This window comes from Dendrobates tinctorius, unplaced genomic scaffold (assembly GCF_039654945.1).
Source record: "Dendrobates tinctorius isolate UK_male_01 unplaced genomic scaffold, ASM3965494v1 ptg000158l, whole genome shotgun sequence".
In the NCBI taxonomy this organism is placed as follows: Eukaryota; Metazoa; Chordata; class Amphibia; order Anura; family Dendrobatidae; genus Dendrobates; species Dendrobates tinctorius.
In genome coordinates, this window is record NW_027361825.1 from 36,610,291 (window position 1) to 36,754,469 (window position 144,179).

General features: G+C 45.4%; 2 protein-coding genes across 2 annotated transcripts; one reads left to right on the forward strand and one right to left on the reverse strand.

Annotated features, from left to right (window-relative positions):
• The first annotated feature begins 20,943 nt into the window (after nucleotides 1-20,943).
• On the forward strand, nucleotides 20,944-41,885 carry LOC141052104 (HHIP-like protein 1). Its single transcript, XM_073549327.1, has 9 exons — nucleotides 20,944-21,662; nucleotides 28,758-29,404; nucleotides 31,238-31,381; nucleotides 31,636-31,964; nucleotides 33,273-33,399; nucleotides 34,998-35,143; nucleotides 36,820-36,901; nucleotides 37,551-37,633; nucleotides 37,769-41,885. Exons 1-9 carry the CDS (start codon nucleotides 21,399-21,401, stop codon nucleotides 38,674-38,676), a joined length of 2,730 nt encoding a protein of 909 aa, XP_073405428.1. The 5' UTR covers nucleotides 20,944-21,398; the 3' UTR covers nucleotides 38,677-41,885.
• Nucleotides 41,886-45,361: 3,476 nt separating this feature from the next.
• LOC141052105 (potassium channel subfamily K member 6-like) lies at nucleotides 45,362-86,073 on the reverse strand. Its single transcript, XM_073549328.1, has 4 exons — nucleotides 85,700-86,073; nucleotides 82,732-83,048; nucleotides 50,976-51,371; nucleotides 45,362-48,964 (listed from the first exon to the last, which is right to left on the reverse strand). Exons 2-4 carry the CDS (start codon nucleotides 83,036-83,038, stop codon nucleotides 48,741-48,743), a joined length of 927 nt encoding a protein of 308 aa, XP_073405429.1. The 5' UTR covers nucleotides 83,039-83,048; nucleotides 85,700-86,073; the 3' UTR covers nucleotides 45,362-48,740.
• Between the last annotated feature and the right edge of the window lie 58,106 nt (nucleotides 86,074-144,179).

A 144,179-nucleotide genomic window follows, 5' to 3' on the forward strand; every position in this document is an offset into this window, starting at 1 on the left:
AAGTGCTATCCGATCTCTGTAAGGAAGAATGAACAAGTACAGAGAAACAGACAAAAGGCTGAGGTGGTGAGATCACTCTAGGCTCCTTGGACTGCACTACAATTAGCCATGAGGATCATGGTAGAAGTAAGGATCTGTAACACGGGTTAGAGGACAGAGTACTAGAAATGACTGGATAGTGGGTAGTGAACCTGGACCGCACTGCAGAGAGTAAGGTGGTTCGCTGTATATGGAGGTCCTGACTTATTGGATAATTCTTGGTAAGTCTAATTCACCGGATGGAAGACAAGGCACCTGGGTCGTCACCGTAGTTGGGTTAAATGGTAGAAAGTGAGTTTGACACACTGGATAGCGGACAGAGCATTTGGATTGCTGGTGAAACAGGTCATAGATGGTTTGTCCGGATAGCAGACACAGCACATACATTTGCTGTTACGATCGGGGCAGGAAACGTGGACCACTGCTGCAATTGACCATGAGGCATGTGGAAGATGGTGCTTCTGACTCACTGGATAGTGGACAGAAAACATGGTGCTGCAATCAATCATGAGTTACGTGGTAGATGGTGCATCTTGCATCGGACTCACTGGATAGTGAACAGGAAACATAGACCCGCTACTGCAATCAACTATTAGGTATGTAGTAGGTGGTGCATCTGACTCACCAAATAGTGGACAGAACACTAGTAACTCTGCTGCAATCAACCATGAGCTACGTGGTAAATGATGCATTTGATTCACTAGATAGTAGTCAGAAAATGTAGAATGCAACTGCAATCGACCACAAGGTAAATTGGTGCATCTGACTCACAGGATAGTGGACAGAACACTAGTGCTGCTATCCTTATAGTACCTAACGTCTAAGGGTCCCGTTTCACATAGCGATGCACCAGCGATCCCGACAACGATGCGACCTGGTAAGGATCGCTGGTGCGTTGTCACACAGCCGCTATTCTGAACGATTCCAGCCTGAGTTCTGCGTCGCCAACGAGGTCGCTCGTCGGCGTCAAGCATAGCGATGCATGCTGGCCAGCAGGACGCCGACAATGAAAAAATAGCCCAGGACATTCAAGCACGATCAGCGATATCCAGCGGGGGGGCACTATGTGTCACATGTAGCGAAATCGCTGGCGAGATTGTTGTTGCGTCACAAAATCGGTGATGCATCAGCGATCTCGCTAGAGATCTCGCTATGTGAGACGGGGCCTTAACTCCCAGTGGATAAAAAACCCGGTGGGCGTAGGAAAAAAAAACTCCATTGCTGCAGTCAAGGTCGGGATACCTGACCGAAATAAAGAAAAAAACGACCCCTGTAGGACGGAACGTACACTTAGAGACAGATGCAGGAGCTCCATTGGAAAGGATCTTAAGATATCGTATGCATAGATTGAAGACTACAACCTCTGTCTAAGTTAAAGGTCTGTCCTGGATTCGTGCTATACTACTATTTTTTTGGGGGGGGGCATGAGGGGTCAAGCTTTATAGCTAGTCAGAGAAAACAGAGCATCTAGACAGTCAGCGACTGGCCCAAACATTGGTAGAGCAGCTGTACGTCTCCTCATGTTACATGTAAAGCTGGCATTAGGGGAAGTAAATGGCGCCGAGGAGGAGTCTATGTTAGAAAAGGTGTGCTAAGTTCCCGCACTTCTAAGGAGCAAGGTGCGTTGTGGGTGCTTGACTGGCTAATTGGCGAGGGTGAGCAGGCCCGAAACAAGGCGGGGATTATTAAATTTAGAAACATGGCCATCATGGAGACGCAGGGCAGTGTAGGGGACGCGGTTTGATTATAAGAACAAAACGACCCCAATGAGCTGCTCATGACCCTGGAAATCAAGCTCTGCTCCCGAGTAAGGAGTCAGGGGGTTGAATAAAAATACCACATCAATATGACCGTTAAAACAAAGATTATCAACAAAACTTGAGGTAGAGATGGGCTGGAGCAGCCCTGTGTCCTCCTTCTTCTGACCCTAAGCTAAAACTGATTAGCTTCTTTCCAGTTGGTGGGTCTAAACTGCTGAGGAGGAGATAACTTTTTTTTTTGCACAATGTCAGCCTCCTAGTGGATTGATCAGATCCTATACAGGTCCTATTTACGTGATTTCTTGATTATTGAGACCAGGTGTGTCAGTAATCGGGTCTGCATGTTGCTAGGGGTTTTGAACTCCGCTTCCCAACGATGTGATAAACCACAGCAGTGGCATAGCAACTGTTTGTGGCGCCCGGGGCAGTCGAAAAATTTGCCGCCCCTTTGGTCGTTGATAATCCGGAAGCATCCGAAGAGCCCACACTACACTCAAAGATCTAATTTTTAGTCTGCTACTAACTCTGCTGTTATTATTTCTAGACTTTTATCTTCTTGCAGTTCTCTCTCTCTATATATATATGTATGTATTAGCTTGATGATGCTGAATGAAGATCTAATGGCTTTTTTAATAATAATTTTTAATAATGTGACAGACCTTACATATTGGATTATATAGCCCTGTTTTTTATTACATACCGTCCTGTCTTGTTAGCTGTATAATGCAATGATGGCTGATGGAGCATGGGAAAGCTTCCTTTCTAATGGAGGAGCTGATGGACTGGTAGTTTGGTCACCGGCTCCTCGATCAGCAGTCATTTTATATCTAAAAAGAGAGGGGACTATGTAATAAAAGAGGGCACTGTAAATAACAAAATTAACAAGAATACACTATGTAAGAGACAGCACTATACATAACAGCAGAGGAAGCTATATAATAAGGGACGGCATCATATATAACTAGAGAGGATGGTACGTAATAAGGGATTACATTGTCCTCATTGTCCTCCTCCCCTCGCATCCCATTATTGTCCTCTCCCCCACCCCATCATTGCCCTCTTCACCACCTCCATCATTTTCTTCTCCCCCACCACTATCTTTGCTTTCTCCTCCTCCTCCACCACCCCCATCATTGTCTTCTCCCCATCACCCCCACCCCTGCCTTCTCCCCATCATTGCCTTCTCCTTCACCCTATCACTGCCTTCTCCCCATCACTCCCATCATTGCCTGCTCCATCACCCCATCATTGTCTTCTCCCCATCACTCCCATCATTGCCTGCTCCATCACCCCATCAATGTCTTCTCCCCATCACTCCCATCATTGCATTCTCCATCACCCCATCACTCCCATCATTGCCTGCTCCATCACCCCATCACTCCCATCATTGTCTGCTCCATCACCCCCATCATTGCCTGCTCCATCACTCCCATCATTGCCTTCTCCTTCACCCCATCACTGCCTTCTCCCCATCACTCCCATCATTGCCTGCTCCATCACCGCATCATTGTCTTCTCCCCATCACTCCTATCATTGCCTTCTCCATCACCCCATCACTGCCTTCTCCCCATGACTCCCATCATTGCCTGTTCCATCACCCCATCACAGCCTGCTCCATCACCCCATCACTGCCTTCTCCCCATGACTCCCATCATTGCCTGTTCCATCACCCCATCACTCCCATCATTGTCTGCTCCATCACCCCATCACAGCCTGCTCCATCACTCCCATCAATGCCTTCTCCTTCACCCCATCACTGCCTTCTCCCCATCACTCCCATCATTGCTTGCTCCATCACCCCATCATTGTCTTCTCCCCATCATTGCCTTCTCTGCATCACCCCAATCATGGCCTTCTCCCATCACCCCAGGCCCAGGCATTATGGCCTTCTCTCCCCATCACAGTCTTCTCATGTCCCCATCTCCTCCAGGGCCAGGCTAACCTACACACACAAAGACACACACACAGACATACACCCAGACAGACATACATACACACACACACACACACACACACAGACATACACCCAGACAGACACACACACACACACACACACACACACACAGACATACATACACACAGACACCACCTCTCTCCTCTCACCTGTCCGCAACATCGTCCGCGCTTCCTCGCTCACACAGCAGCGGCCGCCGAATGATGACGTCATTCAGCGGCGCTTCTCTGTGTCAAACAGGAAGCGCAGCGTCCGGGCAGGAAGCAGGACGGACCCTTGCAGCTCCGCTCCTGCTATTCCCTCTTGCAGGCAGCGGAGCTGCTGTGATTGCTCCCTGCCCGCCGCTGCACTCCACTGTGCCTCACTGCCTCTGCGCTTCTCCCATAGAGAGAAATTGCTTCTGCTGCTCCGCCGCCCCCACACATGTGCCGCCTGGGGCGGACCGCCCCCCCCACGCTACGCCATTGAACCACAGTTAATTTATGATTTAAGATGGTGGGGGCAATTACTTTTTCACACAGGGCCCTGTAGGTTTAGATTTCTTTTTCCTTTAATAATAAAGACCTTCATTTAAAAACTGCATTTTGGAATTACTTGTTATCTTTTTGCCTAAAATTTACATTTGTTTGGTGATCTGAAACGTTTAAGTGTGAAAAACATGCAAAAGAAAAGGAAATCAGGAAGGTGGGCAAATACTTTTTTATACAAATGTATGTTGCTACATGCTGATCATGGGAGTCTTATCAGACAGATCCCTCCTGATTAATAAAACCAAGATGGCGAAACCACTTGGCAAGGCACCGCTCTGTACAAGCTAAAAATGTCAAAATAGTGGCAGGATTATTGGTTTAGTCTATGAGCAGAAAAAAATAATTTAAAAAATGTCTGCAATCAGTGTGACCTCGGAGCATTGATACGAAACATGTAGAGGCAGACATTTTCTTACTTTTTTTTTTTAAACCCACCAGAACATTTTTCATGCATGAACAGTAGAAATACATAAGACATGATCTCCCCCCCCTCCCGGTCACTGACTCATCCTAGGAGCCGTCAATGTTCTCTGAACAGACAGTGGAGGGGGGAAGCTTGCCTCACAGACCATAAAATTAAGATTTTGGCACCTGGAAAGAGTCCAGGCCACATCATCAACCCATTCTTTCCCTGCACAATTGTTTCACATACATCCACATAGAAGGCAGCTTTGGAATATGTTAAATGACATTGATGGACCTATGTTCTAAATAGGGTCATTAAAATCAGATTTGTGGGGACTCCGCACCCCCCCAATGGATCAGCTATTATCAGCTCCGGAGGTGACTGGATGTAATCAGTGAATGGAGCCGGATCATCTCAGCTCCGCTCACTGTGTAGTGGTCGCTTCTGACAACCGCAGCTCAGCTTCTATCCTGAAAACAGCCAGCTTCTATCCTGATGATAACAGCTGATCAGTGGAGTGTAAGGTGTGGGACCACCAATGATATTGATCTGTCTCAAGGATAGGCCATCAATATGGTGAGGCCAGACAACTATACTACTAGATAACTAGGTAATGAGACTACACAAAGTGTTCATAGCCTGTAAGCCTGGAGATACCTAGATGTGCATAAGAGCTGCATACACATTTTCAAGACAATTTTAAAAGTTGTTTTTAGTTTAACAGCATTGGAATAATAATAAGAAGGCATTACCTCTTTAATGTTGCCTTTTGTGAATGGGATTTGCCCCTTTTTTGCGTTTGAAAGCTTTTTACTTTTTTTTCCTTTTACTTAACATTACGTAATTTGTAATGCTCTTCAACACTGGGTCAGTGGGGTAGAATTTGACAAAATATATATTTTCAGGGAATTTGTATCCCTCAGTTTCCCTCAGAAATTAATGGTGTTGTGTTATACTCAGGCTTATGGGCATTAATGTGAGGTGTTAGGGAGAGCTGCTGAAATAAATGACTTTTAATATGGCAGTGGCAACATCCTGTATTACATGGCACCCATCTAATTGAGTGGTAGCGGAGTAGATCTTTCCCTAGAAATAACAGCTGATTACTGGAGAATCCGAGAGATAGATTGACAACAATCAGCCAATCACCCAACTTCACATGAGCGATTTCTCCATATTTTAAAAACGGACTGATAATTCTGATCAGAGTGGGTTCAGATTTTCTTGTATGTGGAAAGAAAAAAAAGTTTTTCCACCCTGTCCTTTTCTGTCAGTCTATAAAAACCGGACTGCACTCAGCTGCATTGCCAGTTTTGATCAAACACCTCGGATCAAAATTGGACATGTCTTCGATTTTTTTTTCTGTGCTCCAATTGATCCAATTTAAAAATCGGACATATGCACAGCCCTATAGAATATCATAAGTACGAATGCTATCCATGAAAACAATATGTCATGGCCCCGCTCATTAGCACGTTCCCCCTGCTGTCAGCCTGGGCTCCTGGCGTGTCTCCGCTTCACACATGCGCAGTAGCATCTGTACCACCACAAGGGTTCCTGGGAGCTCTGACCCGGTGGCTCCGCCCCCAACATGGTGGTGCCCACCGGGTATTTCTGCTCGATGTCGGTGCAGGTAAGGCGCCTGATTATCTTATGTAGTTGCGCTAAGCGTGCTACCAGATCCTCAGGTCCCCTGTGTCTCCGCTTTGCCCATCCTCTCCGTGCCTCTGCCGTACCTACCAGTCTTGTGCCTCTGCCTTGCCTGCTAGTCCTGTGCCCCAGCCTTACCTGCTAGTCCTGTGCCCCTGCCTTACCTGCTACCCTGCGTCGCTGCCACTCCTGTCTGTGGTGGTTGCTGTAGTCCTTTCGTTTCAGTGTTCTCGTTGGTCTCTGTGTACTTCTCTCATTATTGTTACCTTCTCACTGGTAGCATCCAGCTGCCGCCTGCCCCAGGTCCCCTCGGTCCCGTTGTCTTCCATACCCCTATGTTCCCGGTACCTCCAAACCTTAACACCTGTACTTCTTCCTCACTCCGATCTTCCTTTTTGTCTTCTCTGTGGTGCCCTAAGTCGCCCCTTTGGCTCCGGCCGTTGTGGTTCCATCTCCCTTGGGCCTGCCCCTAACACTCCCTGTATAGGGGGTGGTCTTCACCTGGTCCGCTCGCCGTCGGGGGCTCTGGAGCCACGACCCAGAGGGTCCACTTCCGGGTTTCTCCCTAAGAATCCTAACTGTAACACAATATATAGCAATCATATGAGAGCACAATATGGACATTGGTTTGTATGCAATTTGTTCTTGAGTCTACATACAGTGGCTTGCCAAAGTATTCATCCATTTAGCCTTTTTCTTGTTTTGCTACATCACAACTTGGAATTTCATTTTTTCTAGGGTTTGCATCAGTTCATATAAAGAACACGCCTACAACTGTGAACATTTGGTTTTCTGTTTATTGTGAAGCAAACAACAAATAGGACAAAATAACTGAAAAGTTCAGTGTGCATATCTATTCACCTCCCTAATGTTAGTACGTTGTAGAGCCTCTTTTTGCAGCAATTACAGCTGCAAATCGCTTTGAGTCTCTATGAGTTTTCCACTTCGTCACTGGGATTTTTGCCCATTCCTCAAGGCAAAACTGCTCCAGCTACTTCAAGTTAGATGGTTACCTCTGGTGAACAGCAATCTTAAAGTCTGACCACAGATTCTCAATTGGATTAAGGTCTGGGCTGTGACTAGGCCACTCCAAAATATTTACATGTTTCCCCTTAAACCACTCGAGTGCTGCTTTAGCAGTAACTTTGGGTTGTCTTGTTGGAAGGTGAACCTCCATACCAGTCTCAAATCTGTTATGATTCGGTCACCAAGGAGGATTACGGGAAATTAGCTAATCAACAAGGAACCCAGAAAGGTTGGCAACTTAGCAGATTGCAGACCCCTAAACCTAACAACACAACTAGCATCAGCTGTGGGACGAGCCTACGATGCCCTAGACGCCTCGGCACAGCCAAAGAGTTAACTAAGCCTAAAGCAAGAAAGGGGAAAGCTAAACTGCCCCGGAGTAGAACCCCAAATAAATAAATAGCCCCAAAACATATATTGACGGTGAGACAAGATGAGGCACAAACGCAGCCAGAAAATAGAGTGAGCAAATGATGGGGCCCAAACTGTCTAGATAGGACAGGACAGAAAAGATACTGTCTGCAATCACGCAAAAACCTTAAAAAATACAAGACGTCTAATATACAAAAACACTAAGGCCACACGACCTCTCCCCCGCTAGATCAGCATTCTGGTGTGAACTGGAAGCAAAGCAAAATATACTAATATAATAGGGGATTAGCAATACGGAACAGAATGACATAAGCTGTGACATGTGAGCGGGGTCCAGCATAAATCCCAGCAGGGAATAATGCTGAACCCACACAGCATAGCAGAAAGCAGAGAAAGGCAAAAACTATATCAAATGCAAAGATTCCAGCAAACAAATAACTTATCTGAATGATGCAAGACCAAGGAGGGGAAAAGGCAGACTTCACAATGCACAGGAAAGCAAACAAATCACCAGCAGCAACTGAAGGAAGCTTACTCACTTAAATCCTCCCTGTTAGTAACCCCTGACTTCCAATCATCATCTTCAGATGATAGACTTCTTTCAATACAACCAGCTCCACTACCCGCCGCAACCACCAGAGGGAGCCCCGACTCCGAAGTCAGATCAAGAGAGTTCAAAACACAAATCACTGACAGACTAAACAGGTATTGCTCAAGAATATCCCTGTATTTCGCACCATCCATCTTTCCCTTGGATCTTACCATTTTCCCTGTTATTATTGCCAAAAAACATCCCCACAGCATGATGCTGTCACCACCATGTTTCACTGTGGGGGAGGTGTTTTTGGGGTGATGAACTGTGTTGGTTTAGCACTGGACATAGTGTTTACTTTGGTGGACAAAAAGTTCAATTTTGGTCTCATCTGACCACAGCACCTTCCACCATACATTTGAGGAGTCTCTCACATGTCTTTTGGCGAACTAAAGACAATCCTTACAATGTTTATGTGTTAGTAAATTTGTATTTGGTACAAACTCTTCCATAAAGACCACCTCTCCTCAGAGATTGAGATAATTTTATTATAACCCAATCCTGACTTGTACTTTTATGTTGAATCTATTTTATTGAAAAGAAAAACGATTAGACATATAACATACAAGACAACAAGAGTTATACACCATGCCGTACTAGAATACAGAATAATCGATCTCCTATAAAGACGAGATCTTTTCCGGCCCAAAGGCTCGTAATGTCCCAGTTGAACAAAAGTCGCTGCATATTCATCAGACCTACTTCGTACGAGAGAACAAACAGGAGTCCGCCACCACAGACCGACAAATTCAGCTGTATAAGCTTTTTTCATATGATATTTGCTCGCGTATAATGAAACAATCTGAAGAGACAGCACTCCCCCCAGCATGCCCTCCCGCACGTTAACATCATCAATGGTTAAATATTAAAAAATAATAATTATGAGTACATTCAACAACGTCTTTACACGTAACCTGTGGAGGTGTATTTCAAATTACAAAGAAAGAAAGAAATTAGAAAGAGTAAGGAGATTCACAAAGAGTAGAGAAGGAAAAGAGGAAAGGGAGGAGGGTGAGGGGAAGGGAGGAGGAGGAAAAAGGAAAACGGGCCTCAGATCTCTGAGCCGGCCCCTAAGGAGCGTCCTCGACCAATCGAAGTAGTTCAGGGGTTTCCTTGAATAAGATCCAAGGCTGCCATATTCGGACCAAACGGGAGTTATCTCCCTCCAATTCAGCCAATAACTCCTCCATACGGAAAATGTCTGCAAATTCTGATAACCATTCTGCCATAGTTGGTAATATCGTCGTACGCCAGTGGCGTGGGATCATCATACATGCCGCGGTAATACAAAACCGAAGAAGGCTCTTTTTTTGAGTGGATATGGAACCCAGGAGAATTGATAGGATGGCAATTTGTTCGGAGGGAGGAACGTATTTTACAGAAATCTTTTGGTAGGCCCGAAACACCTTTTCCCAGAAGGGTCGTATAGCAGAGCATTGCCACAATATGTGGAATAGCTTGCCTCTCTCAACTGCACATCGCCAACAGGTATCATCTACTGTCGGAAAAATGGACTTTAATCTGACGGGGGACAGATACCGCCTGGTCAGTATCTTAAAATTTTTCTCCTGTGCGCCCCCAGCCGGAGACATTTTGTGTGTAAAGAGAAATGCTTTGTCAAGGTCTTCAGCTGAAAATTTATATCCCATCTCATCCTCCCATGCACGGATGTAGCTCGGAACCGCGTCCGAGTCTCCTGAAAGAAATTCCTTATATAAAAGAGAAATCAGGTGAGAGGGAGGGTCCTGCAGTTGTAATAAAGTTTCAAACCGTGTCATGGAGGGGCGAGAAGTACGGTCACCCGGATAAATGATCTCAGCTGATTGTATTCCATCCAGGAGAGTGTTCTGTTGGGAAACTTTTCCCGTAAGGCATCCCATGTCGGAATATTCCCTTCCACCAGTACCTATCCCAGTCGTAAGTCAGAACTACTATGCCAACCCAAAAATTGGTCCCTATGACACCCTGGAGGAAAATCTGGGTTACCAAATATCGGTGTCAACTGATTCAGAGTGGTGATCAATTTCTTTTTATGTTTAAAACGATTCCAAATCTATAAAACTTCTCGAGTCAAGAAACCTGTGGGTCCCTTAAAGTCGTTTGCAACCGAATCGGAGCGTCGGATCCATGGAAGATGGCGCAGTGGAATACTAAAAGATGTCTGTTCCAGTTGAACCTATTGTTTAGAACGGTGGCCAAATTTCCAGTCAAACAATCGTGCAAGTATGGAAGCTCTATGATAGCGTTCCAGGTCGGGAAGACCCGCGCCACCTCTGGGCTTCGGGGCGGTTAGGATAGAGTATTTGAGACGAGGTTTAGATGACTGCCAGATAAATCGGATTAGCGCAGATCTAATGGTCTGGAAGAATGTCTTCGGCGGTACAATCGGAACCGCATGGAACAGGTTTAAGAACCTGGGAATAATATCCATTTTAAATGAATTCATCCTGCCAAACCACGAGATATTCTTCCGTCCATATTCCCTCAACCGTTTCAAAGTCGACTCTAACAGGGGTATATAATTTAGTTTATATAGGTCAGTCGTGTCAGTAGGAATTTGAACGCCCAACTATTGAATGGCCCCGGTTTTCCACCGAAAGGGGAAATTTCCCATAATTCTTGTGAGTTCTGTCTGTCCTAGGGATATGTTAAGGGCTTCAGTTTTCTGAAAATTAATTTTAAAATTGCTGACTGCTCCATATTTTTGAAACTCTTCCATCAATGATGAGAGGGTAATATGTGGCTGGGATATATACAATAGTAGATCATCCGCGTAAAGAGAGACCTTATAATGAACACTGTGTACCCATAGACCGTGCACACTGGGGTTCTTCCTAATCGCCACCGCCAAATATTCCATAACTATCACATATAAAAGGGGCGACAGAGGGCACCCCTGCCTGGTCCCGTTCCCAATGGCCATGGAGTCTGACATTGCTCCGTTAACGTTAACCTTTGCCGAAGGGCCAGAGTATAGGGCCGCAACCCTATGCAGGAAGCGATTTCCCAGGCCTATCTGTCGTAGGGCCGAGAACATGAAGCCCCAATGCACACGGTCAAAGGCCTTCTCCGCGTCTATTGACAGCAAAGCCAATGGCTTACATTTTGATTTAGCATATGCGGTCAAGATGAGAGTCTTACCTATGCCGTCTCTCGCTTCTCTTCCCCGCACGAACCCCACCTGATCCGAATGTATTACTAAAGGTAAAAGAGGAGCTAGTCGGTTCGCTAAGATTTACGTCCACATTAATGAGAGATATTGGGCGGTAATTTGTTACTATTTTAGGGTCCTTCCCTGGCTTCGGTATTACTGTAATAAAAGCCTCTAGAGATTGTGGAACAAACAGAGATTCAACTGCGATGGAGTTAAACACCAGTCTCATAATAGGGTTAAGTTGTTCTCGAAACATCTTATAAAAATGAGGGGAAAATCCATCCGGTCCCGGGCTTTTACCAGCCGGGGTATTTTGGATGACTTTGTCAATCTCTTCAGTCGTAAAGTCTGAGTCTAATGGAGTCGTCAAGTCCGTGGCCAATGTAGGAAGGGCAGTGTCTCGTATATAGGATTCTATGTGTGGTTGAGGATCCAGGGGTAATTGAGTGGGGCAATCTCCGTTGATGTTATATAATGTATGATAATAACGCCGCATTATGTCCAGGATTTCTGTCGGGTTTGATGTCGATTGGCCCCCGTTCCGTTGGAGAGATGAAATGTATGTGGTCTGATTACGTGGGTGTCAAAATCTAGCCAACAGACGTCCACATTTATTAGCTTGACCGTGTAATATACTTTTAAAGCGATTTCTGTGATGTCAGTACTTCTCATTTAGTAGGGACTTCAGATCGTCTCTCCATTTAATCAAGTCAGTCAACGTTTCCGTCTCCTTATTCGTCTTATGCTTCGTCTCCAACATTAATATTTTTTCCGTCAAGTCTATAATTTCTCTACTTTTCATTTGTTTCAAACGAGATCCATGCTTAATGAGTACCCCTCTAAGGATGCATTTAAGGGCTTCCCATTTAATAGGTATAGCAGTAGTGTCATGTGCATGATCTTGTAGGAATTCTGCTATAGTAGTCTTAAGGCCCTTTTACATTTAGCGATGCACCAGCGATCCGACCAGCGATCCGACCCGGTCAGGATCGCTGGTGCATCGCTAAATGATCGCTAGTGAGCTGTCACACAGGCAGACCTCACAGCGATGCAGCAGCGACGCAGCGCACGATACTCACCTTTCACACACAGCGATCCTGACGTCCTCCCGCCCGCCTCCACACGTCGCTCGTCGTCACAGCAGGAAGCTAATGACGAGAAATGGAGCCTGACATTCTCGCGCGATCAGCGATGAGCAGCGGGGGAGCCGGTCGGAGGTAAGTATCACACATAGCGATATCGCTATAACGTCACAAAATCGGTGACGTTATAGCGATATGGCTAGCGATATCGCTATGTGTAAAACCGCCTTTAATGTCGGCCACACAAGTATTATCTTTTAAAAGGTTATCGTTCAATCTCCATGTCCACTGTCGCGTCACTGAGTCAGGAGGACTAATGTCCAAAAAAACTGGAGCATGATCTGACCACAGAAAACTCCCAATGGAAGGTTTCGGGTCCCAGGCTAGTGCGCAATGACTAAGGAGAAAGAAATCTATCCTGCCATATGAGTTATGTGGTGTGGAAAAGAACGTATAATTTTTCTCATTGGGATTACAGAGTCTCCAGACATCAGTGAGCCGTAAATCTTGGAGGTCCCTTTTCAATGAGGACAGCTGACGAAGAGATAAGTAAGGGTACCGTTACACCTAGCGACTCACCAGCGATCCCGACCAGCGATATGACGCGGTCAGGATCGCTGGTGAATCGCTGGGTGGTCGCTAGTGAGCTGCCACTCAGGCAGATCTCACCAGCGACATTGCTGGGGACGGGGGTCGCTACTTACCTGTCAGACGCGGCGATCCTGCGTCCTCCCGCCCGGCTCCACGCGTCGCTCGTCGTCACAGCAGGAAGCGCCGCAGGAAGTGGACGACGAGGAATGGTCCAGCAGCTTCTCGCACGATCAGCGATAACCAGCGGGGGAGCCGGTCGGAGGTAAGTATCATATGCAGCGATATCGCTAGCAATATCGCTGTAACGTCACAAAATCAGTGACTTTACAGCGATATTGCTAGCGATATCGCAGTGTGTAACGGGGGCTTAAGACTTTGCTGCTGTGGAGTCCAATGTCGGGATAAGAGTCATATTAAAGTCACCCCCCAAAATAACCACCCCTTCAGCAAAATCAGCCACGGTCTTCAAGAAAGATCTAGTAGCTCGTATTTGGTCCTGGCTGGGGGCGTACCAACCCGCTATAGTATATGTGGTTGAAAAAAATCTGAATTTTCAAGATCACGTATCTGCCCTCCGTATCGACCAGTGTGTCCAATATGGTATGTTGGAGGGATTTATGGAGCGCTATAGACACCCCTCGGGATCGTGAATTCGGGTTGGCACTATGGAACCAGGTTGTGTAATAGCGATCATGAATATTAGGAACATGTCCAGTTTTAAAATGTGTCTCTTGTAAAATCATCACATTTACTCTTTTCTTATGCATGCCATACAAAATATGTGACCGCTTCTGCGGGGTGTTAAAACCTCTAGTGTTCAAGGAGCCCAGTATTATCTTTTGCGCAGTGGTCTTACTCAGCATTATGTTTGTAGTCCGGGGTCGAGGATGCAAATTTCGGCTACAGGAATGGATCAGCTTCGGAGTCCAACACCCGCTGTTGAAAGGGGAGGGAAAGCTAATGGGGGAGGTAGGTATAGACAAAGAAAGTAGATAAAAAGTTAAAAGAAGACAAAAGGCAAAAGAAATTTTATCAATACGAGTGTGGATAGACACACTCCAATAGACAATTTAACCTCAGCGGCAAAACAGCGCCTCCAGGGGTCAAGTGTACAGCAAAAAAGGAGTCGGAGACACCGTCTCCCCCGGTTCCCAACCCCGTAATGATCTATCAGTCTTATACCCTTTAAATCTAAAGCTTAACAGATAAAGACCATGTATGTCCTATCTTAACCATAAACGAATGAAACATATCCCATTTCGTAACTAGTTTCAGTATCATCAACACTGACAGTATTTATAGATACCCCAGTCTGTAGTTCTGAACCAGTATAAACTTTTAGACACCGAATTATCCTTCAAAACAGGACACCCCAGTACAATCTCCAATTCAGGACAAGACATGTTAATCAGTCAGCCTCTCCTTCTGCTAGATGTATGCGCCCCGGTCCGTTGGGCCATCTCCCGCGACGACGCTGTTGTTGAGGGTTCTGGCCTCTGCGGGGATCTTCCATTCTGTAAAATGATGGTAAGGATGGCCAATCAGGAATATCCACCTCAGGTATATCCAAGGCGGCCGAGAATGCCGGAACACCACTAGGGTGACTCAAACGATGCACTCTGCATCTCTTCTGAACTCGAAAGCAAAATGGAAATCCACAGGTGTAGGGATGGTCATGCTGCCGCAACTCGTCCAAGAGAGGGCGAAGAGCTCTGCGTCTCTGTAAGGTCCATCTGGACAAATCTGGAAAGAGCTGTATACGAGATCCCAGGTGGTTTATGGGCTTTACTCTCCTGGCTGCTCCCATGACCGCATCTTTAAGTTGGTACTTGTGTACCCGGCATATCACATCTCTTGGTGGGTCCTGCTCGCCGGGACGTGTGCCCAAGGACCTATGGGCGCGATACAGTTCCAATGGGGTATCCTGGGGCCTATCTAATACCGAGTGAAAAATGCCTCTCAGGGTGGTAGTCAACTCTTGGGGGGGTATAGATTCAGGCAATCCTCGTACTCTTATATTATTCCTGCGTCCCCTGTTCTCAGAATCATCCAGCATTTCTGCTAGGGTCTGTAACTGCCTAGCTTGAGCGGCTGTGACAGATTCCTGAGCCTCTATTCTTTCGTTCAAAGAGGCCAGAAGCTGGTCATGAGATTCCACTTTCTCACCACATTGTTGGATATCATCTTTTAGTATGGAAAGTTCAACCTTATAGGAAGATTCCAAACGGGCAATGTACTGCTCCATATCCTGCTTCGTCGGGATATCTTTTATTTTATTATATAGTAAATTGAAATCAGCTCCCAAGGGTGCCACGGAGTGTCCCGTCAAAAGAGAGGTCGACGTCCCGCACTGTGATGTTAGGGATGCATCCAGTTGGTGAACAGGTGGAGGAGCTGTGTTAGATGGCAGGCCAGCCTGAGGAGCAGGTGATACAGTGTAATCTGCCTGTCCTCTCATCATGGAGACTGCTCCCCCCATTGCTGTAGAATCACCTGCGGCTTCCATATCGGCACCCGGGGGGACACTGCCACCTCCCTGTGAGTGTGGTGTGGGGTGCTCCACATATATCTCCCCCGGGTCCCCACCCGGCCCATCGGCGTGTAGTTGTGCTGGCCCGTCTGCGGGGCTCCCCTGTGAGAGAGGGGTCTCCCGGGGCCCGGTGGTTTTATCCTGGGAAGAGCGCTTCATCACCTGCGAGGCTCCTGCGGTCGCACGCCAGTTTTCTGAGGGAGCCCCCCGCGGTCCTCTGTCTCCCCGGACCGTTCTCCCACCTCCTGCACCTTACTTCCCGTTAGCGGTGGGGCCTGCTGTGCTCTGCTCGCCGTGTCTGTCATGGCGCCCGTTGCCTTCCTTCTTCCCACTCCTGTAAAGTAGTGGGAGATGCCTTGAGGAGCGCTCTCGGGTGCTGAAGGACCTGCGGATGTGCTCCCCCTGTTCCTTCTGGTAGACATCGGGGTATAGGGTATGTATATCAGGCTCTGTTCGGGTCGGTCACCGGTGTGGGCGCGGGAGCTGTCCAAAGTGCGTCCTCACTCCTCGCCCGGCATGCCACGCCCCCCCCGACTTGTACTTTTCAACAACTTTGTCCCTGACTTGTTCGGAGATCTCCTTGGTCTTCATGGTGTTTGGTTAGTGGTGCCCTCTTGTTAATGATGTTACAGCCTCTGTGGTCTTTTAGACAAGGTAAAGTGCATATACTGACAGACATGGCACACTTAGATTACACATAAGGGGATGTCCTTTCACTAAGTATGATTTATAAAGGGAATTGCTTGCACCAGAAATTTTTAGAGGCTTCATAGCAAAAGGGGTGAATACATATGCACATGACAATTTTCATTTATTTGAGTCCATAAATGTAATTTATACCTACATTTTTCTCACTTCACCAACTCACCAACTTAGACTATTTAGTGCTGAAGCGTCACACACAAATCAGATTCGAAAAAAATACAGGTTGTAATGTAACAAAATAGGTAAAAAGTCAAGGGGGTGAATACTTTATGTTGCAAAATGTGTAATTATTCTGCAAGCTCCAATGGTTAATTAATAGCGGTAGATGTCACTTTGTGGCACAAGGGCTGTACACGATGTGCATATTTGAATACATTTTGCATATTTTACTCCAGCATTCTTTTTATTAACATCAGTGTATAAAAACGCCTATGTAAGTATCTGTCCTCCCTGACATCTGAAATTCTATGGACAATTGTTCAACTTCTAAACAAATTTAAAGTTTTATTGTTTTTTTTTTGAACATACAGAAAAAGAGAAATAGTAACAAGCAATAATCTGTGGAAACTCAAAAAAAGCAATATCCTCCAAGGCAATACTGTACAGAGAAAAATAACAATTAGCCTTGAGTGTAAGACAAAACTGATTAGGTTGAAAAAAGGATCAGAGTTGACCCAAGCGTCATCTAAAGAGTGAGAGAAAAAGACTGGAAAGGTTGAAACATAGGAAAGGTAATGAATATGGAGGGGATATGTGGATAGTAAAGGGAGACAAACAAGATAAAGAGGTAGAGAAGGAGATCAAGAGGTGGACTAAATTAATTAGGAAAGCAGTTCTAAATGGAGATGGGTCATCGTAAGATAGACTTAAGCCCCCGTCACACATATAGACAGCCCCAGCGATCAGGACCAGCGACGCTGGTTTCTAATGTAAACGTCGGGTATCCAAGAGCCGCGCGGCTCCTGGATACCCGCTGATTACCTTGGAAACTGGCGTACACGCTGGTTTCCAAGGTAAACATCGGGTATCTAGGAGCCGCGGCTCTTGGATACCCGACGTTTACATTAGAAACCAGCGTCCAGCGTCGCTGATTGCTGGTCTCTCGCTGCCACACACAGCGATGCGTGCTGGGCAGCGGGAGACCAGTGATCGAAAAACGGCCCAGGCCGCTCGAGCACGATCAGCGATAACCGGCAGGGTGGCCGGTCGCTGTTACCCGTCACACACAGCGATCTCACTGGCGAGATCGCTGATGTGTCACAAAATCAGCCATCTCGCTAGCTAGATTGCTGAGTGTGACGGGGCCCTAATTTAATGAGGAGGAGAAGAAGACATCCCAGAGAAACCATTTATTGCCATTTTTTATATTCTCCTCCTGTGTTTGCGCTAACATTTCCATACGCTGGACCATAACGATTCCTCCAGAGATGAAGAATCTGAAGATTTCCAATGACGAGAAATTATTCTTAAGTCAGCTTTAAGCAAATGTCTCAAGGTTTTTTTTTAAGGAAACATGAACAACAGGACCGCTTGCGGCATTTTAGGTTTTGCTACTTCCTTTACTTCCAAAATCACCGAATAACTCCCTCTCAGAAAGCCCCTAGGACCAGGTAAGACCACCAAATATGCGATTGAGTACCTTCAGATGCCCCCCAATGCCAACATAGGTTTGATATCTCTGAAAAACCACTTATGGAAACCGAGGGAACACGATACCATCTAGAAATGATTTTATCATTGTTTTTTTGCGCTTTAGTACTCAAAGTTTTTTGACTTAGGGTCCCCTTTCACTTAGCGACGCACCAGCGATCCCGACAACGATACGACCTGGTAAGGTGCGTCGCTAAATGGTCGCTAGTGAGCTGCCACACAGGCAGATCTCTTCAGTGACGCAGCAACGATCCGGTGATCCGTGTAACGACCTCGCCGGTCGTTGGTACTTTTGTCACACAGCAGTTTTTCAAACGATTCCCGCCTGTGTCCCTGAGTTCAGTGTCGCCTACAAGGTCGCTCGTCGGTGTCAAACACAGCGATGCACGCTGCCCAGCGGGACGCCGACGACGAAAAAATGGCCCAGGACATTAGAGCACAATCAGCGATATCCATCGGGCGGGGGGGGGGGGGGGTGGTCGCTGCTGCGTGTCACATGTAGCGAGATCGCTGTTGCGTCACAAAATTGGTGACGCTTCAGCGATCTCACTAGCGATCTCGCTATGTTAGAAGGGGGCTTTATGGTGGGAGTTTGTCCATGTAAGATGGACGAGGGAGGCAGGAGAGAACTCTGATGACTACGAAGAACCATTTTTTTGGAACCACCCATGAAGGAGTTGGCCTAGGCACTTCGGGGGACTTCAGGCTTGTTTGTTATAGTGACTTGCGACATATATAACATTTTTGGCGTATGGCTAACACTATACGACAGGGAAATATTCTTGTTTCGGGTCAGGAGAGGCCATGTCCAGGACAGAGAGGGGATGGATTGGGAACAAGTGTCATGAGCTATTTTGACCCAAAGCTTAGAGTAAAGGCAATGCATAAAGTCAATTGTTCAATTTCTTAAAGTTAACTTTTGAGGACATTTCTATATTCTGGAAGTAGCGATGTGGCTGTAAAAGTGTTGGTCCTCCTAAAAAAGTGATGCCTTCTTTGCAGAGATCAGATGTGCCAGTCATGCGAAATCTAGAAGAGAAGCCATATGTAACACACTGCGGGGCGTCAATGTACAAGTACACTGACACTCCCCCAGTGCACTCCAAGCCTTATTTGCATATGGCTTCTACATCAGATTTCTTATTTCCAGTTTGCAAATTGGATCTATAAAAAAAAGTATAATTTTCATTAAGGAAAAGAGGCATATTGAGCAACGCCGTTACGAAAAACATGCTCACAGTTTTCCATTAATATTTGCCAATCTTCTGCAAATTCAGGGCAGAATGCACTGATTTATTCCTTTAGGAGGTAAAGAAGGAAGTAAATAGTTCATCATCTGACTTGGGTTAAATAGAAATAAATATTGCTGTGAATTTGTTATAAACTACTTCAATAGAAAGGCCAAAAAAAAACAAAAAGATATTTTAATTTTAATGTGTGTGACCAAGTGACAGGCAAAGTGTCATGATCCAGGCCGGGTTTTGTACCCTATCTCTCTTTCCCGGTCTAATCATGTCAAGGCTTAACTTTTCTTTGCCTCGTTCTGATATCAGGTCGGCTATTTCTCTCCACTGCATCCTACAGGCGGTGTTGGTTATAGTTTCTGCCTACGGCGTGTGTTGCTGACTCTGCATACCCTGATTTGTCCTGCTACTTTTGCTGTCTGTTTATTCCCCTCTTTCCGTCCCGACTCTGTGTTTCCCTTTTGTGTTTGGAGTATCTGGTTCTTGGCTTGGACTCTGACCTGCTGTTTTGTCTCTTGTCTTTGGCATATCTGTTCCTGACTGGTTCTGACCCTTTTGGCTTGTTTCTGACTCTGTGTTTGCTTATTCCTTTGGTACTGCGCTACAGACTAATATCGACCCGGCTTGTTTTACTAATCTGCTGCCACCTGGTGGTGGCCTTGCTGCTGAACTGCAGGTCTGCTCCTGCTATGTGCAGTCCTCCCTCCACTCCATTGCCATCTAGTGGAGCTGGCTTCTACCTGCATTGCCGCAGCGTGCAACAATTCAGCCATATGTGTGCTAATATGGCTTACAATAGTGGTTTTCAGACAGCTAACTCCTGTCCTAAAAAAAACCTAATAATTAGGAGAAATCGCACAAAAAAATGAGCTAATAAGAAAAAGGTAAGTGCATTGTTAATTTTGGTTTAAAGCTCAATGATACCTAACTGAAGCACTGCATCTGTACATGGTGCTCTGCAGCTGCAGTATGATGGGTTGTATAAACTGCCTATTATAAAGCAACAATGCAGCGAACTGAGACACGAAGCTGCAATACTGTAGGCTGTGTTCACATTGACATCAGTTTTTAGGTTAGAGCTCTGGAGTCCCTATGAGTCTGTACTAAAGATCCATAGTCATCCTGTGTTTCGCCATGTGTTTCCCTTTTTCAGGTGGTATGTACTATAGAAGAAATGCAGAATTACCATTTAATGTATAGAAATATGATATAATTTTTTAGGGATTGTATATACAACTGAGAGCACTCAGGAACATAAATCACCAGCAAACTGTACATCCAACTCACAACACAGCTCTTTGCTCTGGGTGCAAATATTACACATGATTGAGAATTATCATCCCATATTAAAGTTATCGAGATTAAAATAAAAAAAACTTAATTTAATCAAGATTGAAAAAAAAGTTGCATGCAAAATGAGATTTCGGCAAAACATATATTGCTGAGCTATATAGACAAGGACAAAGAGCATTTCTTGTGAAACGTGCATAATTCATCCCATATCTTTTCCTTTTCCTTGTCATTTTGGTTAATGAGGTGACATGCTATGCAAGATACTATATTGTAGGGATTTCTAGGGCAGGGCTTTTCCCACAAGACCCCGGTCTGTGATGAGATGTAAGTTTGGAAGGTGATGAGAGACAATTGGGGCTGGATTAAAGAGGAGGAGAAGGAGGGGACTAGATCATATTCTGCAGCCCCATGTACAGATGAGGAGAACGAGAGAAGGAGCTTACAAAAAAGTCAGTGCAGGAGGGAAATAGGTGTGGTAGAGGCAGACAGGAATGAGAGAGACATATAGGAGACACATCCTTGCGTGGAAATAATGGGAGAATTCAGGAGAAATCTGCTCTGAGCGAGAAGACTAGTTTAAATGGGGGTGACAGATTTGTAGAGACAAAGTGGCATAGTCTCTCGTTTGGTTCTCTAACCACCAGAGTAGACAGGATGGAAGAAGCCATTCCCACCATTCTAGAAAAGTCAAAGGGAAGAGAATGAGTAATTTGAGGGAGGAACAAAGAAAAAGGCAACTGAGTTCAAGATAAGTCCAAGGAGACATATAGACATCTGGAGACAAAACCTGTGCTATTGCTAGATCCCTCAGCTGGCATCCATGACCATCCATCCTTCTCTTACCTTTTGGGTAGTGCTGGTCACCACCACTTGGGTGGTGAGAGGTCATCCGCAGTGCTTGGATTATAAACCCCCATTTCAGCCCTCAAAACCCCTGGCTTTTTGCACAGTCTATTCCTCCTTTGGATGTTGTGACGTTGACCAGGACAAAGCCATCGCTGACAGGTTCCGCTACATTACTGAATTCCTGGACCACAGCGGGATCAGCGTCTGCGGAGACTACATCCGGAATATCCTGTGCCAGGTACTGAACCCTTTAACCCTTGTGTCCGGCGGCAATGATCACTTTTGAAAATATCAATGCTGTCTTTTTCTTATTCCTCTTCTCACTCCAAATATACAGATGTCCCTATGTCTGCCTCAAACCTTTCTCCTGTCTAGCTATCCCTCTCTCACCCACCCACTTTTACCTACCTTCACTTTATCTAATTTTTACCCTCTCAAACCCAGATATTGATACCCCTCTCATGATTCCCTCCTTCCCACAAGGGTTACTTTTTAGCCCTTCTCCATGCCCAACTCTTTATTCTCAGGTATGTTTTTTGCCACTCATTTATGTTTTGAGCAAAGGCTTTCATGGTTAGTTTTATGTCCCATGCTTCTCTCTTTCAAGGTCATCTTATGTATCACCTTATGCTTTGGAACTCCTCAATCTTCCCTCTTGGACTCCACCTTTTTCTATGTTCCTCCTTCTTTCTTACTCACTCCTCTTTCCATTGTCTCTTTACTCCTCATCTTCTATTTTACCCCTTTAGATATTCTCTCTAGTCGAACTTCATATCCCTTGTGTGAGTCATGTACTGTCTGTTTCATGACTCTTGCCCCATGAATGTAATCTTCATTCATCTGAAGACCCCCTCCTTCTCCATTATCCTACTCACCGGTGTCTCTCGAATTCTCCAATACCATCTACTCTCGAAGCAACCCAAACCAATGGTTTTATTATAGACATAGATTTTAGTTACAACCCATACATGCCCTTGAGGACTCATAAACCTTCATTCTCCCTCGTCGCTTTTTCCTTAGACGTTCAATATCCTCCTCTTCCAGCTTCTTCACCCTTTCTCCCTCCTCCTCTGCTTCCTCGAGGAGTAACCCCTTTCCCACATCTGAGAGCAAGTGGCTCCTGCCACCCCTTGGTCCTGTCCCTTTTCCATCTCTACCAGTATATAATAATAATAATAATCTTTATTTTTATATAGCGCTAACATATTCCACAGCGCTTTACACACATTATCATCACTGTTCCCATTGGGGCTCACAATCTAAATTCTCTATCAGTATGTCTTTGGAATGTGGGAGGAAACCGGAGAACCCGGAGGAAACCCACGCAAACACGGGGAGAACACACAAACTCCTTGCAGATGTTGTCCTTGGTGGGATCTGAACCCAGGACCCCAGCGCTGCAAGGCTGCAGTGCTAACCACTGAGCCACTGTGCATCCCAGTCTTTACACTTTTCTACATGTCTCACAGTTGCTTTTTCACTCTTGACGTTGGTTTGGAGACTGTGGGACCTTTGTAAGACCATGCCCCGTGTCATGTGGTCATTTTTTGATGGTCTCATTCAAACACTGGGGATAATTAATGAGATTCCCCAAATTTCCACTCCGTTTTCCTGCAGCTCGCAGGCAGGCAGAGCAGATCGTAAGGTTAATATTACAGCTGGCGTCCGGACAGGGAATATTCTGCATGTATGAGAGGAAGCAGTACAAGGCTCCATTGTGGTCTTCACGGAAACCCCTTGTGAGAGGATGAGAGGAAAGCTATGTCTGGAGGCCAAATATACATACACGCAGGGGCCAAGGACTAGAGAAAGGGGCTGATGGCACAGAGAGGGGTCCCCTGCAGGCAATGTCACCAGTAACAAGTGTTTGTTTCCCTGTGTTTTCTTTTGAAGGCAGGTCCCAAATTCGCTTTCATCTGCTCCATGTTTGCCTGCACCTCCAGGAAACACTGGGACCGCTTAATCCCTGCACTTGCAGAAAAATAAATATAGGATTAACCTACACCTGTAATATTAAATATTCACATATGCAAATTACCTCTTCTCCAAGAGGAAGTACAACTGCTCTCTAGTGCCACCTATTGGATGTACTAACATAAGTCAATGTTTGACCTTTTAATGAGCCTTGCCACATGACTTGGGATATTTAGCCAAACTCTTCTCATCCACAATATCACCAATCGATGGTACTAAACAGCCCTCTTTTGTCCTCCTGGAGAACAGCTAATTTTCATGCGTTTTTCCATGCAATGACTGGTCTAAAAGCACCGTTACACCTAGCGATGCACCAGCGATCCCGACCAGCGATATGACGCAGTCAGGATCGCTGGTGCATCGCTAGGTGGTCGCTAGTGAGCTGCCACACAGGCAGATCTCACCAGCGACATCGCTGGGGTCGGGGGTCACTACTTACCTGTCAGACGCGGCGATCCTGACGTCCTCCCGCCCGGCTCCACGCGTCGCTCGTCGGCGCCACAGGAAGCGCCGCAGGAAGTGGCCGACGAGGAATGGTCCAGCAGCTTCTCGTGCGATCAGCGATAATCAGCGGGGGAGCGGGTTGTAGGTAAGTATCACATGCAGCAATATCGCTAGCAATATCGCTGTAACGTCACAAAATCGGTGACTTTACAGCGATATTGCTAGCGATATCGCAGTGTGTAACAGGGGCTTAAAAGTCTTCCTAAATCAGCTCCACAAGGAGTAAAAGTCCTTCACCTTCCCCACCACCATAGATTCACGCTTGGCACCAGTATTACATAGGCCCTTTGAGAGTCCTTCTTCACTTTTGATTTATTTTCTACTCCTCTTCCAAGGTTTTTTATTTTTTATTTGACACACTTGTAGCAGGGCATTTTTTTGTTGTTTCTGTATGTTGTTTTTATTATTACCATTTTGGGGTTTGTACGACTTTCTGATCTCATTTTATTCCATTTTCTTGGAAGGCAAAGTGACTATAAAACAGCAGTCTTGCAATTTTAATTTTAGCTTTTGCTTTGGGGTATACCTTTTGAGAGAAGTGTTATGACATTTTATCAATTTATACAGCTACTAGCTGAAGAGCACGGTGTTGCCTGGGCATAGTAACGAACTGTGGTTAGTTATAACAAATTATAATGATTATATTGCACATAAAAACCGTGCATCTAATCCTATCCTGTGTGATACTGTCTGCTGAGCTATGTATCTAATCCTATCCTGTGTGATACTGACTGCTGAGCTGTGTATCTAATCCTGTGTGATAATGTCTGCTGAGCTATGTATCTAATCCTATCCTGTGTGATACTGACTGCTGAGCTGTGTATCTAATCCTGTGTGATACTGACTGCTGAGCCATGTATCTAATCCTATCCTGTGTGATACTGACTGCAGAGCCGTATATCTAATCCTATTCTGTGTGATACTGTGTGCTGAGCTGTGTATATAATCCTATCCTGTGTGATACTGTCTGCTGAGCTGTGTATCTAAACCTAACCTTTGTGATACTGACTGCTGAGCCATGTATCTAATCCTATTCTGTGTGATACAGTCTGCTGAGCTGTGTATCTAATCCTATCCTGTGTGATACTGTGTGCTGAGCTGCGTATCTAATCCTATCCTGTGTGATACTGTCTGCTGAGCTGTGTATCTAATACTATTCTGATACTGTCTGCTGAGCCGTGTATCTAATCCTATCCTGTGTGATACTGTGTGCTGAGCTGCGTATCTAATCCTATCCTGTGTGATACTGTCTGCTGAGCCGTGTATCTAATCCTCTCCTGTGTGATACTGTGTGCTGAGCTGTGTATCTAATCCTATCCTGTGATACTGACTGCTGAGCCATGTATATATTCCTATCCTGTGTGATACTGTGTGCTGAGCTGTGTATCTAATCCTCTCCTATGTAATACTGACTGCTGAGCCATGTATCTCATCCTATCCTGTGTGATACTGACTGCTGAGCTGTGTATCTAATCCTATCCTGTGTGATACTGACTGCTGAGCTGTGTATCTAATCCTATCCTGTGTGATACTGACTGCTGAGCTGTGTATCTAATCCTCTCCTGTGTGATACTGACTGCTGAGCTGTGTATCTAATCCTATCCTGTGTGATACTGACTGCTGAGCCGTGTATCTAATCCTCTCCTGTGTGATACTGACTGCTGAGCTGTGTATCTAATCCTCTCCTGTGTGATACTGACTGCTGAGCCGTGTATCTAATCCTATCCTGTGTGATACTGACTGCTGAGCCGTGTATCTAATCCTCTCCTGTGTGATACTGTCTGCTGAGCTGTGTATCTAATCCAATCCTGTGTGATAATGACTGCTGAGCTGTGTATCTAATCCTATCCTGTGTGATACTGACTGCTGAGCTGTGTATCTAATCCTCTCCTGTGTGATACTGACTGCTGAGCTGTGTATCTAATCCTCTCCTGTGTGATACTGACTGCTGAGCCGTGTATCTAATCCTATCCTGTGTGATACTGACTGCTGAGCTGTGTATCTAATCCTCTCCTGTGTGATACTGACTGCTGAGCTGTGTATCTAATCCTCTCCTGTGTGATACTGACTGCTGAGCCGTGTATCTAATCCTATCCTGTGTGATACCGACTGCTGAGCTGTGTATCTAATTTTATCCTGTGTGATACAGTCTGCTCAGCTGTGTATCTAATCCTATCCTGAGTGATACTGACTGCTGAGCCGTGTGTCTTATCCTATCCTGTGTGATACTGACTGCTGAGCCGTGTATCTAATCCTCTCCTGTGTGATAATGACTGCTGAGCCGTGTATCTAATCCTATCCTGTGTGATACTGGGCTCCCCCTGCAGTCTGTGTCAGAGGGTGGTCTGTGTTGGCACGGTAATAAATTGTGTTATTTCCAGCTTTACAGAAGGACGATAACACCATATAAATGATAAGAATAATAGACCTCAGTTACCACAACTGTCTACAAAGAAAACTGTTGCTGATAGCAACCAATCACAGCTCATTTTTCATCTTTTAAACAGCTCTGGGACAGCGTGGCAAGTTTTGAGTGGCGACTTTTGTGTTTCGACTTTTATGTGTCGAGGTTGGTGTATGTGTGGTGAAATGTGTGCTGAGGGTGGTATATGTGTTGAAGCACGTGGTAGTGTGTGGCACATTTTGTGTGTGTGTTCATATCCCCGTGTGTGGCGAGTATCCCATGTCAGGGCCCCACCTTAGCAACTGTACGGTATATACTCTTTGGCGCCATCGCACTCATTCTTTAAGTCCCCCTTGTTCACATCAGGCAGCTGTCAATTTGCCTCCAACACTTTTCCTTTCACTTTTTCCCCATTATGTAGATAGGGGCAAAATTGTTTGGTGAATTGGAACGCGCGGGGTTAAAATTTCACCTTACAACATAGCCTATGATGCTCTTGGGGTCCAGACGTGTGACTGTGCAAAATTTTGTGGCTGTAGCTACGACGGTGCAGATGCCAATACATACATACACTTTTTCCCCATTATGTAGATAGGGGCAAAATTGTTTGGTGAATTGGAACGTGCGGGGTTAAAATTTCACCTCACAACATAGCCTATGTCGCTCTCAGGGTCCAGACTTGTGTGCCAAATTTTGTGGCTGTAGCTACGATGGTGCAGATGCAAATCCCGGACATACACACCCACATTGAGCTTTATATATTAGATGAATGGGAAAAGAGGGGTGATATCATAGAATCATAGAATGGTAGAGTTGGAAGGGACCTCCTGGGCCATCTGGTCCAACCCCCTGCTCCAAGCAGGATTCGCTAAATCATCCCAGTCAGATGTCTGTCCAGCCTCTGTATATATATATGTGTATATATATATATATATACACATATACAGTATATATTCCCATTTATATTTGTATAAATGAATAAAATATATATATAAATATAAATATATATATAATATAAATATATAACATAAATATAAATAAATATATATTACTTTTTTATTTTTTTTAAATATTTTTTCAGATTTTTTTTTATATTTATTTTTTTAGTCCCCAAAGGGGACTTGAACCTGTAATCAGTACTGCCATGCTGTAATATTGAAGTGTATTGTGAAATTACTACAAGCTTGGTTTTCATAAGTGTACAAACATGGTAGGCATGGGGGCTCTTCAGTAGACCCCCAACTGCCATGGTAATGCCATTGGCAACTCGCAATGGCATTCCCGGGATGTCGATGGAATCAAATGGTACACCCCTTATTTCCAACTTCTTAAATGCCACTAACGGGATTGGCAGCAGCATCTAAGAGGTTAGCCTGCTACAATTGGTGCTGGCGCCATTCACAGCATTTGGGTACTGCCTGTATAATACAAATGGCACCCGCATGATAGCCCGAGCTTGCTCCATACATGCGGTGAGCACATCCACCGTACAGGTATGGCAGATGTCACCAATAGAAATCTAGGCTCAGCTCATGTTGGTATCATGTTTCTCATGGTTTTAATGAGGCTTTGCTCTACAACCAGAGATAAAGGGAATAGGTCACCCCCAAACTGCAAATTCAGCTACTTAACGCCTATAAGGATCATACCAGCAACATACAAATTAGAGCTGTAGTTGAATAAAATTTTATAGGGTCTAAGTCACCTATATAAATGTTTAAGGAGAATTGAAATGTTTATAGGGAATCTGTCACTAGGTTTTTTTCACCTATTCTGAGAGCAGATACCCTGATTCCAGCAATGTGTCACTTACTGAGCTGTTTACTGTAGTTTTGCTAAAATCCTTATTCTATCAACAGGAGATGATCACTAGAGAACTAGTAAACCTGCTGCCAATAGTCCTCCATATTCACAACCACGCACCCACCATTGATTGACAGCTTTCTGTCTACACACAGTATACGTAGAAAGCTGGCAATCAGTGGTGGAGGCGGGGTTATACAGAGCTCAGCATTCAGAGAACTGCTAGATCCACAGCAGATAAAATTGTGATTTTATCAGAATTTCAGCAAGCAGCCCAGTAAGTAATACATTGCTGGAATCAGGGTCTTTGCATCTACAACATGCTGGGGCAGCAAAAACTTGGTGACAGATTCCCTGTAAGCAGCTGAATTTGCAGTTTTTGGGGGTAAAGTGACAGACTCCATTTAACGAGCAATGGAGATGGGAACTGTCCAAAAAGTCACTTGGTCCTTTCCTCCTGTATTGGGTAGGAATAGAAAACTGCAACCATCCGCCATGAGTTTTTTCCTATTGAGAAACAGATATTTACTAATGCCGGACCCATCACATCCCCTTTGTTACGTATTTTGTGGCTATAACTGTCGATTCTTAGACTTGGTACTTTGTATAAACTCCTTTATAAGATGTTTTCTCTTTGTGTTTTATTAGGAATGTTCACCCTATGCCGCCCACTTATATGATGCAGAAGATGCCAACACTCCTCTCCGCGACCTCCCCGGTCTCTGCGGTAACTACTGCACAGAGTTCTGGTACCGGTGCCGCTCTACACTGAGCCTCATTGTTGAGGGCCAGGACCTGTCAGATATAGAAAGCGATGTTGGTAAATTCTGTCGTCTTCTCACGATTGATGATGTCAATTACTGTTACCCAAATGTCTTGACCGATGCAGAACTAAATGCTGGGCTCGGCAACATGAAGGAGGATGAAGAGGGATGTCTCCAGCTGTGCTTACAGGAAATAGCCAACGGACTACGCAATCCGGTCGCCATGGTGCACGCCAATGATGGCACCCATCGCTTCTTCATAGCAGAGCAAATGGGCTATGTATGGGTCTATCTCCCAAATGGGTCAAGAGTGGACAAGCCTTTCCTTAATGTATCCAAAGCCGTACTCACCTCCCCCTGGGCAGGGGATGAAAGGGGTTTTTTGGGTATTGCCATGCATCCTAATTTTCGACATAATGGAAAATTTTATGTTTATTACTCCATTTATGCAAAGAAGGACGAGAAGATACGAATTTCTGAGTTCCACATATCTATTGAAGACGTGAACATGGCGGATCACAAATCTGAACGGTATCAGTGGCGGGAAAGGGTGGGAGAAGTTTGCGGGCATAGTGGTTCCTGTGAATGGTGGTAATTGGACACAATACATGAATATTAACTAGTAAAAATAGATGAGCAGAAAGATTGGCAGGACCCTGGTCCAGCGGCCAACCTCCTCCTATCTGCTGACATCTCTGATGACATCATTGCGGTGTAACACACAGATGACCTCACACCACACCTGCTATTCAGTCAGTAGAGGTGCTGGGGATGTTAGAAAATCTGAGATTTGCAAGCAGTGCTCTGGCAGCCATGGACTACCAGTGTGGCCGTTGCACCAGGGATCTGCAAATCTTTTTGCTCAACTCTGCTTATAGTCGGTGTGTGAAATGGGCTGTTGTGTTTTTTTTCCTTCCAGAAACAGCACCTCTCATGTTCACAGGCAGTGTCTGGTATTGCGGTTCATGTGAATGGGGCTGAATTGCAATACTAGGCACAGCCCATGGACAGTGGTGCTTTTCCTAACATTATGCAAACACTAACGGATGATTATCCATCAGCATAAGGCACCTAAATTTATGAATGGGGAGGTTGCATGGATTACTAGAGATTAGTGCTGTCCATTCTTGCTCCCTTGTCTTTTAGATATTACCATACACATAAGGAATTTGGCTTCATCATCAGGAATGAGAATGACCACGGCTGTGCGTTGTCACCAGCCCTTTAGCCACTGGATCAGCCATCATACCCCATGTTTATTTCATCTGGTATTTGAGAATTGCAGAGTATGGCCTGATTTATTTCTAAGGGTAATCCGAGAGGAGGGATGTGACGGAGCTGTTTCCATCTTAATTGTCTGGCTAGATGTAATATATACTTTGTGGTGAGGAGTCTGGATATACTGGGCAGGAAGGGAGGATGAGAGGACAGCTCAGTGAGCACGTACTCAGAATAGATCGCCGAAAAGAAAGCTCTGCGCATAGCGAGGGGCGCTGAGACATTGCAGATGGCTGTTTCTCACTCGTGCTGTCCCTTTATGAAAGATTGGCTGTTGCAATAATTTACCAGATTTTTAAAAATCTGTTAACATAAAACTACACAATTTCAAAAGTGTTTTTTTTCTAAGGGTGGCAGACCCCATTACAATTTTTTTTCTCCCAACTTTGTGTCTTTCATCAAAGCCATCATAAAAATTATCTGGGCCTCCAATGTCCAGCTAACTCCATCTTCTATCCATAAAAGCAAAATAATCTGATCATCAATCAGCTTTTCAAGCTGTTAACATATATCCAGGTGATAGGTTGGGAGTCACAGAATAGTAATTGGGGGCTACAATGTCTTTTATAATGTGAAGTGAAGGGTACCGTGGTGGGAACCATGAGTGCCCTACAAAGGGTGGCTTTTTAATTGTAGTTGTAGACTAGTGAGTAGCAGCAATAGGGTAAGCTTTCATTTCATAATTGCATAGTACCCTGATAACAGTACCATCTGTACTGTCTTCTATGTGAAAAAAACAGTGGCATAAAAACCTGAACACATTAAAGGGATTTGTTCACATTGGGCAAACCCTTTCCATTTCAATGGCTTCTATTAGAAGTGTCTTACTTCTATGACCCCCAGCAATCGACTCTAAATTGTAAGAGAACCCCTGTTTCAATAAGTAAAACAAGTTTTAAGCTGTAATCAACCAACATTCCATCAAGTTGGGAGATTGTGTGTATAGGGGGGCTCAAACCAACATTCAGCCAACAGTTATCTCATGTATATGACCAATTTTAGGCATAGACTGTGGCTCCTGAACTCAACACTATGAAAAGCAATTTTTTACATTGCCTTGGATAACCTAATATGTCTTCTCTAAAGAATTATCTTAGAGGTCACAGAGCCCGCATCCAACCACAATGGCGGACAGATCCTGTTTGGAGTTGATGGATATCTGTACATATTTACTGGGGATGGTGGACGAGCTGGAGACCCATTTGGAGAATTTGGGAATGCCCAAAATAAGTGAGCAAAATTCTGTGTTCTTCTTAATATTCAGTATGTAGATAAAATCTAAGAGGGCGACATACATAAACACAAGGGTGTTACTATTCACAACGGTAAGGCTTCATTCGCACATTAAGGCTATGATGTCTTGGGGGCTAAATGACTACAAAAAGGGATTTTGAATTAGGGCTCCTGTTTCAAGATGTTTTTGGCTATGAAGAGCTATCCACACATTGTAGATTGTCTGTTCATCTTTTTGTGTCTACAAATAGGTCCTCTCTATTGGGCAAAGTTCTGCGCATTAACGTAACAGGAAATGACAGGGGACCACCATATCGCATACCAGTTGACAATCCTTTTCTGCGAGACCGTACAGCAAGACCTGAGGTCTTTGCCTATGGTGCCAGGAACATGTGGAGATGTTCAGTGGACAGGGGAGATCCAATCACCAGGAAGGGTCATGGACGCATTATTTGTGGTGATGTGGGCCAGAATAAATTTGAAGAGGTGGATCTCATCCAGAAGGGAGGAAATTATGGCTGGAGGGCAAAGGAAGGGTTCTCTTGTTACGACAAGAAGTTATGTAACAATGCTTCACTAGGTAAGTAACTTTAAAATAGATGGTAACCTACCACAGATACAAGTCAAGCCTGGAGCGCTTAAGGTGCCCATTAAGGTACCTGAGGAAAGTTGGTCAAACTTGGACGAATATCTAATATTTATGGAGGTGTCCCGACTCTTTTATCAACAGATGTCATAGGAGAGACAAATTCTGATCTGTCTGATCTCACCATGTCCGGTACTTTGTTCCTTCTGTCTGGCTTTTGTGGCCCTGTTTTTGTACATTGGTGAGACAGTCCAAACCAGCATATAATTGAGCAGACAGAAATGCAACTATTTTTTTCCCCTCTATAATTATGCTTCTGGCCACTATAAGAGCCTTGTGTCCCCTTCAATCTTTGGAGACTGATCTATCAATTTTTATATATTTATGTAATTTTCCTCTTTACATATATAATAAACTATTCCTTACTCGCGCTCCCTGGGTCCATTGATGAGTCTCCGCTGCTGCTCCTCTTGTCTATTATAGTCTGCAGCACTAACGTCACATGGACAGCGCTGCTGCCAGTCAGTGAGCTTAGCGGTTCATGCTGTCAACTTGGGCTGAGCTCACTGATTGACTGCAGAGCTGTTGATGTGATGTCAGTAAACAATAGCAGACAACGGGAGCAATGTAGAAAACCCATTAGTGGACCTGGAGAGGGTGAGTAAAGCACTTTCTAATGTGGCAAGGGGGACTGTGGTTTTCCAAAAACTCCTTTAAGTCCTGTCTCTAGTTGGCCTCATTCACAATTGTTTCCTAATATATAGTCTTCAATGTTATAAAAAATGAGGCTCATATGCAAAGCATATGTAGATGAGTGGGCTATGAGTGGGTTCTCGTTCATGACTTCCTTTTTCGGATGGAGTTTTCCTTTATGTTGAGCACAAGAATTGAATATCAGGATATCACAATTGGTTCTGGCTTTGAAGTGTATTGAATGATTGAAGGTATGCCCAGTACAGTGAGCTGATATCTTCCAGACATGAACACGGTTCAGTGGCTAGAGTATCTCAATGGATCCAGCAAAAGTCAGCTGTCATACAAAGTCCTGAAAAATAACTTCCTAAATCTGGGGGAGATTACACAACCAATCCACCAGTATCGTATTGTACAGTACGTCCAGGAACAAGGAGCCGCATCACCGAGAGTCATCACATCTGCCTGACATATGAGAAATCCTGTCTTGCAATTCATCAACGAGAAAGCACGGAGTCCGATCGATCTGTCCTTATATATACATTAGCGGGGGGTTCTTTTTTTTATATTTTTAAATTTTTGTTATTCTTTCTCTTTTCCCTATTTCAGATGATATCCTACCAATATTCGCCTATCCCCACTCCCTTGGGAAGTCAGTTACTGGAGGCTATGTCTATGGCGGATGTCAGATGCCCAATCTTTTAGGACGTTATATTTTTGGAGATTTCATGAGTGGGTGAGTGTCGGACTGGGGTGCCAAGGGCCCACAGGTAACTAACTCCAGGACCCCACTTTTCAGCTACATGCAAATATGACATTATCTTCAATCATTTAACAATCTACCCCGTTCATTGTTGTATAAATTTATGATTAAGTTGCCGCCTCTGTCTGTATATAGTGATAGGCTCCTTTCACACATCATTTTTTTGCCATCAGTCACAATCCTTTGTTTTTTGGAAAAAACTGATCCAGCTACTGATGCCGCTGGATCCGTTTTTCTCTCATAGACTTGTATTAGCGATGGATGGCCACACGTTTCATCCGTCGTTCAATGAATCAGTTGGAAATTCTTTGTCCGTCGGCCGGAGACGACGGACAAAGTAACGTTTTTTGTGTACGTCGAAAAGTTAGACAGCGACGGATCCAGCGCCGTCCGTCGTTGGCTATAATGGAAGCCTATGGGTGCAGAATCTGTCGCTGTCCGTTTTTTAAGGGTATGCTGTGCACACGTTGTGGATTCTGGTCTCTCTCTCTCTCCAGAAACACAAGGGACAAAGTTTACCACAAGCTACAGCTGTTGCGAAGGATCAGTCAAAAAAGTGGATCCGTCGCATCAGTTTTTCACAATCTGCGCAGGATCCATTTTTTTCTAACTTTGACGGATTGCAACTGAATGTAAAAAACTGATATGTGAAAGAGGCCTAAGAGCTATGCTGAAAGGGCTGTTTTACCTGCCTTTTTCATGCACTTAAGAGTAGCTGATTTGAACTGCTAGCAAATATCCATAGCCCTATACAAGCTTCTCTGCTCCCCTCCCCCATGCACAGACACTGGTTACAAACACGCTTCCTGTCTGAGAATTGGGGATGGGAGCAGAGAAGGATATTTTCTAGAAGTACAGTCCAAAACAGCTACTCTAAGTGCACAAACAAGGCAGTTAAAACAAAAATCTCTTTCAGCACAGAGTTTGGAAGAAAAGGAAGCAATATAAGATAATGGAGTAAATTACAAAGGTTCATAACTTTGCAAAGACGGAATAATAATTACATTTAAAAAAAAAGTTACTCTTTAAATGCTATATCCACCATCATAATAATTTTTATTGCATTTAAATGAATCAGATTTGCGAACAGTCTCCTTTAGTTTTGGGTCTGCAGCTCCTATCCACTTTAACAGGTTTATAATAAACCCTGACCCCTCACCCTTTCATATGTCCCTGTATATTTTAGCAAACAATATTACACAAATTCATGGTAATATAACTGCAGAACCTGACTACATAAATTGTAGTCTGTTACCATGGATACACATAGCATAGTATACATATAGGAGATTATTAAATAAACCCATTTGGAAAATTTGATTTGTTTTCTACTATAGATGCATTGCAGCAAAAAGAAAAAAAAAAAATTGTTGTGGAGGTGGATAAATTCCAGCGAACTTTAACATTTACACCGTAAAATCTGCATCACAATTGCTGTCAAGATCTGCCACCCCGAGTGCCATATTGATGTGTGGATTCCCCAGTAATCCATATATCAGCATCATTATGGTGGAGTTGCCCTCGCCATATTTTCCATTATCAATACAATGTATTTTATTACTTTGTTCCAGACGTCTAATGTCTCTTAAAGAAGACAAGGATGGCAGACAGTGGCACTACACAGAAATCTGTATGGGAGCCGGACAGACCTGCAACTTCCCCAAACTCATTAATGCCTACTACCCTTATATTATATCATTCGGAGAGGACGAGGCAGGTAACACACTATATAGGTTCATACATATGGTATATAAGACGGCGTAGGGAATATAGGGAGTGGTATAAGAGATAAAAGCTGTGGGGTGGGTGCGGGCAGAGGTAGCTGTCGTACCCACGCCTTGATGTCTGACGGGTTCAGGGTTTTATATGTCACAAATTAAAACACAAATCACTTAAATGGCACACGGCAGCTATGTCACAGATTGTGTATGGACACGCAGGGGCTTTACATTATGTCACAAAAAAGTAGAAGATAATCTGTAGGGTTCAAAGGGAATATATCATCAAAAAATGTGCTGTGTTAGCTTCCATATCACTATTATTAAAAAGACAAAAACTGATACCTTGCAGTATTAAGACTGGCCACTGTACTGGAGTCTCATACTTCCTAATCTTTTCAGAAGACTTTTCAGCAGTCTCTTTATCATAACAGACAGCATTACAATGAAAGGTAATATCTTTATATACAGTAGGTAAAACAGGATCCACCATTCACAATAGGTGATGTTACAGCTCACCTCCTCCTGTACAATGACTGATCACACCTCTATATATGCAGTAGATAACACAGGATCCATCCGTCACATTATGTGATGTCACAACTCACCTCCTCCTGCATAATGAATGATAACACCTCTATATACAGTAGATAACACAGGATCCACCATTCCCAATAGGTGATATCACAGCTCACGTCCTCCTCCTCCTCCTGTACAGTGACACATAACACCTCTATTTACGATAGCTAACACAGGATCCACCATTCACAATTGGTGATGTCACAGCTCACCTCCTCCTCCTGTACAATGACAGATGACACCTCTATATGCAGTAGATAACACAGGATCTTCCATTCACAATAGGTGATGTCACAGCTCACCTCCTCCCCCTGTACAATGACAAATAACATCTCAATATACAGTAGATAACACAGGATCCACCATTCACAGTATGTGGTCACAATTCCCCTCCTCCTCCTCCTGTACAATGACAAACAGCATCTCTGTATACGGTAGATAACACAGGATCCACCATTCACAATAGGTGATATCGCAGCTCACCTCCTCCTCCTGTACAATGACTGATAAGACCTCCATATACAGTAGATAACACAGGATCCACCATTCACAACTCACCTCCTCCTCCTACACAATGACAAGTAACAATATATATTGGAAAGATGATAAATAATATACAGTATATATAGTTTTTTTTAATACATTTAATATAAAAACCTTTTTGAAACAATAAGTCATTTTCTGATGACATATTCCCTTGAAGCATAAAGACATATATAAAGAGTGGTATGAAGTAATAGACATTCTTTGGGTACTGGGGAGAGGTTATATTGAGGTGTTGCAGTGCACAAGAAGTACAGCATGAGTGGAAAATAAGGAGCAATACAGTAGGACATAAGAGGGATTAATATGTAGGAAAGGGTCCGTGATCAGCTCTCCTGCAGCACCCCTATAGGTGAAATGAAGTATTACATGGTAACCGCTGAAATCAATAGGCCAACAAATGCACTGAGGATAAGACGTGTCGACAAAAAAGGGGGACACTTTTTATAGCTGCTCTTTAGCTCATTTTTCCTTTTTATCTTATAGTCTGCGCAGATGACAACAAATGTTAGAACATGTCCAAATGTTCATTTTTTTTCTTTTCTCTTTGAAGGTGAATTGTACTTTTTATCTACGGGAACCCCCAGTGCATCGGTGGCAGCAGGAGTCATGTACAAAATATTGGACCCATCAAAGTAATATTCTACTTCTATCACTACTGTCTGATGGTGGACGGAGGGGTGGAGTAAAAGAGCAATGTTACCTATACTATGTCTTAATATAGTGTCTGTGTATTCAGTCCTGCTTTTAACCATTTATCTGCACACATATGGTGGTACATGGAGCCGGTAGACTAAGACCTCATGCACACTGCTGTTGCACGTGGAAGTAGACAACTAAGGTCCGACACTGTACCTTCATAGTTCTCCTAGTTCTCCAATTTTATATGAAGGCACACTTTTCTCCTCTAAGTGTCTGTTCCTAATAGTACAGATACCTCTAGTGGTGGCTTATTTAGATTGAAAACAAAAGGGTCCGGCATGTCGAAATTGAACATGCCCTACCAGATTTATACTCCAACATCTGCTATCGATGGTGGGTCAGGATGTCCATGTAGCAAGTACATCCAGTTTAAACCTCCGATGTTTGATCTTTCATCAACATTTTTAGGTTGGGCCGCCAGTCACTTAATATGTATGGCCATCAAATAGGAAAGATTACATAAAATGCTCAGTACATGGCTTAAGCTTGTCAGTTCTGAGAATTAGTTATTTGGTTTTCTCATCAGTAACTTGAATTTTGCAGATTTCTCCTTCTGAACAGTCTTCTCTCTTGTCTTCATAGACGAGCCCCTCCAGGCAAATGTGCAATTAGTCCTCGATCTGTTCCCATAAAGGGAAAACTGCTGGATTTCTATCCAAAGCAAAGTGAGTATCGGTGTGAAGTAGTATATTGATATTCAGTATCGGCCAAAAATATTCATAGAGTTATGAAAAATGTGTGATGGGACCTTAGGGTGGCATCTAATGTAACATCTTATGCCAACTCTTTGTTCTCCACAGAACTCATTCTGAAATCCAAAACGATGACAACTGAATCATCTCCAACCTCAATCTCAACCAGATTGCAAGACACAACCAGATTCAGCACAACACTGGAGCCTCACTTTACTGCCACATCTCCTGCCAGCACAACCTACAGAAAAATGACAACCCCGGCATATGTCACAGCTGCCCCTGTCCCAAGGCCAACAATGTCAAGAAAAGCAGTAACGTCAGTCTCAAAGATGGAGAAATGGGTTACTAAGGTTAAGAAAGGAGTGAAGGTTACTGTGACTTCTCGGCCTAGGAGTCAATGGATTCCCACCAAAGGTTGGCAAAGCGAATTAAAAGATGTTTTCTCCACGACCAAAGGGCGATCGCACTCAGCCTTCACGACCAACCGGGGAACGTCACACTCAAGATACACTTTCAACTCCAAGACCATGTCACCAACTCTTACAAGAAGGATCGAAGCGGAAAGTAAAACTGGAGGCAAGAAGAAATCAGGAGTAAAGCGAATGAAGAAGAAAGTCTTAAAGAAGCAAAAAGTAAAGATCATAAAGAAAATCAAACATGGGACAGTCCGCCTGGTCAATGACGATAGGCAACCTGATAGAGGAAGGGTGGAGATCCACATCAATGGAGAATGGGGGACAGTCTGCAACGACAGGTTCGATAGCAAAGCTGGCTCTGTCGTGTGCAGACAGTTGGGCTATCCCTATGTATTGAAGGTGGCCAGAAAAGCTGAATTCGGGGAGGGCAAGGGGCTGCGAATTCTACTCGATGAAGTAAAATGTCACGGGTGGGAAAAAACCCTTTTGGAGTGCCGAAGATCAAAAATTGGGGAACATGACTGTGCCCATGATGAGGATGTTGGGCTGGTGTGCGGCATGGAAGATAGACATTTCGATAAGGACCTACAATCATAGACAATATCTTTTTTTTGTGGGGGAAAAAAAGTAATAATTTATGGGATATTTTTTCCCAAAATTTAAGATTATCCAATCTATATGAAGAGTTTCTTCCATAGTAATCTTCTTCCCGACCACAATGGGGTAGGAGGTGAGCACCTTCATGAACCGGAGTAATGACCTTGGATACATCATTAAAGTGGAAGCTGTGCTCCACACAAGGGGGTATCGAAATGATGCCACCTCGAAAAGGTGGTAAATGTCCTCAGCTGGGCTCAGGACAACTCTATACCCAACACAACAATGGGGAGTATACAGTGTAACAGAATGTAATATATATACCCATTGGTAATGCAGCGGGGCTGCAGCTCTTTGTCTTTCTTGTGACATCTGCCAGACTGGTGTCTTTGTTGTTTTTTGGCCACTCATATGTCATACGGTGTACACTCAACCCAGATCTGTGTCACTAAAGAAAGGTGCAAATGACTCAGCTATTTCCACAGTCTGTGGCTGGAGCGGCCGTCACCTGTCTGATGTGTGGTCTCCGCATGTCCTGGATTATCCTCGGCACATGATTACATCACAAAGGGACAAAAGGAACAAATTATTCTCTTAGCGTAATAAAATCAATAGTTAGCCGAACTATCGGAGCAGTAATTCCTTTATTTTACCCCCTCTAGAGGTGATGTGCCCCTACATAATCATCTGTGATTAGAGAGCCTTTATGGGAATCTGTCATCTGATTCATGGTGCCCAAACTGTGGGCCGCATGAGTCAGAGCCTGGTTGGCTGCAAGTCATAATTTCCTCTGAAACCCTCTGGCATTTCAGAGAAAAAATAGTTAGTAGATCTTCTTAGCGCTGCGATAGGTACTTAGTTATACGAGAGACCTGTCAATCACCTGCAGCAGTGCTGGGAGTAGCCGGCCAAATCTCCCAACTATATTCGGCGGGCTATTCCCAGCTGCTGCAATCGTGCAGCCTGGCTCTGATTCATGCCGCTTGTGGTTGGAGTAGCATGAATCAGGTAAGAAAACCCCATGTACATGCCCTATTCTGGCATATGGATGCTACAGACCCCTCGAAGAGTATGAACAGCAAGCCATTTTGGCAGACACACGCCTTATTTTTATGCCGGCTTCCCTTAGCCAAATCATCTGTTTATCGGGGTGTCGGGAGCAGGTCCTAATATAGTTAGTTGCCCTTGTGTTAGCATTTCCGGTATATCTGCACATCATAATGGTGCTGATTTTCCTGTGGATTATGAAAATTTACATTGATTGATTTTACTTCCACATTGAAGTCAATGAGGAAAATACGCAATGTGCATTGAACGTGAAGTGAAAATCTCTGGTGTGTAGATGAGATTTGGCAAAATGGCCAAGTACTGCATTCTGCTGCACATTTTCCATGCATAAATCTGCTTGGTGCAGAAGAAGTGAGTATTGTGACATGTTTATTGTTAGAGAAAACCTCTCATTTTCCATATATATGTATGATTTTTTTTCACCTGGTGTAAATGCTGCTGTTCCCCTGAATCCTGCGTTGTTTTTCTTTCATTCCTGCTCCTCTCCGTTCTTGAGATATGGCCTCTTCTTCCCTATATATAAACCTAATATCTTTTTAGCCAAGTGGGCATGGTCTTCAACTCCTCATGGGCGTATTCTTGAAGATCACGCCCATTCAGCTGAAAAAGAGTAGAAGGGGCTTTATCTTAGGAACAGACGTAGGAACAAAAGAAAAATTTTGCTGGATTCAGGAGAGCAGTGGCATTAACACCAGATAAGAAAATTACATATTTATAGCAAGTGACACACCATGTATAAAGAGATTGTCCCATGATATCAAGCCCTTTTTAGCACCTTTTAAAACCCTTCCCTGATTCTTGTCAGTCTGGTATTAACAAAAGAATGGCCATGTAAAAATGTGTGTGGAATCTTAGCGCTACATTTGTAAAGTTTGTAGAGGTGTCTGCTGTAATTGAGATCCTATATCTACAGGTTCATATGGCAAATAGATACCCTTACAGTCGCCAAGTACATGTGACTTTGTAATAAGGTGATTCTGGTCCACAGGTATCAAATATCGTGCAAATTGCGTCAAATTTTTATAGTATCATTTTCACTTTTTTTATCAAATGTTACATCTAAATGATAATTTAGCCGCAATTTACTCTAACGACACTTTTTAAGCAGGGTAGTTCATATCCCGATGTTAGAGCCCAAGACCTATGTGTCAAATCTCACAAGTTAATGCTGAATTTTTCACCTATTGAAACTTTTTTTTAAATATGTTAATTGGTAGACATCCCAATGGTAAAAAAGAGTGAGAGACATATTACACTTTAATGTAGAATTTTTGTGCAAATTGTGACTCATGTTAAAAATTGATATTTTATGGTACATACATTTTTATTCTCCAAGATGGCTGTGACTTGTCTAGAATATCTGACGTATCTATAGAAATACTGAGTGTATTGGGGGACACTCACTTGGCTGCAGATAAACCAGGTCCGGCACAGGCTTCTCATAAAAACGTCCATACGGTTTATTGTACACAGCATAAACCATAGCAGCACCAGACCAAACGAATGTTCATAGTGGAGCTCCGCTCCCTTAGCCCTGTGTTCACACAGGCTGTGCTTTGTCCAGCAATCAGGCTCTACAGTCTCTCAGTTAATTCCCCCGTCAGGGTTACCTCTTAGCTGCTTCTCAATCCGGACGTCCTTTCCTCCTGGGGACTGTCCGATACACACAGGCCAATATACACAGGCCTCACCAGTCAGCGGCCTCCGCATATGCGCTTCAGGAAGGCAGCACACCTTCCAGCATGTCGGCCTTCCCGAGACCTTCCACACGGACCAATCAGATCCAGGCACTCTCTCCCATGTGACCTACCCTGGTCACCCTATATGGTCCGTAGACACTCCCACCTGTGAGATACGGGTCACATGGCTATGACCTCATTGCAGGTCCTATTTCAGACACCCAGCCATACACGCATATACAGGCTTACTATGGGGGTTTAGACACACGCCCCTGGGAGGGTTTGTAGGTGACTGGTCCCAGCCATCTCACCAAGTCACCTGGAAGCTTTCCCTGATACACTGCAGCAAACCCTCAGCAGTACCTCTACTGATCAACACATGTTCCAGCTTCCATCCCAGGGCCACCCACCCTGGGATACATAACAGTCATTTATCATCCTGCCGTTCATCCTATTTCCACTACCACAATAGATATGCCTGTGTGCATGACCCATACAGCGCCCCCTAGCTGTCACAACGATCACTGCACCACACTATATATATATATATATATATATATATATATATACCCCATATGTGTTAGATTAATCAGTGAAGGTATTAAAAAGGGTGACGCATCGATGACAAGGAAAATGCCACAAATTGCTCAACGTTTTGGGAACAAATACAAATATATCTTCCGGTGTTCCGAAACAGCGGCAAAATATTATCCACATGGCCAGAGGAATCGCAAGTCCGTCCTGAGTGTCTAGCACTAGAGCACAACCTAGTGGACAAATGTCCAAGTAGCAAAAAATAGGCAAAGATCAATGCTAAAAATGACATTTTCACAGTTGTAAAAACATTTTCTTTAGCCCCAATTCTTACTCCATTCACATATTAATTATTCCTTTCCAACATCCTGCACAAAAGAGAACGGGTGAAAACCTACTTATTACCGTATGGGAAATATTTGGTGCTTTCCAGAAACTTCTTGTGGTCATAGGAAGCTGCGGACGTGGTAAGCAGTTTTAACCATTTATTGCATTTCTTGCATTTTCATGGCTTTATGCAAAGTTCACTTGAACATTTGGCATTCTTGTGCAAGAATAATTAGATATTTGGACATTACAGCTGAACATTGGATCAGTAATTGTTTATCTCTTGTTCTAAGGGAGAAAACTAACAAACGCAATGCTATAATCATGCAGGCCTTGGTCACAGCACGGACTTGGCAGTGCCCACAACTGGTTATCCTATGGGGCCTGTGGAGGGAGGGAGTCTGGCAATGGATGCTCAGTCGGCTTGCCAAAACTAATTTTTATTGGGGGAGATCTGAAGCCAGCGTTTATGTGGGACAGTTTACTGGGGACAAGCTGGGTGCACTGCTTTCTATCTGTACTAATGCAGCACGGACAGGTAGCGCTGGTGCCAATGTAGAAGAGCTAACAAGGTGATGGGAGAGTTGAATCGGTGATGAGGAACCAGTGTAGCAAAGCTGAGATAGTGATGAAGCAGAGTTGACTCCGTTAACAGAAAACGAGTATAGTAGAGTTGAGTTTTCAATGATGGCTCAATGTAGCGAGATCTGCCACTGCAAAGTAGCAGAGTTCACAAAACGGAAACTGAAGTAGCAGTACTAGAACTATGGCAGCAGTGAAAAGGTTTCCAACACTGTATAGAGGTTGGATGTCAAGGACCTGAATACTCAGGTGATGGCCAGCTGCATGAGCTGGGCGACGTCTCAGCAGAAGCAGACAGAGAAAATAGTGATCGTTGCTGGTGCCAGGACATGTTGCACTTTCTTAAATTGAGTATGTATATATAACTACTAGCTGAAGAGCCCGGCGTTGCCTGGGCATAGTAACCAACTGTGGTTAGTTATAACAAATTAAAATGATTATATCGCACATAAAAACATTTCACATCATATATTCAACACTACAGATTTTCCACACAAATTAACTAAACGATTACCCAAGTATTGATAGTATTTTATTTTCAACTCATTCAAGATTTTTGGTATTTCCTTTCGGTGCAAAGATGAACAGATTTTTGGCAGTTCCAACTCTTGAACAGACCACGTAAAGTTGACCATGAGAAAAGCATGGAGATTGCAAATCGATCCCTACTACTTTCTGGGACTGTCCCTGAGCATTGTTAATGGACATTGCAAATAGAAGTTGAACTGAAAACTGGAGGCGTTTAAAATCAAAAAACAAATCAGATGGAATGAGTGGAATTCTTGGAATGAAAATGTCCTCTCCTTTGGCACATCCTGTTTCTGAGCTGTGTATCTAACCCTATCCTAAGTGATAATGTCTGCTGAGCTGTGTACCTAATCCTCTCCTGTGATACTTTCTGCTGAGCTGTGTATCTAATCTTATCGTGTGTTACTGACTGCTCAGCCGTGTATCTAATCCTATCCTGTATGATACTGACTGCTGAGCAGTGTATCTAATCCTATCCTGTGTGATACTGACTGCAGAGCCGTGTATCTAACCCTATCCTGTGTGATACTGACTGCAGAGCTGTGTATCTAACCCTATCCTGTGTGATACTGACTGCAGAGCTGTGTATCTAATCCTATTCTGTGTGATACTGACTGCAGAGCCGTGTATCTAATACTATTCTGTGTGATACTGTGTGCTGAGCTGTGTATCTAATCCTATCCTGTGTGATACTGTTTGCTGAGCCGTGTATGTATTCGTATCCTGTGTGATACTGACTCCTGAGCTGTGTATCTAATCCTATCCTGTGTGATACTGACTGCTGAGCTGTGTATCCAATCCTATCCTGTGTGATACTGACTGCTGAGCCATGTGTCTAATCCTCTCCTGTGTGATACGGACTGCTGAGCTGTTTATCTAATCCTATCCTGTGTGATACTGACTGCCAAGTCGTGTATCTAATCCTATCCTGTGTGATACTGGGCTCCCCCTGCAGTCTGTGTCAGAGGGTGGTCTGAGTTGGCACGGTAATAAATTGTGTTATTTCCAGCTTTACAGAAGGACGATAACACCATAGAAATGATAAGAATAATAGGCCAAATTGTTTGGTGATTTGGAACGCTCGGGGTTAAAATTTCGCCTCACAACATAGCCTATGACGCTCTCGGGTCCAGATGTGTGACTGAAAAATTTTGTGTCTATAGCTGCGACGTTGCAGATGCCAATCCCGGACATACACACATACATACCCACACACACATTCAGCTTTATATATTAGATTAGTGATGAGCGAATGTGCTGGGATCAGGTGTTATCTGAGCATGCTCGTGTGCTAACTGAGTGGTCTTTAGAGAGCTGGAATAATATGTTGGGAGTTCCTGCTGATGCGTGTCTCGTGTCTGTTGGACAGCTACAACACATAAAGGAATTGACAACAGCTGCGAGACGTGCAGCCGCGGGGACTAAAACATATTTTTCAAGCACGCTGAAGACATGCACTTAGCACCCAAGCATTCTTGGATAACACCTTATCTGAGCAGGTTCATTCATCACTAATAACTATTCAATACAATTCGGATCATGATGTGACCATTTATTTAATGACCAGCTTTTGTACACATAGGTGTATTATTTCTTTTCCTGATATGACAGGCTCCAGCCATGTACTTGTGAAGCGCTAGCCCGAAAACTGATATTGCTATTAAATACTTATAGCGCCTCTTGGTGCTCCTTCGATTCCCTTTCCAACCATCCTGAAGAGATGCCCAATACTGCATGACATAATTCTGCCGCCGGAGGATCTAGCTGATAGAACTGAGCTACTCAGCATGTTTGACCACCGGCGCTGGACACATTAGGTGGACGTCCTGAGAAGGAATCAAAAGTACAGCAGAGGACGCCATAACAAGAATGTAACTGCAAAATCCATGTGAGTGATATTTGCTTGGAACACATCCCCTTCATATATAAAGTGACACCGATCACTGAAAACAACAACTTAAAAAGTATTAAATGAACTAATATTTATTTGACAAACATACTGTATAGACATCAGGGAAGGGTAAATAAAGGGTTCAATACTCCTGGATATAAAGCATACAATAAATTAATGAACAGGTACAGATCATCTGATGAACAGCTTCAGTCCACAATTCATTACAACATACAAATTAAAAAACATACTAGTCTTACTGAGCAGCTCCAGTCCACACGACCACCCCTGTCCATGTACCCTTTTAGTGCATAGTTTGGACCCCCTTCATGAGCCAGAAAACAGAGACGCTCTTACTCTGTCCTCCTATTACATGGATGGTCAGTAACCTGAATGGTCACAGGTGACATTATACATCCATTGCAAAACGGGAAAACACTTGGCGGAAGTGGCAAAAATACAGAGGTCCTGTATTCCTCCTGGGTGTGGTAGCAGAAGAGGGGCTACTGACCACCCCCCAGATGAAGACTGATAGGATGGACAGGGCCATCTGTTTGGATGACAGTAAAGCCCAGAAGTGGAAAATGGCTACGGCTCATGGAGTCCATTTGGCTCAAGTTTCGATTAAGGCAAAAAAAAAAACGGAGAAAGAAAAACTGGCCTAATGCTACTACCACCTTACAGTCACACTAGAGGGTGAGTGCTGGTTATTCGGTATCCAGAGGGAGCAGAAATAAAATGGCCTGAATGGTTTGCCACCGGATGTGTCAGTCACCAGCCATCAGAGTTGAGCAAAAAGATGCCATGTTGGAAGTCTACGGTCACTCATCCAGCGCCCTGCTGATCTGCTCCTACCTGCCAGTATCCTTGGAGGTCTCTTCTCATTAGCGACCGTGACATATGGGGCTGCCGGATGGTAGGAGGAAATTCTTTGGCTCTTGACTGGAGGCCACGGGCTACTGGACCAGGGTCCTGAGAATCATTTCGACCAACTCTTACCAGCTATAGATTTATTTTCTATGCATCGGGAAATAAAACAGGCCTGCTCCCCACCCCCTCTGGATCTGACCACGTTGTCCGCAGACACCCAGCAGCCATGATGATATATATAGCGATGATGACCACGTAACCGAATGAGGTAACAAAGGCAAATAATTTCAAAGGAAAAAATTCCCATATTGTTTGCGATACTGCTTGTCATTTTAGGTCCATCGCACTCAAATCACTTCTGGCGTTATTTCTGAAGCTTCCAAAAAATATAAAAACTTACTGCTGTTTTAAATTAGTACTGAGGACGATAAGACTCAAGGGCTGTGTGTTTGGAGGCAGTCATGACCCGTCCCAAGAATGGGACCAAAAGAAGTTGCAGCTTACGAAGATTTCATTTTTTTTTGACATGCCGAAGTGTTAAATCACCAGATTTTTTTGGGGACTGAAGTATTGGGAGGCATGCTGTTGACCGTAGGAATTAATCAGCACTACATTTTCCACAGGCGGTCATACACATTAGATCAAAATTTGCCCAACCCGATGTTTTTCACGTGACCAACGGACCATGTTTATTACAAGGTGAGAGGACACTCAGTAGCAAAAAAAAAAAGGTTGGGCATATTGAATCAATATGCCCAAATCTTTTTGTCTTCAAAATAATTAGTGCAGAAAGGTTGAACTTGATGGACTTAGGTCTTTTTTCAACCTATGTAACTGTGTAAGAAGCCGTTCTAAGGGTCTGGCAGCAGCTTACTACCCGCTCCCTAGTGAGAATGCATGCATGCTCAGCCAAAAAGAGCGTGCATGTGTACGTGGGAGGAAGAGATAGCTGTTGCCAATTAAATATTTGACCGACATCTATTGACTACTTAAATCAGGCAAGAATACAAAAGCAGCAATGTGATTGGCTCTCTGGACTCATTTTTATAAAACTTCCTTCAAAGTAATTGCCCAGAAGAACCTATAAAACAACTATTACCCCCTACTAAATTTTACAAACCATCTCAGGATACAGACAACCTAAATTTATGGTACTTTTCTCGAAAATTGTGCAAAACACTGATATAGATCATTCTGGAATGTCACCACTTAGCGATAATTTACTGTCGACATTCTGACAGCAACACTCAGACAGGCTAAAAAGCAACTAAAAAGTATAAAATCTTCCCTTTTTATCACAAACTTAAAAAAGAAGGTGCTAGTTATTAATATTATTGACTAAACTTCTTCCAGTATAACTTGATGGAAGGATATACAGGGGGAAATGCAGCAGATATATCAGCGCTGACATTTTTTTCCAGCCGTTTAGACACTTTCTTTTGTATTCAATTTCCCTTCAGCGCCTCCGCAGGAGAAATAAGGTATTGCACAGTAATCACTACAATTAATGGTCAGGGTCTTCTGAAGCGAGAGATGCTCTATATATAGAGCCATTTTTCCCCTGCTTGCTAATAGATCAGGCTTCTGAAAAAAGAGTTGGATTAATGCCCATAATAAAGGAGCTGAACTAATTCTCTCATCTGCCCAGACCATAAACCAAGGAAAGTTGAGAATACCCAATTTTTGACAGGACAACCCATCCAATTTTGGATCTCGGTTACGGAGGTATTTTCTCCTTAATGGGAGATTTCTATGGATGAAATATTTTGGATTTATACAACTCAGAGCTTGTATAGAGCCATACTATGGCCGTGTGCGTCAGACCCCATTCAAATGAATGGTAGAAAAGGCCAGGGGTATAGATCTGTCTGCCCAATTACTTCCTAGCAGATTAACAAGAAAATAATATACATTTAGCTATCTAGTCTAGTTTTCAGTCATGGCACATATATATGTATGGTGGTGAGAAATGACCTGGTAAGATTATTGTGGTAGTGTAAAACATACTGTAAGTGGAACATATAAAAGCAAAAAAAATACACTAGGACATAATCCACACATAATAGGTCAAGTTCAGTCCAATAGGAGCTATAATCCAAATACTCTAGAAGGGATTTTATAACTATGCCCCATGTCAGGCAGTGTGAGGATGTAAGAAAATAACCCTTAGTCCTGCTTTGAATTCGGCGACACTTTGGTGGTCTCCTCCAGTGCATCATTGACGTGACCGCTGCAGGCAGTCAATGGTCTCAGCAGAAATGCTACCAAAAAACCAGCCAGTGATTAGCTGCAGTGGTCAAGTGAATGATGTAAAGAGACCCTCAAAGAGGAGGCGAATTAAATATGGTTTATGGCTATTTTTATTATACTACCACATTGTCCGCTATTAAGACATTTTCATAAAATCCTAGAAATCCCCTTCTAATGTAAACCTAATATAACATAATGACTTGTGGTCTCATAATCGCCTTGCATGGAAGAGTTCAGAAGGACGTTACGTGGGATATGAGACATTTTTACTGTGATTACCAGGGTTGTGTCCCTTTCATTCGCACCCTTGGTGCCGGGTAAAACACAGTTCTGGGTTACCGGTTGATGGAAGAATAGCTTGGTTGGGTCCCAGTTGCCAGTGGTCTTTTAGGCTCTTTGTTACTCAGACTGGAGTTTGAGGTCTCCAGAATGGGATCTTGGTCTTCTTGGTCATGGAGATGGGGGAGGTAGAAGAGATCAGTGAGTCCATGGAGGTCCGCGGCCTTGTGGAAAGTCTGGAGGACGAGGAGCATGGCCATAAGACCGAGTAAGAGATAGACTGTGGAGGAAAAGACAAGGTAAGGTAAGGTCTAATGGATAAACAGGGACAGAGGTTAAAGACTTGAGCAGATTATTACATCTTCTCGAATAATAAATGACTGGGGGTGAAGAAGCCAAGTAAGAAAGGGACAAGAGACCATGTTTATTTAAACAGAGATTGGAATAGTCTATGGCTAAATGAAGATGGTTGAAGGGGGTGTAATCGTGACAAGGCCCCAGAGGGGTCCTTACTGCCACATGTTTCCAGAGGGGTCCTTTCTGCTACATGTCCTCGGAGGGGTCCTTGCTGCGACATGTCCCCAGAAGGGTCCTTGCTGCCACATGGCCGTACAAAACCAGTAGCACTCCCCACATGTGCAGTCAAGAGCAGCAAATAAGTGAAGCGGCTGTTCACAGAGTTCATACGTCCGTCTCATGAGAAGCAGTGCAGCCTGTGCCAATAGCACTTTCCACCCTTACTTTGCTCCTTGCACGGCCCTGTGTCTGTGTAAATGGCGTAAGGCAAGGTTTCAGCAGTATCTACAGCTGGGGCCGGGGGTAATTACTTTGGGTTGGGCCTTCTGTATAGGTAAGTTGTCTGTCGCTGGATGATCTGAAAAACTTGGTCAAAGTTTGCATGGGGGCTCATAATAATCAAGTTATGTCACTGGGAGTAATCCACTACCAGACACTTCTAACAGAAGCGGGTAATCCATGGGAACAAAGAATCAGACATGTTGAAAAGGAAACCTAGCTTCTCCGTCCCATAAATGAACATTGATATACTCAGATGTTCTCCATGCACATAGCCATGCTGTAATAATCAGTGGTGCTTTGTCATTATACAAAAGTCACAAAGCCCCAAATAGTAAAAGTGAGGCTGACAGTGAAAAAAAATCTTCTTTATTATCTCATAGCAAGCAATAAAAATCAAATCAGTTGGGGTAGGACAGGCAAACACAGGCAGGCTATGGCTGTTTCGTGTCTACTGACACCTATACAGGCCGGTACTCTTCCCCACCTGATTTTTATTGATTGCTAGGAGATAATAAAGATTTTTTTCACCATCTTCTTCACTTACACTATTTGGGACTTGAAAACCAATATTCCCAATCCTTTCTTTCCCCAACATCTGCTGTTGAGAGAAACTCGAGGCACCTCCAAGTTGCTGGGTATAGCAAAGTTGGATTATTTTGGGCAATCTAATGGAGCTACCAAATTGCAGTTCCCCACCCCTTACCATCACACATGACGTACCTGTCCCATTTGCTTATAGAGTGGGCCATACAGAGGTAGCTGCCGCCCAAATGCTCATTCAGCAGACAGTTGTCTCTCCCGGCTCCCCCATACATATACGGCTGAGCAGAGGGTTCCTGTGTATGGAGGATGTGGGAGAGACGGTGGTCAGGACTTACCTCTCCTGATCCCTCCATACGCGTTTGTGCTTCCGTCCCCCAATATTATCTGTCGGGGGATAGTTGGGTGGGTTAGGCCTAGTTTTCTCCAATGTGTTTGGGGCCTTGAGGGTAAAGTGCCCGCAGGGTATTCCTTACATATGACCATACAGACTTCCGGTTAGTCCAGATGGGCTTTATACACCATATACTGTAACTACTGATAAACACTGGACACCGGAGTCACAGTTTACTTTGTCTCCCACCTGAATGACCCAAGTAAATCAGGTCAGGATAAACTGTAGGAACAAAGGAAAAGACTAATAAGAGGGCTGTATACACACAATAGATAGCTGTTGGCTGAGCCATTGTTTGCCGACTCTACACACAAAGGAGAACTCGCTCCACCACTCGCTATCGGACTTTGAAATCAGACACACTGGATCGATCTCTCCCCCAATGTCATCTGTCTGGGGAGAGTCATACACTTTAGACTAACACCAGTTTTGCATAGGCGCTGCGGACACAAAACGGTACAAGCTTTTTAGTGAAAGCCATTAGTAAAGTTGCTCCATGCTGATTTGGGGCAGCACATTTAAGTTGCCTAAAGGGTAACCTTTAACTACCAATACTTACAAGCTACAGACACTTTGTACAGCTGCCGGAGCCACTGGTTGTCCTGCTCCCCGGGGACGTAGTCTCCGAGCCCAATTGTGCAAAGTGAGATGAAACAAAAGTAAAAGGCGTCCAGGAAACTCCAGGTATTTTCTATGGAGCTAAATATGGCGGATGGCACCACCAGGAACAGAATCAGCACTGCCAAAGCCAAGATGACAAAATGAACCCTCATGACCGTCTTACGGTCGAAGCCTCTGTGAAGCTGGAAGTAGAGGATGGGCCGGTAGGTAAATGTGGACATGAGGCGCTGGACGGCCGCACTGAGCACCAGCATCGTGAAGGGGACGCCAATCAGAGCATAGAAGATGCAGAACGCCTTCCCGCCGTCTGTGAGTGGAGTGGTGTACCCATAACCTGGAAAGAAAGAGCAAGAAATGGATCAGTCATTAGGCTGCGTACACTCTACACCAGCATTAGCTGCAGATGAGGCCACGTACACCACCTCCTGTAATATACAGCCTGGGAAAGCATCCATTACATCAGGGGTCCCCAACCACCGGTCCGCGGCCCAGGACCGGGCCGTTGCAGTTCTGTTGTCGGTCCGCGGAGCCACGGCTCAGAATGCTGGACACAAGGAGAGCCGGCGGCTGTAGCACTGTAGTGACAGCTGCAACCGCTGGCTTCCAGAAGACATCGATATTCACCCTCAATTTCTGCATCCCTGTCGGGCGCGGAAGCTTCATCGAGTGCTGAGCGGTCACGTAGTACCGCTCATTAAGGTCATGAATATGGACGCGACTCCACTCCCATAGGCGAGGCATCCATATTCATGATCTTAATGAGCAGTACTACGTGACTGCTCCGCACAGGAAGAAGCTGACGCGCCAGGATAGAGATGCAGGGAAGTTCAGCAATGGTGTGAGGGCAAGTATGATGGGGGAGGACAGGGGAGCCAAGCCATGCATACAAGGGTGGGAGCAGAGCCATGCATACAAGGTTGGGTGCAGAGCCATGCATACAAGGGTGGGAGCGGAGCCATTTATACAAGGGTGGAAGCGGAGCCATGTATACAAGGGTGGAAGCGGAGCCATGTATACAAGGGTGGGAGCGGAGCCATGCATACAAGGGTGGGAGCGGAACCATGCATACAAGGGTGGGAGCGGAGCCATGTATACAAGGGAGGTAGTGGAGCCATGCATGCAAGGGTGGGAGCGGAGCCATGCATACAAGGGTGGGAGCAGAACCATGCATACAAGGGTGGGAGCGGAGCCATGCATATAAGGGTGGGAGCGGAGCCATGCATACAAGGGTGGGAGCGGAGCCATTCATACAATGGTGTCGCTGTCTCCCATCACCCCTAGATGGGACCGTCTTGTTGCAGGAAAACAAGCCCAGTGCTCCCACTAATACAGGGAAACAAGCCCGCTGCTCCCACTCATTCTAAACTTTTGGTGAGTTGAGTCACATTCACATTATAAATGTTATAATTAAATGATAAGTATGCACTACTAAACTACAACCCCGTCCATAGCCCCGCCCCCTTATGTCCAAAGCCCCTCTCCTGCCACACCTCCATCCCCGCCCTGCCGGGCCATGGAAGAATGGTCTTGCTTGAAGCCGGTCCCTGGTGCAAAAAAGGTTGGGGACCACTGCATTACATCAAGGTGGAAAATGTGAACAACTTCTGGTCTATAGGTGTCTTATATGTGAGGGCAAATTAAAGCCCAAGGTTGTTTGAGGGCATACACTAAGAATATAGAGATTGGTCACAGTGACTGACTTTGCACATAGTTTTTTCATCCTGTCAGCAGGTACTTGGCTCATCATATGATCCACTTCCTCATGGAAACGTTCAGCATTAAGCACTCTAAATTAGTTTTTGTCAAGAGTGGTTCTGCAGCTTACTATGTGCAGAAGTGACACGATACACAGATGGCTAGATAATGTGGAACCGGGGTCTGGGTGCGACGGTGGCACCGGAGGCGTCTGAGCTAGGGTGATATTGGGGGCGTCTGAGCTAGGGTGGCACCGGGGGAGTCTGAGCTAGGGTAGCACCGGGGGGGTCTGAGCTAGGGTAGCACTGGGGGTGTCTGTGCTAGGGTGGCACTGGGGGTGTCTGTGCTAGGGTGACACTGGGGGTGTCTGTGTTAGGGTGACACCGGGGGTGTCTGTGCTAGGGTGGCACCGGGGGCATCTGAGCTACGGTAGAACTGGGTCGCATCTGAGCTAGGGTGGCAATGGGGGCATCTGACCTAGGGTGGCACTGGGGGTGTCTGAGCTAGGGTGGCACTGTGGGCGGCTGGGCTAAGGTGGCATTGGAGTCTGGGGGCAACTAAATGAAGAGAACTGGCCTGGAGGGGCATTTTTAACATCCGGATAATCACAGACCGCCGTAGATAATCCTTCCTCATGCAGAGCTGATCTTGGTAGTTAGATCATGGCTAGATCTTTGAATCTATAGTCACCTTTACCATAGACACTTGAGGACAGATTGACTGTGGCATTGTACTTAGTCTAAATTTCGAATGAAGGGTCCATAGACCGCAATTGCCTCTACATTTGTATGTATTGCTCTAAGTTTTAGGGGTTTTGTTTGCACTTGTTATAGAATTCATAAGAATATATTGTTCCACCGTATGTCATATTGTGGAGGCAATGCCAATGGGTCTTCATGGTCATTGTACATGATAAATAAATGAAGCTTTGTCATGTACACGGACCCTTAGACCAGTTTTACATGAATGTATTACATCCGTATGTCACCTGGACGCCTGTGCTTCTACATAGGATTATAAGGTGACATAAGTTTGCTTTGGTAGGTCCGTGGGACATCTTGGCGTTAAGTCTGTATGCAATACAGCTAGACTTTACATATCCTATACATAAGAGGTTGTAGCTTTATCCAGAACCCCCCATGTCCTAGTGCGCATAACACACCTCTGTGACCAGTGTCCTAATCTCACAGCTCAGCACAAACAGCCAAATATCCAGTCCCTAAGAACGATTAGAAACGGGATTTACTCTGAACACAGAGCGAGGCTTGTTCTACCACATACCCTGTCCTCCAGACCAGTCGCACATGAAAGACCGAACCCGTCACTGCATTGAATCATACATTAATTCGATTATATCATTGGGTTTAATGAGCGCCTTGCCACTGTGCATTTATGTAATGGTGAAGATTAGTACTGAGGGATTAGTCATGTATATACAGACCTGGCAGCAAAAGCAAGAACTGGGAAATATACGACTCAATTTTTGTAGGTAATTACCTAAACATTTAGGAGTGTGAGATCATATGGACAGACATTGGCTGATCCACCTGGTGCCCATATACATTAGCCAATTTTGGTGTCCCATCTAATATGATCCCAGTTCTCTAGGAAACAAAGGTTGGAAAAAAAATGGAATAACACATGTTAGATACACCTGATCCTTCGCCCTCATGGTATATAAGGAGCGTCCAAAGCCTGACAGCAGAGGTGTTCCAGCAGTAGGATCTTGCCTTCTCCCCTTGAAAAACACATGTACGCTCAGCCATTCCAGGCATGCATGAGCATAGCGGAGTAGACACTATAGGAATGCCTTACCATGAGAAGAATCAATGGAAAGAACAATAAATTAATTAAAAAAAAAGGTTGGATATTTTAGGGCTGCGGATTTTCAGTCTAGAGTTTGCTGGTAGGAAATCCTCAATGTACCAGTACTGGTAAAGTGATATTCCCAAATCTTATTCACTCTGCTTAAAAAAGCATTAATTTTGACAACCAAATCTGCCATGGACTATTGCTGCTGAAACTTACGCAGTCACGGTGCTGTATTATAGTGCACGCAGTTTTTTGTGCGAAGCAAAATCGATTATAATGGCCCCCAGGGCGGAATATTTTTGTTATTTCCACGAAAGTACAGATTAAACTTAGTTGGAACAAAGTTGACCTTGACAGACCTGTTTTCTATGTAAACAGTGATGAACCTGAGTGACTAGGAATGAGGACTAGCCACCGGGGTGATGTGATAGACAAAGATCAGCATGTAAGTCATGTCTGCAATCTACCCACTATAACCTCTGTGCAGAAAAATCCACAACAGGTGGATGAAAAAACAGCAGGACGTCCTGTTATATCCTTATTATTATGTCCCCAGAGCAGGACAAGCCGGCAGCTGCGATTCAGCCCAACTCAAATATTAGTCCAGGGTGTGATCAAATAGTGGAGTCACAACTAGATAGATTACTCACAGGCCGGCCGCACTTCCATATGCAAAAAATTAGTTGGAATACTAATAGTATATGCAGCGATCAGTAAGAAAGAGTACACCCTAACAGATTTGGCAGAAAACCTTTTTTTCTTTTTCAAATGTGGGTCATTGATTGCAAATAAGATTTGTTATTTTGGACGTCAAGAAAAAGACATTTTCCCAACACATTCATTAAAAAAATGAATACACCCCAAAGAAAGTCTAAGCTTGGGCTACAAAATCCTAATTAACAAGAATTCAACAGGTAAATCTATTAATTACATAGGTATCCAGCAGACGTTTACTGAAGAAAACTCCTTCCCATTTCATGCTGTCAGCAGTGAAGAGCGAACATGCTCAAATAAGGTGTTATCTGAGCATGCTCGTGTGCTAAACGAGTGTTTTCAGCACGCTTGAAAAATATCTAAGAGTCCCCACAGCTGCATGTCTCACAGCTGATAGACAGTCACAACACATGCAGGGATTGCCTGTTTGTTAGCTTCATATAACCCCGCCCCCACCACTGATTGACAGATTTCTGTGTACACTATGCATAGGCATAAAGCTGTCAAGAAGTGGTGTGGACGGGGTTATGCAAAGCTAAGCATTCAGTGAAATGCTAGATCTGCAGCAGATAAAACTGATATTTGATCAAAACTGCAGCAAGCAGCCCAGTAAGTGACAAATCACTGGAATCAGGATCTCTGCCTCTACATCATGCTGCTCTCAGTTAGGGGAGCGAAAAACTGGTTAAAAATTCCCATTAAAATACTGGTGTCTTAGGTACAGAAGAGTCCTTTGCAACAGTGTCTAGGTGTTAACTTTACCCCTGCACCCACCCTATGCTACAGAAGTCAGACACTTTATGAGCAAGAGTAATACAATGAGCCCTTTGGGGTGATAAGAGGTAAGTGATTCATTGTTTATGGGTTTGTAATCGGTTGAATGGACAAACTAAAGTCGGTCAAAGACGGCGATATTGGTGGGATTGGACGACGGTCTTATACTTATAGGGGCCTCCACTGGCCGATACTTGTGTGCAGCAGGGGGGAATAAGTTGCTCCCAGAGGGGTCTGGCAGCGGCTCTCTCATAGAGAGCCAACCATCCCTGTGTATGGCGGAGTCCAACGAGATTGCTGTTGGCCAATTGATGGTTCAGTTGACATCTCTGCGTGGGTCTTAGGGACCGAAGGGGAACTTTCTGAAACCCTGCCTTGGACACCAAGACCTAGTGTCTGCTGAGTAGGTTTGAAAAGCCCAATATTAGGTTGGGTTTTCATGCTGCGGCTGCTGCATTTGGCCGAATCTTTGCCCCAAGGGGTTGGCCAGCAACCCTGATTTATCTGCAGAATCATGTTGCCAATGAACATGGATTTGGGCAGAATAATGTGCGAACCGAGCCTTAGGCTACGTGAGACGCTACTGGGTCTCTTTGGAGCACAGATGGATGCAGGGGCTATCGGACAAAAAAAAGCAGTGTCTTGGTAGCAAAATGGATGAGACTAGCGCATGCTGCAATTTTTTTGATCGTCTACATGCAGAAAGCACACTGACCAAAGATAAGTTCACACACAGGCCATCATCGAAAAAGTTGAGGCATGCACTCGTCAGAGTAGCAGATAGCTCTTATACCCGTTCGGATGAGCGCACAACGCTGCGTACGGCTCCAGTCACTTCCACAATTTGCAGATGTGCCTAGCCCGTGAAAACACATGATCATCTGAACGCAGCCTTAGAGATAATTGGTTTCATTCATCACATGCAGGTGTGTGCACTTTCACACTCGTGTCTCTTGGGTGGGTGCATTTTCCACTCTCATGTAGCATATGCTTTGCAGAGTTCATCGCTTCCATATCCTGTCTACATTGTCTGATGGTTTACAGTGGAAACCAGTAAATGCCACCACCAACTGGGATGAATAGTAAATGGCTGTTGTGCGGTGGAAGAGCTGGGAGAAATTGATAAACCACCTAATAAAGAGTTACTGAATGTGAGGGAGGTGGCACATATACTGGGGGAACTATCATAGATAAGACAGTGGGGCAATCTTCAGCTTCCTCATTGTACATGTATGGAGGCAGCAGAGCCTGGTTCCTAATATCACGACATCATCTGTTGTCTTTCTATTGTAATAATTTACTTGAAACCCAAGCTCTGCCCCATGTACACAAAGAGGCGGGCAGAGGCTGACATAACCGCGTAGTGATGGTATATACCGCAGGCTTACAACTGTTTAACAATTAAACTGTTGAACGTCTGCATAATGTAAAGCTGCATATACACTGAAAGATTATTGTGAAACAAGTGTTCCTAAACTTTACGATAATACGGCAGTGTAAAACAGGCTGGCGATCACCCGATGAATGATCAAAACGCACGTTCGTTGGGTGAAATGATTTTTAACCATGCTTAAAAATCATACTTGTTGGCAGCATATCGTCCTGTGTAAACAAGACTCGTGCTGCTGAGAACAATGGCTGCTTGTGTGCACTAAATAATGTATTACAGATCGTTCCTTACGCATTGTTTTGCTCAGTCTGCCTGTGTAAACAGGATTTTAAAGTTGCACGACCTTTCAGACTGAATCACAGTATGTGATAGAGAACTAATTTGGCCATGTTAGAACTTTTTATTCATTACATACGTTAAACAATCTTTCCTTGAAAGAAGATTCCTAAAATCATTGCATGATGTAATTGAATATACATGGTCAGGGTGGTTGACTGAATGGCCACTATGGCTATGGGTGCTTTGGCAAAACGATCACAGTCACACAATCATTCACTCAACCATAAACCTACTTATGGTCATCACTAAAGTCTATTGAGTTGGATCGACATCTTCAGGTATACTTGTATCCGTTTTGGTTGGCGTCGGCATCTGACCCTCAGATCTGCAATCAATTATACGCTCTATCACAAACAATAGTAAGCGAAGAATAAAAGCTCTAATCAGGGAAGAACTGGCCAAGTGTAGCGAGTCAAAGGTGGCCAAGTACCTTAAGGCCCACATATACCTTAGACCAAAGTTGGACCAAATGGAAGAGTTCATCCAAATCAATCATTCATTATTTTGGTCCTTCAGATGTCAAGCCATCGACTAACGTTCTTAGTCGTCCAAAGGAAGGATTAGGCTGGTCTGACATTTTCATACAACTATCATCAATGACAATTTGCATGTGTTGATATTTTGGAAAGCGAAAGATCTGTTATTCCACTTAATCCATCCCACCGATAATCGAACATTTTTGTTTGCTATACATAGAAAATATGTGGCTCATCTGAAAGATATTTGTACAATGTGTATGGTGCAGTCATGGAAACCAAGATGACAAATGTCATCTAACATATATGGGGGTGCTATATAGCTGTTCGCTAAATGCTCCTCCTCCTCCTCACCCCCCAGTCACATATACAATTGGCCAAGCATGCACGTGTTCACAATGTGAAAAGGAGAATAAGTCACTGCCAGAGTCTTATCTTCCATAAGAACAAAAATTTGAAAACGTTGAAATCTAATGATTTGTGGGTGAAGAGTAGAGATGAGCGATCATCGTCGGCTCCCTCCTTATTCAGCAAGCTATAGCGCTTACCGAAGAAGCTACATCGGGAACCCGCATACCTGGAGCGCGCCCGATGATCAGCTGTTCCGCTCCACAGCTGCATGTGTCGTGGCTGTCTGACAGTCACAACACACAGGCTCTTCATGCATATGTTGTGACTGTCACAAAGCCTTGACACATACAGCTACGGATCCGAACAGCTGATCATCGGAAGCACTCCAGATATCCGGGTTCCTGATGCAGCTTCTTAGGTAAGCGCTATAGCTTGACAAATAAGGAGGGAGCTGACGATGTTCGCTCATCTCTAGTGAACAGCTGGGACACCTCCATTCACATGGTCCTGACAAAATATGCATGTTTGGACAATGTTTAGGTTTAAACCCAACTTTTTCCAAAAATCCTTCCAGTCATCAGTTAACATATATACCAATTTGTGAACCTTGCATGGGCAATTGTTGCACTTATACCTTTGCCAAATCCCTCAATAAGGAGCAATCGACACGCCCATAGATATAGATGGCACAGCTCAATTTCCTACGCTCCTCGTTTCGACCATTCAGATTAGAGTAAAGTCAGCAAAAAGTGATGGGGAAATTATGAGGTTACACCTCTTTTAAGGATGACTTGGCAGCAAATTCATTTTTTTCCTGTTCTTACAATGGATTAGTCTCATTGTGATAGCCAGGAGAGGGGCATTTATTATTATTATGGGTCCTCTTTGCAGTATGTAGATCTGGAGATTGCAGATTCCATCATAATATATGTAAACAGCTTGTACATCACATGGATTTATAGCGAACTGCGCTGACCCTTATGTTCTCACCACTATGTAATATGTTTACAAGCCAAGCGAGCTGCTGACCCATGATCGGGCCGGAGCCAAGACACACAGATGTAGGGGGCCAACAATAATAGGCTTTCAGTACTCCCAGGGACCCAGAAATCGAAGAAAGCCAAGCTGATGGACATACTGTACACAAACTATTTGTGCCATTGACTAGTAAAAGGAATCTACTAAATACCAGCTCTCGAACACAAAAATACGATGTATTCCCTAGAAATCAAAGATTGTTTTCAGGCTCGTGATCTCAGTGCTAAGCCTGTAACCGGGCCCCTCTACCATTCAGAGCCATGTTTACAACTCAGACATGATAAAAGAACTATTAGGATTCTCGGTTCAAGTCTGAATGTAGCCTCAGTATCACGCATAATTACATATGAGTATAAAACCAAAGCAATATATACAGACAATGGTGTGGTGTAGAGGGACCCTCTGTTAGGTGACGGGTTCCTGCCTCTGCACAGGAGGAATCCCGAGCCTTGCCTTCTGCGGTCTCCCATTCAGTCCGGTCCGCAGAGGAGTCTGCTTCAGCAAAGACGTCGATCCCGTCGCCTTGCTCAAAGTAGTGCTGTCAGGTTGGTTGCTGCTGCCACCACTGGTTCAGCTTTAACAATTCGCACTAGTCAGCAGCAAGCAGCTCCAGAGGCTAAATCCTTTTTGCAGCCTACTGAGCATGCCTGTGGGACGACCTCTCATTGGAGGTCAGAAGTCACATGCTCAGGTCCTCAAGCAGCTCCGATTGGACCATCAGGAAGGTCCCGGAAGGACGCTGCTATAAAAGGCTTGCATGGCCGCTCGGTCATGAGTTAGTATAGACTCATATGGTCGGTGGAATGTTTGATGATGGATGCATGAGACTGGTGACTGACTCCTTATGACTCCCTCCCTCTGGTTGTGCTTGTTATAGCGTTTAGAGTTAGAATCAGCGCCAACTGGTGGCTATGCTCTCGCCACCGTGCTCCTACACACACTAGTGTCCCGTGGTGTCGTCCTGTACGTGGCACTACCGTACCGCGCCAAGTCACAGCACCCGCCAGTGCAGCGCCTTGTGCAAGTTGTGCGCTGGTTAGCCCAACCCTGGGTGATTGGTGGCGCATGCCACACTTGCTCGCTACCTGTTTACATATATTACCTTCTTGCTGGCACCGCAGCAATGGCGCCGAGCACTGATGGTCTAGAGGGAATCCATCCCTTGTTTCTGAGGCAGAGTCCTGTGACCGTTTAGCAGCACTCCCTCTGCCGGGTCCTGTGAAGTTAACAGGCTCCGGCATTTGTTTCTCGGCTCTGTGAGGTAACAGAGTTCGTCCCTGTACACATCGAGTCAGTGGTTAACCCGCCGGTGTTCATATAGTGCTCCGCCATTACTGAGCAGCAGTTTTCCATCTCTGCACGGTGGACCCCGTGTTGCGATCGCACTTTGTTATATTTTATATTTAGTTCGATCCGCAACCCTAACACCATCTAATGTAAAGATCCCCATTATAATAAAGTCAGCTGAAACTCCTGATATCAACGGGTTCAACCGATAACAGTCTAATGTGTATGTGGGACTCCAAAAGATGATGCCGGGGAAGATAAGGATCTGTCATGTCAGATTTCAGACTGACATTTATGTTTTCGGGAAGATAAGGCGCCACCAGACATGTCTGGCAGCAACTATCTCACAGAGAACACAGGAGCAATCAGCAGAATGAGCGTTCCTGTGTATAGGAGAGCTGACAGTCAAAACCTATCCAAAATGTTTTGGGCGCTTTAGGCTGGCTGTAGGCATTAGAGAGCAGTCAGGTATTCAATGATAGTGTCATGGTCACTGTGTGTCTGGGCGCAGGTGTTACCGCAAGGCGAACCCATAACACACGTGACCCTGGAAACAGCGCCTCCAGTGGGGCGAATTTAAATAATAATACGTGCAGATGGATACACCGCCTCCACCTGGCGAATTTAGGTATTACACGTTAATAAACATTCTGGAAACCCCGCCTCCAGTACGACGAATTTAAATAATAAGGGGGACCTGGGAAACATTAACAGTGGTGGGCCCTGCGATAGGGAAGAGGGAATTGGAGACCTCCTGAGCTCCCCTGAGCCAGTGTCCCTGCACTCCTAACGTTCCCTATGCCGGTTTCGCACCGGGCGCCGCACGCGTACCTCAACGCCCTAGCTCGCCCTGACCCTAAACCCTCACTAGGGAATAGGACGGTGCGGAAACTAATCCCACCACTGCACTAATAACACACATGAGGGAAAGAGACAATACAGGGGGACACCACTTAGCTTTATGCTCTGTGCTTATGCTCCTGCAACAGAGCCCTCCACCAGCAGCCAAGTCCCACATGGTGAGTGCCACTCTCCATAGTAGCCACTCCACCAGACCATGCAGACACTTCCCGCTGACACCTTCACTGCGACTCCACCACGCCATGCCAGCCCTTCGTCCAGACACCATCGCTGACACACGTCCCCCCTGGCTAAGCTGCGCAGGACTCCTCCTCAGCTCCATCCTTTCACCAGGCTCTCACAAACTCAGAATAAATGAATCAGTATCACCAGCAGTGATTGCACACCCTGAGACTCCTTTATAGAGCCCCACACCTGATTCCTAATTACGTGCACATTAACTGAAACCTAAGGTGTGATACCACTAACCACCACCGGGGACAGTCAAGTCACCTTGGCAACTTGCCAAAAGGAAAAAAAGTTCACACAGTGCATTTAAAACTGTCAGATCACTTCAGATCATGACAGATAGTTGTCTCTAGTGATCTCCTAATATGGAGTACCAAAATGAACACAGTGGCTTTCATTGTATAGTGCCTGTAATTGGCATCACACGTGGTCCCTCAATCACATGTATGGTAGAAGGCTTGTAGTACCGTTCATGGGCGCTGCAAACTCTAAATCGTTGTGCCAGTTTTGCTGCACAAAAAGCAGATTAGTATGAGTGACAGGTAGAGATGAATGAATCAAAGTGTAGGACCTGGACAATTGGACAGGTCGATATTCAGCAGTCCACCGGCCGGGTCAGTATTCAGTGGTCCATCGGCCAGTTCAATATTCAGTGTTCACCGGCCAGGTCAGTATTCAGCGGTCCATCGGCCAAGTCTACATTCAGGGATCCACCGGCCAGGTCAATATTCAGTGATCTGTCAGCCAGGTCAATATTCAGCGGTCCACCAGCCAGGTCAGTATTCAGCGGTCCATCGGCCAGGTCAATATCAGCGGTCCATTGGCCAGATCAATGTTCAGCAGCTGCTTGATGGAAGCCCAGCAAATCACCTTCTAACTGCAGGAATATTTGGCTCCATTTTTTTTTTTATAAATCCTTTTTATTGAGTTTTCAAAAACATACAAGTACAAAAGTCAAACATTAGTGGTGCATCTCAAAAGTGGCATTACAAATACCCGCTTAATATGCACATTACAGAATCGCTGATAGAAATTGCCAAATATCACAACAGTGTAACTCCCACCTCTTCCCCCCATCCCTCTAATTTATTCCTGTGATGCTTTCTGAATCATAAATTAACTTTACACATCGCGACAGGTTCTCCCTCTACTTTCCTGCCCCTTGGTTCAAGACCATGAATCTACCCCTAATCTCAAGCCTCCCAGCATGCACTGCAGATCCTCTAGGTTGTACCAGGATGTGTTCCGGAAGGGTGAAACCAGGACATGAATATCATCTCTGGAGAGTTGTAAAATAAAATCTTTCCATTTTGAGAAAAATTTTGTCATCTTAGTGTCTTTGTCGCTCTCTGCTTCTATTTTCTCTAGAGTCATTACCCTCTTTAGTTCCACCATCAGCTGACGGAGACCCGGTGCGCTTCCATCCAACCATTGCCTTAAAATAAGTCTTTTGTACAAGATTGCAACCGTATGCAATAGCTGAGTATTTGACTTGGTCAACCTTAAATCAGTGCTCTTATGGAAAATCCATAACATTTTGTCTAGTGGAAGGTGTATGTTCATCAAACCACCCGCCCAGTTCTTAACCTCCTCCCACTGAGTGTGTACGAGATCGCATTCCCATATACCGCGAAACATGTCTGTCCTGGAGGTATCACATTTTGGGCAAGCCTGTCGCCTTTCCTTGTGTGTTTGTGTAACCGGTAGATTGAAGCCCAATATGGCTCTGTGCATCATTCGGAAGTGAGTATCCCTCCATCTTTCATTACTTACAGTACATGTTTATGCATTTCATTCCACCCAGAAAAAATCAATTCCCCTACCCCTGTTTCCTGCAGTGTAGTCTCCCAGCTTTTAAACAACTCTTGTGGGCCCGATGGTAGTAAGGTCTGCCCCATGGTCCGATAGGTGGTTGAGATATTCATGTCAGATATGTGTCTTGAAAGAAGATTGTCGAGTTCGGAAGAATAACATTCTTTATGTATGTCTCGCAATTTGGAGAATGTTGCAGTGATGTTGCAACTGAGCATATTGCAAGATATGAGAAGGGTCAAGTCTCCACCCGGTAAAAATCTCGTCTTCCGTCATCCATCTATTTTCTTGAATCTGCATCAGGTCCCCCATAGTTCTGACTCCTTTTTCGCTCCAGATTTTAACCCCTTCACCCCCAAGGGTGGTTTGCACGTTCATGACCGGGCCAATTTTTACAATTCTGACCACTGTCCCTTTATGAGGTCATAACTCTGGAACGCTTCCATGGATCCCTGTGATTCTGACATTGTTTTCTCGTGACATATTGTACTTCATGTTAGTGGTAAAATTTCATTCAAATAACTTGCGTTTATTTGTGAAAAAAATGGAAATTTGGCAAAAATTTTGAAAATTTCGCAATTTTCCAACTTTGAATTTTTATGCCCTTAAATCACAGAGATACGGCACACAAAAAACTTGATAACTAACATTTCCCACATGTTTACTTTACATCAGCACAATTTTGGAACCAAAATTTTTTTTTGTTAGGAAGTTATAAGGGTTAAAAGTTGACCAGCGATTTCTCATTTTTACAACACCATTTTATTTTTAGGACCACATCACATTTGAAGCCACTTTGAAGGGTCTATATGATAGAAAATACCCAAAAGTGACACCATTCTAAAAATTGAACCCCTTAAGGTGCTCAAAACCACATTCAAGAAGTTTATTAACCCATTAGGTGCATCACAGGAATTTTTTTGAATATTTAAAAAGAAATGAACATCTAACTTTTTTTCACAAAAAAAATACTTCAGGTATTTTTTTTATTTTACCAAGGGTAACAGGAGAAATTGGACTGCAAAAGTTATTGTGCAATTTGTCCTGAGTACGCTGATACCTGATTTGTGGGGGGGAACGACTGTTTCGGCGCATGGCAGAGCTCAGAATGGAAGGAGCGCCGTTTGACTTTTTCAATGCAAAATTGGCTGGAATTCAGATCGGACGCCATGTCACGTTTGGAGAGTCCCTGATGTACCTAAACAGTGGAAACCCCCTACAAGTGACCCCATTTTGGAAACTAGACCCCCCAAGGAACTTATCTAGATATGTGGTGAGAACTTTGAACCCACAAGGGCTTTACAGAAGTTTATAACGTACAGCGGTACAATTAAAAAATCATATTTTTTCCACAAAAATGATCTTTTCACCCCAATTTTTATTTTCCCAAGGGTAACAGGACCCTAAAAGTTATTGTGCAATTTGTCCTGAGTATGCTGATACCCCACATGTGGGGGTAAACCACTATTTGGGCGCATGGCAGAGCTCGGAAGGGAAGCAGCGCCATTTGACGTTTTTGGCTGGAATTGAGATCGGACATCATGTCGCGATTGGAAAACCCCTGATGTACCAAAACAGTGGAAACCCCCCACAAATGACACCATTTTGGAAACTAGACCCCCTAAGGAACTTATCTAGATGTGTGGTGAGAACTTTGAACCCCCAAGGGCTTCACAGAAGTTTATAACATAAAGCCGTACAATTAAAAAATCATATTTTTTCCACAAAAATGATCTTTTCACCCTCAATTCTTATTTTTCCAAGGGTAACAGCACCCTAAAAGTTATTGTGCAATTTGTCCTGAGTACGCTGATACCCCACATGTGGGGGTAAACCACTATTTGGGCGCATGGCAGAGCTCGGAAGGGAAGCAGCGCCATTTGACGTTTTTGGCTGGAATTGAGATCGGACACCATGTCGCGATTGGAAAACCCCTGATGTACCTAAACAGTGGAAACCCCCCACAAATGACACCATTTTGTAAACTAGACCCCAAGGAACTTATCTAGATGTGTGGTGAGCACTTTGAACCCCCCAGTGCTTCACAGAAGTTTATAATGCCAGGGCATGAAAATAAAAAAATCGTATTTTTTCCACAAACATGATCAATTAGTCCCCAATTTTTTTATTTTCCCAAGGGTAACAGGAGAAATTGAACCCCAAAAGTTGTTGTCCAATTTGTCCTGAGTACGCTGACACCCCATATGTGGGAGAAAACTACTGTATGGACACACGTCAGGGCTCGGAAGGGAAGTAGTGACGTTTTGGAATGCAGACATTGATGGAATGGTCTGCGGGTGTCATGTTGCCTTTGGAGAGCCCCTAATGTACCTAAACAGTGGAAACCCCCCACAAATGACCCCATTTTGAAAACTAGACCCCCTAAGGAACTTATCTAGAGGTGAGGTGAGCACTTTGAACCCCCAAGGGCTTCACAGAAGTTTATAATGCCAGGGCATGAAAATAAAAAAATCGTATTTTTTCCACAAACATGATCAATTAGTCCCCAATTTTTTTATTTTCCCAAGGGTAACAGGAGAAATTGAACCCCAAAAGTTGTTGTCCAATTTGTCCTGAGTACGCTGACACCCCATATGTGGGAGAAAACTACTGTATGGACACACGTCAGGGCTCGGAAGGGAAGTAGTGACGTTTTGGAATGCAGACATTGATGGAATGGTCTGCGGGTGTCATGTTGCCTTTGGAGAGCCCCTAATGTACCTAAACAGTGGAAACCCCCCACAAATGACCCCATTTTGAAAACTAGACCCCCTAAGGAACTTATCTAGAGGTGAGGTGAGCACTTTGAACCCCCAAGGGCTTCACAGAAGTTTATAATGCCAGGGCATGAAAATAAAAAAATCGTATTTTTTCCACAAACATGATCAATTAGTCCCCAATTTTTTTATTTTCCCAAGGGTAACAGGAGAAATTGAACCCCAAAAGTTGTTGTCCAATTTGTCCTGAGTACGCTGACACCGCATATGTGGGAGAAAACTACTGTATGGACACACGTCAGGGCTCGGAAGGGAAGTAGTGACGTTTTGGAATGCAGACATTGATGGAATGGTCTGCGGGTGTCATGTTGCCTTTGGAGAGCCCCTAATGTACCTAAACAGTGGAAACCCCCCACAAATGACCCCATTTTGAAAACTAGACCCCCTAATGAACTTATCTAGATGTGAGGTGAGCACTTTGAACCCCCAAGGGCTTCACAGAAGTTTATAATGCCAGGGCATGAAAATAAAAAAATCGTATTTTTTCCACTAACATGATCAATTAGTCCCCAATTTTTTTATTTTCCCAAGGGTAACAGGAGAAATTGAACCCCAAAAGTTGTTGTCCAATTTGTCCTGAGTACGCTGACACCCCATATGTGGGAGAAAACTACTGTATGGACACACGTCAGGGCTCGGAAGGGAAGTAGTGACGTTTTGGAATGCAGACTTTGATGGAATGGTCTGCGGGTGTCATGTTGCCTTTGGAGAGCCCCTAATGTACCTAAACAGTGGAAACACCCACAAATGACCCCATTTTGGAAACGAGAACCCCTAAGGAACTTATCTAGATGTGTGGTGAGCACTTTGAACCCCCAAGGGCTTCACAGAAGTTTATAATGCCCGGGCATGAAAATAAAAAAATCGTATTTTTTCCACAAACATGATCAATTAGTCCCCAATTTTTTCATTTTCCCAAGGGTAACAGGAGAAATTGAACCCCAAAAGTTGTTGTCCAATTCGTCCTGAGTACGCTGACACCCCATATGTGGGAGAAAACTACTGTATGGACACACGTCGGGGCTCGGAAGGCAAGCAGTGACGGTTTGGAATGCAGACTTTGATGGAATGGTCTGCGGGTGTCATGTGCGTTTGGAGAGCCCCTGATGTACCTAAACTATTGAAACTCCCCACAAGTGACCCCATTTTGGACACTAGACCCCCCCACGGAACTTATCTAGATGTGTGGTGAGCACTTTGAACCCCCAAGTGCTTCACAGAAGTTTATAACGCTCGGACGTGAAAATAAAAAAATCATTTTTTTCCACAAAAATGATATTTTTGCCCCCAATTTTTTATTTTCCTAAGGGTAACAGGAAAAATTGGACCCCAAAAATTGTTTTGCAATTTGTCCTGAGTAGGCTGATACCCTACATGTGGGGGTAAAACACTGTTTGGGCGCATGGCAGAGCTTGGAAGGGAAGGAGCACCATATGACTTTTTCAACTCAGAATTGGCTGGAATTGAGATCAGACGCAATGTTGCATTTGGAGAGCCCCTGATGTGCCCAAACAGTGGAAACCCCCAATTCTAACTCCAACCCGAACCCCAACACACCCCTAACCCTAATCTCAGCCCTAACCCTAACCCTAGCCCTAACCCAAGCCCTAACCCTAGCCCTAGCCCTAACCCTAGCCCTAACCCTAGCCCTAACCCTAGCCCTAACCCTAGCCCTAACCCTAATGGAAAAATGGAAATAAATACATTTTTTTTAATTTTATTATTTTTCCCTAACTAAGGGGGTGATAACGGGGGGTTTGATTTACTATTTATGGCGGTTTTTATGTTTGGCAGCTGTCGCACGCTAAAAGACGCTTTTTATTGTAAAAATAGTTTTTGCATCACCACATATTGAGAGCTATAATTTTTCCGTATTTTGACCCACCGAGTCATGTGAGGTCTTATTTTTTGCGGGACAAGTTGACGTTTTTATCGGTACCATTTTCGGGCACGTGACATTTTTTGATCGCTTTTTATTCCGATTTTTGGGACGCAGAATGAACAAAAACCAGCGTTTCATGAATTTCTTTTGGGGGGGGTGCGTTTACACCGTTCCGCGTGCATTAAAATTGATAAAGCGGTTTTATTCTTCGGGTCAGTACGGTTACAGCGATGCCTCATTTAGGTGGGTTTTTTATGTTTTGTCGGTTTTATGCAATGAAAACTATTTTATATAAAAAATAATTATTTTTGCATCGCTTTATTCTGCGAGCTATAACTTTTTTATTTTTCGCTGATGATGCTGTGTGGCAGCTCGTTTTTTGCGGGACAAGATGACGTTTTCAGCGGTACCATGGATATTTATATGCGTCTTTTTGATCGCGCGTTATTACACTTTTTGTTTGGCGGTATGATAATAAATCATTATTTTTTGCTTCGTTTTTTATTTTTATTTTTTAAGGGGTTCACTAAAGGGGTTAACTAATGGGACAGTTTTATAGGGCAGGTCGTTACGGACGCGGCGATACCTAATATGTGTACTTTTATTGTTTTTTTTTTATTATTTTCAAAAAATGAATTTATTGGGGAATATTTTTTTTTTTTTTTACTAATTTATTTGGCGATTTTTTTAAATTTATTTTTACACTTTTTTTTATTTTTTTTTTTACTTTATTACATAGTCCCAGGTGGGACATCACTGTCCTGTGACAGATCGCTGATCTGTCACATCACAGATCACTGTGACAGATCAGCGATCTGTCACAGGCAGTGCCGAAGGCTTCCTCATGCCTGCGCTTTGCAGGCACTGAGGAAGCCAGCTTCCTGCAGGCCCCCGTCGCCATCTTGGATTCGGGGGGCCTGGAGGAAAGGAGCCCCCCGCAGCAGCGCTGCACATTGCGCTGCCGTGGGGGGCTCAGGGAAGCACGGAGGGAGCCCCCTCCCTGCCGATGCTTCCCTTTAACTCCCAGTACACCGCGATCATGTTTGATCGCGGTGTGCAAGGGGTTAACGTGTCGGGGGCGGTCCGTGACCGCCCCTGACACATTGTGCCGGGTGTCAGCTGTGATAATCAGCTGACACCCGGCCGCGATCAGCGGCGCTCACCACGTGGGCGCCGCTGATCGCGGTAGACGTACTATCCCGTCCACGGTCATACGGGCCCGGGTACCGTGGACGGGATAGTACGTCGGATGTCAGGAAGGGGTTAAACAGTGCGTTATCTTTTCCCTGACAAAAGTCAGGGTGTTCCCAGGGTGTCAAATATTTAGATATCCTCCATGACATGCCTAGTTTGCATCTTATGGCCTTCCAAGCCCCCCTAGTGTCCCGAAAGATCACTGAGTTTCTCACTTTCGGGTCTAATGTTGTGCTAGAGGAGTGCAAGATCTCTGTGAGGTCCCAAGGCTTACACCAATCGGCCTTCATTGTGTAATCCGAATGTTTACTAGTGTGTCTTAGCCAGTCAAGAATGTGTCTGGTTATGCAGGCTAAATAATACCCTCTGATGTTGGGCAGTGCTATCCCCCTTCATGCCTCGGTAACATCAATGTACATTTGCTGATTCTACTTTTTCTCCCTCTCCAAAGAAAGTCAGAAAAGGCCTTGTTGAGCTTGTTTATATCTACGTGTCTTAAAAGGAGGGGCAGTGTTTGCAGGGGATATAGCAAACGGGAAAAGCTGATCATCTTGATCAAATAGTTCCTTCCCAAAAGAGACAGTCAGTAGCGTAGCTACCGGGGGGGCAGTCGCCCCAGGCCCCGAGCTCTCAGGGGGCCCACCAGAGCTACGCTACTGTAACTGTATCGGCGTGCACAGCGCACAGTTACAGAATCGATCTCCCTACTCTGCCGCCCAGCCGCTATGGGCCCCTGAGAAGGCGGTGGGGGGCCCCGGTGCCAGCAGTGCTCCCCCCACCTCACAGCCAGCAATGTCGTCCTGGGCTATTTTGTGCGCACAAGACCTGTGATGAGGTCACGGGAGGGGTGGAGTCAGGGGGTCACATGATCAGGGGCTTCAGCTGCAGGGCTCTGCTGTGCTGGTTGTCATGGTGCCTGATGAGGTGAAGTAAGTTTCTGTGTGGGCTCAGGAGGGGTTTACAGGGTGGATGTAGCAGTGCTGTGTGTGTATGAGGTGTACAGAGCGGAGCCGTGTGTGTAGAAGGTGTACGGAGCAGAGCCGCATGTGTACGGCGTGTACGGAGCAGAGCCGCATGTGTACAGCGTGTACGGAGCAGAGCCGCGTGTGTAGGGAGCAGAGCTACGTGTGTACGGGGTGTAGGGAGCAGAGCTGCGTGTGTACAAGGTGTACGGAGCAGAGCCGCATGTGTACAAGTGCACGGAGCGGAACCAGGTGTGTACAAGGTGTACGGAGCGGAGCCGCGTTTGTACAGCGTGTACGTAGCAGAGCCACGTTTGTACAGCATGTACGTAGCAGAGGCGCGTGTGTTGTGAGTTCATTTTTCCCTTCACCATTGAGGTCTGATGAACTCCCTCCTCTAGTGAAGGAAGGTAGTGAGACTGATTACCAAACACATGGGCAGCTAGATGATGACTGGGTGGCTGGAATTGAGGACTGGATATAAGGCTGCCGACGCCCTTCTTCCTGGCTGGTGATTTTCCTGCTGGATGCTTGGAGACCAGTCTGATTCCTGCATCTCAAAGCTAAGTTTTTCTGCTCTGCTTTGTACTCTTCAGTTTTGTTTTTGTTTTGCCTTGTTTTTTGGGAGTTCTGCCATCCCCGGCGGGTGTGAGCTGAATTCCATTTTTGTCTCTGATCTGTTGATATTTTGATCTGTCTTCAGAATATACCTGAGTGCTGATATAGTCTTTTGAAGCCTAGCGACTTCAGGGCCTGTTTTTCCTATCAGTCGGTTGGCTCATTTTGATAGGGTTTTTGCGGATGGCAGACAGCAGCTTTCCTATCCTGTCCTATGTAGTTAGCTTGGGCCCCATCATTTGCTCAACCTATCTTTCTATCTGTGTTAGTGTTTTCATCTTGCTTCACCGTCATTATATGTTGGGGGGCTGCCTTTTGCTTTGGGGTCTGCTCTGGTGCAGTTTAGTTTTTCCCCTTTCTGTCTTTAGGCTATATAGTTCTCCGGCTGTGATCGAGGGGTCTAGGGCACCGTAGGAACCCCCCACGGCTACTGCTAGTTGTTGTGGATAGGTTCAGGGGTCTGCAATCCGATAGCTGCCAACGTCTCTGGTTTTTCTGGACTTAGCTGGTATTTTGTTTTTTCCTCCTTCGGTGACTCATCATAACACGCGTGTGTACAGCGTGTACGTAGCAGAGGCGAGTGTGTACAAGGTGTACAGAACAGAGCTGCATGTGTACAAGGTGTACGGAGCAGAGCCGTGTGTGTATAGGGGGTGTGGAGCAGAGCCGTGTGTGTATAGGGGGTATCAGGTGCAATAATAGGGACACATATGGCAGCAGCGGCTCAAGAAAGTATTGGGGTATCAAGTGCAGTAATAGGGACACATACGGCAGCAGCGGCTCAGTATTGGGGTATCAGGTGCAGTAATAGGGACACATACGGCAGCAGCGGTTCAGCATTGGGATATCAGGTGCAGTAATAGGGACACATACGGCAGCAGCGGCTCAGCATTGGTTTATCAGGTGCAGTAATAGGGACACATACAGCAGCAGTGGCTCAGCACTGGGGTATCAGCAGGATGAGTGGTTTGTGCAGGTTGGAGATAACTGGTGATGGGGCGGGAATATGAGAAGTGAAATGTGTCGTTGTTGTATTCTCTGTAGCAGAGTCGTGGCTGGAGGAGTTGTCATGTTGGTATGGGCCAGACGTGAAAAGTGACCGATTCCATCAGAAAGAACATCAGCGGTAAGACACCAACTATACCTGTGCAGTAATCACATATGTTTTGTAGGACTGGTATTTACCATTGATCATATTGCATATTCCATGTTGGTCTTTATATAGGGATTATTTTCAGTAACAGCGCAGTCATCTCCTACATCCACTATTAGGGTGCGTCACCGAGTTGTAATCACAGTTACCTAGTTAGGGGCCCACTCAGAAGTTTCGCCCCCCCTGAACCGAAACCCTAGCTACGCCTCTGGCAACAGTGGTAGGTCCTTCCATCTTTTTAGTTCTTGTATTATTTTATTTATAATGCGGGCATAATTAAGTCTATAGATATCTCTTGTGTCCTTTCCCAAAAAGATCCCCAAGTATTTTATCGCCTTGCTTGCTATTGGTATGCCATGTATGGAAGCATGTCCCCGTTCTAGCTGACCCATTCCTTGGGGCCTATGAGTAAGAAACAAAGCCTCGCATTTAGTTTTATTAAGCCTAAACCCCGATATCTCGCCGAAGGTATCAAGTTCCTTCATCAATCTAGGAAGGTCTCTGCTTGGGTCTGCCATATAAAGGACAATATCGTCCGCAAAGAAACTGGATTTTATCTCTCTTTCGCCCACTTTAATCCCCTGGAAGCTTGGACCCGCATTAATAAACCTGGCAAGTGGTTCAATGGCTAAATTAAACAGTAATGGTGAAAGGGGGCAGCCCTGTCTCGTGCCTCTCCCCAATGATATTATTTCTGATGAAAACCCTGGTGTGTAAACTCTGGCTTTGGGATTAGTGTAGACTGAGGACAAGAAGTTTCTGAATCCTCCCTGCACACCAAACTTGTCCAGCACCTGCTCCAACCCTAGCCACCCCACACTATCAAATGCTTTTTCTGCATCTAGCATGACCATGGCTGGAGCTCCTTCCTGATGGTTTCCCATCCTCACCGCCTCCAGCACCATCATTGAGTGTCTTATGTTCCCCACCGCCGATTTCCCTCTCACAAATCCCGCTTGTTCAGGTCCCAATAGTTTAGGAAGAATCCCTGCCAGTCTGTCTGCCATAATTTTTGCCACAATTTCTAGATCCTGGTTAATCAACGAGATAGGAAGAAAGTTGGCCGGGTTATCCGTGGGTTTATCGCCCTTTGGGATGAGTTTAATATATGCTGTGTTCATATGGTCAGAAATGGCTCGGCCTCTTAAGAAATCATTGTATAGATTTTTTAAGTGCGGGACAATCTGGTCCTTCAAAATTTTATAGAGGCTGGCGTCAAACCCATCTGGTCCAGGGGCCTTATGAATATTCAGATCCCCGATAACCCTAGAAATCTCTTCCTCCGTTATTTCCCTGTTTAGCTCTGATAGATCAGTTTCAGAAATCGACAGGAGTTCCATGTCCTCCAACCATCTCCATCCCTGCTCCCGATCAGACCTTCGAGGTTCGTACAGAGAAGCGTAAAACCTCCCCAAAATGCTGTTGATTTCTCGCTGGTTAGTCGTTATGGAGTCATCCTGTCGTTTAAGTGCTGCTATTTGAGTCCCTCGGTGTCTACCTTTGGCTACGTTGGCCATCATGCGTCCAGCTTTGTCTCCAAATCTATGGAACTCAGCATCCTTCAATGACTTCCCCAGCATCTCCTTCTTTCTAGCCCACGTGTCAACTTCTAACTTCGCTTCCAACCAAGCTCTTTTATTGACCTCAATAGGGTGCTCTTGGAACTTATTGTACGCTTGTCTGACAGAGTTACTTGTCTTTAAATATTGGTCGGTCACTCTCCTCTTTATCACTAAAGTATGTGCTATGATTTTACCTCTGAGAACGGCTTTAGCCGCCTCCCAGAGCAGTATGTGATCCGTACTCTGACCACCACTCTCCCAACAGTTTGGCGAAGTCTTTGTCTTTTTTTAAGAAATGAGGGAACCTCCATATTATGTCCGAGCCTTTTGGGTGCATATCAAATAGTGTCAGGATAACTGGGGCATGATCGGAAATTACTAGATCACCTATCTTGGCCTCTTTAACCTTTGCAGTTAGGCTCTCACTAACTAGGAACAGGTCAATACGGGACCATGAATGGTGCGGGTGTGAGTATTGGGTGTATTGCCTCTCAACCGGGTGTTGTATCCATATATCCCTGGTCATTAGGTCAGTTGCAAAATTGTACAGAGGAGAGTTCCCCCCCCCCCATGGTAGAGCTACTTCCTCCCCTCCCACATTTCGATCTGTCCTCCGAATCCAGCATGACCTCATTCATGTCTCCTCCAATTATCAAGTTTTGCGCGCCAGAAGTCATAATTGAGGTGCAAAGAGTTTGGAAAAACGAATCCCTAGCCGAGTTGGGGGCATAAACATTATGAATGTCCAATATTCCACTAGCAGTTTCTAGGACATGTCGTCCTTGATCATCATGCTATCATGCTGGTACGTTACCAGTTTGTGTGGAAGTGTTTTATTGACCAGAATGATCACCCCCGTGTTATGAATGAGTCACCGTAGGAGGCAAAAACAGAAATACTAGCTAAGTCCAGAAAACCAGAGAAGTTGGCAGCTATCGGATTGAAGACCCCTGAACCTAACAACAACAACTAGCCGTAGCCGTGGGGGGGTTCCTAAGGTGCCCTAGACCCCTCGATCACAGCCGGAGAACTACATAGCCTAAAGACAGGGAAATCTAAACTGCCCCAGAGCAGACCCCAAAGCAATAGGCAGCCCCCAACATATAATGACGGTGAAGCAAGATGAAAAAACACTCACACAGATAGAAAGATAGGCTGAGCAAATGATGGGGCCCAAACTAACTAAATAAGACAGACTAGAAAAGCTGCTGTCTGCAATCCACCAAAACCCTCTCAAAAACAAGAGCCAACAGACTGATAGGGAAAAAAGCCCTGAAGACGCTAGGCTTCAAAAAGACTATAACAGTACTCAGGTATTATCTGAAGACAGAGCAAAAAGGAATTCAGCTCACCCAGCAGGGAAAGGCAGAAATCCAGAAAAACAAGGCAAAACAAAACCAAAACACAAATGCAAAAAGTAGAACAGAAAACTTAGCTTTTGAGGAGCAGGAATCAGACTGGACTCCAAGAATCCCTCAGAGTAATCACCCGCAAGGCAGAAGGGCGTCGGCTGCCTTATATCCAGTCAGCAATCCCAGTCACCCAGTCATCATCATTCTACTCAGGTGCTTTGTAATCAGCCTCACTAACTTCCTTCACCAGAAGAGGGAGTTCATCAGACCTCAATGGTGAAGGGGAAAATGAACTCACAACACCCCCGCCTGTCTTCCCTTGGCTCCCGACCCATAAACCTCTCCCACCCAAAGTCTGTGCATGCGGAACATGCCATGTTTAGGCAAGTTTGTCTCCTGGAGCAGGATTATGTCACCACGTAATCTTTTTAAGTGCCTGAGTACCAAGGACCTTTTTTCTGGGGTCTTGAGACCCTCAACATTCCATGTTATGATCTTAACCATTTATGATAGCGATGTGTCTCAATAATAAGCGATCTGTCTGTGTAGAAAGTATTGGGCGGGATAGACTAAATTCGCCCTCAGATGTGCTGTGAGAAGTGAACCAAAACTTGACGAAAGCATCTAAGGTACTACAGCACAAATCAAGCCAAACCCAACTAGTCCCCAAACTGAATACCCCAACAAGAGAAACATTTTCAACACCTCCTTCCCCATCTGTCCCTCCCCCTCCCCACCTTGCCATGTGTATCACTAGTACTTCCATTTTTTCCATCATGGCATTCCACTACCTTCTCTCCAGCCCGACCAACTTGACAAAATTGCAGTACCGGCTATATATATAAAACCAGGGCTGTGGAGTCGGTAAGCCAAACCTCCGACTCCTCAATTTCCCTTACACCGACTCCATGACTCCGACTGCCACATATATTGCTTATATTTAAGTGAAAAATTTATTGTAGTACAATGTGAACATCAGACATTTAATCATTTTTATGATACAATAATCAAGATATTTAGATAGAACATAATAAATATTTATTGGAATACAATTTTAGAACACAAAAAACTGTAATAAATTGTAAATATGTAATACACTATGTAATATTGATTACATATATACAGTACAGACCAAAAGTTTGGACACACCTTCTCATTCAAAGCGTTTTCTTTATTTTCATGACTATGAAGGCATCAAAACAATGAATTAACACATGTGGAATTATATAATTAACAAAAAAGTGTGAAACAACTGAAAATATGTCTTATATTCTAGGTTCTTCAAAGTAGCCACCTTTTGCTTTGATTACTGCTTTGCACACTCTTGGCATTCTCTTGATGAGCTTCAAGAGGTAATCACCGGAAATGGTCTTCCAACAGTCTTGAAAGAGTTTCCAGAGATGCTTAGCACTTGTTGGCCCTTTTGCCTTCACTCTGCGGTCCAGCTCACCCCAAACCATCTTGATTAGGTTCAGGTCTGGTGACTGTGGAGGCCAGGTCATCTGGCGTAGCACCCCATCACTCTCCTTCTTGGTCAAATAGCCCTTACACAGCCTGGAGGTGTGTTTGGGGTCATTGTCCTGTTGAAAAATAAATGATGGCCCAACTAAACGCAAACCGGATGGCATAGCATGCCGCTGCAAGATGCTGTGGTAGCCATGCTGGTTCAGTATGCCTTCAATTTTGAATAAATCCCCAACAGTGTCACCAGCAAAGCACCCCCACACCATCACACCTCCTCCTCCTTGCTTCACAGTGGGAACCAGGCATGTAGAGTCCATCCGTTCACCTTTTCTGCGTCGCACATAGACACGGTGGTTGGAACCAAAGATCTCAAATTTGGACTCATCAGACCAAAGCACAGATTTCCACTGGTCTAATGTCAATTTCTTGTGTTCTTTAGCCCAAACAAGTCTCTTCTGCTTGTTGCCTGTCCTTAGCAGTGGTTTCCTAGCAGCTATTTTACCATGAAGGCCTGCTGCACAAAGTCTCCTCTTAACAGTTGTTGTAGAGATGTGTCTGCTGCTAGAACTCTGTGTGGCATTGACCTGGTCTTTAATCTGAGCTGCTGTTAACCTGCGATTTCTGAGGCTGGTGACTCGGATGAACTTATCCTCCGCAGCAGAGGTGACTCTTGGTCTTCCTTTCCTGGGGCGATCCTCATGTGAGCCAGTTTCTTTGTAGCGCTTGATGGTTTTTGCCGCTGCACTTGGGGACACTTTCAAAGTTTTCTCAATTTTTCGGACTGACTGACCTTCATTTCTTAAAGTAATGATGGCCACTCGTTTTTCTTTACTTAGCTGCTTTTTTCTTGCTATAATACAAATTCTAACAGTCTATTCAGTAGGACTATCATCTGTGTATCCATCAGACTTCTGCACAACACAACTGATGGTCCCAACCCCATTTATAAGGCAAGAAATCCCACTTATTAAACATGACAGGGCACACCTGTGAAGAGAAAACCATTTCCGGTGACTATCTCTTGAAGCTCATCAAGAGAATGCCAAGAGTGTGCAAAGCAGTAACCAAAGCAAAAGGTGGCTACTTTGAAGAACCTAGAATATAAGACATATTTTCAGTTGTTTCACACTTTTTTGTTAATTATATAATTCCGCATGTGTTAATTCATAGTTTTGATGCCTTCAGAGTGAATCTACAATTTTCATAGTCGTGAAAATAAAGAAAACTCTTTGAATGAGAAGGTGTGTCCAAACTTTTGGTCTGTACTGCATATACGTATATATATATATATATATATATATATATATATATATATATATATATATATATATATATAGGTGTAGCCAGGATCAAACCTAGGGAGGGGCAGAGCCTCATACTGTTCCGCAGAACCTCATACTGCACACCTCAGCTGCTGAAGAACCTCATACTGCACACCTCTACACTTGAAAATAAAGCCTTCACCTTAAGAAGATGTGGTGATGAATGCAGTCTATTTATTCCAACTATCAATTGATTTTGATGTGTTACTGGGCATCCTTTTGGGCAGCTATGAGGTGTACCTGACTGGTGCTAAAAAAAAAAGGAGTGTTAGGCTGTGTACTACCCGGCTTTCATTCTTTTTGGTACAGATAAGATATGATATGGATAGACAGATATGGATAAATGGATAGATAGAGCAGATTTCTAATCTGCTTTTGCTATTGAAAACATTATCTATGAGCTCAAAAACCTTTCAGATGATGCGGTTTTTCAAAAAGCTGATCTGCTTTTGCAGCTGAAAAACGTATCCTCAAAAAACGCAGGAAAAATGCTGTGTGTGAATGTAGCCTTAGATCAGGAATAGAACAGCCATTTATAGGACATTTCATAACTTTCCCAAATTCCTATGAAAAAATATTCAGCACATTCTGCATTGAACTACTGTACCCAATTTATTATATATTTTAGGAGTCGGAGTTGGTCCATTTTATACCGACTCTGACTCCACCAAAATGAGCACCAACTCCGACTCCACAGCCCTGTATAAAACATTAGAAACATAAAAGACATAACATTGGAAATGGATAGAATGCAATCAGCGTATATCTACGTGTCCGGATGAGCGTGCTGTGACAACTCTCAAAAGTTCGCAAAACCTCCTTCACATTCGAGCAATCACGTAGCAATTAAAGTATAGCATCAACAGACAACGTCAGTGAGACAATCCTGTCTGGAAATGTCCTTGTAGAAAAGCCTTCCCGGTGGAACTCTCAAGTCTTCAGGCGATCTGGGCGGTTGTCGCTGTCCTCACTTTCTCTCTCCTCGTCGTGGTGTCCATTGGGAGATCTCGTGGAAGATGGCATAAACTCCCTCATAGCTTCGCTGGAATCCCTCCAAATTTTAAAGGAGCCGCCTGTGTGTCTCGTTTTGAGGACAGCAGGGTACAGTAGCTGGAACTGAATGCCTTTCTTGTAGAGGAGGCTGCAGACCTCGCTGAAGGCCCTGCGTTTTTTAGTAACTTCTGGTGAAATGTCCTCAGAGATGACAACCTTATGCCCCTGAAGTATGAGTGGTTGTCGCCTGGCTCTAAAAAGGTGCAGAATTTTATCTTTATCCTTAAAGTCCAGATATTTCGCAATAGCCTGCCGAGGTTTCTGGGTACTTTGGTCGTCGTGTCCCGCTCCACTTAGGCGCGTGTCTCTCGCCGAGCTCCCTCCAGGCGGTCCCACCCTGTGTGCTCTTTCCACCCTGCACTTGTCATGTGCTCCTAGGGCTTTAGGTAGTTCTTGTTCAAAAATGTCATTAAGTTGCTGATATGTGACAGATTCAGACAGCCCTACTAATCGCAAGTTATTTCTTCGGGACCTATTTTCTAGGTCCTCAAGTTTGTCCCACAGCCAGATGCTCTGTTTTCGGGACGCCCCCAGCTCCTATCCAAGTTGGATTGTCCTGTCCTCCATATCCGACACCCTCTGCTCCAGATGCTCCAGCCTGCTGGCATGCTGCGCTGATATTTAGTGAATCTCTTCTAGGGCGTCTTTTACTGCCTCCATCACAGCGATTTTATATCCCCCGTGAGATACCCGGCCACCTCTCTTGCCAGCTCCCTGTGGTCTCCCTGTAGAAGCGTCCCTGTCACAGGGCCCCCCCCCGCCTGGTAATTCCGGCCGGCGGTCTCCATTGGAGCTCATGCGGGTTCCCCCTGCCTCTCCCCGCTCTGACCTGGTTGTTTTCAACTGCGCCTCCAGGTTTCCCTTGCTTTTGCGCTTCCCGCTTTGTGGCGCTGCTGCAGCCGCCGCCATCTTAGGGATCTCTCCTGTCTTCTCACGTGCTCCCGCGGCTCTGCTCCCGCCGCCCGTGCTTCGGAGCCAGCGGTCCACGGTGCCCCCGGTATGCGGTGATGTCAGCGGTCACCTCTCCTGTGAATAGCGCGTGCCGGTGGTCTATTTGAGTCGCTCGTTATTAGGCTGAAGCGCGGATCTCCCTCACCCCACTGCAGCCACGCTTGCGCTGGAACCGGAAGTTTGGCTCCATTTTTGATTAGCCAGCCTGCTGTGACGGACATCAATCAAATGAGGAGCCGAGGATACTAGCCAGCAGGAAGTTCACAGGACTCCAGTCTAATCTGGAGTCCTAAGACCTTTCCCAATAACAAGGGATAAAACTGGGCATACAACTTTAGTTAGCTGTGACGTCTTGTAACCTCAAGATAGATCTCGATTCCTCATTCCTTCCATGTCATTAGATTCATGTAGCCCAAGCCACAGACAAAATGAATCAGAATCTGGCTGTTTATTTTAGCCGCATATACATGTTACACTGAACCACTGAAGCAATTGAAAAAAACACTGGGGACCATGCGTCTTGGATGACTAGTCCACGAACGGTCCCTGACGGATCCTCCCCATCCTAGTCTTCTGGTGTTCATTGTACACATAGAGAGAGGACTGGGACGTGTAGAAGCCACCAAGGGCCAATCTTGGACTAGTGATCGAAGATGCATGGTCCCCGGGCCAGCTTTTCAGAGTATGGTATATTAACTCTGAAATACCGCAGCATTTCAGAGAACATAGACGGTTGCAATAACACATCCGGTGTCCAGTTCATCCTGCCCGTGATTCCAGCAGCGTGAATCTCATGACAAGTTCCCTTTACTGGCATTGTTCACCCTTAATTTTATTTTTTTTTACAAAAACAGCCAGCATCTTTTATATATAATAAACCACTCTGCGGTCACGGCACGCTCATGGGCGGGCGACCACTTTTTCCTATTGTGTTGTCACAGTCCTATTTGTGTTTCTGTTATCTTTTTGCTTTAATCCCATTGTTTGCATGCAAACACACAAATGGATCAGCCATTAGAAATCCAACCTTGCCCAATTCTTATCTTCCCCGATGTCATGTGTTGGGGAGAAAGTCAGGAGACCCTCATACATATCAGACTGTTGCCCAATCCTAGTGATATTGGTGGGTTCAGCTGCCGTCGGTCCATGCTATATGGCATTCTCCTCGTAATATTAGCTTGTTATCTGTCGCTGATATTACAAGATTATCAGGAGGCGGGTATTTCTGTTTAAACAAAGCCTTTTTCTAATACCCTGAAGGGAAATGCATAGGATTATGGAGTCTAATAGTTTTCTTGTTTACTTTTCTTCGCCAAGTGAAACCGGAGAGCTGGAGTTACCGCACGTCACTGGCAATGGCAATGATCGCTCATTGCCAGGAGAAAAAAGCAGAAATATTATCTACTAACTATGGACTTTCCAACATTTCCTTTTGCACTCAGATAATGAAGATTAGGGAGAACCTCCGGGATATTTGCATATGCAAGTTAACTCCCACAAATTCCTACAGTATCAGCAAAGCAAATAGACAATGTTTTTTTTTTTTTATTTGGTAGGTCACAACCCAAAAAGAAGCCCCTAACAATGAGCTCCATTCTGCAGACAAGGACGTCAAATCAATGTATCATAATGTATGGATTCTGCCCGCCAGAAAAAAAAAAAACATTCTTTACAGCCACTTTCCACTTTAGCTACTTGATGGCGGGTATGAATGAGGGAGCTAATCTTAAATACTTCAATAATAATGTTGAGCAAAAAGATTTGCAGAACCACACGCCAGTGGACCTCATTCTACCTGCCGGCATCTCCGCCTCCTCTTCTAACTACCTAGTAGACCTGGTGCCACGTCATCCTTGAGAGATAGTAGGAGGTCCTCAGGGCTCTGGTCTGGTACCCATGGACTACAGACGTGGTCGCTGGAGAAGGGTTCTGCAAATCTTATATATATATATATATATATATTTGTAATCGATATAACCCTTTTAAAAATGTTAATAAATTGGGTTACCTAGTTTTTTATAAGGTCTCTATTATATTTAAAGGTGCTTATTCACCATAGATGGTGCTCATGCAGCTGACCGCTATCTTTCCCATACATATGCACACTCAATTTGGCAGAGAGCGAATGTGGTTTCAAATAAGAGTTGTATAAGTCATATTTGATCATCTCCCAGGAAACAAAAGTATGGGACATTGTAATTGTACATGCTTGGTCCTACTGTCTTTCATCATCAGCCCACCCACACATTGCATGGTTGTACGGTTGTGCCAAAACCTTGCCATACACTTTAAATTATTTTTCGCCACCAGCTATTCCTTCTCCCCATACAAATACATGTTTTATTAATTAGAACAGGTGAATCAGGGGTCACTTGAAGAAAATAAAAAAAGAAAGAAGTTCCCCAACATCTTTGTTGGGAAAGAGTCGGGATCCCTGCATACACATTAATATGGTTGGCCAGTCCCACTCAAATTAAATGAATAAGTTAACCCTACTTCGAGATGTTCCACCATACAATTCTGGGTTTGTTGTCCACCTCCTTTTGGATATTATTTAATCACAAAAAAATGACCTTTCCTCTGTCAAACTGCATTTCCAATAAAATATTGGAAATTCTTGTACTCACCAACAGTGGTCACCAAAGTGCTGGAGAAGAAGAGGGACGACGCCAAGTCCCATTTGCTATCATTAGATGCATTATTTAACACTGAGACCCCATATTTATTGGCGCTGACCACTTTCTCCAGGAAGGCCTCCAAGCTACTCTCGTTCACACATGGACTGTTTTGAAGAAACATCTGCTTTAGGTCTTTCAGCTCCTTGCGCATATTTCCCTCATACGGAGATTCTATGGTGGAGACCACCAATGCTCCCAGGAAGAGATAGGCTACGTAGCCAATTAATAGCAGCGTAAGCACCAGCCAGGACTTCATGTCAGAAGAGCTGGAAAAAAAAAGAGAAAACAGTTTATGGTGGTTATTGCTTTTGGAAATTATGCCGAGTTTGTTAATGATTAAAATGCAAGGGTATATAGGATAAGTTTTATGCTACTCTAAACAAGTAGGACAAAACCAACCTCAAAAAATGAAAGTGTGGTATGATATTGTAACGGTGATCTAATAAATCTGTAAGATGTTCCTGGGTTGAGTCATCATCTTGGGTGATGGTTATATTTTTTATGCCTTAGGTAGCCGGTCAATACCAGCGATACATGTGGGGACCTTTGTTGGGGACATTTGTTTTCCCCCTTTTATATGATCTTTACCTGTACTCTACACTATCTATAGTTGTATCTTGCACATGTGGTTTGTCCTGATGAAGAAGTTGGATAACTTTGAAACGTGTTACGAATAAACCACATAGAAATATCTTTGGTCTCCTGATTTCATCCATTGGTTACCATTGGCAGCACAGTGAACCCCATTGCTCCATGGTTTTATCAATGACATTTCTTTTAAACATTGGATTTAGGACATGGTGTGCTGGGGGTATGTCTAGTGAAAACAAGTTTGTTGGATGTTAACTTATTAAGTGATAGGGTCCAGCTGCTGGTACCCGCACTGATGGGCAGAAAAGGGAACTTTTATCCCCATTACAAAACGTAAGCCGCAGGTTGGATGATACCTGACCACTGCTCCATTCATTATCTATGAAAAAAACAACAGTGAAGCGCTCCTCAGCAAACTCTCGTCTTAAGTGACGATTATGTAGCTGTTATTGTGATCTATTTTGTCAATCTATTAAATCACTCAGGTGGCGTGATCTGAAGAATGATTGTGTTATGCGCTTACAATGAAAGGCTTCAATTACTTCAGAATATCGCAGGAGATGGCCTTATAATCATTCTGCATCTAGGTGTGGTCCCTGTTATACCGGTTAGCACTCCCATGCAGACTTGCAAAATATACAATAACCCATTTAATACACAGCCTCCTATTATATAGAACGCCATAGTAAATCATGAGTGTTCTACACGAAAAACCTCCCATCCAATGTATTTCAGATAGAAGATCCCACAATGTAAGGACATCTGGTTCCACTACAGTTGAATGGGCCACGTATTACCTATACTAGACCCAGGCAAAGTGCTGTCCGCAGGCCACATCCAGCCCTATGGCTGTTCTAGTCCAGCCTGGGCCGAGACAGCCGAAGGGCTGAAAACACTGAAAACATTGGCCCACATGGCCGCCCCATGTGGCCACCCTCCCCTGTACGTATTTCAATTTTGCTGCTATCTACATCCTTATGATGCAAATAGCGGTAAATACAATTGTGGAGGAGGGTCCACCACCTTCTTCTTCCACGAATCAGCATGTGCAACTGTTGTAGCAGACGTAATGACGACGCTACATCCCATCTGATGTGTGGCGCATCAGTGCACCTGAGACTGGAGCAGAGCAGCGAGGGAACAGGAGCGAGGTGAGTATGTGTGGGCTCAAACTTAATATAGGGAGGCTATGTGAGGGCTGACTGTATATAGGGGCTACGTAAGGGCTCAGACTGCAAAAAGAAGGCTGTGTGGGCTCATGCTGTATGTAGGGGAGCTTTGTGTGGGCTTATACTGTATGTAGGGGCTGTGTGTGGACTCGTACTGTATATAGGGGGCTGTGTGTGGGTTCATACTGTATGTAGGGGACTGTTTGTGGGGTAATACTATATATAGGGGCTGTGTGTGTCAGGGTTACTACTCTATATATGGGGCCCACATACTGACTTACTTATAAGCACCCTGTCGATATTGGAGGCTGCGTCCAACATTAGTCTAATGTGTGTGGGTGCTTTAGTCATACATTTTTAACGAGATACAAGAATTTTCTGGAAACACTCAAGAAAAGATTGCTTTCAGAAGAGCAATTACCAACAGTGGCCTGATGTGTATGGGCAGCTTAAAGACCCCCGATGCAAGTTACAGTCATCTGAACCTACTGATTTTAGCGTCAATGGTTGACCATCTGATGCACATTGAGGCCAGGCTAATGATGTTGGGGTAGAGAAGGATCCCTGGAGATTAGCCACCACCATAGCCTTGGTTGTAATGCTGGACCACTCTGTGGTAGGACTGATAATTATACCAGTCTAACCACCACTTTACTGATTGTTATCTTACGGGAAACCCCTATAATTTGCCTATTATCAGGAACGTAAAATGACTTCTTAACCCTTTGAGGAGATATTAATCCCATAGGTTTTAACTGAAACCAATTAGATTGAATAAACTTACAGCCCGTGAAAAGTTAAAGTCACTCAAAATGTTCTAGTGTTCTGGCCCTGATTCTCTGCTGTAGTCACTTTTCCCATCAGGTGCAAAGTAGACACTTGATATAGACTTATATGTGTTCTCACACATTGGTATATATCTCCAACAGCACAAAGAGCAGTGACAGAAGAAAGTTTCTCAAGAATGCATCTTTTGAGGCGACATCTACTCTGCCGCTTCGGGGCCTCTACGGTCACTAGTCATCTTTACAGTAGACATGTAGGACATCCTTTAAAGGAGGTAAAATCTGCATTTCCTCTTAAAACATATAAAACAGGTACAATATAAACAGAAAGGACACGTAGTACAATAAAGGCTTGGTAACTCTGCCACTTACCTGCTCAGTCTCTGCCGCCTCTTCCAGGCTTCCTTCAGTTGGGCAGTCTAAATCCCTATCACTCCTAACCTAGCTGTCTCTTCTTCTGCATTCAGCTATGTATTCATGCTTATGTCTCAGTATTTCCAGCTTCTGCTTCACTCTGCTCTCCTCCACAGCAATCAGACCCCCTATGTGTGTGGCTCAGGCTACTGTGGCCACCACCTCTCTGCCTCCCTTCCCCCTGTCTCTCTCTTGGTCTCTTTATTGCCTTCTCCACCTCTCTGAGCAACAGAAAAACTTTTACATGAGAGGAAAAGTCAGAACTTCCTGAGAGTGCAGGGAGGGAGGAGAGACAGCCCCCACTAGGGGAGGGTGGAGAGAGAGAGCTGTGTGTGAGTGTCTAGAGGTGGAGAGACAATGAGGATTGGAGCTAAAGAGAGAGCTTTCTATGGAGAAGTCATAGGAATTTGGAAAGGAGGAGAGAAGCAGAATTAAAGAGTCACCTGAGTATGAAGTGTGCATAAAAGAGAGCAAAGTAGATATATGAAAGATATAAGACTATAGATAGCAGCAGTTTAACACCCAGCGATCTAGATCTCTAGAACCAGGCTCAACAGAGTCACTGTCTTAGCTGGCGGGCACTCTTGACCTCATCTCAGTTCATTGTCTATAGGACTGCTGGAAATAGAGTGCTGTACTCAGTTTTTTCCAGCAGTCCCATAGATAATGATTTGAGCAGAGGTCAAGCATGCGCATCTCCCGTTCCATTCAAGAAGGGGCTGCAATTGCGGATTCCCAGGATCCAGAGCCTGTTCTCAGGTTAAGTGGGGGTCCCAGCAACCAGACCCCCAGCAATCAGTGGGTTATCCTCTATTGTAAGGATTGAGCAGAACTTAAAGACGTTGTCCACTACTTTTTGACTGATGACCTATCCTGAGGAAATATCATCAATGTCTGATTGTCCGGGGTCCGACACCTGGCACCCCTGCTTATCAGCTGTTAACGGTGTCGGTGGCTGCAAGTACTGTCTTCTGATAGTGACTGAGGTTTGGTACCGCACAATCGCCTCCTGTTCAAAGCAAAAGGATAGGTCATCAAGAAAAAGTAGTGGACAACCTCTTTAATATCTTCGGGATAACTCTTCACCTGTCTTACATGGCCACAACACATTAGCATTGACGGGTCATGGCTTGCTATCTGCCCCTTATAACAATGTGTGGGTGTCCCAGCAGTCCTCCCTCCACCAGTCTAACACTGAATAGGAAGAACAACCTCTGCCAGGATTTTATTTTTCTTTGTGTTTCCACTTTTCCTCGTGGTTTTATATGTATCAAAACGTCATTGACACAAAAACAGGAAGCCAGCAGAATATTGCATGTAGCTTTAGAAGTGAATAGTAGAAAAAAAATTGCTCAAAATCAGCACACTGTAACGTTCTAATAATATCATAATCCATAGCCAGAATATCTACATCATCTACGCCGCCTCACCATCAATGCAGGGTCTTAATTTCAGTTTTCTCCCAGATTCTGAGCTTTGAAAAAAAGGAACACTAAGCTTTGATTCTTTGCTGCTCCTACAATGAGCTCATAATGGGGTGGGAGCATTATGATGAAGTACATGAACACCAGGTGTACTTACTACACTACACATTACTTACTACACATTAACCTAATCTATCCCTGTGTGGCACAGCCAAAAGTTTTACCATAACCAGGTTCCCCGCATCATGTTCCCACATGCTTTATGCATCCATTAGCCCTCTGTGTCTGTACTGTTACACACTTAACATTATGGCTGGTCCATACAATCAGGGCAACTGTTACCACCCACCTTTTGTGTCTACCTCTTTCCTCATAGACTGTAAGCTTGCGAGCAGGGCCCTCACTCCTCTTGGTATTTGTTATAATCTACTGTATGTGATTATTGTTATGCTGTAATGTCTATTGTCTGTACAAATCCCCTCTGAAATGTAAAGTGCTGCGGAATATGTCGGCACTATAAAAATAAAATGTATTATTATTACTAATTTCTCCACACCAAAGTGGTTTTATAGTAGTAGAGAAGGATGGTTGTTTTCTTCTACAAACAGCACCACGCTATAAGTGTGGCCTTAGGCTATGTGCCCACGTATGCAGAAAAAAAACGCACTTCTTCCCAGGAAAAACGTGCAGGTTTTTTTGCGTCTTTTTCCGCGTTTTTGCACGATTTTTGCACCTTTTTTTGCGTTTTTCCCGTGATTTTCGCGTGCAAAATTCAAGCACTTTCCAAGCGATTTGAAGCATTGCTTGGAATGTGATTGACAGGTTGGTCACACTCGTTAAACATAGTGTTTGACGAGTGTGACCAACTTTTTACTATTGAGGCCGCCTATGCGGCATCAGTAGTAAAAGATCTAATGTTTAAAAATAATAAAAAATAAAAAATCGGGTTATATTCACCTTCCGGCGTCCCGCGCAGCCTTCCCAGGCCTCAGCGATGCTCCCGTTCCCAGTAATGCTTTGCGAGACCTTTGATAGGGACCGCTACAGTAATCGCGAGACCGCAACATCATCAAAGGTCTCGCAAAGCATTACTGGGAATGAAAGCGTCACTGAGGCCCGGGAAGGCAGCGCGGGAAGCCGGAAGGTGAATATAACCTGATTTTTTTTTTTGAGTCTTTTTTTTACAGGGATATAGTACCCAGGGCCTGGAGGACAGTCTTCTCTCCTCCACACCATGGGTACCATCAGCACATGAGTCGCTCACTTTGTGCATGGTGGGCATAGCCACATGCGGGGAGTAAGCGGATCTCATGCATTCCTATGGGTGCGGAATCGCGGCAATTCTTTTCGGAATTGCAGCGATTCCGCAAAAAGAATGAGCATGCTGCGTTTTTTTCCGCAAAGCGATTCCGCTGCGGAAAAAAATCGCCGCATTAGCAGTGGCGGATTAAGTGGACTATGGGCCCGGGGCTGTTCATAAAACCTGGGCCCCTGTACCTCCCTTCCCACCTGAGCGCTGCGGTCCCCGTGCGGGAATTGACAGCCGTACGGACCGCAGCACTTGGTTTGCTGCGGGTCCATACGGAAAACCCGCCACCATTCCACCACGTGTGGACATGGCCTAAAAAGACGTTGCACATAAGCTGTAGGCCTACGGCCAATACGCACAAAATCACGCTCCATCACCCCATCATTGCCTGCTCCATCACCCCCATCACTGCCTGCTCCATCACCCCCATCATTGTCTGCTCCATCACCCCATAATTGCCTGCTCCATCACCCCCATCACTCCCATCATTGCTTGCTCCATCACCCCATCACTGCCTGCTCCATCACCCCCATCATTGCCTGCTCCATCACCCCATCATTGTCTGCTCCATCACCCCCATCATTGCCTGCTCCATCACCCCATCACTCCCATCATTGTCTGCTCCATCACTCCCATAATTGTCTGCTCCATCACCCCATAATTGCCTGCTCCATCACCCCCATCACTCCCATCATTGCCTGCTCCATCACCCCATCACTGCCTGCTCCATCACCCCCATCATTGCCTGCTCCATCACCCCATCATTGTCTGCTCCATCACCCCCATCATTGCCTGCTCCATCACCCCATCACTCCCATCATTGTCTGCTCCATCACTCCCATAATTGTCTGCTCCATCACCCCATAATTGCCTGCTCCATCACCCCCATCACTCCCATCATTGCCTGCTCCATCACTGCCTGCTCCATCACCCCCATCATTGCCTGCTCCATCACCCCATCATTGTCTGCTCCATCACCCCCATCATTGCCTGCTCCATCACCCCATCACTCCCATCATTGTCTGCTCCATCACTCCCATAATTGTCTGCTCCATCACCCCATAATTGCCTGCTCCATCACCCCATCACTCCCATCATTGCCTGCTCCATCACCCCATCACTGCCTGCTCCATCACCCCCATCATTGCCTGCTCCATCACCCCATCATTGTCTGCTCCATCACCCCCATCACTCCCCTCATTGCCTGCTCCATCACCGCCTGCTCCATCACCCCATCACTCCCATCATTGTCTGCTCCATCACCCCATCACTGCCTGCTCCATCACCCCCATCATTGCCTGCTCCATCACCCCATCATTATCTGCTCCATCACCCCCATCATTGCCTGCTCCATCACCCCATCATTGTCTGCTCCATCACCCCCATCATTGCCTGCTCCATCACCCCATCACTCCCATCATTGTCTGCTCCATCACTCCCATAATTGTCTGCTCCATCACCCCATCATTGCCTGCTCCATCACCCCATCACTCCCCTCATTGCCTGCTCCATCACCCCATCACTCCCATCATTGTCTGCTCCATCACTCCTATAATTGTCTGCTCCATCACCCCATAATTGCCTGCTCCATCACCCCCATCACTCCCATCATTGCCTGCTCCATCACCCCATCACTGCCTGCTCCATCACCCCCATCATTGCCTGCTCCATCACCCCATCATTGTCTGCTCCATCACCCCCATCATTGCCTGCTCCATCACCCCATCACTCCCATCATTGTCTGCTCCATCACTCCCATAATTGTCTGCTCCATCACCCCATAATTGCCTGCTCCATCACCCCCATCACTCCCATCATTGCCTGCTCCATCACCCCATCACTGCCTGCTCCATCACCCCCATCATTGCCTGCTCCATCACCCCATCATTGTCTGCTCCAGCACCCCCATCATTGCCTGCTCCATCACCCCATCACTCCCATCATTGTCTGCTCCATCACTCCCATAATTGTCTGCTCCATCACCCCATAATTGCCTGCTCCATCACCCCATCACTCCCATCATTGCCTGCTCCATCACCCCATCACTGCCTGCTCCATCACCCCCATCATTGCCTGCTCCATCACCCCATCATTGTCTGCTCCATCACCCCCATCACTCCCCTCATTGCCTGCTCCATTACCGCCTGCTCCATCACCCCATCACTCCCATCATTGTCTGCTCCATCACCCCATCACTGCCTGCTCCATCACCCCCATCATTGCCTGCTCCATCACCCCATCATTGTCTGCTCCATCACCCCCATCATTGCCTGCTCCATCACCCCATCATTGTCTGCTCCATCACCCCCATCATTGCCTGCTCCATCACCCCATCACTCCCATCATTGTCTGCTCCATCACTCCCATAATTGTCTGCTCCATCACCCCATCATTGCCTGCTCCATCACCCCATCACTCCCCTCATTGCCTGCTCCATCACCCCATCACTCCCATAATTGTCTGCTCCATCTCCCCATCACTGCCTGCTCCATCACCCCATCATTGCCTGCTCCATCACCCCATCACTGCCTGCTCCATCACCCCCATCATTGCCTGCTCCCTCACACAGCAGCGGCCGCTGAATGATGACGTCATTCAGCGGCGCTCCTCTGTGTGAAACAGGAAAAGCGCCGCCTCCGGGCAGGAAGCAGGGCGGACCCTTGCCGCTCCGTCATGCTATTCACTCTTGCAGGCAGCGGAGCTGCCGTGATCGCATCGCTCTCCGCCCGCCGCTGCACTGCACTGCAGGGTGGAATTGCTGCTGCCGCGCCGCCCCCACACACATGCCGCCTGGGGCGGACCGCCCCCCCCACCCCACCACGCTACGCCAGTGCCCTGGGCCCCCAAAAAACCTTGGGCCCAGGGCGACCGCCCCATCCGCCCCTATTAAGATCCGCCATTGCGCATTAGCACAGCATGTGCGGAATGCCATAGGAATGCATGGAGTGCGTTTTGTATGTGTTTTCGCGGCGAAAATCGAGGCACAAATGCTTAAAAATCGCAATGTGTGCACACAGCCTAAGGGTGGTTTTAATTAGTGCTGGATCCTACCTGCCCTTTAAATTTGTAGGCTTTTAACCCAGAAGACACATGATATTAAGTTAGGGTCCCATCAAAGAAAGGTACGCCTTGTCATGGCTGATGGGCTCCCATGAATTGGACAATTTCTGTCATGGGGTTACCACGACATTGTGGAGCCAGAAGACCACAGCGTCTGATTGCTCCTACTCTGGTGCTGAGAAGAAGCACTTCTTCTTTTAAATGTTTATTTCTTCTGGCAGAACAAGAGTTAATCGGCCATGTTTGGAAATCCCTGTGATCACAGCTGTGCTTGGTTAGCCACTCCCTTACCCTTTGTAATCTGGGCTCTATTACTAATCCTTGTCAGAGCATTTGCTGCATGGCTAATGGAGGGAGAGGAGTTCTTATGAGGAGAGTTGAAGGAGTTATTAGTGACTGTTGCTTGGTTTGCATGTGTGGTAATTCCCTAACCTTCTCTATTTTGGTTTATTTCCCAATTATATGTGAGTGAATATTTTGTATGCCTGGAGTTTTCTGTTAACTCTTATTTATGTTGTCTTGTTTGTCAGGTTGGTGTTCTACGGTGAACATTAGCGCCCCTCTTCCCTGAGTGGGGGAAGAGAACAGATGGAGGGCTAACTCAGGAGATAAGGCAAGAGTGGAGGCCCCTGCATCTTCACCTTCAGAAGTATCCTGTGGAGTAGGGCGAGCTAGGGCGCCCCCTAGTGTTAGGGACAGGGAAGGAGCCTTTGGTTCCGAGTCACCCAACAGCTGTGTCGTGACAATTTATGCCCAAATAATTCTATATAGAAGTAATGCAATTTATATTTCATATATTGACTGTTACACTACATTTATCGCTTATGGGGTGCTACTGTATGCTTTTGTGTGTAGAAATCTGGTCCTGTAGCTTAGACTGGGTTCCCACTGCGCTATGACAGTCCGTTTAACGGACTGCGTTATAACGCGGTGTAACGCAGTCCACTAACGCTGCCATAGCCTCCCATTAACTAGCGCATCGCGACGTATGCCGTAAAGCGGCACACATTCGCGATGTGCCGTTAAGCACTGACGGAGCCTCGGACGCGGCCTGCAGCGTCTGAGGCTCCGTCATAGCTAGCGCTGATGATTCCTCAGAGCTAGCGGTATAGCATAACGCATATCGCGTTATGCTATAGCATTAACGCAGCCCGTCAACGCTATGCGTTGATAGGGCTGGTTAACGCTATGTGAACCCGGCCTTAGATCCATTGTGGATGTGCACAGGTGTGTCAGCTTTATTTTTCTAATCCTAGACAACAGTTTTATAGAGAACCTGTCACTTAATCTATGCTGCCCAAACTGAGGGCAGCATGAATCAGATCCTAGTTGCAAAATTGCAGCCAGGTATGTTTTTCTCCAATATGCTGCAGGGTTTCAGAGAATATAAAGTTCTGGCTAGGAACCATAGCCAGAGATGAGTTGTGCAACGCCTCCAGCTGGCTCTTCCCAGCACCTCCTCAGTATGGGCTGAGAGAAGACGGATATATTTTCTCTGAAATGTTGGAGCATTTCACAGATGTACCTCTACAATCATGCAGCCAAGCATTGCCTTGTGCTGCCTCTGGTGTAGGCAGCACAAATTGACAGATTCCGTTTGAGGCTATGTGCACACGTTGAGGATTCATGTGCGGATCCACAGCGGATTTGCCTCTGCGGATCCACTGCAGATTCGCAAGTGATGTACAGTACCATGTTAGGCTATGGAAAATAAAAACCGCTGTGCACATGCTACGGAAAATTCCGTGCGGAAATGCAGCAGTTTATTTTCCGCAGCATGTCAATTCTTTGTGTGGATTCCGCAGCGTTTTTACACCTATTCCATTATAGGAATCCGCAGGTGTAAAAACGCAGGCAAAATCCACAGGAAATCCGCAGGTAAAACACGGGCATTTTGACCTGCAGATTCAGCGGATTCTGAGCAGAAGAATCCGCAACGTATGCACATACCTTAAGACTGTATTTCAGCTGACTATATTGGAACCTGTCACCCCCCCCGGGCGTTTTTAACTAAAAGGGCCACCTTCAGCAGCACTAAGGCTGCATTCTGTGAAGGTGGCTCTTCCGTTTCTGACCCCAGTAACGCCGAAATATTAACTTTTATAAATAGGTCCTCATACCTGTAATGGGACCCATAGGTATGGTGCGTCATCCCCCTGAAGCAGCCGCCTCCCCGCTGTCAATCATGTCTCTGTTTTGTCTGAGCCCCGCCTCCCATAGCCGTCCATCATGCCCCTGCTCTGCCGTCTGTGCCCCGCCTCCTTCTGTCTCCTATGCCGGCGCCTGCTCTGTGAAAACAGTTCTCGGGCATGCGCAGTGCGCGCTGCCCATGAACTGACATGTTCGTGTTGTTGAGGCCCCAGATCCTGCCCCACAGTGTGAATACATCATAACACACAAACTGCTGGGCCGGATCTGGGGCCTCCACAACAAGCAGGCGTGATCGCATGAAGTCAGTTCACGGGCAGCTCGCACTGCGCATGCCCGAGAACTTTTTTCACAGAGCAGGCGCTGGCATAGGAGACAGAAGGAGGCGTGGAACAGAAGCAGAGCAGGAGCATGAAGGACGGCTATGGGAGGCGGGGCACAGACGGCAGAGCAGGGGCATAATGGACGGCTATGGGAGGCGGGGCACAGATGGCAGCACAGGGGCATGATGGACGGCTATGGGAGGCGGGGCCCAGATGCTGCAGAGACATGATTGACGGTGGGGAGGTGGTTGCTTCAGGGGGACACACCCTACCTAAGGGACGCATTACAGGTATGAGGATCTGTTTATAAAAGTTAACATTTCGGCGTTACTGGGGTCAGAAACAGAAGAGCCACCTTCACAGAATGCAGCCTTAGTGCTGCTGAAGGTGGCTCCTTTAGTTAAAATCGCCCGGGGGGGGGGGGGTGACGGGCTCCCTTTAACGGCAGCTTTCTCAGTGGTCATACGTGAGATTCAAATCAGCAAATACATCAGTGTCTTCATATACTCAGGCAGAAAGAATTAATATTGGCTGTAATTGGAGAATTGGATACAGACAGGGGCTCCATGCCTGCACCTGTCATCAGAATCATTGAGTAGGGGTTGGACACAATGACCCTGGAAGTCCCTTCCAACTCAAACATTCTATGAGTGAAGAAACAGGCTATAAGATCTGCTTGCAGGCTGCCAGATGTAATCTTTACTGAGGCAGAGTAGTGAAGCGCCATACAACGTATAGTGGCTGTACTCAGGTACTACAGCTCAACTCATACACCACATTTGTAAACCACTGTAAGGCTGTGTACCCACGTAAGCGGGTTTTTTTGCGTTTTTTAAGCATTTTTACTGACAAAAGCGCTTAATAAATGCTTACAAGAAGCATCCCATTAATTTTAATGAATTCCGCACTTTTTGTGCATATTGATGCGTTTTTTTCAGCGAAAAATATACATCGCGGTAAAAAACGCAGCATGCTCATTAATTTCAAGGAAAAATCTGGATTTCTAACTATATTCTATGAGACTGTGGATGCTCCGGGAAAAAAACGCATAAAAAACTAGCAAAAATCGCGCAAAAAAAGCGCAAAAAACAAAGGATTCCTGTTTTTAGTCAGGAATTTTCTGCATACGTGGGTATGTGGCGCCCCCAGGAGTATGACCACCACAGTGGCTTTGCCTTCCTCCAGGGAGGGTAATGCCAGGCTTGGACGCAATAAAGGGTCTCTCTCGCAGTTAACCGATACATGCAACACAGTTCCACTCCAGGCCAGCAGGGGGACTCTGAACCGGAATTAAGGGGAGGAGTGCTCTCTGAGGGCCAAAAGGAAGGAGTGGTCAGTTAGTAGTGATGGGAAGTTCGTCTCTTTTTGGTGATTCGGCTCCGCTCACCATAAAGAGCCGGCTCTTTAAACGGCTCTTTTTTTAAATAGAAATCTGCTTTCCACAGTCATCGTTCTAGGTCTTTGCCTGTATAGTGAGGGCCTCATTCTCCACCTGTATAAGGATCTAGTGATGCAGTGTCGACTGTTATTCTGCATTGCTGTGTCCTCAGATTGTCAGCTCTTGTGGTCAGGCCCCTGCTCCTCGCTCCGGTCTCTCCTGTACAGTGAGGGCCTCATTATACCCCTGTATAAGGATCTAGTGACGCAGTGTAGACTGTTATTCAGCATTGCTGTTTCCTCAGATTGTCAGCTCCTGTGATCAGGCCCCGTCTCCTCGCTCCGGTCTCAACTGTACAGTGAGGCCTCATTCTCCACCTGTATAAGGATCTAGTGACGCAGTGTAGACTGTTATTCAGCATTGCTGTTTCCTCAGATTGTCAGCTCTTGTGATCAGGCCCCTGCTCCTCGCTCCGGTCTCTCCTGTACAGTGAGGCCTCATTATACTCCTGTATAAGGATCTAGTGACGCAGTGTAGACTGTTATTCAGCATTGCTGTCTCCTCAGATTGTCAGCTCCTGTGATCAGGCCCCGTCTCCTCGCTCCGGTCTCTCCTGTACAGTGAGGCCTCATTATACCCCTGTATAAGGATCTAGTGATGCAGTGTAGACTGTTATTCAGCATTGCTGTTTCCTCAGATTGTCAGCTCCTGTGATCAGGCCCCGTCTCCTCGCTCCGGTCTCTCCTGTACAGTGAGGCCTCATTATACCCCTGTATAAGGATCTAGTGATGCAGTGTAGACTGTTATTCAGCATTGCTGTTTCCTCAGATTGTCAGCTCTTGCTCCTCGCTCCGGTCTCTCCTGTACAGTGAGGCCTCATTCTCCACCTGTATAAGGATCTAGTGAGGCAGTGTAGACTGTTATTCAGCACTGCTGTTTCCTCAGATTGTCAGCTCTTGTGATCAGGCCCCTGCTCCTCACTCCGGTCTCTCCTGTACAGTGAGGCCTCATTATACCCCTGTATAAGGATCTAGTGATGCAGTGTAGACTGTTATTCAGCATTGCTGTTTCCTCAGATTGTCAGCTCTTGTGATCAGGCCCCCGCTCCTCGCTCCGGTCTCTCCTGTACAGTGAGGCCTCATTGTACCCCTGTATAAGGATCTAGTGATGCAGTGTAGACTGTTATTCAGCATTGCTGTTTCCTCAGATTGTCAGCTCTTGTGATCAGGCCCCTGCTCCTCGCTCCGTTCTCTCCTGTACAGTGAGGCCTCATTATACCCCTGTATAAGGATCTAGTGACGCAGTGTAGACTGTTATTCAGCTTTGCTGTTTCCTCAGATTGTCAGCTCTTGTGATCAGGCCCCTGCTCCTCGCTCCGGTCTCTCCTGTACAGTGAGGCCTCATTATACCCCTGTATAAGGATCTAGTGATGCAGTGTAGACTGTTATTCAGCATTGCTGTTTCCTCAGATTGTCAGCTCCTGTGATCAGGCCCTGTCTCCTCGCTCCGGTCTCTCCTGTACAGTGAGGCCTCATTATACACCTGTATAAGGATCTAGTGATGCAGTGTAGACTGTTATTCAGCATTGCTGTTTCCTCAGATTGTCAGCTCTTGCTCCTCGCTCCGGTCTCTCCTGTACAGTGAGGCCTCATTCTCCACCTGTATAAGGATCTAGTGAGGCAGTGTAGACTGTTATTCAGCATTGCTGTTTCCTCAGATTGTCAGCTCTTGTGATCAGGCCCCCGCTCCTCGCTCCGGTCTCTCCTGTACAGTGAGGCCTCATTATACCCCTGTATAAGGATCTAGTGACGCAGTGTAGACTGTTATTCAGCATTGCTGTGTCCTCAGATTGTCAGCTCTTGTGATCAGGCCCCTGCTCCTCGCTCCAGTCTCTCCTGTACAGTGAGGCCTCATTATACTCCTGTATAAGGATCTAGTGACGCAGTGTAGACTATTATTCAGCATTGCTGTTTCCTCAGATTGTCAGCTCTTGTGATCAGGCCCCTGCTCCTCGCTCCGGTCTCTCCTGTACAGTGAGGCCTCATTGTACCCCTGTATAAGGATCTAGTGAGGCAGTGTAGACTGTTATTCAGCATTGCTGTTTCCTCAGATTGTCAGCTCCTGTGATCAGGCCCCGTCTCCTCGCTCCGGTCTCAACTGTACAGTGAGGCCTCATTATACACCTGTATAAGGATCTAGTGATGCAGTGTAGACTGTTATTCAGCATTGCTGTTTCCTCAGATTGTCAGCTCTTGTGATCAGGCCCCTGCTCCTCGCTCCGGTCTCTCCTGTACAGTGAGGCCTCATTATACTCCTGTATAAGGATCTAGTGACGCAGTGTAGACTATTATTCAGCATTGCTGTTTCCCCAGATTGTCAGCTCTTGTGATCAGGCCCCTGCTCCTCACTCCGGTCTCTCCTGTACAGTGAGGCCTCATTATACCCCTGTATAAGGATCTAGTGATGCAGTGTAGACTGTTATTCAGCATTGCTGTTTCCTCAGATTGTCAGCTCTTGTGATCAGGCCCCCGCTCCTCGCTCCGGTCTCTCCTGTACAGTGAGGCCTCATTGTACCCCTGTATAAGGATCTAGTGATGCAGTGTAGACTGTTATTCAGCATTGCTGTTTCCTCAGATTGTCAGCTCTTGTGATCAGGCCCCTGCTCCTCGCTCCGGTCTCTCCTGTACAGTGAGGCCTCATTATACCCCTGTATAAGGATCTAGTGATGCAGTGTAGATTGTTATTCAGCATTGCTGTTTCCTCAGATTGTCAGCTCTTGTGATCAGACCCCTGCTCCTCGCTCCGGTCTCTCCTGTACAGTGAGGCCTCATTATACCCCTGTATAAGGATCTAGTGACACAGTGTAGACTGTTATTCAGCATTGCTGTTTCCTCAGATTGTCAGCTCTTGTGATCAGGCCCCCGCTCCTCGCTCCGGTCTCTCCTGTACAGTGAGGCCTCATTGTACCCCTGTATAAGGATCTAGTGATACAGTGTAGACTGTTATTCAGCATTGCTGTTTCCTCAGATTGTCAGGTCCTGTGATCAGGCCCCGTCTCCTCGCTCCGGTCTCTCCTGTACAGTGAGGCCTCATTATACACCTGTATAAGGATCTAGTGACGCAGTGTAGACTATTATTCAGCATTGCTGTTTCCTCAGATTGTCAGCTCTTGTGATCAGGCCCCTGCTCCTCGCTCCGGTCTCTCCTGTACAGTGAGGCCTCATTATACCCCTGTATAAGGATCTAGTGATGCAGTGTAGACTGTTATTCAGCATTGTTGTTTCCTCAGATTGTCAGCTCTTGTGATTAGGCCCCTGGCTCTTCGCTCCGTGCTCTCCTGTACAGTGAGGACTCATTATACACCTGTATAAGGATCTAGTGACGCAGTGTAGACTGTTATTCAGCATTGCTGTTTCCTCAGATTGTCAGCTCTTGTGATTAGGCCCCTGCTCCTCGCTCCGGTCTCTCCTGTACAGTGAGGCCTCATTATACACCTGTATAAGGATCTAGTGATGCAGTGTAGACTGTTACTCAGCATTGCTGTGTCCTCAGATTGTCAGCTCTTGTGATCAGGCCCCTGCTCTTCGCTCCGTGCTCTCCTGTACAGTGAGGACTCATTATACACCTGTATAAGGATCTAGTGATGCAGTGTAGACTGTTATTCAGCATTGCTGTTTCCTCAGATTGTCAGCTCTTGTGATCAGGCCCCCGCTCCTCGCTCCGGTCTCTCCTGTACAGTGAGGCCTCATTGTACCCCTGTATAAGGATCTAGTGATGCAGTGTAGACTGTTATTCAGCATTGCTGTTTCCTCAGATTGTCAGCTCTTGTGATCAGGCCCCTGCTCCTCACTCCGGTCTCTCCTGTACAGTGAGGCCTCATTATACCCCTGTATAAGGATCTAGTGATGCAGTGTAGACTGTTATTCAGCATTGCTGTTTCCTCAGATTGTCAGCTCTTGTGATCAGGCCCCCGCTCCTCGCTCCGGTCTCTCCTGTACAGTGAGGCCTCATTGTACCCCTGTATAAGGATCTAGTGATGCAGTGTAGACTGTTATTCAGCATTGCTGTTTCCTCAGATTGTCAGCTCTTGTGATCAGGCCCCTGCTCCTCGCTCCGGTCTCTCCTGTACAGTGAGGCCTCATTATACCCCTGTATAAGGATCTAGTGATGCAGTGTAGATTGTTATTCAGCATTGCTGTTTCCTCAGATTGTCAGCTCTTGTGATCAGACCCCTGCTCCTCGCTCCGGTCTCTCCTGTACAGTGAGGCCTCATTATACCCCTGTATAAGGATCTAGTGACACAGTGTAGACTGTTATTCAGCATTGCTGTTTCCTCAGATTGTCAGCTCTTGTGATCAGGCCCCCGCTCCTCGCTCCGGTCTCTCCTGTACAGTGAGGCCTCATTGTACCCCTGTATAAGGATCTAGTGATACAGTGTAGACTGTTATTCAGCATTGCTGTTTCCTCAGATTGTCAGCTCCTGTGATCAGGCCCCGTCTCCTCGCTCCGGTCTCTCCTGTACAGTGAGGCCTCATTATACACCTGTATAAGGATCTAGTGACGCAGTGTAGACTATTATTCAGCATTGCTGTTTCCTCAGATTGTCAGCTCTTGTGATCAGGCCCCTGCTCCTCGCTCCGGTCTCTCCTGTACAGTGAGGCCTCATTATACCCCTGTATAAGGATCTAGTGATGCAGTGTAGACTGTTATTCAGCATTGTTGTTTCCTCAGATTGTCAGCTCTTGTGATTAGGCCCCTGGCTCTTCGCTCCGTGCTCTCCTGTACAGTGAGGACTCATTATACACCTGTATAAGGATCTAGTGACGCAGTGTAGACTGTTATTCAGCATTGCTGTTTCCTCAGATTGTCAGCTCTTGTGATTAGGCCCCTGCTCCTCGCTCCGGTCTCTCCTGTACAGTGAGGCCTCATTATACACCTGTATAAGGATCTAGTGATGCAGTGTAGACTGTTACTCAGCATTGCTGTGTCCTCAGATTGTCAGCTCTTGTGATCAGGCCCCTGCTCTTCGCTCCGTGCTCTCCTGTACAGTGAGGACTCATTATACACCTGTATAAGGATCTAGTGATGCAGTGTAGACTGTTATTCAGCATTGCTGTTTCCTCAGATTGTCAGCTCTTGTGATCAGGCCCCCGCTCCTCGCTCCGGTCTCTCCTGTACAGTGAGGCCTCATTGTACCCCTGTATAAGGATCTAGTGATGCAGTGTAGACTGTTATTCAGCATTGCTGTTTCCTCAGATTGTCAGCTCTTGTGATCAGGCCCCTGCTCCTCGCTCCGGTCTCTCCTGTACAGTGAGGCCTCATTATACCCCTGTATAAGGATCTAGTGATGCAGTGTAGACTGTTATTCAGCATTGCTGTTTCCTCAGATTGTCAGCTCTTGTGATCAGGCCCCTGCTCCTCGCTCCGGTCTCTCCTGTACAGTGAGGCCTCATTATACCCCTGTATAAGGATCTAGTGATGCAGTGTAGACTGTTATTCAGCATTGCTGTTTCCTCAGATTGTCAGCTCTTGTGATCAGGCCCCTGCTCCTCGCTCCGGTCTCTCCTGTACAGTGAGGCCTCATTATACCCCTGTATAAGGATCTAGTGATGCAGTGTAGACTGTTATTCAGCATTGCTGTTTCCTCAGATTGTCAGCTCTTGTGATCAGGCCCCTGCTCCTCGCTCCGGTCTCTCCTGTACAGTGAGGTCTCATTATACCCCTGTATAAGGATCTAGTGACGCAGTGTAGACTGTTATTCAGCATTGCTGTTTCCTCAGATTGTCAGCTCTTGTGATCAGGCCCCCGCTCCTCGCTCCGGTCTCTCCTGTACAGTGAGGCCTCATTGTACCCCTGTATAAGGATCTAGTGATACAGTGTAGACTGTTATTCAGCATTGCTGTTTCCTCAGATTGTCAGGTCCTGTGATCAGGCCCCGTCTCCTCGCTCCGGTCTCAACTGTACAGTGAGGCCTCATTATACACCTGTATAAGGATCTAGTGACGCAGTGTAGACTATTATTCAGCATTGCTGTTTCCTCAGATTGTCAGCTCTTGTGATCAGGCCCCTGCTCCTCGCTCCGGTCTCTCCTGTACAGTGAGGCCTCATTATACCCCTGTATAAGGATCTAGTGATACAGTGTAGACTGTTATTCAGCATTGTTGTTTCCTCAGATTGTCAGCTCTTGTGATTAGGCCCCTGGCTCTTCGCTCCGTGCTCTCCTGTACAGTGAGGACTCATTATACAGCTGTATAAGGATCTAGTGACGCAGTGTAGACTGTTATTCAGCATTGCTGTCTCCTCAGGTTGTCAGCTCTTGTGATCAGGCCCCGGCTCCTCGCTCCGGTCTCTCCTGTACAGTGAGGCCTCATTATACCCCTGTATAAGGATCTAGTGAGGCAGTGTAGACTGTTATTCAGCATTGCTGTTTCCTCAGATTGTCAGCTCTTGTGATCAGGCCCCTGCTCCTCGCTCCGGTCTCTCCTGTACAGTGAGGCCTCATTATACACCTGTATAAGGATCTAGTGATGCAGTGTAGACTGTTATTCAGCATTGCTGTTTCCTCAGATTGTCAGCTCCTGTGATCAGGCCCCGTCTCCTCGCTCCGGTCTCTCCTGTACAGTGAGGCCTCAGTATACACCTGTATAAGGATCTAGTGACGCAGTGTAGACTGTTATTCAGCATTGCTGTTTCCTCAGATTGTCAGCTCTTGTGATCAGGCCCCTGCTCCTCGCTCCGGTCTCTCCTGTACAGTGAGGCCTCAGTATACAGCTGTATAAGGATCTAGTGGCGCAGTGTAGACTGTTATTCAGCATTGCTGTTTCCTCAGATTGTCAGCTCTTGTGATCAGGCCCCGTCTCCTCGCTCCGGTCTCTCCTGTACAGTGAGGCCTCATTGTACCCCTGTATAAAGATCTAGTGACGCAGTGTAGACTGTTATTCAGCATTGCTGTTTCCTCAGATTGTCAGCTCTTGTGATCAGGCCCCGGCTCCTTGGTTGTAGTCTTAACATGTATTGTGACATTTTTTGTTCATGTCCTTTGTGAATTAGCAAATGCTGTGATATGTGTTGGTGCACATGATGCATCCAGATCCTGATGCAAACGCAGGTCCGTGCGTCCCTATGTTAAGTATAGGGATGTAATCTGGATCAGGATGCATCAGGATTGCTACACATCACAATGCACCGTACCACAACGCTAGTGTGAACGCAGCCCTACTTGTGCAGCCCCTAACCAGGTGCCCCCATGTTATATACATGCTCCCAATACATTTTATTATCATTACCACAGCATAGCACAGGGCATAAGCCCTTCTAGTGAGGCAGGAAAGATCACTGTATGACAGAGCAGCATGCGGACATAGTCTATATAATATCTGCATACTGGTCCCATACAGCACATCCCTCGCTTCCGAGCATGCTCAGTGCTGCAAAACGGATTCCTGCACACGGAAGCACATGGATCCGTGTTGTCTTGGATCCGTGCTCCATAAAGCTCCATTTTAATTCCCGACGTGTAGCCGCGGATCCGTGCGTCTCCCTGTGCCTGTGTGTTTTTCAGATGACACAAAACTGCAACAAGTTGCGTTTTTGTGCATCTGATAAAATATGCAGACATGCGGATCTGTGGGAAAACGGTGACATCTGGATGCACAGTCCCATTCGTAACCACTGAAAGTCAATGGAGACGAAAACGGATCCGTGTGCATCCAAAATATGCAAGTGTGAAACCAGCTTAACCCTATTTAATGATTGAAGCTGGACCTAGATCTCTCCACAGGTTTTGCCTAAAATCACTTTATATTACTTACGCTACCCTTAGAGCTCATACTCACTTGCGAGAGACTCGCGTGATTCTCGTGTGAGTCTCTCGCATGGAAACCTAGCACTGCTGCCGGCACTCGGACCGGAGGGGGCAGCTGCATAGAAATACATGTAACCGCACGCTCCGGTCCGAGTGCTGGCGGCAGTGCCAGGTTTCCATGCGAGAGACTCACACGAGAATCACGCGACTCTCTCGCTAGTGAGTATGAGCCCTTAGCAGCAACAACTGATGTCGTCTATCCTCCTCCCTGTAGTGTTGTCCTGAATCCTCCTGGCCCTGCGTTCAACGGGATCCGTTACATAGCAGCACTAACGCTATGTAGCAGATGCGTTAATGCACCCTTTGGCCGCAAAGATACTAACACATCCAAAATCGGCATGATGCGTTACTTCATGACGTACCCTTGAACGCGGTCTGCAGCATTTGGGGGTGTGTCATGAAGTAACGCATCATGCCGATTTTGGCATCCGTTTGGATGCATTAGTAGCATTGCAGCCAATGGGTGCGTTAACATGTCCGTTACACAGCGTTATTGCCGCTTGCTATGTAACGGATCCCGTTGAACGCAGGGCCATTAACGCAATGTGAACCTGGCCTAACACTATCAGAAGATGATATACCAAACAATGTGCTGAGTCTCTCCTCCTACACATACCATATACTGTATGTATACGCCATGGATGAGGGGCCAGGAAAGTAGATCTTTATTCAGGACTAAAGGTAACGCACAGGTCATTACAGATGATGATGATGACAATGTGCTGAGTCCATCCATGCCATATATGCCATGGAGGAACTAGCAGTGTATATTTGGGACTGAAGGGTTAACTCCCCTGCATTTATTCACAGTCCTCTCCCCCAGATGAGTCACAGTCAGGCTTCAGTAAGCTGGGTCTGATAAGCTGCTGAGGCGCCAGGAAAAAAAAACAAAAACGGCTCGTTCACCCTGCAGAGCTGGCTCATTTCGTTCACAGCAGGGAGCTGGCTCTTTGAATCGGATCGTTCATGAAGGACACATCACTATCAGTCAGTCTAAAGACGGTGAAGTGTGCAGACGTGTGGGAGAAGTGCGGAGATCGAGCAGAGAGGAAAGGCACATCTCCAGGGAGAGCGCATAAACTGGGGCCTGGTCTCCATGGTTGTATGGATACTAAGGATCCTGCAACAGACACCAGAGGAGTAGGAGGCTGTAAATGCCCTACCCCCATCTAAGACTTGGAGGCACAACAGCACGGAGTGAGCTAAGAGAGGAATAGCGGCTACAGCTGTCTGCCATACGAGGAGTGAGAGTAGAAGAGAATTGAGAGGAACTTCAGTGTAACTCAGTACTAGGAGTACTTCACTCAAATAAGCGCTAGGAAGGAGACTGCACAGCCCATCTGCTGAGAGAGAATCCCTGAGTTGCTTCCAGGCTAGCCTGCTCCGGTACCATCTGTAATCAGGACCCTGGACTGCATTTGTCAAGTAAAGGTACAGAAACTGCACCCCGCTGTGTCTTGTCTGCTTTCTACCCTTCCGGCACCGCTACATCCCCATGCCAACCACATCTACACTGCCCTGGGACTACAGCTCCACCTGTGGGGAGCTTTTACATCTTTGCTGCACCATACCATCAGTCCCAGAGGATCTGCATGCAGTGTCGGCCTAACATCTCACTTGCCGAACACCACAGGTGGCATCCCGAACTATTCATTTACATTCCATCATTTCCAATCTCCCCTTTTTACATTAGGCGCCCAGGGTCACGGACCGGGTCACCGCTGCTGTGACACATCCCGCTGACACCGGCCCGGTACCGAGTACCCCACAGCCCTGGGAGGGCGACCCAATTTTGGCGTCACGAACAGGATGACGAGACCCGATGTCATCGGGTCCTGTGTGCCATAGATTGTGTTTGTGTAAAAGACTGTGTGAAATTGGCGACATTGCCACCATTGTCCCGCTGGTTGGCGCGCGTGGGAAGAAAGGAGGCAGGCCTTCATGGGAGGAGACTACCGGAGAGCGCGAAGCAGTGAAGTCCCGCGTGGGAAGAGATAAAAACGCACGAGAAGTGGGAGGAGCTGAGGCCTACAGCCCGGAGCATCGGGCCTGCGAAGCGGCCGCCGATAAGCTCACCCAACCCCTGGCCCTGGCTAACGTTAACTAAGGGGGGAAGAGAATGTCCGCGCCACACAGCAATGCAGTGGCGGACGCCACCGCCAACCCCTCCGCGCCGCAAGGAGTAGCGCCCACCGCAGCGGTCCCCGTAATGCCGCTGTCCATGCCCTACATACCGGGAGTGGCCTGGCTACCGCAGTACTCGGGTGAGTCCCATACCCTGAGTGAATTTAAAGAGAGACTGTGCAGTTTGTTTGAAGTATACCCCTGTCCGAGAGTCAGAAAGTGAACATCTTGATTGGGCAGCTAACAGGTGCAGCGCAGAGAGAAGTAAAAGCCTGGCAGGACACTGACAAAGAGACTGTTAAAAAGATTTTGGCCAAGCTAAAAAGCACCTTTGACACTCGCACCACAGCTGAGATCAAGATGAGGTTCTTTGGGTGTAAACAGAAAGTGCAGGACAGTATACGGGACTATGCTCTTAACCTGCAGGAGGCGCTGCGAACAGTAAAACAAATAGATCCTGACAGTGTGAAAGAGGTAGACAAGCTGTTAGGCTACTTTCACACATCCGGTGTGTGGGGTCCGGCGGCGTGCGGCGAAAAGCCGGGCCGCCGGATCCGGCCTGCAGCCGTGACACCGGATGTGTGTGCGGCGAGATGATACGGCTCGGACATTATTAAAGGAGCCGCAGGACAGAGGCAGCCAATGAGACAGCTGCTGAAAGGGAGGTGAGGGGAGGAGAGGATAGGAGAGGGGAGGGGAGGAGAGGGGAGGGGGGTGGAGAGAGAGAGACATGGGGGGTTAACATTAGTGTCCAGGCAAGAGAATCTCTCTCTCTTGCTGGGCACTTGTGGGGTTAACCCCACAGAGAGATCTCTCTCTCTCACCCAGACACTGTGAGTGTTAACCCCACAAGTGCCCGGCGAGAGAGATCTCTCACAAGTGTCCGGGTGACAGAGAGAGATCTCTCTCTCTCTCGCCGGGCACTTGTGGGGTTAACATTCACAGAGTCCGGGCATGCGCTGTGGCAAAAGCCGGTCCGGCGCTGCAAAAAAACGTTACATGGAACGTTTTTTCCAGACGCCGGACAGGCTGTTTTTGCCGGATCAGGCAAAAACCGGATACGCCGCATAGGTATCCGGCGCGATGCGGCAATAATGAAACTGAATGGGGGAAAAACCGGATCCGGTGGCAACCGGCGCCGGATCCGGTTTTTACACTTTTCGCCGCATCGCGCCTGATGCTGAAAACCGGATGTGTGAAAGAGGCCTTAAAGGAACAGTTCATTGAACGACTCCTATCCAGCACCCACAGAGCACAGCTGCGTATCATAACCCTACAAGACCCTGACATGGACTTTGCTGATTTTAAGGACAGGGTTATTCGAGTACTGCAGGAATCCACTGACAGCCGTCCAGCTCCCCCCTAGGCGCCCAGCGATCACCTACCACCAGGAAGCAACATCTTTCCCTTCCATCCCTGTGGAGGCTGATGCACAGACTCTGGATAAAGATCCAACTGAAGAGCTGCGTCTTCAGGTCCAGGAGCTGACCAAAGGTATGGCTGCACTTAATAAAACTGTGCAGTCCCTGCAGGTGTCCTCCAAAGAGAAGATCCAGCTTGCTTCTGCTACAAGGCAGGTCATCTTTCAAGATTCTGTCCTTTAAACGAGCAACCCCTGGGGCAGAGGGCCAACCCCCAGGAATAGGATCGCAAGGCCCAAGGAACTGGAGAGCCAAGTATGTTGGAGGGAGACCGATTCTCCCTGTGGTGATTGATGGCATCCCCATGAACGCTTTGCTGGACACTGGCTCCCAGGTGACCACTATGCCCTATATCCTTTACAAGCGGTATTGGGTTGATTCTGAACTTACCCGTGGTCCCACTGATGAACTGACAGTAGTTGCCAGTAATGGTCAGTCTTTGCCGCAGATTGGTTGTAAAGAGATTACTGTTAAAGTGGGTCGGGTAGAGCTAAAATCTCAAGGTCTGATAGTTGTAGATATTGATCGACGAGAATGTAATCCCATGATGACTCTTGGTACAAATGTAATTGAAAATTGTCTTTCCAAGGTTATTGTCTTGTTGCAACAGGTGGCTGAGACTGCTGGTTCCAGTGAACAATGAGTCCTGCAGAAGGAGATCAGAGCCCTGATGCAAAGACAACAGGTGGAACTCTCTGGCGGAGAAATTGGCAGTGTCAGAGTGAGTGATTCTTTCCCCAATGCAATACCCCCCAGAAGTGAAATGTTGATTTGGTGTCGGGCAGCTATAGGTCTCAGAGGGAAGTGGGTCGCCCTCACACCCAGGGCATCGGGGTACTCGGTACCGGGCCGGTGTCAGGGAGATGTGTCACAGCAGCAGTGACCCGGTCCGTGGCCCTGGGCGCCCAATATCAATGGCGGTGATGTTTGTAATATAGTTTATATGGATAGTTTGTGACGCCACCCATGGTGTTCGGCAAGTAAGATGTTGAGCCAACGCTGCATGCAGATCCACTAGGACTGATGGTGTGGTGCAGCAAAGATGGTGTAGCTCCCCCCAGGTGGAGCTGTAGTCCCAGGGCAGTGTAGGTGCAATGGATGAGGAGAGGCGCAGAATGGCATAGATGCTGGTACCCAGATGTAGCGGTGCTGAAGGTGTTGACGGCGAATGAATGGAGGACACCAGGGCTTGCAGTTTCAAAGCTTTACTCACAGTTCGTGGTACCCACTGGTGCATGCCTCCGTGCCGTGTCCTCCGGGGTAGAGACTCAATCAACCTCCCGGGCAAGTCAGAGTTCTCCTCTCCAACACTCCGCCAACATGTGCCTTTCCTGAACGACTCCTCTATTGCGCCTTTTAGTGTGAAGAACTCCAGTACCGTAGTTCTCTGGAATTCCTCCTGTCAGATGTTCCTAGAACCTTACTTGTATGACAGACAGCTGTAGCCTCTATCGGGGACTCCCTTCTCAGAAGTCCTGGCTCTCTATCCAGTTGCTGTTGTGTCCCAAGTCTTTGATGGGAGTAGTGCATTTACAGCCAACTACTCCACCGGTGTCTGCTGCAGAACCATAAGTGTCCATACAACCTCGGGGACCGGGCCCGGGCCTTGCGCTGAGAACCTATAGGCAGGGTTCCTCTTCCAACCCACAACTCCTCTCTGTTCTCTTACTCCTTCATTCTGCGCTGTTCCTTCTCTCTCTTATGAAAACTGAGGTTGCAGGTCTATGTCCTTCTCCTTCTCTTCTCTTTCCCGTGCCAGCTGGCTCAGATCACTGAGGCAGCTGCAGCACTCTTTCTAAACTGAACTCAAACTGAACTCAAAACTAACTTCAGAACTGAACTTCTCTGGGACTCACCCCAGACTGACCTTCTGTCAGACTGACCTACAATTCTCCACTTTCCCCCTCTTTTATACTGACTCCACCCACCTCCCAGCACATCTCGTGTTACGAAGCAGGGTTCCACGAAGGGTGCTCTGCTACCCCCAGCCTGAAGCTGCTAGGCGGACCTACTGAACTATCCTATGTGTGGGATGCAGGTGTTGGAGTGTGGAAAGGAGTTCCCAACTTACCTAGTTGGTGAAGGAGAAGGTGCAGTACCTCTGTGGCGACTGAGCCTCAGGGGCGCCACAGAAGGATTACTAGGCATTGGTAGAGCCAGTATACTCTGATAGCAGGCCCACTGTCCTGACAGTCAGAGGGGTAGTTGATGTACGTAAAGGGTGAGTACCTGTACGTCTCTTGAACTGTGGGGAGGAGGAGGCCAGAATACCTCGGTACGCCACAGTTGCTAAGCTGCTCACTGTCAGTAATAATGCAATGCAGGCAGCAGAGCCCTTGGTCTCATCTGACCAGGTGTAGGACAATGGCTCTGGAAAGCAGCTAGAGGAGTGGTGCCAGCAACTGCAGGTGGGGACTGACTCTGCACCTTCATACCAGAAAAATTGGGGTTTACAGAGTGACACAAGAATATGAGCGGGTATTCAGCAAACACCCACTAGATTTTGGGCAGGCAAAAGGGGTACAACATCATATCCCCAGTTGAGATCATCCACCCATAAAGGAAAGGTACCGGCCTATACCCCCAACACAATACCAATGTGTTAAAGGTATGTTGAGAGAGATGAAGGAAGCAGGGGTTATCAGAGACAGTTGTAGCCCCTGGGCAGCTCCAATAGTTTTTGTAAAGAAAAAGGATGGTACCATGAGAATGTGTGTTGATTACAGGAAAATTAACAGCATTACACATAAAGATGCCTACCCATTACCTAGAATTGAAGAGTCATTAGCTGCACTTAAAACTGCTAACTACTTTTCCACCTTAGATATCACTACTGGGTATTGGCAGGTTCCCGTGGCAGAGTCAGATAAGGAGAAAACAGCATTTACCACCCCAATGGGTCTCTGTGAGTTCAACTATATGCCATTCGGGCTCTGCACCGCCCCAGAAACATTTCAACGGCTGATGGAGTGCTGCCTGGGACACATGAACTTTGAGACAGTCCTATTGTACCGTGATGATGTCATTGTTTTCTCCAAGACTTATGAGGACCATCTGGAACACCTGGCTGAGGTGTTTGAAGCCTTGTCCAACTTTGGCCTGAAGGTGAAGCCCTCCAAATGCCACCTCCTGAAGCCCAAGGTACAGTACCTCGGACATGTGGTGAGTGCAGAAGGTGTGGCACCAGGTCCGGACAAAGTCACAGTCATCCGGGACTGGCCGAAGCCCAGTAACCTCCATGAAGTACGTCAATTTCTTGGACTGGTAGGTTACTACCGAAGATTCATCAAAGGCTTCACTGAAATAGCCACTCCTATGCAAAATCTTCTGGTGGGACAGTCTAAGAAAGCCAAACAAGAATGCCAATGCTGCTGCGCTGTCCAGAATGCCTAATCTGCCGGATGCAGGAGAAGACCCTGAGGCTCCTGAGGAAATAGAGTTGCCTCCCTTCCACCGGCCACTTGCGGCCCAACGTGCTCAAGGGGTGAGAAGCAGAAGGTCTGGCTTGAAAGAGGTCACCCTAAATCCATTGCCCCATCATGACTGGGCAGAAACTCAGGATGATGACCCCGCAGTCTGCCTGGTGAAGGAGCTACTGTCACAAGCTGACTCACGCCCAGAGTCGGATGCTCCGGAAGAAACCCAGCAGTTGTGGAAAGAAAGAGGTCGGCTGTTCATCTATGAAGGAAAGCTGTGTCGGAGGAGTGTCAATGCCCGCACTCATGAGCTGGTCTGGCAGGTAGTAGTCCCAAAGAGAGAGGCATGAATGGTCTTAGAAGCATACCACAATGGAGCTGGACACTTCGGATGGAAGATGTTGGAAGCATTGCTCCGGGAGAGATTCTACTGGGTTGGTATGAGGAAAGCCATTGAAAAGTGGTGCCGAGAGTGTGGACAATGTAACCTGCGCAGAAAGGACCGCAACAGCCAGAGAGCTCCTCTGCAGCCAATAGTAACCAAACAGCCACTCGAGTTGGTAGCCCTGGACCATGTGAAGCTGGTTCCAAGCCGGTCCGGCTACACCTATGCTCTTACCATCGGGACCACTACTCAAGATTACTGGTAGTTGTGCCTGTCAAAGATCAAACAGCCAGGACAGCAGCCAGAGCATTCCAACAGCACTTTTGTAGATCACATGGATATCCTGAGCAAGTGCTTACAGATCAAGGTCCCTCCTTTGAGGCAGAAGTGTTCCAGGAATTCTGTAACTTGTATTGTTGTAAGAAGATCCGGACAACCCCTTATCATCCACAGACCAATGGCATGTGTGAGAAGATGAACCAGGTAGTGATTGACCTACTGAAGACATTGCCTTTGGAGGAGAGAAATCTGTGGCCAGAAAAGTTGCCAGATCTGGTAGACCTCTACAACCATATTCCAGTGAACTCCACCAACTGTACCCCAGCCAACCTAATGAGAGCGAGGCCTGGTAAACTGCCTATTGATTTGGACATGGGAGTCCTGACACCTGAAGTAACGTCACCAGATGCTGACTGGGGCACAGAGAGGCAGCAACAGTACAGAAGAGTACAAGAGTGAGTGGAGAAGTGTCTAGCACAGGCAAGGCAAAAACAAGAAAGGCACTACAACCAACATGCACCTGCAGTTCCCTTTTCACCAGGAGAACAAGTCCTCAAGAGGAAGAGAAGACTGCATAAAGTGGATGACCAATGGGAAGCTGAACCCTACACCATTCTACCCACAAATTTTGATAATACCAAGGTGTGCCTCATTAGTAAAGAAGGAGGAGCAACCTCAGCAGCCGTATCAAGGGATCATTTGAAATTATGCCCTGACCAGTTAAGAGAAAGAATGGAAGAACAAGATAACATCCAACCCATAGAAGAAGAAAAGGTCAGCACCATACTTGGAGAATTTCCTGCCAATTGGACTAAAGTAAATGATGCAATAGTGGTGCCCATGTTGACATTTCCCCAACTGGTAGCACAGGAAGATGTGACTCAAGAAAATCCTGAAGATCTGGAAAATCAGGCAGCAGATGCCACACCAGCAGTGGAGCCAGAGAACCCTCGCCCTGCCAATGGTGAACCTGTTATGCCCATGGTGAGTCTAAGAGTTCATAGACAATCTAGTATCCCTGTGTTACATAGAACCACCAGTAGTGTATCCAGTACATTACCCACTACACCAGTAGGATCCCCAGTCACACCAGTGTTGCGCAGGTCTATCCGTGTTACACAAGGTATACCGCCCATCAGATATCGTATATAGATAAATAAATGTAAATGTTGAAATTGTATGTATATGTAACTGTTTTCAAGTTTTGTGCCTACAGGTAACCTGTAAGAGTTTCCTCTGAATTTTCCAGTTTTTACCTTGTTTCATGGACACTGAACCACAGGACTGTGTGTGGTCAAAAACTTTCTTTGTAATTAGTTCACCATTTGCCCAGGAATGGACCATGGACATTGATGCTGGACTTATCATCATAGGACTATTTTTGGAGCTCTTGGTTTTTGTAAATTTTTCCTTTTTTTTTTCAAATCTTGTACAATTATAATTGTTCACCTTGTTTAACTGTTTATATGTTTTTCATGTCTTGTCCAGCCCAGGAGTGCTGACTTGCACTAGGGGGGAATGTGGTGCCCCCAGGAGTATGGCCGCCACAGTGGCTTTGCCTTCCTCCAGGGAGGGTAATGCCAGGCTTGGAGGCAATGAAGGGTCTCTCTCGCAGTTAACCTATACATGCAACACAGTTCCAGGCCACCAGGGGGACTGTGAACCGGAATTAAGGGGAGAAGTGCTCTCTGAGGGCCAAGAGGAAGGAGTGGTCAGTTAGTCTGAGGAGGGTGAAGTGTGCAGGCGTGTGGGAGAAGCGCAGAGATCGAGCAGAGAGGAAAGGCTCATCTCCAGGGAGAGCGCATGAACTGGAGCCTGGTCTCCACGGTTGTATGGATACTAAGGATCCTGCAACAGACACCAGAGGAGTAGGAGGCTGTAAATGCCCTAACCCCATCTAAGACTCGGAGGCACAACAGCACGGAGTGAGCCAAGAGAGGAATAGCGGCTACAGCTGTCTGCCATACGAGGAGTGAGAGTAGAAGAGAATTGAGAGGAACTTCAGTGTAACTCAGTACTAGGAGTACTTCACTCAAATAAGCGCTAGGAAGGAGACTGCACAGCCCATCTGCTGAGAGAGAATCCCTGAGTTGCTTCCAGGCTACCCTGCTCCGATACCATCTGTAATAAGGACCCTGGACTGCATTTGTCAAGTAAAGGTACAGAAACTGCACCCCGCTGTGTCTTGTCTGTTTCCTACCCTTCCGGGACCGCTACATCCCCGTGCCAACCACATCTACACTGCCCTGGGACTACAGCTTCACCTGTGTGGAGCTTTTACATCTTTGCTGCACCATACCATCAGTCCCAGAGGATCTGCATGCAGCGTCGGCCTAACATCTCACTTGCCGAACACCACAGGTGGCGTCACGAACTATTCATTTACATTCCATCATTTCCAATCTCCCCTTTTTACATTGGGCCCCCAGGGTCATGGTCCGGGTCACCACTGCTGTGACACATCCCGCTGACACCGGCCCGGTACCGAGTACCCAACAGCCCTGGGAGGGCGACCCAGGTACATAGCCTAAGGCCGGGGTCAGACTTGCGAGTACAAAGCGAGAAACTTTCCCGGGTCTCTCGCATCAATACCCAACAATCATGCCGGCACTCGGGACCGGATTGTGTCGCTGCATAGAAATACATGCAGCCACACACTCCGATCCCGAGTGCCAGTGGCAATGTAGGGTATTGATGCGAGAGAGTCTTGCAATTTTCTTACATCACACTCGCAAGTGTGACCCTGGCCTAAGACTGCGTTCTGTGGAAATGCCCAGTGTTGCACCCCCACCAATGTGATATTGATTACCCATCTTTAGGGAAAGTTATATGGCCATGTAAATCAGAGCGAGATTGGAACAGTGCATGGACAATCTGGCTGATTTGTAAGCCAACACCAGGAGTGGGTGATAAATCCAGAAGTGGTGACGTGTTTCTATTATACTTTTCCTCTGATTGTTCCACTCCTGCTTTTGGCTTACATACAAATACTGATGCAAAATACTGACCTGATAGTGTGAACATGGCCTAATAAGTACAATACAGCTGACTCTCTGGTGCAATGGCTGCAGCATCAAGTTACCCTTTTGGCAACCCAAGTAGTACACACAAGATCACACGGTGGTCTCCTACTGGGACTAAAAAAATAAAACACTTGGAATATATACATGTATGTCAACCTTTTTTCCAATAAAATTAATAGCTGATGCCTAAAGTTGAGTAAAAAAACATTTGTGCTGCCTTAGTTCTGTCCTCTGTGGTCCCTTTTCCAAACAATTTTATTAACATTTTACAACAAAGCATACATAAATGCAATATCATGAGGCATTCATGAGAGGAAAAATAAAAAAAAAATCAGACTATAAATAATAATAATAAGAACTCATGGAAACATTTCCAGCCAGCGAGACCATTTTTTTTATAAAGGAAGGAAGACAGCCATTCAGCAACGCCAATTTTTGCTCATATGCCTTATGTAAAGTCAGCTTTGCAATGATATCGAGTGAAGAGAGCATTCGAGTGGATTTCCAATAAAACGCAATTGCATTTTTAGAAACCAAAAGTAAATGAATAACCAATATTCTAACAGAAGGATTAAAACGACTTGCATCCAACGAGAGCAGGGCGAACTGAGGAGTCAGTGAAAAATCTAATTGATTTAGAATATGAGAAATAAGAGAGGAGATGTCGTCCCAAAAATGCCGAAGATGTGGACAAAACCAAAATAAATGGGAAAGGCTGCCATGTTGCCCGCAGTCCCTCCAACAGAGAGGGGAGATGGAAGAATTGATAAAAACTATATGAGATGGCGAGTAATACCATCTCGATATGATTTTAAAGTAGGACTCATGGAGAGCCATAGACATGGTAGAAGAATAGGTTAGAGACATGGTCAGTTCCCAAACCTCTGGAGTAACAGAAAAATTCAAAACCGATTCCCATTTTTTCATATATGGGGATTTTATAAATGCAGAATCGTTGTTGAACCACTTGTAGATATAACGAGTGGACCAAAAAATATTATGGCCTGAGTTGCATAAAATATTGACCGCTGGCTCCGATAGCGGAGGGCAACGAGTCACCAGTGGAGACAAAAATTCTTTCAACATAATAAAGTGAAGAAAAGCAGAGGAGGGAACCCCAAACCTATTCTTAAGAAGAGAAAATGATATAGATTTATGACCATCAAAGATGTCATTTAATCTAGAAATACCCCAGTAAGCCCAAGAAGAATGCAAATCGAATGAATAAACAGAGGCCAGAAAAGAGAGAGGAAGCCTCAACAGGAGTTGAATCCTAGAAAAACCACTCTTAAATTTCAAAAAACTTCCTCCAAGCCACAATAGCAGCCATAAAAATTGGATGATTAGACTGAGACAAATGCTTAGATGTCAATAGATTCAAAATAAGAGAACAAGGAGGGGAGTTTTTATTAAAATAATATTCCAAGTTCGCCCATGAAGGTATATGGCCAGTTGACCACCATCATAGACTTTGCTTAATAACATTAGAGTAATAATAAGCTGAGATGTTAGGCAGTCCCATACCGCCACGTAACTTATGTTTATATAACTGATTTGAAGCAATACTTGCCTTTTTATTTCCCCAAATAAATAAATTAAGGTGTGTCTGCAGACTAGTTAAATAAGAAGTGGAAACAAGCAGGGGAAGGGATCTGCAAACAAAGAGGATTTTGGGAAGGAATATTGATTTGGCTATTAGACATTTTCCCCACCAGGACAATTCTTTGTCCACGTAAAAATTAAGGACTTTAGAAATGGAGGCGATTAGGGAATCTAGATTAGTGGAATTCAGCGATCCAAGGTTTCTAGAAAACCGCAGACCTAAATAAACAATTTCCCTCTCCGCTCAACCCCAAGAAGAGACAGCCTTTATACTCCTGATTTGAGAACTGGTGAGATTAAATTGGAAAATTTTAGATTTGGACTCATTAATCTTAAAATAGGAAAAGGAGGAAAATTTTTGAATAAGGGATTGTAAATGTGGAATAGAGGAGCAGGGATTAGTGAGAGACAGGAGGACATCATCAGCATATAGACTGATCTCAAATTCCTGACGATCTGTTCGAACACCCTCTATGGAGGAATGATCTCTGATTAATTGGGCTAGCAGTTCTATTGCAAGGGCAAAAAGCAATAGGGAAAGAGGACAACCCTGCCGGGTACCATTAGAAATTTGAAATGAGGAGGAAAAGTGATTATTAATGTAAATTTTTGCTTGAGGGTCAGAATATAAGGCCATAATGTTGGTGATAAAGTCTAAATTAAATCCAAATTTTAATGGTGAGCATCTGAGAATGGTCCAATTCAAGCGATCAAACGCTTTTTCTGCATCTAATGAAATTAGAGCAGAAGGAAATTTTTGGGAATTGATTAACTTTAGAATATTTATCAGCCGTCTGGTCCCTTCAATGGACTGCCAGTGTTTGATAAAGCCAATTTGGTCCGTGGAAATTAATTTAGGCAGAATAAGATTAAGACGATTAGCCAAAACTTTAGAATAAATTTTGAGGTCAGTATATTAATGAAATGGGACGATAACTAAGAATTTGATCAGGATTAGTATTGGGCTTGGGAATTAGTACAATTGTAGCATCTAAATTTTCTCTAGGGAAGGAACCAACAGACGCAGCGGCATTAAAAAGTTTAGTTAGATGGGGGACAAGAATGTCGCGGAAAGACTTATAATAATTGTTACTATAACCATCGGGACCAGGGGCTTTATATGATTTTAATTGACTAATGGTGTCACCAATCTCTTCAGCAGTAAAAGGCACAGATAAGAAATCTGCGTCCACAGAGTTGAGATTTGGAAGGTTAACCGAAGATAAAAAATTATTAATAGAGTCCGCATCTGGAGCGGGAAGAGAGGGATCAGTCCTCAAATTTTACAGTTGATTGAAATATTTCGCAAATTCATTTGCAATGTCCTGTGGGTGGGTGAGGCACAGTCCCTTAAAAGAAGTAATTTTGTCAATGCGGTTACGTACTCTAAGCTTCTTTATTCGATTAAACATAAAAGGATGGGTTTATTAAGGGACATGTAATGATGAAATTTTGATTGCTTTACTGCCGAATCATAGAACGAACAAATTGTGGCCCTTAATTCATTTCGAAGACGGGATAAATCAGCTAGAGATGTGGAGCTAGAGGAGGGATTTTTAGATAAGGACAATTCCAACTCCCTCTCCTGAATCAAAGCCTGTAAATTTTTAATTTTTGACGGTTAAAACTTTTTATACGGAAGGATATACGAATAAGAGTGCCTCGTAGAACCGCCTTGTGAGCATTCCACTGGAGGAACGGTTTGGAAGGTGTCATGATCTCAGTGCGGGTTTGACACGTGGGGTTAATGTCTGGAACCAGTGCTGATGACTGGCATTTCTGAGGTTAAAGGTTGTGATCCCGGTGCAGGCTTACCAGCACACCTGGGGCTATGATTGTGGCCTCTCCCTGGTTTTGGGAGAGGCTTCTTATAGCCTCAGGACGCTCCCATCCCTGTCAGTTATACTCTTGCCCTTGGCATAGTGTGGTGACCTCTGAGTGTGTTTTTGCTGTGTTCTGGTTGCTTGATAATCTATGTATGACTCGGTCTGTTCTCTGGATATTGCTTTGGATTCTGCTTGGTATCTTCTATGTCTGTTTGGTTTTGACTGCTGCTTGGCCCTGACTGTCCGCTCTGTCTCATCCTTGGTACGTTACGGCTATCTCTGTGTATGAACCCCATTTTGCCTGACTCTGAGCAATTCTGTATAGTGTCTTTCCATCTCATTAAGCAGGATGCTAAGCCCCGCTCCCTTGCAGTCACATGACCGTAGGTCCCGTGTCTGCTTGCTAAACTTCAGCATCCACAGGTCCTGTGCATCGGTACTTTCTGGCTGTACCTGACCCCGGTACCCCTACAGTGCGGGTGAGTCCCTGCTCAGCGGAGGCTGCACGCCGGCGCTGACAGGATCCTGACACTCAGGACACGCACACTGGCTCAGTGAGCAAGTACAGTGCGGAGTTCCTGACAGAAGGATCTCTGTGGTCCGCACTTCTGAAGCCACGTCCTCAGCGCCTCTGGTGTTTGCCATGTCCCAGTGACTCCATCAGAATCATCAAGGGGCTGAGTAAATGAAGAGGTAGATTTCAACTATCCTGACATTTGTTGGGAATCTCTCTCAGGCAAAACTAACAGGTCAAGGAAATCTTATCCTCTCTTGCTGACAACTTTATCTTCCAAAAGGTAGGGGAGAAAACAAAGGGAACTGCTACTTTGGATCTAATCCTTATAAACAGGGAGGAAATGGTTGCGGAGGTAAAGTGGCTGGGACCCTAGGAGGTAGCGACCATGCTATTTTAGAATTTTGGATAACTAGAGGAGGAAGACCTGTAAAGACTCAGACGTCAAGGTTAGATTTCAGAAAGGCAGATTTTAAGGAATTCAGAAAGAGAATTGGAGGGATCTAATGGCTGGATATCCTTAAGGACAAAAATGTCCAGGAAGGATGGGACATCTTGAAAAATGAAGTTCTCAAAGCACAATTGTTAACAATTCTGAAAAGAGGGAAGAATCGGAAGCATTTAAGGAAACCAGGATGGATGAACACAGAACTTAAGCACATGCTAAAAAGGAAGAAAGAAATGTTTATAACATGGAAAGAGGGAGGCATATCTAAAGAAGAATATAATGCTGTCTGCAGAACTTGCAGGGCACAAATCAGATTGCTAAAGCTGACAATGAAATGAAGCTTGCAAGAGATGTCAAAATCAATAATAAAGGATTTTGGGGATATGTCAAAAGTAAAAGAAAAGTCAAAGATGCTATAGGATTTTTACAGGATGAAAATGATGAAATGGTAAGGCAGGATGTTGAGAAGGCCGAACTTTTAAATTCCTATTTTGCATCTGTGTTTTCTCAGAAAGGAAATGTAACATCAACTGTTCTTCACTGTCCTATTAAGGGAATAGAAGAATCCAGGATATCTATAAACAGAAAGATAGTGAGGAAACACTTAGCTAACCTAAATGAATTCAAGTCTCCAGGTCCAGATGAATTACACCCCAGAGTACTGAAGGAGACAGTAGAAGAAATTTTTGAACCCCTCTCCATAATCTCTGAAAATTCTTGGAGAACAGGAGAAGTCCCAGAAGACTGGAGAAGAGCAAATGTTGTTCATATCTTCAAAAAGGGGAAGAAGGTGGACCCAGGCAACTATAGGCCGGTGAGTCTGACTTCTATACCAGGAAAGATCTTTGAAAGAATTATTAAACAACATGTATGTAAGTACCTGGATAAGAATGAAGTGATTAACTAGAGTCAACATGGGTTTGCAACTAATAAAGTCATGTCAGACTAACTTAGTTTCCTTCTATGACAGAATCACTGATTGGGTGGATCAGGGAAATGCTGTAGATATAGTATATCTTTACTTCAGCAAAGCATTTGACAAAGTATCTCACACAATCCTTATTGAAAAAATGGCTAACTATGGAATGGACAAGGCAACTGTTAGGTGGATTCATAACTGGCTTAGTGATCGGACCCAAAGAGTGGTCGTAAATGGCTGCACATCCAGTTGGAAGAATGTCTCAAGTGGGGTACTACAGGGCCCTGTCCTGGGCCCTGTATTGCTCAACATCTTTATCAACGATTTAGATGAAGGAATTGAGGGTAAACTGATTAAGTTTGCTGATTACACAAAGCTAGGAGGGATAGCTAATACTAGAGAAGAGAGAGAGGATTCAAAAAGATATAAACAAACTGGAGCATTGGGCAGCAATAACAGAATGGTTTTTAACAGGGAAAAATGCAAAGTACTACATCTGGGCAATAAAAATGAAAAAAGCCTATACAGAATGGGAGGAATAGGGCTAAGCAACAGCACATGTGAACAAGACTTGGGTATACTAATAGATCACAGACTGAATATGAGCCAATAGTGTGATGCAGCAGCAAAAAACAGAATTAGACTTACCGGTAATTCGGTTTCTAGAAACCTTCCACGACAGCATAGGAGGTTGTCTCCATGCCCTAATGCGGTGCAGGAAGCACAAAGAGGTTAAAAGGTCCCTCCCACCCCCCTCTCACCAGTGACTTATACCTGAACTCTGTAGCACCGGTTACCTTAAGATTCTCAGAATTTGGCCAAGAATACTGCGAGGGAAATAGTGCTGTCGTGGAAGGTTTCTAGAAACCGAATTACCGGTAAGTCTAATTCTATTTTCTCTAGCAACCTTCCACGACAGCATAGGAGGCATAACAACCTATACTGCACTAGGGGGAGACAATGGCCTGAAGAACCTTTCGGCCAAAGACTAAATCTCTGGTGGACACAAGGTCCAACTGATAATGTTTAGTAAAGGTATGTAACGAGGACCAAGGTGCCGCTTTGCAGATCTGCTCTGAGGATGCGCCTGCCCTCTCAGCCCATGATGCAGAGGTAGATCGTGTTGAACGAGCCCTGATCCCCGTAGGGGGTGTGATGTTCTGCGCTAGATATGCTTCAGAGATGGCCTTCTTGATCCAATTGGCAAAGGTGTTCTTTGCCACCTTCTTTCTTTTGTTTGCACCCGATGAATGGATAAACAGGTTGTGGTCGATTCTGTAGAATTTAGTAAAGCTCAGGTAGTGAAGTACTATGCGCCTTACATCAAGCGTATGAAATATCTCCTCTTTAGGATTCATTGGGTTCTGGCAAAATGAAGGAAGAATTATCTCCTGTAACCTATGAAAGTCAGACACAACCTTCGGGAGAAAGGATGGATCAAGAGAGAGGACTATGGAATCATCTCTAATGGTTAGGTAGGGCTCTCTAATTGAAAGAGCCTGGAGCTCTCCTATACGTCTTGCTGAGATTATTGCTACAAGGAAGGCTACCTTACAGGCAAGAAGTTGAGAAGCACAGGATGACAGGGGCTCAAAGGGGGATTGAGTGAGCCCCTTAAGCACCACATTCAAGTCCCATGAAGGAATGACAGTTTGTTTTTTTGGATGTAGCCTATTAGCTGATGTCATGAATCATCTTATCCAGCGGTGGCTGGCTAAGTCGCAGTTGAACATGGAGCTTAAGGCCGAGACCTGTACCTTCAGGGTGCTAGGTTTTAGGCCTAACTCGAGCCCCTTCTGCAAGAAATCTAGTATACGGGAGATGTTAGGATTTGCTGGGTCAGGAGGATTCGGCAGACACGATGATGAAAATTTCTTCCATACTTTGTTGTATATGGCATTGGTGACCGGCTTTCTTGCCTTCTGAAGGGTTGCGACTACCCCCTCTGATAGACCCTTGGCCCTCAAGATTTGGGCCTCAGTAACCATGCCGCTAACTTCATCCCCCGAAGGTTTGGGTGGCGTAGGGGGCCCTGCAGGAGGAGGTCGTCTTCCAGGGGTAGAAGTAGTGGCCCGTCTACCTGGAGTTCCGTGATAAAAGAATACCAGCTCCTCTTCGGCCATAGCGGAGCCACCAGGATGGTGTGAGTTTGATCTTCTCTGATCTTTCTCAGGGCTGCAGCAAGGATTGGAATTGGGGGGAAGACATACGCCAGACGGAACTCCCACTTGTGGGCAAAGGTATCTACCCCCAGACATCTGTCCCTGGGGTTCAGGAAGAAGTAGTTTCTCACTTGAGCATTTCTGCTTGATGCTAGCAGATCCACCTCTGGAAGGCCCCACCTGCTCACTAGTTTCTGAAAGACTCCTCTGTTCAGACTCCACTCGCCAGGCTGGATACATCTCCTGCTTAGGAAGTCTGCCTGAAGATTGGAGGTCCCCTTTAGGTGTACCACTGTAAGTGAAAGGACGTGCTTTTCGGCCCAAGAAAATATTCGTCCAGAGAGGCCTTGTAGGCTGCTTGACCTCGTGCCACCCTGGTGCCTGAGGTGTGCCACTGTCGTCATGTTGTCGGAGTAGACCTTGATATGATGACCCTGGACCAGGTGTCTTGCAGCCAGAAGAGCTTCCTCCACTGCTTTGAGCTCTCTGAAATTTGAAGATCTCGTACTCACTTCTCGACTCCATAATGCCTGGAATGGAAGCTGGGATAATACAGCTCCCCAGCCTTTTTTGCTGGCATCTGATGTTACCGTGATCAAGGGGACCCGGGATCAGCTGACCCCCTTCGCGCAGGTTTTGGCGGTCCAGCCACCTGGCTAGTGAAGCCTTTACCCTTCCTGGGGTCAGGACTCTCTTGTTCAGGGAATTGTGGTCTCTGTTCCAATTTCTCAAGATATGAGACTGGAGGATTCTGGAATGGGCCTGCGCCCATGGTACTGACTGGATGCAGGACGTCATCGACCCCAGTATTGACATAGCTGACCGGAGGGTCGGGGACCTCTGCTTTCTGAAACTCAGGATCTTTGATTTTATAGCCACCTGATGATCCTCTGGCAGGAAGGACATCTGTCTTCTTGAGTCTAAGAGGACTCCCAAAAATCTTATTTCCTGAGAGGGCTGGATCTTCGATTTTTTTTATATTCGGGATCCACCCCAGCGATCGGAGAATGTCCAGAGTTTGAGTCACCTGATTTTCCAGGGTCTGGTAGGAGGATCCTATTATCAATAGGTCGTTCAGGTAGGGCACCACACATATACCTTGACTTCTGATGTGGGACACAGCTTCCGCCATAACCTTCGAAAACACTCGTGGGGCAGAGGATATTCCAAAGGGAAGTACATTGTATTGATAGTGCCTGATCTCGGTACCCTGACTGATTGCAAACCTTAGATATTTCCTGTGGGCAGGATGTATAGGGATGTGGAAATAGGCATCCTTCAGATCTATGGTTGCCATGAAGGAAAGAGGCCCTATTAAGGGGGTGGCAGTCCTTATCGACTCCATTTTGAATTTGCGGTATGCAATGTGGCGGTTGAGATTTTTCAAGTTTATTATTATTCTCGCCTCTCCTGTGGGTTTCTTTACTAAGAACAGCCTGGAATAATGGCCTCTTCCTTGCTCTTCCACAGGGACTTGAGAAATGGCAGCTGATTGCAGAAGGAGCTGAACGCCAGACTCTAGCGTTGCCAAGGCCTCCCGAGATGGTAGGGATGTGACTCTCAGGCCCCGCAGGGGGGAGGATTCGAATTCTAGAAGAAGGCTCTCCTTGATCACACTGAGGACCCAGGGGCTGTCGGAGATCGACTGCCAAGAATGAAAAAAATTTGAAAGCCTTCCCCCACCGGGGCCGAGTCATTGCTTTTCCTGTTGCTGCTGCTGCTGCTGGGGGACCAAGATGTTTTTGCCTCTCCCTTTAGCATAGCTCCATCTTCCTGTCTTTCCCTTCTCTTTCGGCTGGAATGACCGGTTCTGGGGGTCTCGAAAAAACTGCCTTCTTGGGGCCTTCTGCTCAGGGAGCGCTTTCTATCTGTGGCCTTCTCAAGGATTTCATCCAGGGCTGGGCCAAGGACATGTTCACCTTTGAAGGGGATAGAACAGAGCTTAACCTTGGAGGTAACATCCCCGATCCTTGTTTTAAGCCAGAGGGCTTTCCTGGCAGAATTAGATTGTACCATAGACCTGGCAGAGGAGCGGATCATCTCCATGGAAGCATCCGCCAAGAAGCCTGTAGCTCTCTGCAGTATGGGGAGGGAGTCAAGAAGTTCGCCTCTTGAGGTCCCCTGAGCAATATGATTCTCTAGCTCCTCTATCCACTGGAAGAGGGATTTAGAAACACATGTGGAAGCAATTCCCGATTTTAAGGCAAAGGCACAGGTTTCCAAGGACTTTATTAGGAGGCTTTCAGCTTTACAGTCCATTGGATCCCTAAGCTGGGATACATCATCAAATGGAAGGACTGTTTTCTTCACTACTCTTGCTACCTGGACATCGACCTTTGGTATGCCCCATTTAAATGCATCTCCCTCCAGGGGGAATCTATGCCTGAGCTCCGAAGGAGTCGAGTAGCGTTTCTCTGGGTATTCCCATTCTTGGGAGATTATATCTGTTATGCTCCTATGCACTGGAAACCCTGCCAGTCTGGGCCCTTCAAACCCTCCAAACATTTTGTCCTGTGCTCACTGGAGGACTGGTTCGTCCTCTAGTCCAGGGTTCCCCAACTCCAGTCCTCAAGGCCCACCAACAGGTCATGTTTTCAGGATTTCCTTAGTATTGCCCATGTGATAATTGCATCACCTGTACAATGCAAGGGAAATCCTGAAAACATGACCTGTTGGTGGGCCTTGAGGACTGGAATTGGGGAACCCTGCTCTAGTCCCATGGTGGCACGCACCGCACTGACCAGATCCTCCTCAAACTCTGAGGAAAAGAGGTATCTTCTGGCCTCGGCAGATTTAGTGGTTCTTGGTTCCTCCCACTTTTCAGATCCTGAATCGTAGGAATGCTCTGACTCAGAGTCCGAGTTCTCTAGTTGAAGCCTTCGCTTTTTGGTGGGAGGTGAACCCATAGTTGGTGGAAGTGGAGGAGGTGGAGGGGGAGACAAGGCGGCTAGGGAGGTCTGAACCTGTTGTGTGACTAGGCTGCGGATTTCCTCAATCAATGAGGGGTGCTCAGACCTGACCACTCTGTCCGTGCATGCCTGACATAATTTTTTCCTCCAGTTTGAGGGAAGCGTTATACTACATATGGCACATTTAGCTGGTTTACTGGAGGTATTGTTGCTTTTATGGGCAGACTTTTCTCCCTACAAAAAAGGAGAGAAGCATTTTGAGGACCCCTACCCAGAATTGCAATACTAGGACCCACCCCAAATAACACACTCACTGTGGCTGGGGCAGCGCTGGGCTCTGCAGATGCAGGGCAGGAAGAACCGTCCATACTGGCCAGGGGATTTTTGCCTTACATGTCAGCTTCTTCCAGCGGGTTAATGAAGGGTTAACTCCGCCCTCAGCGCTTTGCACATACTCAGTTTCCCCCTCCCCCTCCCGAGGTCCGAGCAGGCACGGTTCCAACCGGCGTGCTCCACGTGCTGCCAGCTGCCTGGGGGACGCCATAGGTCCTGACATCATCCCCTGAAGGAACGTGTACCCCGGAAGCGACCCGCGTGCGTGACGTCACTTCCGGGTCGCCGGCAGCTGCACAAGGAGGAGGAGAGACCGGAGATCTGCGGGAGGCCTCCGGTCGGGGATCACTGGCCCGCTTTACTCCCAGAGGGAGCGCGGGTGGGCCAGAAAGGTCCCGAATGCAGCAGAAGATGGGAGCAGCACGGAGGAGGGAAGGCAGAGCCACCGACCACCACTGCCCGGCATTTAAAATTCTCAGGTACACTGCAGCAGCCGGCCACGCAGCATACCCGTAACCTCTCCATGCCCCATGGGGGACGGGAAAGACAATGGTGAGAGGGAGGTGGGAGGGACTTTTAACCTCTTTGTGCTTCCTGTCCCCCATTAGGGCGTGTAAACAACCTCCTATGCTGTCATGGAAGGTTGCTAGAGAAAAGGCAAATACAATTCTAGGATGTATTAACAAAAGCATACAGTCTAGATCACGTGAAGTCATTATTGCCCTCTACTCCTCTTTGGTCAGACCTCATCTGGAATACTGTGTCCAGTTTTGGGCGCCACATTTTAAAAAAGACATCAACAAACTGGAGCAAGTTCAGAAAAGAGCGACCAGAATGGTGACCGGTCTGCAAACCCTGTCTTATGAGGAAAAGTTGCAGGATTTGGAAATGTTTAGCTTGCAGAAGAGAAGACTGAGAGGAGACTTAATAGCTGTCTACAAATATCTCAAGGGCTGTCACATTGTAGAAGGATCATCTTTATTCTCATTTGCACAAGGAAAGACTAGAAGCAATGGGATGAAACTGAATGGGAGAAGATTAGATATTAGAAAAAACTTTTTGACAGTGAGGGTGATCAATGAGTGGAACAGGCTGCCACGGGAGGTGGTGAGTTCTCCTTCAATAGAAGTCTTCAAACAGAGGCTGGACTGACATCTGTCTGGGATGATTTAGCGAATCCTGCTTTGAGCAGGGGGTTGGACCAGATGACCCAGGAGGTCCCTTCCAACTCTATGATTCTATGATTCTAGGTGCCCTGATGTGAGCTGCAGAAAGTAAAAGTCTGAATGACCCTTCCTCCAAAATATGATTTAAAAAAAAATAACGGAGTGTAACAGACCCCCTTATATTTGGACTCACCGGTGGAAAATCACATTTCCAGGCCATTTATTTACCCCCTTCACGACCCATGACACCCCCGTAGGCATCATGCTATAAATAGCGTTCCTGCGGGTTGGGTGACCAGGGTCACTGAAATGTCACCCGACCCGCAGATACAGGGCAACATGCAGTTAAGCCCAGGGGGGGTGGCTTTGCACCCACGTGGTTAGGATCGCTCTGATGGGCTGTTAAAAGTGAAACAGCCTATCAGAGCGATAGTAATATTTCATCAATGAAAATTGATGAAATATTACAATCCAGCCATGGCTGATGCTGTACTAGCATCGGACATGGCTGGAGACACTAACATGACCCCCCCACACGGCTGGCGGGGGGCGATCGGCCCCCGCCACGGACTGACGGCAGCGATAGGCCGCTGCCGTCACAATCTACTCCCCCTCCCCTTCCTTCCTGTCCCCCCCGCTGTCCGATCCCCCCCTCACCCTCCCCGGTACCTCCTATGTCCCTCTCTGCCTCCCTGTGTCCCACCGTCCCTCCTGCATGGGCGCCGCCATCTTGGAAAATGGCGGGCGCATGCGCAGTGCACCCGCCGGCATTTCCCGGCTGCAGATTCTTTTTTTTATTTTGACCAATGTGATAATGTGGCGCCCCCAGGAGTATGGTCGCCACACTGGCTTTGCCTTCTTCCAGGGGAGGGTAATGCCAGGCTTGGAAGCAGTGATGGGTCCCTCCAGCAGTTAACCTAATGCATGCAACACAGTTCCACTCCAGGCCACCAGGGGGAACTCTGAACCAGGATTCTGGAGAGGAGTGTCCTCTGAGGGCCAGGAGGAAGAAGGATCAGATAGTCTGCAGAGGGTGAAGTGTGCAGACGGGAGGTGCAAAGCTGAGAGGTTGAGAAGCAGAAGGCGAGCTCCCTCAGCTTGAGATCGCACGGAACTGGAGCCTGGTCTCCATGGTGGTACAGATACTGACGGTCCTACCACAGATACCAGAGGAGTAGGAGGCTGTAAATGCCCTGCTCCCAGCAAAGACTTGGGACACAACAGCAATTGACTAGTGAGCCAGGACTCAGGAGAGGAGTCCCCGAGAGAGGCTACAGCTGTCTGTCATATAAGTAAAGACTAGGAACACCTAAAGAGAGGCATTTCAGAGTAACTAAGTACTGGAGTGCTTCACACTACAAAGCGCTAGGAAGGAGACTGCACAGCCCTTCTGCTGAGAGAGAATCCTGATCTGCTTCCAGGCTAACCTGCCCCAATACCATCTGTAATCAGGACTCTGGACTGCATATACTCAGTAAAGGTACAGAAACTACAACCGCTGTGTCTTGTCTGTTCCCTACGCTTTCGACACTGCTACATCCCCATGCCAGCTACATCTACACTGCCCTGGGACTACAGCTCCACCTGTGGGGAGCTTTACCATCTAAGCTGCACCTACCATCAGTCCCAGCGGATCTGTATGCAACGTTGGACTAACACCATATTTGCCAAACACCACGGGTGGCGTCACGAATAGTGTTGAGCGATACCACCCGATATTGAAAAATATCGGATCGGATTGGATCGGCTGATATGAAAAAAGTATCGGGTATCGCCGATTCCGATCCCAGAAGTCCCATTCAAGTCAATGGGACAGAAATATCGGAATTAAAAAAACCCTTTCTTGCCTTGTACATCCTGTTCGGGAGGGGGGAAGAGTGTGGGCGGTGCGTGGGCAGACACTGTGCGTGTCTGTGTGTGCGGGCGGGGTCTGTGCCGACTGTCGGGGGCCTGTGCCGGCTGCCGGTGGTCTGTGCGGGTCTCTCGGGGGTCTGTGCCGACTGTCGGGGGCATGTGCCGGCTGCCGGTGGTCTGTACGGGCCTCTCGGGGGCCTGTGCCGGCTGTCGGTGGTCTGTGCCGGCTGCTGGGGGCCTGTGCCGGCTGCCGGTGGTCTGTGCGGGCCTCTCGGGGGCCTGTGCCAGCTGTCGGTGGTCTGTGCCGGCTGCCGGGGGCCTGTGCCGGCTGCTGGTGCTCTGTGTGGGCCTGCCGGGGGTCTTGTGTGTGGCAGGCATCGTCCGATGGGACTACAAGTCCCATTGGGCGATGCCTGCTACAATGACAGTGGTTGACACATTAGCCAATGATGGGACAGTAGTAGTCCCATCATCTGGCTAATGTGTTGAATGTAAAAAAAAAAACATACTACATACATACTACATGCATGCATACTGCATACATACTTCATTTATACTACATTCATACAGCATACATACATACTACATATATACTACATATATACTACATTCATACAGCATACATACATACTACATACATGCTACATATATACTACATTCATACAACATACATACATACTACATACATGCTACATATATGCTACATTCATACAACATACATACATACTACATACATGCTACATATATACTACATTCATACAACATACATACATACTACATACTACATACATGCTACATATATACTACATTCATACAACATACATATATACTACATACATGCTACATATATACTACATTCATACAACATACATACATACTACATACATGCTACATATATACTACATTCATACAACATACATACATACCACATACATGCTACATATATACTACATTCATACAACATACATACATACTACATACATGCTACATATATACTACATTCATACAACATACATACATACTACATACATGCTACATATATACTACATTCATACAACATACATACATGCTACATATATACTACATTCATACAACATACATACTACATACTACATACATGCTACATATATACTACATTCATACAACATACATACATACTACATACATGCTACATATATACTACATTCATACAACATACATATATACTACATACATGCTACATATATACTACATTCATACAACATACATACATACTACATACATGCTACATATATACTACATTCATACAACATACATATATACTACATGCATGCTACATATATACTACATTCATACAACATACATATATACTACAGACATGCTACATATATACTACATTCATACAACATACATACATACTACATACATGCTACAGATATACTACATTCATACAACATATATACATACTACATGCTACATGCATGCTACATATATACTACATTCATACAACATACATACATACTACATACATACTACATATATACTACATTCATACTACATACATACTACATATATGCTACATTCATACAACATACATACATACTACATACATACAACATGCTACAGACATACAACATACATACATACATACTACATACTACATACATACTGCATACAATACATTCATACAATACATACATATAGACATACAGTACATATAACATAGAGTACATACTCACCATCACTTGTCACTTTGATCCCCGAAGCCAGTGTCATCTAGGAAAAAATATGAAAATAACAAACAAGCCATATACTCCCTGATCCGCAGAAATCCACGAGGGTCCCACGCCGATCTCTCGTGGAGAAAAGCAGCATCAGCTGATGCGACCGCTCTCTACGGGGCTCCAGGAATCCAGTGACGGGGGATAGGTATCCTTCCGCACTGTATTCCTCCGCCACTGTAAAAAAATAGTCCCTGGTCTCACTTTATGGCAAAAGCTGTGTGGGAACCCAATTTGGAGTCACGAACAGGATCACGGAGCCCGGTATCCCCGGGTCCTGTTTGCCATAGACTGTGTTTGTGAACTGTGTGAATTTGGCGCCATTTGCCGCCATTGCCGCGCTGCTTGGCGCGTGCGGGAAGAAAGAGGGGCGGCCTTTGTGGGCGGAGCCTGCCGCAGAGCGCGAAGAAGAGAAGTGCCATGCGGGAAGAGAGGACAGCGCGCGAGAGGAGGAGGAGCTGAGGCTTACAGCCCGGAGCATCGGGCCTGCGAAGCGGCCGCCGGTGAGCTCCTGCAACCACCCGGCCCTGACTAACGTTAACTGGGGTGAGAGAATGTCTGCACCACATGCCAATGCAGCGGCGTACGCCGCTGCCAGCCTCGCGGTACCGCCAGGAGGAGCACCCGCCGCAGCGGTCCCCATAATGCCGCTATCCATGCCCTACATACCGGGAGCGGCCTGGCTACCGCAGTACTCGGGTGAGTCACATACCCTGAATGAATTTAAAGAGAGACTGTGCAGCTTGTTTAAAGTTTACCCCCTGTCTGAAAGCCAGAAAGTGAATATCCTGATTGGACAGCTAACGGGTGCAGCACTGATGGAGGTGAAAGCCTGGCAGGACACTGATAAAGAGACTGTTGCAAAGGTCCTGGCCAAGCTGAAGAGCACTTTTGACACCCGCACTGCAGCTGAAATCAAGATGAGGTTCTTTGGCTGTAAACAGAGGGCACAGGACAGTATCAGAGACTATGCTCTCAACCTGCAGGAGGTGCTGCGAGCAGTTAAACAAGTTGACCCTGACAGTGTAAAGGAAGAAGATCAACTGTTAAAGGAGCAGTTCATTGAAGGGCTCCTGTCCAGCACCCACAGAGGGCACTTACTTATTTTAACCCTGCAAGACCCTGATCTGGACTTTACTAATTTCAAGGACAGGGCTATGCGGGTACTACAGGTGCCCAGCGATCACCTACCATCAGGAAGCTACATCCTTTCCTTCCATCCTGTGGAGGCTGATGCCCAGACCCTGGATAAAGATCCAACTGAGGAGCTGCGTCTTCAAGTCCAGGAGCTGACCAAAGGGATGGCTGCACTCACTAGAACCGTGCAGTCCCTGCAGGGTTCCTCCAAAGAAAAGGTCCAGCTTGCTTCCAGTCCAGAGGATGTCCCGTGGCTTCGGAGGAGGAGAACCCCACCACTTCGAGGAAGGAACAACGATCGCTACGACCAGAACAGACGTCCCATCTGTCGTCGCTGTTACAAGGCAGGTCACCTTGCAAGGTACTGTCCTTTAAACGAGCAACCCCTGGGGCAGAGGGCCAACCCCCAGGAGTAGGATCACCAGGCCCAAAGAACTGGAGAGCCAAGTATGTGGGAGGTAGACCGATCCTTCCTGTGGTGATTGACGGCATCCCCATGAACGCTTTGCTGGACACTGGCTCCCAGGTGACCACTATGTCGTATATTTTGTACAAGAGGTACTGGGCTGATTCTGAACTCACCCGTGGCCCAACTGATGAACTAACAGTAGTTGCTAGTAATGGGCATACCTTGCCACAGATTGGATGCAAGGAAACTACTGTTAAAGTGGGCCGGGTGGAGCTAAAATCACAAGGTCTGATAATTGTTGATATTGATCGGTGTGAATGTAATCCCATGATGACTCTTGGTACAAATTTAATTGAAAACTGTCTGTCAGAGGTTATTGTCTTGTTGCAACAGGTGGCTGAGACTGCTTGGTTCCGGAGACCAAAGAGTCCTGCAGAAGGAGATCCGAGCCCTGATGCAAAGGCAACAGGTAGAACTCTCTGGTGGAGAGATTGGCAGCGTCAGAGTGAGTGATGCTTTTCTCATTGTAATACACCACAGATGTGAAATGTTGGTTTGGTGTCGGGCAGCCATAGGGCTCAGAGGGCAGGATTACCAGGCATTGGTAGAGCCAGTATATTCAGATAGCAGGCCCACTGTCCTGACAGCCAGAGGGGTGGTTGATGTACGAAAGGGGAGAGTACCTGTACGCCTTCTGAATTGTGGGGAGGAGGAAGCCACAATACCTCGGTACGGCACAGTTGCTAAACTGCTCACTGTTAATAACAACTCATTGCAGGATGCAGAGCCTTTGGTCTCATCCAATCCGGTGGAGGACAATGGCCCTGTGAAGCAGCTAGAAGAGTGGTGCCAGCAACTGCAGGTGGGAACTGACTCTACACTTTCATACCAGAGAAATGGGGTTTACAGAGTGACACAAGAGTATGAGCGGGTATTCAGCAAACACCCACTAGATTTTGGGCAGGCAAAAGGGGTCCAACATCATATCCCCACCGGAGACCATCCACCCATAAAGGAGAGGTACAGACCTATACCCCCAACACAGTACCAATGCGCTAAGAGTATGTTGAAAGAGATGAAGGAAGCTGGGGTCATTAGGGACAGTTGTAGCCCATGGGCAGCTCCAATAGTGTTTGTAAAGAAAAAGGATGGTACTATGAGAATGTGTGTTGATTACAGGAAAACTAACAGTATCACACATAAAGATGTCTACCCATTGCCTAGAATTGAAGAGTCATTAGCTGCACTTAAAACTGCTAACTACTTTTCCACCTTGGATCTCACCAGTGGGTATTGGCAGGTTCCCGTGGCAGAGGCAGATAAGGAGAAACCCGCATTTACCACTCCAATGGGTCTCTGTGAGTTCAATTATATGCCATTTTGGCTCTGCACTGCTCCAGGAACCTTTCAACGGCTGATGGAGTGTTGCCTGGGACACATGAACTTTGAAACAGTCCTGTTGTACCTGGATGATGTCATTGTTTTCTCCAAGACCTATGAAGAGCATCTGGAACACCTGGCCGAAGTGTTTGAAGCTTTGTTCAATTTTGGCCTGAAAGTGAAGCCTTCAAAATGCCACCTCCTGAAGCCTAAGGTACAGTACCTCGGTCATGTGGTCGTTGCAGAAGGTGTGGCACAAGATCCTGACAAGGTCACGGTCATCCGGGACTGGACGAAGCCCAGCAACCTCCATGAGGTACGCCAATTCCTTGGACTGGTAGGCTACTACCGCAGATTCATCAAAGGCTTTACTGAAATAGCCACCCCGATGCAAAACCTTCTGATGGGGCAGTCCAAGAAAGGCAAGCAGAAGAATTCCACATTTGAATGGACTGAAGAGTTGGAGAGGTCTTTCACCAGATTGAAGATGGCTCTCACAGGTGACGAAGTTCTGGCCTACCCAGATTATGACAAACCCTTTGTGCTGTACACGGATGCCAGCAACGTGGGATTAGGAGCAGTACTGTTGCAGGTACAGAATGGAAAAGAGGGAGTGATCTCCTACGCCAGCAGGAAACTGCGTCCCACTGAGAGGAACCCTGATAATTACAGTTCTTTTAAGCTGGAGTTCCTTGCCATAGTTTGGGCTGTCACCAAAAGGTTCAGGCATTACCTAGCTTCGGCCAAATTTACAATCTTCACGGACAACAACCCGTTGACCCACTTGGACACTGCCAAGCTATGAGCACTGGAGCAGCGATGGATGGCTCGGCTATCCAATTATGAGTTTACCATCAAGTACCGGGCAGGGCACAAGAATGCCAATGCTGATGCGCTATCCAGGATGCCTAATCTGCCAGATGCAGGAGAAGACCCTGAGGCTCTGGAAGAGGTAGAATTGCCTCCCTTCCACCGGCCACTGGCCTCCCAACGTGCCCAAGGAGTGAGAAACAGGCGGCCTGGCTTGAAGGAAGTCACTCTGAATCCGTTGCCCCATCATGATTGGGCAGAAGCGCAAGATAATGACCCTGCAGTCCGCCTGGTGAAAGAGCTGCTGACACAAGGTGACTCATGCCCAGAGTTGAATGCTCCTGAAGAATCTCATCAGTTGTGGAAGTAAAGAGGTCGGCTGTTCATTTATGAAGGGAAGCTGTGTCGGAGTATCAATGCCCGCACACATGAGCTGGTCTGGCAGGTGGTGGTCTGTTAAATATTAATAATTCGTTAATTTCTTATAAGACTCAGTTCTGTACATTGCTTTAGCTTACACGACATAGGCTATTTTTAAGCTTGGCTCATGTTACAGGACAACTCCATATATACCAGGATCACGTGCTTCAAGAGACGTATATAATTCATGGCTAACTGTAGAGGTCGCTCGATCATTCCCTCACCATCATGAGACACAGACGCAAGATGTCATCTCTTCACGGACATAGCTGAACAGCTGGTATGTAACCTTACCTTGCTATTTGAGAAGCTGAACAGAGCCAGACGCCATTTTTACCATTTGCCATCCCAGAGAAAGAAGGTGACAAGCTTAGCCATGAACTAATGGACAATCTCTCTTTCACCTATTTTTATGTTTTTCTGTAATAATCTTTTCTTTGGTAGAAGAATCAAAATAAACCACTATATTTTTATCTGGTAACTAGTCCTGAGTATTTACAAGGATAAGCATTATTTTACATTGGAGAGCCAGCCAGATCTGAATTTTTGTACTTTTTTTTGCTGATTTCCCTCAACTTGCCCAAAAGGGGGATTGGACTTTGCTAACGTCAGTCATATGTGCAAGTTATCAGGAACTCCACTATTCACAAGAATCAGACGGAATCTAGAAGTGAGGACTAAGAATTGCCAGATGGATTGAGAAGTACTACAAGTGCCAAAGTGCCAGACGTGCTGAAGCCAGACGTGTGAAGACAAGAGCCCAGCGTTGTCCATCAAAGGAACAAGCTGAGACATTTCAAGGTAAGAGAAATGGATGTCATTAATTCTCTTGCTAAGCAGAGTAAATTGAAATTTAAGACTGTAGACAAGTCTAATCCAGAAGTATTATGGCTTAGCTTATATGCAGAGTGCGAAATGGCGAATCAGAAGATAGATTGTAAGTTTTTCAATAGAGAAAGAGAGAGATTAAAAAATATTCTACAGATGGTAGATATATTTCATAGATCTGTGTCAGAGAAATCCAAAAATGATTGTGTGAAGGAAAATAGTGATGTTCCCGAGATACATTGTAATGTAGAAAAGCAGTTACAAGATGAAAGGCAAATAGTAGCAGCAGCCATTGAAGGTGACCTTGCAGACGTGGAACAAAATGGAGAAGTAGGAGGAGACTTCAGAACTGACGTAGAGGACGTACAAGGGAAAGACGTACCACTAAAAATAGACGACTCACAGGCCCAAATCCGAAGGAAAGTAAGAAAAACTTTGCTAAAAATATGCAAAATCATTCCTGCATATGATAACAAAATCCATGTTTGTAGAAACTCTGAGGTTTTTGAAAGTTGTGTTGATAAATTTGATTTATCTAACGAGGAGAAGAATCAGTTGTTCAAAATGTGGATCCCTGTAAACTTTGCTAGGAGATTGACTTTAAAGTTATCTGGTGAAACACATGAGAATTTAACTGATAAGGACAGATTACAAATTCTCATTTTTTGTTCATCAAATGAAAATCATCCAGATATTGATATTCTTCAAAAATTAAGGATTGGTCGGAAGGAATGTACTTTTACGTTTATGTCCATATATGAACGTCTGTACAAAATGCTGAGTGAGAATGTCAAAACACAGTCCCTCATAAGGAGTTTTGTAAGCAAATTTTGGTTTTTAAATCCTGCATCTCGTGTTATTGCGTCACAAAAAGATTCTTTATTGGAATGTGCGCAATCCCTTGATTTTGCCAGAAAACACGAGAATCGTGAAAGGAAAGTAAATTGTGCTAATTTTGTGAAGACAGGTAGAGTAAAATCTTATCAGAAGCCTGTATTAGCAAAGCCTTCTAAAATGAGTTTTCCCCAAAATCAAATCTATGAAGAACGAAGAAAATTACATATTTGTTATAAGCCTTATGGAATGATGCAAAGGACCACCGAAAAGACACAGATTGAATTAAGAAAAATGATGAGTTTTGATCTTCTTTCTGTAAAAAAGATGGCCGAATTTGACAGACAGAAGCAGGTGGTGAGTGACATCATGGCCTGTAAACTGAATACTCTGCTCCAAGAATCTATCAGCTTCAAAATGGCAAGAACCTTTCAGGATATTTTTTGCAGAGAAATAAGTATGGGTGTAGGAATTGGCTAGAAAAAGTAATTATATATATATTGTGTAAAAGTGTTATACAATGTATTAGTCAGTTATATGTAATTATTTTATAGAGTATAATCCTGTAGTTCTATGGTTTGTGGGTATATACATATTCATACAGTATATATAGAGTGTTTGTAGAAGTAGAAATAGTAGAACTGTATTTTTTAATGAAAATTAAAATCTACATCAGTAATAATATTTAGAATTATGAATATGATATTAACCTTCTCTTTTATGTTTCCTTAGAATTTTCATTTCAAAGCAGGACTTAATTGGAAAAAATTCTCTTACAAGGATTTATGCCTTTATTTACACAGGAAGTTGCAATAATTGCATGATTTCATATTTAACACTTAAAAGAAAATAACCAACTGCATTTTAAATGTGTTCTGTGTGTGCCTTTACTGCATGGCTTGAATGACAACCACAGCATATGAAATTTGAACTTTGTTCTAATAATAGGTAAACCAGTATACCATGTCCCTGTTCTTTAGGAAAAGAATTTTTAGGGGGTCTCAACATTTGCAAACCAATGGAATTTTTTCCAGGCCTAAATGTCAAGTATAGCTATACAACATATATTTATGTCATGTGTATTTGGGGAATATTCAAAGAAATATTAAGACTAAATTTAAATAGTTTACAATGCATTGATAATTTGGGTTAAAATACGTGTATTCATCACACCTTCGTATGTGGGATAATATGTGACACAGTCTGAGTGACAGTGACTGAGTGTATGAGCAGCTGCTGAGCGAGTAATGTGATACGTTTGATGTATGAGGCCTCAGGATTCTGAATGCAAGAGGGGAAAAAAACAAAAAAAAACAAAAACCCAAAAGCCTTTATCTTTAGGAGAAATATGCAGATCAGTTAAATTATTAGAATATTAGGATATATAATGAAATATTATCTATACAACATATATTTCTATATTTCTATAGTAATTATTATTTCTTGATTTAGTTAATTGTGGATAAGTGCAATCGCACATCAAAATGGTTTATGAAGAAAATCTACATTTAAATTAATTTTTCCAAAGGATAATTTTATGATATTCAAATTAATTTTAATGGTCACACATCTTCAGACAAATAATGGTATAAGCAAGTATAATATTTACACAATGTATAAATTAATTATTTTTCATTTTGGTTTTGATAAATGAATTATTTCATAGAACAATATTTTTTGGTATTAAGGGAGAAAATAAGTTTTTGATCTTGACTACATCATCACATTTGATTAATACCTCTTCTTCACACATTTTAATAGAAAAGAAATATAAATAAGGTACAATGGTATAAGTATTGGGTATAATAATAAGTATTATAAAGAGTCATTTCTTTACACTAAGAGGAGTAATACATGCAAAGTTGCATAATTTGAATATTTTGGTAACACAAGTTTATGACAATTATGAAATAATCCAGATCATGGAAATATTAAGGGTATATGTTACTGAAGACATAACTACTCTGCATCAACATAAAGGCCTTATTTTTATTTTTTATTCTTATTCTTATTTTTAATTTTCAATCTTTTATTCTATTTTTATTTTAATTCTTACATTTTTATTTTTTCTGTCAATAAATATTCAATAAAGTAATATCTACTGAGAATATTGCTTCATTAAATATATCGATGATATGGTTCTATTACAAAGGAAAATGTTTCACTTCTGAGTTATATGCAACAATTCTTTTATTCATTCATTCGCTCACTCATATATTCTTATTTTGGTTCATGGCTATACATTCCTACATATTATTATTATCATAAATATATTCCTTATTAATAAAGATGAAAACACTGGTTACATAAAACACAGTGACACCTATGGGTTGAAAAAGGTAATTACACCTATGACATAAAAAAATGTTCTATCACATGAAGAATATGGATAATAATGTATTATCACTTATTATTGGTTTATTATTTCAAACATTGAAATCCATATATGGTACAAATTCTGATAATAATTATATGGATATTACTGATTGCTATGGTACGCTGTGATATTATAGGATAGGGAAATTACCAGATTTGGTATAGAATAGGGAATGAAGACTTCAAGCAAGATATTGAAATTACGTTAATAAAGACTTTTCATATTTCTAAACTTTATTGATTCTTACCAGTTGCAAGAAGAAGAATGCCGCTATCCAGAAGTCCCAGAAGGTAACAAAGCTATGATTACTGAGTAATAGACTGAGTAAAATCACAAGTGCAGTATCCACCACTGACAGTCACAAGTGCAGTATCCACCACTGACAGTCACAAGTGCAGTATCCACCACTGGCAGTCACAATTAAAGTGTCTAACCTGACAACCAGAGGACGATGATCCTATGATGCTGAGATGAACTGTGTTATCACGTTCTTACCAAGTTCCAGAGGTTTCCAATCACCTGTAAAGCTTCGATGAAGGCTGGTGAACAATAAGGTAATTGTCAGGAAGCTACAACCCTGACATATGTCCTGTGCATTAGGACAAGGACTGGTTATGGTGCTATGTTTAACAAGGAAGAGTCATTTTAACCCTTGCTTTGCTGACCAAAGACGTCACACCTGTTCAAAGACCAGTACCGATGGAGGATTCCAGAATATCCAAGGCGAGCCAATGTAAGCCCAGGTTTTTAAAGGTGACACTGCACAGATATTAAAGCTGCATTTCATCTATAGACTTTGTTTCTTATCAACATTTATGGACTTTGATTTTATACACAACACGATTTCTACAACATCTATATGCTTACAACAGAGACACAATTGAGTTCAGAAAATGCCCAATAAGTAAGAACTACATCATGAAATACACACAGAGGAATATCTTGTGCAAAAATATCAAAATTTTTATTAGACTATTAAAGCATTAAAATATCAGTAATTACAAAATATGAGTCGGTACATTGGTGAAAGACAACATGGCCAGAACACCCGGTAAGATATAGTAATCAGGTGAATGGGGGCTAGCAAAAGGGGTTTACAGGAGAAATAGGTGACCCCAAGTCCAAAAATGGGCATATAGTCAAAAACTATGTGTCAAAGTAAATACAAATAATGCCCTGACTGGGGTAATTGCCTTTATATGCCATTTGCACTGCTCAGTAACCAACCTTATAAATCCCACAGTATATTGCGAAGCTCCCCAAAATTCAACCGGTTGAATTTTGGGCAGCTTCGCAATATACTGTGGGATTTATAAGGTTGGTTACTGAGCAGTGCAAATGGCATATAAAGGCAATTACCCCAGTCAGGGCATTATTTGTATTTACTTTGACACATAGTTTTTGACTATATGCCCATTTTTGGACTTGGGGTCACCTATTTCTCCTGTAAACCCCTTTTGCTAGCCCCGATTCACCTGATTACTATATCTTACCGGGTGTTCTGGCCATGTTGTCTTTCACCAATGTACCGACTCATATTTTGTAATTACTGATACTTTAATGCTTTAATAGTCTAATAAAAATTTTGATATTTTTGCACAAGATATTACTCTGTGTGTATTTCATGATGTAGTTCTTACTTATTGGGCATTTTCTGAACTCAATTGTGTCTCTGTTGTATGCCTTTATATCGAGTTGCCCACTTCCCTTGGACTTAAGTCCATTTGTGATTAAATTTAGGCATGATTTTCTATATTCAACATCTATATGCTATAGAAAAAACTGTGTTTTTAAAAGAACCAAGAAGAAGACAGAAGACATCAAAATGAAGACCAGATGACATCAGATGATGATGACTGGACCTGAGATGCTTCAATTTAGACTTAGGCAAGTATAATTATACATATTTTATATGAATATTGTTCACGGCTTACCATAACATGAATTCACATCAATTATGTCATTGAGTACGTATAACGGTAATCTGTTATTATTATTATTATTATTGATATTAAATTATTTTGTCAAAGAAGAAGAAAAGAAGAAAGAAGATCTTGTTATATTTTGAGGGTTCCAATTAATGTCTGTCTCCCTCAAAAGGGGGAATTGTTAAATATTAATAATCCGTTAATTTCTTATAAGACTCAGTTCTGTACATTGCTTTAGCTTACACGACATAGGCTATTTTTAAGCTTGGCTCATGGTACAGGACAACTCCATATATACCAGGATCACGTGCTTCAAGAGACGTATATAATTCATGGCTAACTGTAGAGGTCGCTCAATCATTCCCTCACCATCATAAGACACAGACGCAAGATGTCATCTCTTCACGGACATAGCTGAACAGCTGGTATGTAACCTTACCTTGCTATTTGAGAAGCTGAACAGAGCCAGACGCCATTTTTACCATTTGCCATCCCAGAGAAAGAAGGTGACAAGCTTAGCTATGAACTAATGGACAATCTCTCTTTCACCTATTTTTATGTTTTTCTGTAATAATCTTTTCTTTGGTAGAATAATCCAAATAAACCACTATATTTTTATCTGGTAACTAGTCCTGAGTATTTACAAGGATAAGCATTATTTTACATGGTCCCAAAGAGAGATGCATCAATGGTCCTAGGAGCATACCACAATGGAGCTGGACACTTTGGTTGGAAGAAGTTGGAAACATTGCTCCGAGAGAGGTTCTACTGGACTGGCATGCGGAAGGCCATTGAGAGGTGGTGCTGGGAGTGTGGACAGTGTAACCTGCACAGAAAGGATCGAGACAGCCAGAGAGCTCCCTTACAGCCAATCATCACCAAGCAGCCCCTGGACTTGGTAGCCCTGGACCATGTGAAGCTGGTTCCAAGCCGGTCAGGCTACCTCTATGCCCTTACCATTGTGGACCACTATTCAAGATTCCTGGTGGTTGTGCCCGTCAAAGATCTAACGGCCAGGACAGCGGCCAGAGCCTTCCAACAGCACTTCTGTAGGCCACATGGGTATCCTGAAAGAGTACTCACAGATCAAGGTCCAGCTTTCGAGGCAGAAGTGTTCCATGAGTTCTGCAACTTGTATGGTTGTAAGAAGATCCGGACAACACCTTATCACCCACAGACCAACGGCATGTGCGAGAAGATGAGCCAGGTAGTGATTGATTTACTGAAGACATTGCCCTTGGTGGAGAGAAATCTGTGGCCAGAAAAGTTACCCGATCTGGTAGATCTCTACAACCATATCCCAGTGAACTCTACCAACTGTACTCCAGCATACCTGATGAGAGCAAGGCCTGGTAAGCTGCCTATTGACTTGGACATGGGAGTCCTGACGCCTGAAGTAAGGTCACCAGATGCTGACTGGGACAAGGAGAGGCAGCAGCAGTACAGAAGGGTACAGGAGTGTGTTGAGAAGAGTCTGGCTCAGGCAAGGCAGAAGCAGGAGAGACTTTATAACCAAAATGCACCTGCTGTTTCTTTTTTGCCGGGAGAACAAGCTCTCAAGAGAAAAAGAAGACTGCATAAGATGGATGATCAATGGGAAGAGGAGCCCTATACAATTCTGCCCTCGAACTTTGATAATGCCAAAGTATGCCTTGTTAGCAAAGATGGAGGAGAGACCTCAGCAGCGGTATCCAGGGATCACTTGAAGTTATGCCCTGACCAGTTTAAAGAAAAAGAGGGGGGATCGGATAACATCCCACCTACAGAGGAAGAAAAGACAGTCAGTACCGTGCTGGGAGAGTTCCCTGCGAATTGGACTAGAGTTAATGATGCAATTGTGGTGCCGGTGTTGTTATTTCCCCAAGTAGAAGCACAGGAGAATAGGACTCAAGAAGACCTTGAAGATCGAGAAAATCAAGCAACAGAGGCCACACCAGCAGTGGAGCCAGAGAACCCTCGCCCTGCCAGTGGTGAACCTGTTATGACCATGGTGAGTCCAAGAGTTACAAGACAATCTAGAATTCCTGTGCCATGTGGAACACCCAGTAGTGTATCCAGTACATTACCCACTGCACCAGTCTTACGCAGATCTACCCGCCCCACAGAAGGCATACTACCAGTTAGATATCGTATATAAAGTAATGTAATTGTTGAAATTGTGTAAATATGTAACTGTTTTTTAAGTTTTGTACCTACAGGTGATCTGTAAGAGTTCTCTTTGGTTTGTTTTATGGACACTGAACCACAGGACTTGTGTGTGGTCAAAAACATTTACCATTTGCCCAGGGATGGACCATGGACATTGATGCTGGACTTATCATCATAGGACCATTTTTGAGCTCTTGGTTTTTGTACATTTTTCTCTTTTTCAAATCTTGTGCAATTATTGTTGTTTAAATGTTTATATGTTGTGTTTCATGTTTTTGTTCAGCCCAGGAGTGCTGACTTTCACTAGGGGGAATGTGGCGCCCCCAGGAGTATGGTCGCCACACTGGCTTTGCCTTCTTCCAGGGGAGGGTAATGCCAGGCTTGGAAGCAGTGATGGGTCTCTCCAGCAGTCAACCTAATGCATGCAACACAGTTCCACTCCGGGCCACCAGAGGGAACTCTGAACCAGGATTCTGGAAAGGAGTGTCCTCTGAGGGCCAGGAGGAAGAAGGATCAGATAGTCTGCAGAGGGTGAAGTGTGCAGATGGGAGGGTGCGAAGCTGAGAGGTTGAGCTGCAGAAGGCGAGCTCCCTCAGCTTGAGAGCGCACGGAACTGGAGCCTGGTCTCCACGGTGGTACGGATACTGACGGTCCTACCACAGATACCAGAGGAGTAGGAGGCTGTAAATGCCCTGCTCCCAGCAAAGACTTGGGACACAACAGCAATTGACTAGTGAGCCAGGACTCAAGAGAGGAGTCCCCGAGAGAGGCTACAGCTGTCTGTCATACAAGTAAAAACTAGGAACACCTAAAGAGAGGCATTTCAGAGTAACTAAGTGCTGGAGTGCTTCACACTACAAAGCGCTAGGAAGGAGACTGCACAGCCCTTCTGCTGAGAGAGAATCCTGATCTGCTTCCAGACTAACCTGACCCAATACCATCTGTAATCAGGACTCTGGACTGTATATACTCAGTAAAGGTACAGAAACTACAACCGCTGTGTCTTGTCTATTCCCTACGCTTTCGGCACTGCTACATCCCTGTTATGATTGAGTCACCGTAGGAGGCAAAAACAGAAATGCTAGCTAAGTCCAGAAAACCAGAGAAGTTGGCAACTATCAGATTGCAGACCCCTGAACCTATCAACACAACTAGCAGTAGCCGTGGGGGGTTCCTACGATGACCTAGACCCCTCGATCACAGCCGGAGAGATACACAGGCCTAAAGAAGGAAAGGGGAAATCTACCTGCCCCAGAGCAGACCCCAAAGCAATAGGCAGCCCCCCACATATAATGACGGTGAAGCAAGATGAAAACACTTACACAGACAGAAAGACAGGCTGAGCAAAGACGGGGCCCAAAAACTACCTAGATAGGAACGGATAGGAAGGCTGCTGTCTGCAATCTGCCAAAACCCTATGAAAGACAAAAGCCAACAAGCTGATATAAAAATGGCCCTGAAGCAACTAAGCTTCAAAAACTAAATCAGCACTCAGGTACTTTCAGAAGACAGAGCTAACGGAAGACTGCACACTCCAGTAGGGAGTGGCAGAATCCAAAAAGCAAGAAAAACAAAAACAAATCTTAAATGCAAAAAGGCAAAACAGAAAACTTAGCTTTAGGAGAGCAGGAATCAGACTGGTGTCCAAGAGTCCACAGAGAAATCACCCGCAGGGCAGAAAGGGCGTAGGCTGCCTTAAATCCAGTCAGTGACTCCACTCAGCCAATCGTCTTCATTAGTCCCAGGTGCCTGATAATCAGGCTCACTACCTTCCTTCACTAGAATAGGGAGTTCACCAGGCCTCAGTGACGGAGGGGAAAATGAACTCACAACAGTACCCCCCCCTTGAGGAGGGGTCACCGAACCCTCAACAACGCTACCAGGGCGATCAGGGTGAGCCCGATGAAAGGCACGCACCAATCTTTTGGCATGAATATCAGAGGCAGAGACCCAGGAATTATCCTCCTGACCATAACCCTTCCACTTAACCAAATACTGGAGTCTCCGTCTAGCCAGACGGGAATCCAGAATTTTCTCTACCTCATATTCCAAGTTACCTTTAACCAATACAGGGTCCGGATGTGCCACCTCAGGCACAACTGGCTCAACAAACCTCTTCAACAAGGACTTATGGAACACATTATGGATCTTAAATGTGACAGGAAGAGCCAAACGAAAAGAGACCGGATTAATAATCTCCAAAATCTTGTAAGGTCCAATAAATCTAGGCTTAAACTTAGGAGAAGCCACCTTCATAGCAATATTTTTTGATGATAACCACACCATATCACCAATCTTAAACTGGGGACCAATGGTCCTATGTCGATTGGAAAACCGCTGGGCCTTTTCCTGGGAGAGAGATAACTTATCCACCACTTGGTCCCAGATCTGGTGCATTCTCTCCACCACAGTGTCAACACCTGGGCAGGCAGAGGGCTCCACCTGCCCTGAAGAAAATCGAGGATGAAACCCAAAGTTACAAAAAAGGTGACATCAAAGTGGCAGAACTAGCTCTATTAT

Coding starts and splice junctions, on each gene's coding strand:
- LOC141052104 (XM_073549327.1), top strand. CDS start 21,399: ATGACCATCCATCCTTCTCTTACCTTTTGGGTAGTGCTGGTCACCACC. Junction 31,382..31,635: donor TTTGGGAATGCCCAAAATAA/GTGAGCAAAATT, acceptor GTCTACAAATAG/GTCCTCTCTATTGGGCAAAG. Junction 31,965..33,272: donor ATGTAACAATGCTTCACTAG/GTAAGTAACTTT, acceptor TCCCTATTTCAG/ATGATATCCTACCAATATTC.
- LOC141052105 (XM_073549328.1), bottom strand. CDS start 83,038: ATGAAGTCCTGGCTGGTGCTTACGCTGCTATTAATTGGCTACGTAGCC. Junction 51,372..82,731: donor CACTTTGGTGACCACTGTTG/GTGAGTACAAGA, acceptor CTTTCTTTCCAG/GTTATGGGTACACCACTCCA. Junction 48,965..50,975: donor GTACAAAGTGTCTGTAGCTT/GTAAGTATTGGT, acceptor TTTCCTCCACAG/TCTATCTCTTACTCGGTCTT.